Here is a 132,623-nt window from a genome sequence, read left to right as displayed (position 1 = left end):
CTTTATATAACAGACTTGAAAAAGCAACTTTTTAAAAATTATTTTACAGTTACAGCTGTCACAAAAAAAAGATTTAGTTCCTATTCATCAGTTACATGTACAAACATAAAAACCCAAAGAGAACAGTTTAACAGACATAAAGTAGTATTTTTGCACCAACAAGAAGCCATTTTTAAAGGAAGGGAAACGATAAGAAAAGGCTGAGGTATGCCAAAATGACACAAGAATCGAACTGAAAATCAGAGGCAACAGGTCTTTCTGGAGGGATGAATCCTCCCCAGAGCCCCGGAACTTAATGCTGTTAAAGCGGTGTGGGATCATCTTGAAAGAGAACGAAGGAAAGGGCAGCCAACATCCAAAGAAGAGCTTTGAAATGCCTTTTAAGAAGCCTGGAGAATCATTCTTGAATACTACTTAAAGAAATTACAAGAAAGCTCATCTGAGAGGGTTCAGGCTGTGTCGAACAATAAAGGTTCTCATATTAAATGTTGACTTTCAAGTCATTAGAATTTTAGAAACTTGTTTTCTACCTTTTCCACTGCATTTCCATTTATGTTTGCACATCTTTCAATAAATGACTGCACGATTTCCTGTTATACCCTGGCAATATACAGTGTAAAGACATGAGGGCTTGCTTAGTATTTTCTTATCCATTGTTAAAAAAAAAAAGACAGTTTTCACAAGCACCTTTGAATAAAAAGAATCCATATAGTGAGTTCATTTCTTCTTAACACAAATCAGGATAAAGGCATCAGTGTTGTTGGTACACGTTTGGCAATCATCTGTTTCTGCTTAATTCTTGTGAATTTGACTTCTTTTAAAGAAGGGCGTCAATATATTTCAGACAGAGCATAGATGAAAACACAGGTTTTTTTTTGTGATTTAAACTTTTTTTATTTTTCAGAAATTAACAATGAACAAACAATAATCCACATTATATTATTATACAATATAAATTCAGTCCTTGAGTGACTTCAAGTGAATTATACAACATTACACACAAAATTAAATAGTAAAAGGAACGAATGTATACAAAACAAAAATTAACAAATAAAAAAAATATATATATAAATATAATCATAAACATCAGTATTAGTATATTAGTAAAAAAATAAAAAATAAATAACAAATAATAATAATAAAATAAATAAATACAAACAAAAGTGATGCCTAACGAAATCTGGACATGAAGTTTCAAGAGTTCAGCTGTATAAGCCTATTCAGGTGCCTAAGTATTTGAGTTGGAGAGGGTCCCCATTTTCGATCATAATCATCTAGTTTGTTCAATAATTTAAATGATAACCTTTCTAAAGAAGCTAGTTGGCCGAGAGAAGTATGCCAGTGATTAAGCGATGGAGCTGAAGAAGATTTCCATTCCAATATTAATAATTTCCTACCCAGCATAATCGCTGTTTGGGCCCACTGCGAAAGAAATGAAGGCAGAGCACTCATAACTGAAGGGTCACCAAGAGTGTAGAGTCTATTACAAAAAGGAATATCTTTGCCAAAGATCTCCCCCACTGTCCTATGAACTGCTGCCCAGAAGACCTGAACATCTGGGGACTCCCACAGCATGTGTAACAATGTGCCGCTATCCTGCTGGCATCTCCAACATTTACCATTATTTGCTAACCCTGTGTAGCCTAACAGGAGTCCAGTATATTCTATCTAATATTTTAAATTGGACTAGTCGAGTCCTCAACTCTCTCGATACCCTCTTCCCATTCCTAAGTATCCCCTCCCATTCAGCCTCTGAGAAGGTATAATTTAAATCTTTCTCCCATGCTTGCTTAAGGGGTGATAGAAAACACAGTTATTTTTTAATTAAACAGTATTTGAGCATGCAGTGTTCTACATACAGTTTAAAAACAATTTCTATGTGGATGTTATTATTTTTAAGACAGTAGCTTTAAGAAATAAGTTGCTCACATACAACTGGATTCATCAGTGTCACAGTAAACCAAATAATGAAAAAAAAAGCTTCTTTGCTTAAACAGGTCTCAGAGCAGCTGGAGGTAAGCTTCTTTAGTGTCACTGCAACGATGCCTTCAGGACGCAGGAAGATGAAGGAGGAAGTCTCTGACAGATATTTGGCTTTTATCTAACACCATCTCTATTGATGGTCAGTTGACACCGTTATTTGCACTTGGTCCCTTTGTTAAAAAAAAAAAAGAATGGAATTTCTTTATGAAACGAACCCTGAACCAGTGTATCAGTTCGTAAATACAGCAGCCGTAGAATTGTGAAGCAAATATCACTCTTCTTCAATGTTGAGTGCTGATGAAATTTCTCCAAAGTTGAATACTGAAGATTGAAAATGTAAGACACAAAGCAGAGAAGTCTTTGTCCACAGACCTTTGGTCATCATGTGACCAGGATGTGTTGTGCCAAGTGAGACGCACCAGAGATCCCACAACAGTAATCATTTTTTTTTTGGTTTATAATGAACGGTTGAGAAAGGAACAGTCGGGGTGACACACCAGTCTGCAGCCGAGTGCTGAAGACAGAGCTTTGTGGATACCTTTTCTACAGAGTATATCATGAAGTCAGCAGGAGTTCAGCATGATGTGTGTGTGATGAACAGACAGCAAAGTTCCATTAGTGCCTTCGTGCAATCAAAGCGTTGCCCTTCAACGTCACAAGATAACACGATATCTTCACTGTGCGGGACAGCTTGTACATCACAGTCATATGTTTTCAATACTCCGACAGGTCGGTCAACTAACAGGCGCTACCTTTTCTCCTCTTACCTCTCCTCAACATAATGAACATACACAATTGTACCGTCATTATCCCCCCTTAAGTCTCTTTTAAAAATAAAAAGAAGTGAAAAGAAGTTACTTAAATTTTTCATGGTGTCTGTTAAGTCTTGTTCCTCCACAGTATCCCTAATTTTCATATGAAAGCAGAGACAAATCAAAATGAATCAAAAAAAAAAAAGCACCCATAAAACTGCATTCTTACTAATGGGCAGCGGGGGGCGCAATAAGGTCAACTGTAAACTGCAGTCAACAGTCTTTCTGATAGATTCATGGACTTATTTGTCCATTTTCTACTTGCAGATTTTAAGTCTTTTACTTCCAACCAGCATGGGGATGTAATGGTGGCTAAGTCTATCTTTTACATGGAATCCGTGTAAGACGCCCTTCATTCTTATGCAGAACTGTAAAATGCTAAAAACAAACTGCACACCTCCCCATTCTTTCTGAGACCGTGTAGGAACCCTGAGTCTTAGATTTTCTTAGCCGCAGTTGTGTTTCACAGGGCTGTCCCAATGAGCGTGACCCTGTGACGCTTCTGATAAGAAATAAACCGGAATTTTAAAATGCATGTAAACATGTCAGTCTGACTGAAATCATACAAAGTTGAGCCCATCAAATCTGAACAAAAACACCCAGAGAAAGCAGTTGGGGGCTGAATAACTCCTGCATAACGCCTGCGTGTTAGTGTGGGTTATTAGCCTACAGCCGAGTTTCAAATAAAGCTGATCTCAATCCCATAATTTTCTGTTTATTTTGTTAGATGGTTAAATGTGTCCGAAATTGTGACTGAAAATCAACACATTAAGACTTTGTGTCATCTAACAGTCACTCCCAGCATTTTCTGACTGCCGCTCTGCTTTCGCGAGGTCCTGCTTTTATAACCGCAGCATCATCTTGACAAAACCACCATTCAAGTAACTTAAACACGATGTCTGTGCGGTGAATTCAGCTGTGCTTACATGTATGATGATATACCAAATGAAATTGTAAGAATAGACAGAGATGAGTAAATGTTGGCAGATATTAGAAGCAATAGAGGATAAAAATCAGAGTCTTATCATAAAGACGGCAATGTTAACAGAGGAACATACTTCCACATATTCCCAGAGAAACATTATAAGTCAGGCCTTCAGGTAGCAAGAAGAAAAAGAGCATGAGAAGGAATTATTGTGAAGAATGCATAGAACACATGTTAGACTAAACGTGTCTCAATGCTGTATAAGACCCTTATATTCACCTGGGAGACTCCATAATCCAGAAATCTCAAGTGTTTTTAGCTTCTTCTCGAGCTCTGCTACTCGGTTTCCAAGAATCCTGACGAGAGAAAAAAAAAAGAGACAAGTCAGAATAAGAACCACATTTACAGGTTCTGCCCTAAAATATCTGCACAAATCAGACTCAACAATCCATAAAGAGTATGAAGTAGAGACTACAGAACTTGAGCTGTGGCCAGAGACTTGAGGTCGGAGATGGACTGAGGAGTCACCGGCAAACTGCAGCCATTACCTCAGAGAGTAACAGTTTCTTCACTGCAAGCACAGCGTTTGTCACATTTCCACGAGACATCCACAACAACTATCTCAAGTTTTTTTTTCAGAAATTTGCTGTAGAGCATTTTGAATCTTTAAAAAAAAAAACGTTTGTGGATAAAGTCTTACCTTGTTTAGCAGAAAGCACCCCAGTTAGAGCACTGCTGCTGGGTTTGCCGCTGATTTTAGAGTTCTTCCTACTCTCCAGAGCACTCTGAAATCAATGTAGTCGGATAAGGCTTTTTACTTTAAAAACACGCTTGATATTTTATGTAATTCAGAGGTCAATGACCGTTTTAAAACATCAATGCCTATGGAAACAAAACAGTATATAAAAAAATAAAATGTAGCTACCTTGTACTTCACCAGATTTGTTCTGAGCAGGTTGACCTCTTTTTGAAGTTGACCAAGTCGCTCGTGTAAATACCTGTGAGATATTTTATGTTTATCTAAAAGCCTCAATCAGGAAATCATTAAGCTTAAAATTACTTCTAAAAACACATTTGAACACTAAGGACAACTTCGTGTTGTGATCCATGAAAACTCAAATATAATGTTGAATATATGGTGCAAATGCAAATATTTTCCTTCTGAACTAATAAAGCAGTGGCAGTAGTGCAACAAAAAAGTTCTTTATCTCTGTTTATCTCTAAGTGTGTTGACATTTCTCCTGTTGATATCAACGACTTGGCGCTCTCTGATCATTTCTGTGTGTTCTCTGCCTTAAAGTTAACTCCAAACAGTCAGTTAACCCGTGTGTCTGTTAGAAAAAGGTACATAAATGAGAATACCAGTGCTAAGTTTCTGGAAGTTATAGCTATGTCATCAACTGCGAGTGCAGAAAGCGAACACCATGGAGGAACACTATGATGGTAAAGGCCTTGAAAACAGAATGCAGGAAAGCAGAGCGTAAATGGAGAAAAACTAAACTTCAAATTCACCATGACCTCTACAAACAAAGTCTTTGTCATTTTAACCACGGGTTACTCAAGGCTAGACAGCAACACTTATCTGAAATGATTAATAAGAACATCAACAACACTCGTGCTCTGTTTGCTATGGTTGATAAGCTTACACCCCCCAAAAACAGATAGTTTCAGAACTCTGTTCCACAGAAAAATGCAATGAATTTGCTTGCTTTTTAAATGAAAGCAATCAAATCTATAAGGCTAAATATCAACACAAATCAGCAAAATAATAAAATGACGCAATCCTTAAAACCACCTAGGAATCAATCATCTATGATGTCAGAATTCAATACAGTTGACCAAAAACCAGAAGAAACAGTCCAGCATCTTAAACCATCGACATCCCGTCTTGACACAATGCCATCTGACTTCTTTAAAACTATGACTGCAGTCCTACAGAGTCATTGTGCGACTGCTTAGAGCAAGTCAAAAAGTGGATGAACCAAAATTTCCTTCAGTTAAATCAAGAAAAATTTGAGGTCATTGTGTTTGGCAACAAAGAGAAGAGGTTTGCTGTCAGTAAACACCTTGAGTCACTATCTCTATAAACTAAAGACCAAGTCCGGAACCTTGGCGTGCTGATAGACTCAGACCTGACCTTCAACTATCATATCAAATCAGTCACCAAAACAGCCTTTTATCAACTTAAGAACATATCCAGAGTTAAGGGTTTCATGTCACGGTCTTCTGACTGGACTCCCCCAAAAGAGTCTCAAACAGCTGCAGCTCATTCAGAAGGCTGCAGCCCGAGTTTTAAACACAACAAAGAGATCAGATCACATCACCCCAGTTCTCAAGTCTTTACATAGGCTCCCGGTCAGATACAGAATAGATTTTAAAGTTCTGCTTCTCCTCTACAAATCACGGAATGGTTTAGGTCCAGAATACATGAATGACATGCTAGTAGAGTATAAACCCAGTAGAGCTCTGAGATCTACTGACTCAGGTCAGATAGTGGAGGCCAGATTTCAAACTAGACACGGTGAAGCAGCTTTTAACTGTTATGCTGCACACAACTGGAACAAACTACCAGCAGAACTGAAATCAGCCACAACTGTAAGCACTTTTAAATCCAGGTTACAAACATTTCTCTTTCGGTGTGCTTATGGTTGAGTTCCTTTAAATAATTTTAAAGCATAATGCTATAAATCCTCTTAATTGTTTTATATTTTTCTTTTTTCCCCTCTTCTGTGATTGCTTTTAACTCTGTGTTTTGATGTCTATTCTAATTTTTTTCTCTTTAAATTGCTTGTTTTTATGCTGCTTTATGCTGTTCTTTTAAATGCTTTGTCTTTATGTAAAGCACATTGAGTTGCCTGTGGTATGAAATGAGCTATATAAATAAAGATGCCTTGCCTTGCCTTGCCTTGCCTTGCCTTGCCTTGCCTTGCCTTGCCTTGCCTTGCCTTGCCTTGCCTTGCCTTGCCTTGCCTTGCCTTGCCTTGCCTAGATAGTCAAAAGTATGAACACGTAAGAGATGATACACAACCTATAAACCGGAAAATGCGCGGTGTTATTGGATGAAGTCGCAGTTGAGGTAATGATTTGGCGTGCGTTGTTTTTGCCACAGAATGAGGTGCTGGAGCACAGCGTGAAGTCCCTCTCAGACGAGCTTCAGGACGTCTGACAGAACCACGATGTGGTTCATTTCCACGTTGAGCCGATGAGCCTTCTGCTGAAACACGTCCCGCTCTGCTCTGACGTCCTGAAGCTCGTCTGAGAGGGACTTCACGCTGTGCTCCAGCACCTCATTCTGTGGCAAAAACAACGCACGCCAAATCATTACCTCAACTGCTACTTCATCCAATAACACCGCGCATTTTCCGGTTTATAGGTTGTGTATCATCTCCTACGTGTTCATACTTTTGACTATCTAAAGGCACCTTTTAAAGTGACCCTTACAGTCTCGCTTCATTCTCATGTAGTCAGAGCAAATTGTTTGTGATAAATGTGAAAGTTCCACCTTATAGAGAACCTCCTCCAGCTGTATCACATCCTTAAGAGAATTAGTCCGAATGTTTCCATGCACAGTTAAGGCAGACTGCCAGTTATGGCTCAACTAGAACATTTAACTGGACGATTGTACTTGTCCCAGTATGTACTGAATCAATTTATTGGATGAAGTATGTCTGACTCCACTCCAATAGGGAGGGGTGAGCCCCTTTTAGCACGATAATATTGTATTATCGATACAGTACATGCTATCCCTTGTTGTTATTCTCTTATTACCAGCTTCTTTTTCTTCTACGTCTATCAGTCTCTTCTGTTAACTCCAAGTTTAAGAAAGGAAGTGTGGAGTATGCACACCTGGGCCTGATTGGGTCCAACTGAACGTATGCATGCAAGAGTAACCTAATAACTTTATAACTACCATCTGCATTATTTGGGTCTGCCTGTTAGTCCAACTTTGCAAAATGTGATTTAGTGGGATTTTGATTTAGAGTTTAAGATCTGAAAGAAGCCGGCACTCCTCACCTGTTCTCTCGCTCGTTCCAGCTGTTTGACCAGATCTTCTCTCTCGTGTGCAGGGAAATGTCGAGCGCCAACCTCCTCGTCCCCCAGCCTCTGTTTGGTGATGGTCATTCGTAGGAGCTGCCAGGACAAACAGTCGGAAAAGATTTTAAGCATGTGCTTTGTCTTTCTCCCATTACCTCGCTGTTCCACGCTCACAGTAAAACACTAGGAGGCAGGGATGAACAAACAATACAACAAGACAGAGGTGTGAGCAATCAAAAATGAGCAGGAAAAAGACAAAGAGAGAAAGTAAATATAGAACAGAACACAAGAGGACAACAACTACAAAACTAAAACAGGAACTAAATAACAGAACCAAGATAGGAAATAACAGAACCATGATAACAGATAACACAGCTATTGAACAGAACTGGAAACTGAAAAACAAAATAAAATACCACTTAACACATAACTAGAGCACAAATTGCATCTCAATATTTACATCTCTCGCAGATGACCACTAAATGTTTGTGCTCCTGGCACACAGGCCTGGTGCACTGGGAACACCAGCTGACTAACATAGAATATATCAACAACTAGCTAATAATAATTACTTGTAACTTTCTGACAAGTAATGTACTCACTCTCAAGGTAACCTAAACCTAATCATCATATTATGTAATGTAATGTTATCTTTTACTACTGTCATCAAATAATCTCTAAAGTAATATTAGAACAATTGAAAAACAATACTTACTGTACTTAGATGTGTGATGGGAGCTGTGCTGAGCTGTGAAATGGTAAATGCATGTGGGTCCTGTCTGACCCATGTGTGTAAAATTGATGTAGAATTACAAAAGCTGTGCTTCTTCATAAAGTAAGAGAGGAAAATAAAAATAAAGATTTGTGCTGAGCAAAAACAAGATATTTACTGCATACTTTGAAAAGAAAATGATTAATGATTAATTTATTTCAGAGATATATCATAGAAACCCTCAGCTATACATGGAGTAACATAGAAAATGAATGCGGTTCATTTTTGACCCATGTTGTGCATTATAGGGGTAGTGATACAAAAAGGGTTTTTATTCAAAAAGTAAGAAAGGAAAAAATAAAATAAGTACGCATGATGATAAAAAATAAGTTAATTGAGGAATACCTTGTATGTTGAATGATTAAGTTACTTTATTGCAAAGATATGGAAAATGAAAACTCAGCCAGGTCACTTTTGACCCATGTTGCGCATCAAAGGGCTTAGTCGATGTTCGTTATGGCTAGAAAGAAATAACTATCTAACACAACACAACAGAAATCATCAATGATGGCACCTTTGCAGATGTGTTATTTACCCATGCTACAAGCGGGTGTTTCCTTCTCGCCACTCAACTCAGAGGATGCATGAGTATATATGAGTCTTTATTGTTATTATCTGAACCGGTTCCAGCACACTGCACAAACAGCCATTTGATAAAAGTACAAGGCTCATAAAGTGAATGCCCTAAAAACTAAAAGTAAAGAAATGTCAGTCTTTACCAGAACATCATGTTGTATTTTTAATCACAGTTTGATTCCGAGTACCCATGATAAGAGATAAAACAGATAAATCAAGATAAATGTGCGTGCATTTGATTTTTCAGCATACAACATCAGTGTGGTGTGTGTTCATGATTTCTTTTCCCAATCTCCCTCAAAACAGTCATCAGCTGATAAACAATTTGTAACCTAAAACATCAGCAAGGTTAGAGGTGAATGAATGAAAACAATTTGTCTGCCTAGATGCGCTTGCATCTGATATCTCCGCCTTTGTCAGTGACACACTAATATTCCGTCAATCGCATTCGTAAAACCATTCCCTCTGCCATGTTATCAATTGTCATGGCTGATAGACAAAACCCCTGCTCCACCCTCAGCTGAGGTAACGCCTTCCAAAAAATCCTATAAAGCTGTTATCAAACACTCTTACCGTGACTCTTCAGAGGATCTGTGCTGAGCAGGTTGTCAGGACTGAAGACTTGAGTTTGAATTCTTGTTGTTTTGATGGCGATCATGCGACCACACGGGTAAGTATACTAAAGTCTTCATGGTTTTGCAGGGGCATGCCATTAACTTTACACACTGCGTTATACCGTTTACCTTTATGGTAAGATAAAAACCTGCTAGTAGTTTCGAAGTCTCATCCCTGAGTGTGTAATCTGTAGAAGTTTGTAAAAAGTAACAGATCCCAGCCACTAAAATGATGGAGGTAGTCACTGTGCTACTGTAAACTGTCATGTTAAAAAAAGTTACCTTTTTTTTTCTTTGTTTTACTAAAATGCACAAAAGTAGTATTTGATTGCATTTTAGGCTTTTATACCAAACTTATAATTAACATAGAAAATACCATCTAATTACCTGATGGGCTTTCTTAAATCAGCTCCAACCCCATCAGTGACATAACCCTCTTACTGTAGGACTCCTGCCTGTAAACAAACAGCTTCTTTTACTTATTTAAATAGTCTAAATTCTGCCAAAAATATATGTTGATTTAATCTAAAGCCCATGCAACACATTTGATATGCATTGTCCTGTTATTCCAATATGTTTCAGGTCAGTGAGTGTACTGGAAACCGCTCTGTTGGTCTTGCTGGCAGGCTTTCAACAATGTGTCTCGGCGCACACTGATACTCTGCTTCCACCAGAGGTCTCGCAGCCCAATGGCGCTCTGTATGGAGTCTGCAAAGTGAAACCGAGCTCTACACTCCCTGATGGCCTGCCCAAAATCTATGGTCGGGTGCTTTTTAAGCAGCATCCCTCTCAGGGAAAACTGCAAGTCCTTCTCAGTTTCAGTGGCTTCCCCACAGAGGGCTCTCCAGAATACAGAGCTGTGCACATCTATCAGTATGGAGACCTGAGCCGCGGATGTGACTCAACTGGCGGCCACTACAATCCATACGGTGTGGATCACCCTAACCACCCAGGAGACTTTGGTAACTTTTTGCCTCAGCAAGGAAAAATCAGTGCGCTGATAGAATCTGATGCGACACTGTTTGGAGTCACGTCTGTGTTTGGAAGATCAGTGGTGATTCATGAAAGCGAAGATGACTTAGGGCTTGGTGGAAACCCAGGGAGCTTGTTAGATGGGAATGCAGGCCGAAGGCTCGCCTGCTGCGTTATTGGGGTTGCCTCCTCCAAACTCTGGAACATGCAGTATAAGTTGTACAAGTGAGACGTTCCTTTGTTTAGCACACAGATTTTGCCTTTGTTTTTATTCATTATTTTATCCACTGGATTCTTATATAAAACCAAAAAAGAAAATAAATCAACCAAGTCACAGTTGATTAGCAATGTAGTTGAAGTAATATTCAATATATGATTGTTTGTCAGCCAATGCAACTGAAATCCTAAAAGAATTGTTTATGGTTGGTTGTGGATGTTGATGAATAAAGGATGAATCTGAATCACCCTGGTGATCTTGATCGTTTGTTTTCTACTCCTGAATCACAAAGAGGTGAACACTTGTTATAGATTTCCTGACAACTGTGTATGGCATCTCATTATCACCTGGATGAATGTAATTACTTTCCTTCTAACCGACCACTTTCCTTTTCTGATCAAAAGCCTTAAAATGCCACTCCCATCGCCATGTACGCTCTCTCAGAAAAAGTTTGCACGCAACCAGGCTAACCTCGTGCAAGCTTTGCAAAGTCAAGTCTCTACAAGTTTTTCTTCTTTGTTTATGAATAAAACCCTGAAATATATTCTGCAGTACACAGTGTTAAGCTTTACATCAAGGGCAGCATACAACAAAATATCAATTGACCTACATTACGGTGCAAAAAGGCTTGAACCGACCCTGGTTTCTTTATATTTTGCATCCAAGGAGCCAGACTTACATGTAATCTTTTAAATTAGTCTCCAGTCTTTTTTAAAACCTTTCAAAGAAATGAACATTGGCTTCTTTTTCACCCCATATCAGTCCAGACCATGTACCATTTTCAGAATATTCAGTGTTTTTTTTGGGTGTGTTAAGCCACTAAAATGTGAGCAATGAGTCATTAAAGCTCTAAGCTCAAGATATGAACCATTGTTGTGTCTTTATATAACAGACTTGAAAAAGCAACTTTTTAAAAATTATTTTACAGTTACAGCTGTCACAAAAAAAAGATTTAGTTCCTATTCATCAGTTACATGTACAAACATAAAAACCCAAAGAGAACAGTTTAACAAACATAAAGTAGTATTTTTGCACCAACAAGAAGCCATTTTTAAAGGAAGGGAAACGATAAGAAAAGGCTGAGGTATGCCAAAATGACACAAGAATCGAACTGAAAATCAGAGGCAACAGGTCTTTCTGGAGGGATGAATCCTCCCCAGAGCCCCGGAACTTAATGCTGTTAAAGCGGTGTGGGATCATCTTGAAAGAGAACGAAGCAAAGGGCAGCCAACATCCAAAGAAGAGCTTTGAAATGCCTTTTAAGAAGCCTGGAGAATCATTCTTGAATACTACTTAAAGAAATTACAAGAAAGCTCATCTGAGAGGGTTCAGGCTGTGTCGAACAATAAAGGTTCTCATATTAAATGTTGACTTTCAAGTCATTAGAATTTTAGAAACTTGTTTTCTACCTTTTCCACTGCATTTCCATTTATGTTTGCACATCTTTCAATAAATGACTGCACGATTTCCTGTTTTACCCTGGCAATATACAGTGTAAAGACATGAGGGCTTGCTTAGTATTTTCTTATCTATTGTTAAAAAAAAAAGACAGTTTTCACAAGCACCTTTGAATAAAAAGAATCCATATAGTGAGTTCATTTCTTCTTAACACAAATCAGGATAAAGGCATCAGTGTTGTTGGTACACGTTTGGCAATCATCTTTTTCTGCTTAATTCTTGTGAATTTGACTTCTTTTAAAGAAGGGCGTCAATATATTTCAGACAGAGCATAGATGAAAACACAGGGTTTTTTTGTGATTTAAACTTTTTTTATTTTTCAGAAATTAACAATGAACAAACAATAATCCACATTATATTATTATACAATATAAATTCAGTCCTTGACAAGTGACTTCAAGTGAATTATACAACATTACACACAAAATTAAATAGTAAAAGGAACGAATGTATACAAAACAAAAATTAACAAATAAAAAATATATATATATATATATAAATATATATATTAGTATATTAGTATAAAAATAAAAAATAAATAACAAATAATAATAATAAAATAAATAAATACAAACAAAAGTGATGCCTAACGAAATCTGGACATGAAGTTTCAAGAGTTCAGCTGTATAAGCCTATTCAGGTGCCTAAGTATTTGAGTTGGAGAGGGTCCCCATTTTCGATCATAATCATCTAGTTTGTTCAATAATTTAAATGATAACTTTTCTAAAGAAGCTAGTTGGCCGAGAGAAGTATGCCAGTGATTAAGCGATGGAGCTGAAGAAGATTTCCATTCCAATATTAATAATTTCCTACCCAGCATAATCGCTGTTTGGGCCCACTGCGAAAGAAATGAAGGCAGAGCACTCATAACTGAAGGGTCACCAAGAGTGTAGAGTCTATTACAAAAAGGAATATCTTTGCCAAAGATCTCCCCCACTGTCCTATGAACTGCTGCCCAGAAGACCTGAACATCTGGGGACTCCCACAGCATGTGTAACAATGTGCCGCTATCCTGCTGGCATCTCCAACATTTACCATTATTTGCTAACCCTGTGTAGCCTAACAGGAGTCCAGTATATTCTATGTAATATTTTAAATTGGACTAGTCGAGTCCTCAACTCTCTCGATACCCTCTTCCCATTCCTAAGTATCCCCTCCCATTCAGCCTCTGAGAAGGTATAATTTAAATCTTTCTCCCATGCTTGCTTAAGGGGTGATAGAAAACACAGTTATTTTTTAATTAAACAGTATTTGAGCATGCAGTGTTCTACATACAGTTTAAAAACAATTTCTATGTGGATGTTATTATTTTTAAGACAGTAGCTTTAAGAAATAAGTTGCTCACATACAACTGGATTCATCAGTGTCACAGTAAACCAAATAATGAAAAAAAAAGCTTCTTTGCTTAAACAGGTCTCAGAGCAGCTGGAGGTAAGCTTCTTTAGTGTCACTGCAACGATGCCTTCAGGACGCAGGAAGATGAAGGAGGAAGTCTCTGACAGATATTTGGCTTTTATCTAACACCATCTCTATTGATGGTCAGTTGACACCGTTATTTGCACTTGGTCCCTTTGTTAAAAAAAAAAAAGAATGGAATTTCTTTATGAAACGAACCCTGAACCAGTGTATCAGTTCGTAAATACAGCAGCCGTAGAATTGTGAAGCAAATATCACTCTTCTTCAATGTTGAGTGCTGATGAAATTTCTCCAAAGTTGAATACTGAAGATTGAAAATGTAAGACACAAAGCAGAGAAGTCTTTGTCCACAGACCTTTGGTCGTCATGTGACCAGGATGTGTTGTGCCAAGTGAGACGCACCAGAGATCCCACAACAGTAATCATTTTTTTTTTGGTTTATAATGAACGGTTGAGAAAGGAACAGTCGGGGTGACACACCAGTCTGCAGCCGAGTGCTGAAGACAGAGCTTTGTGGATACCTTTTCTACAGAGTATATCATGAAGTCAGCAGGAGTTCAGCATGACGTGTGTGTGATGAACAGACAGCAAAGTTCCATTAGTGCCTTCGTGCAATCAAAGCGTTGCCCTTCAACGTCACAAGATAACACGATATCTTCACTGTGCGGGACAGCTTGTACATCACAGTCATATGTTTTCAATACTCCGACAGGTCGGTCAACTAACAGGCGCTACCTTTTCTCCTCTTACCTCTCCTCAACATAATGAACATACACAATTGTACCGTCATTATCCCCCCTTAAGTCTCTTTTAAAAATAAAAAGAAGTGAAAAGAAGTTACTTAAATTTTTCATGGTGTCTGTTAAGTCTTGTTCCTCCACAGTATCCCTAATTTTCATATGAAAGCAGAGACAAATCAAAATGAATCAAAAAAAAAAAAAGCACCCATAAAACTGCATTCTTACTAATGGGCAGCGGGGGGCGCAATAAGGTCAACTGTAAACTGCAGTCAACAGTCTTTCTGATAGATTCATGGACTTATTTGTCCATTTTCTACTTGCAGATTTTAAGTCTTTTACTTCCAACCAGCATGGGGATGTAATGGTGGCTAAGTCTATCTTTTACATGGAATCCGTGTAAGACGCCCTTCATTCTTATGCAGAACTGTAAAATGCTAAAAACAAACTGCACACCTCCCCATTCTTTCTGAGACCGTGTAGGAACCCTGAGTCTTAGATTTTCTTAGCCGCAGTTGTGTTTCACAGGGCTGTCCCAATGAGCGTGACCCTGTGACGCTTCTGATAAGAAATAAACCGGAATTTTAAAATGCATGTAAACATGTCAGTCTGACTGAAATCATACAAAGTTGAGCCCATCAAATCTGAACAAAAACACCCAGAGAAAGCAGTTGGGGGCTGAATAACTCCTGCATAACGCCTGCGTGTTAGTGTGGGTTATTAGCCTACAGCCGAGTTTCAAATAAAGCTGATCTCAATCCCATAATTTTCTGTTTATTTTGTTAGATGGTTAAATGTGTCCGAAATTGTGACTGAAAATCAACACATTAAGACTTTGTGTCATCTAACAGTCACTCCCAGCATTTTCTGACTGCCGCTCTGCTTTCGCGAGGTCCTGCTTTTATAACCGCAGCATCATCTTGACAAAACCACCATTCAAGTAACTTAAACACGATGTCTGTGCGGTGAATTCAGCTGTGCTTACATGTATGATGATATACCAAATGAAATTGTAAGAATAGACAGAGATGAGTAAATGTTGGCAGATATTAGAAGCAATAGAGGATAAAAATCAGAGTCTTATCATAAAGACGGCAATGTTAACAGAGGAACATACTTCCACATATTCCCAGAGAAACATTATAAGTCAGGCCTTCAGGTAGCAAGAAGAAAAAGAGCATGAGAAGGAATTATTGTGAAGAATGCATAGAACACATGTTAGACTAAACGTGTCTCAATGCTGTATAAGACCCTTATATTCACCTGGGAGACTCCATAATCCAGAAATCTCAAGTGTTTTTAGCTTCTTCTCGAGCTCTGCTACTCGGTTTCCAAGAATCCTGACGAGAGAAAAAAAAAAGAGACAAGTCAGAATAAGAACCACATTTACAGGTTCTGCCCTAAAATATCTGCACAAATCAGACTCAACAATCCATAAAGAGTATGAAGTAGAGACTACAGAACTTGAGCTGTGGCCAGAGACTTGAGGTCGGAGATGGACTGAGGAGTCACCGGCAAACTGCAGCCATTACCTCAGAGAGTAACAGTTTCTTCACTGCAAGCACAGCGTTTGTCACATTTCCACGAGACATCCACAACAACTATCTCAAGTTTTTTTTTCAGAAATTTGCTGTAGAGCATTTTGAATCTTTAAAAAAAAAAACGTTTGTGGATAAAGTCTGACCTTGTTTAGCAGAAAGCACCCCAGTTAGAGCACTGCTGCTGGGTTTGCCGCTGATTTTAGAGTTCTTCCTACTCTCCAGAGCACTCTGAAATCAATGTAGTCGGATAAGGCTTTTTACTTTAAAAACACGCTTGATATTTTATGTAATTCAGAGGTCAATGACCGTTTTAAAACATCAATGCCTATGGAAACAAAACAGTATATAAAAAAATAAAATGTAGCTACCTTGTACTTCACCAGATTTGTTCTGAGCAGGTTGACCTCTTTTTGAAGTTGACCAAGTCGCTCGTGTAAATACCTGTGAGATATTTTATGTTTATCTAAAAGCCTCAATCAGGAAATCATTAAGCTTAAAATTACTTCTAAAAACACATTTGAACACTAAGGACAACTTCGTGTTGTGATCCATGAAAACTCAAATATAATGTTGAATATATGGTGCAAATGCAAATATTTTCCTTCTGAACTAATAAAGCAGTGGCAGTAGTGCAACAAAAAAGTTCTTTATCTCTGTTTATCTCTAAGTGTGTTGACATTTCTCCTGTTGATATCAACGACTTGGCGCTCTCTGATCATTTCTGTGTGTTCTCTGCCTTAAAGTTAACTCCAAACAGTCAGTTAACCCGTGTGTCTGTTAGAAAAAGGTACATAAATGAGAATACCAGTGCTAAGTTTCTGGAAGTTATAGCTATGTCATCAACTGCGAGTGCAGAAAGCGAACACCATGGAGGAACACTATGATGGTAAAGGCCTTGAAAACAGAATGCAGGAAAGCAGAGCGTAAATGGAGAAAAACTAAACTTCAAATTCACCATGACCTCTACAAACAAAGTCTTTGTCATTTTAACCACGGGTTACTCAAGGCTAGACAGCAACACTTATCTGAAATGATTAATAAGAACATCAACAACACTCGTGCTCTGTTTGCTATGGTTGATAAGCTTACACCCCCCAAAAACAGATAGTTTCAGAACTCTGTTCCACAGAAAAATGCAATGAATTTGCTTGCTTTTTAAATGAAAGCAATCAAATCTATAAGGCTAAATATCAACACAAATCAGAAAAATAATAAAATGACGCAATCCTTAAAACCACCTAGGAATCAATGAACTATGATGTCAGAATTCAATACAGTTGACCAAAAACCAGAAGAAACAGTCCAGCATCTTAAAACATCGACATCCCGTCTTGACACAATGCCATCTGACTTCTTTAAAACTATGACTGCAGTCCTACAGAGTCATTGTGCGACTGCTTAGAGCAAGTCAAAAAGTGGATGAACCAAAATTTCCTTCAGTTAAATCAAGAAAAATTTGAGGTCATTGTGTTTGGCAACAAAGAGAAGAGGTTTGCTGTCAGTAAACACCTTGAGTCACTATCTCTATAAACTAAAGACCAAGTCCGGAACCTTGGCGTGCTGATAGACTCAGACCTGACCTTCAACTATCATATCAAATCAGTCACCAAAACAGCCTTTTATCAACTTAAGAACATATCCAGAGTTAAGGGTTTCATGTCACGGTCTTCTGACTGGACTCCCCCAAAAGAGTCTCAAACAGCTGCAGCTCATTCAGAAGGCTGCAGCCCGAGTTTTAAACACAACAAAGAGATCAGATCACATCACCCCAGTTCTCAAGTCTTTACATAGGCTCCCGGTCAGATACAGAATAGATTTTAAAGTTCTGCTTCTCCTCTACAAATCACGGAATGGTTTAGGTCCAGAATACATGAATGACATGCTAGTAGAGTATAAACCCAGTAGAGCTCTGAGATCTACTGACTCAGGTCAGATAGTGGAGGCCAGAGTTCAAACTAGACACGGTGAAGCAGCTTTTAACTGTTATGCTGCACACAACTGGAACAAACTACCAGCAGAACTGAAATCAGCCACAACTGTAAGCACTTTTAAATCCAGGTTACAAACATTTCTCTTTCGGTGTGCTTATGGTTGAGTTCCTTTAAATAATTTTAAAGCATAATGCTATAAATCCTCTTAATTGTTTTATATTTTTCTTTTTTCCCCTCTTCTGTGATTGCTTTTAACTCTGTGTTTTGATGTCTATTCTAATTTTTTTCTCTTTAAATTGCTTGTTTTTATGCTGCTTTATGCTGTTCTTTTAAATGCTTTGTCTTTATGTAAAGCACATTGAGTTGCCTGTGGTATGAAATGAGCTATATAAATAAAGATGCCTTGCCTTGCCCTGCCTTGCCTTGCCTTGCCTTGCCTTGCCTTGCCTTGCCTTGCCTTGCCTTGCCTTGCCTTGCCTTGCCTTGCCTTGCCTTGCCTTGCCTTGCCTTGCCTTGCCTTGCCTAGATAGTCAAAAGTATGAACACGTAAGAGATGATACACAACCTATAAACCGGAAAATGCGCGGTGTTATTGGATGAAGTCGCAGTTGAGGTAATGATTTGGCGTGGGTTGTTTTTGCCACAGAATGAGGTGCTGGAGCACAGCGTGAAGTCCCTCTCAGACGAGCTTCAGGACGTCTGAGTGAACCACGATGTGGTTCATTTCCACGTTGAGCCGATGAGCCTTCTGCTGAAACACGTCCCGCTCTGCTCTGACGTCCTGAAGCTCGTCTGAGAGGGACTTCACGCTGTGCTCCAGCACCTCATTCTGTGGCAAAAACAACGCACGCCAAATCATTACCTCAACTGCTACTTCATCCAATAACACCGCGCATTTTCCGGTTTATAGGTTGTGTATCATCTCCTACGTGTTCATACTTTTGACTATCTAAAGGCACCTTTTAAAGTGACCCTTACAGTCTCGCTTCATTCTCATGTAGTCAGAGCAAATTGTTTGTGATAAATGTGAAAGTTCCACCTTATAGAGAACCTCCTCCAGCTGTATCACATCCTTAAGAGAATTAGTCCGAATGTTTCCATGCACAGTTAAGGCAGACTGCCAGTTATGGCTCAACTAGAACATTTAACTGGACGATTGTACTTGTCCCAGTATGTACTGAATCAATTTATTGGATGAAGTATGTCTGACTCCACTCCAATAGGGAGGGGTGAGCCCCTTTTAGCACGATAATATTGTATTATCGATACAGTACATGCTATCCCTTGTTGTTATTCTCTTATTACCAGCTTCTTTTTCTTCTACGTCTATCAGTCTCTTCTGTTAACTCCAAGTTTAAGAAAGGAAGTGTGGAGTATGCACACCTGGGCCTGATTGGGTCCAACTGAACGTATGCATGCAAGAGTAACCTAATAACTTTATAACTACCATCTGCATTATTTGGGTCTGCCTGTTAGTCCAACTTTGCAAAACGTGATTTAGTGGGATTTCGATTTAGAGTTTAAGATCTGAAAGAAGCCGGCACTCCTCACCTGTTCTCTCGCTCGTTCCAGCTGTTTGACCAGATCTTCTCTCTCGTGTGCAGGGAAATGTCGAGCGCCAACCTCCTCGTCCCCCAGCCTCTGTTTGGTGATGGTCATTCGTAGGAGCTGCCAGGACAAACAGTCGGAAAAGATTTTAAGCATGTGCTTTGTCTTTCTCCCATTACCTCGCTGTTCCACGCTCACAGTAAAACACTAGGAGGCAGGGATGAACAAACAATACAACAAGACAGAGGTGTGAGCAATCAAAAATGAGCAGGAAAAAGACAAAGAGAGAAAGTAAATATAGAACAGAACACAAGAGGACAACAACTACAAAACTAAAACAGGAACTAAATAACAGAACCAAGATAGGAAATAACAGAACCATGATAACAGATAACACAGCTATTGAACAGAACTGGAAACTGAAAAACAAAATAAAATACCACTTAACACATAACTAGAGCACAAATTGCATCTCAATATTTACATCTCTCGCAGATGACCACTAAATGTTTGTGCTCCTGGCACACAGGCCTGGTGCACTGGGAACACCAGCTGACTAAAATAGAATATATCAACAACTAGCTAATAATAATTACTTGTAACTTTCTGACAAGTAATGTACTCACTCTCAAGGTAACCTAAACCTAATCATCATATTATGTAATGTAATGTTATCTTTTACTACTGTCATCAAATAATCTCTAAAGTAATATTAGAACAATTGAAAAACAATACTTACTGTACTTAGATGTGTGATGGGAGCTGTGCTGAGCTGTGAAATGGTAAATGCATGTGGGTCCTGTCTGACCCATGTGTGTAAAATTGATGTAGAATTACAAAAGCTGTGCTTCTTCATAAAGTAAGAGAGGAAAATAAAAATAAAGATTTGTGCTGAGCAAAAACAAGATATTTACTGCATACTTTGAAAAGAAAATGATTAATGATTAATTTATTTCAGAGATATATCATAGAAACCCTCAGCTATACATGGAGTAACATAGAAAATGAATGCGGTTCATTTTTGACCCATGTTGTGCATTATAGGGGTAGTGATACAAAAAGGGTTTTTATTCAAAAAGTAAGAAAGGAAAAAATAAAATAAGTACGCATGATGATAAAAAATAAGTTAATTGAGGAATACCTTGTATGTTGAATGATTAAGTTACTTTATTGCAAAGATATGGAAAATGAAAACTCAGCCAGGTCACTTTTGACCCATGTTGCGCATCAAAGGGCTTAGTCGATGTTCGTTATGGCTAGAAAGAAATAACTATCTAACACAACACAACAGAAATCATCAATGATGGCACCTTTGCAGATGTGTTATTTACCCATGCTACAAGCAGGTGTTTCCTTCTCGCCACTCAACTCAGAGGATGCATGAGTATATATGAGTCTTTATTGTTATTATCTGAAGCGGTTCCAGCACACTGCACAAACAGCCATTTGATAAAAGTACAAGGCTCATAAAGTGAATGCCCTAAAAACTAAAAGTAAAGAAATGTCAGTCTTTACCAGAACATCATGTTGTATTTTTAATCACAGTTTGATTCCGAGTACCCATGATAAGAGATAAAACAGATAAATCAAGATAAATGTGCGTGCATTTGATTTTTCAGCATACAACATCAGTGTGGTGTGTGTTCATGATTTCTTTTCCCAATCTCCCTCAAAACAGTCATCAGCTGATAAACAATTTGTAACCTAAAACATCAGCAAGGTTAGAGGTGAATGAATGAAAACAATTTGTCTGCCTAGATGCGCTTGCATCTGATATCTCCGCCTTTGTCAGTGACACACTAATATTCCGTCAATCGCATTCGTAAAACCATTCCCTCTGCCATGTTATCAATTGTCATGGCTGATAGACAAAACCCCTGCTCCACCCTCAGCTGAGGTAACGCCTTCCAAAAAATCCTATAAAGCTGTTATCAAACACTCTTACCGTGACTCTTCAGAGGATCTGTGCTGAGCAGGTTGTCAGGACTGAAGACTTGAGTTTGAATTCTTGTTGTTTTGATGGCGATCATGCGACCACACGGGTAAGTATACTAAAGTCTTCATGGTTTTGCAGGGGCATGCCATTAACTTTACACACTGCGTTATACCGTTTACCTTTATGGTAAGATAAAAACCTGCTAGTAGTTTCGAAGTCTCATCCCTGAGTGTGTAATCTGTAGAAGTTTGTAAAAAGTAACAGATCCCAGCCACTAAAATGATGGAGGTAGTCACTGTGCTACTGTAAACTGTCATGTTAAAAAAAGTTACCTTTTTTTTTCTTTGTTTTACTAAAATGCACAAAAGTAGTATTTGATTGCATTTTAGGCTTTTATACCAAACTTATAATTAACATAGAAAATACCATCTAATTACCTGATGGGCTTTCTTAAATCAGCTCCAACCCCATCAGTGACATAACCCTCTTACTGTAGGACTCCTGCCTGTAAACAAACAGCTTCTTTTACTTATTTAAATAGTCTAAATTCTGCCAAAAATATATGTTGATTTAATCTAAAGCCCATGCAAGACATTTGATATGCATTGTCCTGTTATTCCAATATGTTTCAGGTCAGTGAGTGTACTGGAAACCGCTCTGTTGGTCTTGCTGGCAGGCTTTCAACAATGTGTCTCGGCGCACACTGATACTCTGCTTCCACCAGAGGTCTCGCAGCCCAATGGCGCTCTGTATGGAGTCTGCAAAGTGAAACCGAGCTCTACACTCCCTGATGGCCTGCCCAAAATCTATGGTCGGGTGCTTTTTAAGCAGCATCCCTCTCAGGGAAAACTGCAAGTCCTTCTCAGTTTCAGTGGCTTCCCCACAGAGGGCTCTCCAGAATACAGAGCTGTGCACATCTATCAGTATGGAGACCTGAGCCGCGGATGTGACTCAACTGGCGGCCACTACAATCCATACGGTGTGGATCACCCTAACCACCCAGGAGACTTTGGTAACTTTTTGCCTCAGCAAGGAAAAATCAGTGCGCTGATAGAATCTGATGCGACACTGTTTGGAGTCACGTCTGTGTTTGGAAGATCAGTGGTGATTCATGAAAGCGAAGATGACTTAGGGCTTGGTGGAAACCCAGGGAGCTTGTTAGATGGGAATGCAGGCCGAAGGCTCGCCTGCTGCGTTATTGGGGTTGCCTCCTCCAAACTCTGGAACATGCAGTATAAGTTGTACAAGTGAGACGTTCCTTTGTTTAGCACACAGATTTTGCCTTTGTTTTTATTCATTATTTTATCCACTGGATTCTTATATAAAACCAAAAAAGAAAATAAATCAACCAAGTCACAGTTGATTAGCAATGTAGTTGAAGTAATATTCAATATATGATTGTTTGTCAGCCAATGCAACTGAAATCCTAAAAGAATTGTTTATGGTTGGTTGTGGATGTTGATGAATAAAGGATGAATCTGAATCACCCTGGTGATCTTGATCGTTTGTTTTCTACTCCTGAATCACAAAGAGGTGAACACTTGTTATAGATTTCCTGACAACTGTGTATGGCATCTCATTATCACCTGAATGAATGTAATTACTTTCCTTCTAACCGACCACTTTCCTTTTCTGATCAAAAGCCTTAAAATGCCACTCCCATCGCCATGTACGCTCTCTCAGAAAAAGTTTGCACGCAACCAGGCTAACCTCGTGCAAGCTTTGCAAAGTCAAGTCTCTACAAGTTTTTCTTCTTTGTTTATGAATAAAACCCTGAAATATATTCTGCAGTACACAGTGTTAAGCTTTACATCAAGGGCAGCATACAACAAAATATCAATTGACCTACATTACGGTGCAAAAAGGCTTGAACCGACCCTGGTTTCTTTATATTTTGCATCCAAGGAGCCAGACTTACATGTAATCTTTTAAATTAGTCTCCAGTCTTTTTTAAAACCTTTCAAAGAAATGAACATTGGCTTCTTTTTCACCCCATATCAGTCCAGACCATGTACCATTTTCAGAATATTCAGTGTTTTTTTTGGGTGTGTTAAGCCACTAAAATGTGAGCAATGAGTCATTAAAGCTCTAAGCTCAAGATATGAACCATTGTTGTGTCTTTATATAACAGACTTGAAAAAGCAACTTTTTAAAAATTATTTTACAGTTACAGCTGTCACAAAAAAAAGATTTAGTTCCTATTCATCAGTTACATGTACAAACATAAAAACCCAAAGAGAACAGTTTAACAGACATAAAGTAGTATTTTTGCACCAACAAGAAGCCATTTTTAAAGGAAGGGAAACGATAAGAAAAGGCTGAGGTATGCCAAAATGACACAAGAATCGAACTGAAAATCAGAGGCAACAGGTCTTTCTGGAGGGATGAATCCTCCCCAGAGCCCCGGAACTTAATGCTGTTAAAGCGGTGTGGGATCATCTTGAAAGAGAACGAAGCAAAGGGCAGCCAACATCCAAAGAAGAGCTTTGAAATGCCTTTTAAGAAGCCTGGAGAATCATTCTTGAATACTACTTAAAGAAATTACAAGAAAGCTCATCTGAGAGGGTTCAGGCTGTGTCGAACAATAAAGGTTCTCATATTAAATGTTGACTTTCAAGTCATTAGAATTTTAGAAACTTGTTTTCTACCTTTTCCACTGCATTTCCATTTATGTTTGCACATCTTTCAATAAATGACTGCACGATTTCCTGTTTTACCCTGGCAATATACAGTGTAAAGACATGAGGGCTTGCTTAGTATTTTCTTATCTATTGTTAAAAAAAAAAGACAGTTTTCACAAGCACCTTTGAATAAAAAGAATCCATATAGTGAGTTCATTTCTTCTTAACACAAATCAGGATAAAGGCATCAGTGTTGTTGGTACACGTTTGGCAATCATCTTTTTCTGCTTAATTCTTGTGAATTTGACTTCTTTTAAAGAAGGGCGTCAATATATTTCAGACAGAGCATAGATGAAAACACAGGGTTTTTTTGTGATTTAAACTTTTTTTATTTTTCAGAAATTAACAATGAACAAACAATAATCCACATTATATTATTATACAATATAAATTCAGTCCTTGACAAGTGACTTCAAGTGAATTATACAACATTACACACAAAATTAAATAGTAAAAGGAACGAATGTATACAAAACAAAAATTAACAAATAAAAAATATATATATATATATATATAAATATATATATTAGTATATTAGTATAAAAATAAAAAATAAATAACAAATAATAATAATAAAATAAATAAATACAAACAAAAGTGATGCCTAACGAAATCTGGACATGAAGTTTCAAGAGTTCAGCTGTATAAGCCTATTCAGGTGCCTAAGTATTTGAGTTGGAGAGGGTCCCCATTTTCGATCATAATCATCTAGTTTGTTCAATAATTTAAATGATAACTTTTCTAAAGAAGCTAGTTGGCCGAGAGAAGTATGCCAGTGATTAAGCGATGGAGCTGAAGAAGATTTCCATTCCAATATTAATAATTTCCTACCCAGCATAATCGCTGTTTGGGCCCACTGCGAAAGAAATGAAGGCAGAGCACTCATAACTGAAGGGTCACCAAGAGTGTAGAGTCTATTACAAAAAGGAATATCTTTGCCAAAGATCTCCCCCACTGTCCTATGAACTGCTGCCCAGAAGACCTGAACATCTGGGGACTCCCACAGCATGTGTAACAATGTGCCGCTATCCTGCTGGCATCTCCAACATTTACCATTATTTGCTAACCCTGTGTAGCCTAACAGGAGTCCAGTATATTCTATGTAATATTTTAAATTGGACTAGTCGAGTCCTCAACTCTCTCGATACCCTCTTCCCATTCCTAAGTATCCCCTCCCATTCAGCCTCTGAGAAGGTATAATTTAAATCTTTCTCCCATGCTTGCTTAAGGGGTGATAGAAAACACAGTTATTTTTTAAATAAACAGTATTTGAGCATGCAGTGTTCTACATACAGTTTAAAAACAATTTCTATGTGGATGTTATTATTTTTAAGACAGTAGCTTTAAGAAATAAGTTGCTCACATACAACTGGATTCATCAGTGTCACAGTAAACCAAATAATGAAAAAAAAAGCTTCTTTGCTTAAACAGGTCTCAGAGCAGCTGGAGGTAAGCTTCTTTAGTGTCACTGCAACGATGCCTTCAGGACGCAGGAAGATGAAGGAGGAAGTCTCTGACAGATATTTGGCTTTTATCTAACACCATCTCTATTGATGGTCAGTTGACACCGTTATTTGCACTTGGTCCCTTTGTTAAAAAAAAAAAAGAATGGAATTTCTTTATGAAACGAACCCTGAACCAGTGTATCAGTTCGTAAATACAGCAGCCGTAGAATTGTGAAGCAAATATCACTCTTCTTCAATGTTGAGTGCTGATGAAATTTCTCCAAAGTTGAATACTGAAGATTGAAAATGTAAGACACAAAGCAGAGAAGTCTTTGTCCACAGACCTTTGGTCGTCATGTGACCAGGATGTGTTGTGCCAAGTGAGACGCACCAGAGATCTCACAACAGTAATCATTTTTTTTTTTGGTTTATAATGAACGGTTGAGAAAGGAACAGTCGGGGTGACACACCAGTCTGCAGCCGAGTGCTGAAGACAGAGCTTTGTGGATACCTTTTTCTACAGAGTATATCATGAAGTCAGCAGGAGTTCAGCATGATGTGTGTGTGATGAACAGACAGCAAAGTTCCATTAGTGCCTTCGTGCAATCAAAGCGTTGCCCTTCAACGTCACAAGATAACACGATATCTTCACTGTGCGGGACAGCTTGTGCATCACAGTCATATGTTTTCAATACTCCGACAGGTCGGTCAACTAACAGGCGCTACCTTTTCTCCTCTTACCTCTCCTCAACATAATGAACATACACAATTGTACCGTCATTATCCCCCCTTAAGTCTCTTTTAAAAACAAAAAGAAGTGAAAAGAAGTTACTTAAATTTTTCATGGTGTCTGTTAAGTCTTGTTCCTCCACAGTATCCCTAATTTTCATATGAAAGCAGAGACAAATCAAAATGAATCAAAAAAAAAAAGCACCCTTAAACTGCATTCTTACTAATGGGCAACAGAGGGCGCAATAAGGTCAACTGTAAACTGCAGTCAACAGTCTTTCTGATAGATTCATGGACTTATTTGTCCATTTTCTACTTGCAGATTTTAAGTCTTTTACTTCCAACCAGCATGGGGATGTAATGGTGGCTAAGTCTATCTTTTACATGGAATCCGTGTAAGACACCCTTCATTCTTATGCAGAACTGTAAAATGCTAAAAACAAACTGCACACCTCCCCATTCTTTCTGAGACCGTGTAGGAACCCTGAGTCTTAGATTTTCTTAGCCGCAGTTGTGTTTCACAGGGCTGTCCCAATGAGCATGACCCTGTGACGCTTCTGATAAGAAATAAACCGGAATTTTAAAATGCATGTAAACATGTCAGTCTGACTGAAATCATACAAAGTTGAGCCCATCAAAACTGGACAAAAACACCCAGAGAAAGCAGTTGGGGGCTGAATAACTCCTGCATAACGCCTGCGTGTTAGTGTGGGTTATTACAGCCGAGTTTCAAATAAAGCTGATCTCAATCCCATAATTTTCTGTTTATTTTGTTAGATGGTTAAATGTGTCCGAAATTGTGACTGAAAATCAGCACATTAAGACTTTGTGTCATCTAACAGTCACTCCCAGCATTTTCAGACTGCCGCTCTGCTTTCGCGAGGTCCTGCTTTTATAACCGCAGCATCATCTTGACAAAACCACCATTCAAGTAACTTAAAGACGATGTCTGTGCGGTGAATTCAGCTGTGCTTACATGTATGATGATATACCAAATGAAATTGTAAGAATAGACAGAGATGAGTAAATGCTGGCAGATATTAGAAGCAATAGAGGATAAAAATCAGAGTCTTATTATAAAGACGGCAATGTTAACAGAGGAACATACTTCCACATATTCCCAGAGAAACATTATAAGTCAGGCCTTCAGGTAGCAAGAAGAAAAAGAGCATGAGAAGGAATTATTGTGAAGAATGCATAGAACACATGTTAGACTAAACGTGTCTCAATGCTGTATAAGACCCTTATATTCACCTGGGAGACTCCATAATCCAGAAATCTCAAGTGTTTTTAGCTTCTTCTCGAGCTCTGCTACTCGGTTTCCAAGAATCCTGACGAGAAAAAAAAAAAAGAGACAAGTCAGAATAAGAACCACATTTACAGGTTCTGCCCTAAAATATCTGCACAAATCAGACTCAACAATCCATAAAGAGTATGAAGTAGAGACTACAGAACTTGTTGATCTGACGCTGGTGCTGGATCACCATGTTCTTCTCGTGGATCGTTTCCAGCAGAGCTGTGGCCGGAGACTTGAGGTCGGAGATGGACTGAGGAGTCACCGGCAAACTGCAGCCATTTACCTCAGAGAGTAACAGTTCCTTCACTGCAAGCACAGCGTTTGTCACATTTCCACGAGACATCCACAACAACTATCTCAAGTTTTTTTTTCAGAAATTTGCTGTAGATCATTTTGAATCTTTAAAAAAAAAAAGTTTGTGGATAAAGTCTGACCTTGTTTAGCAGAAAGCACCCCAGTTAGAGCACTGCTGCTGGGTTTGCCGCTGATTTTAGAGTTCTTCCTACTCTCCAGAGCACTCTGAAATCAATGTAGTCGGATAAGTCTTTTTACTTTTAAAACACGTTTGATATTTTATGTAATTCAGAGGTCAATGACCGTTTTAAAACATCAATGCCTATGGAAAAAAAACAATATATAAAAAAATAAAATGTAGCTACATTGTACTTCACCAGATTTGTTCTGAGCAGGTTGACCTCTTTTTGAAGTTGACCAAGTCGCTCGTGTAAATACCTGTGAGATATTTTATGTTTATCTAAAAGCCTCAATCAGGAAATTATTAAGCTTAAAATTACTTCTAAAAACACATTTGAACATTAAGGACAACTTCGTGTTGTGATCCATGAAAACTCAAATATAATGTTGAATATATGGTGCAAATGCAAATATTTTCCTTCTGAACTAATAAAGCAGTGGCAGTAGTGCAACAAAAAAGTTCTTTATCTCTGTTTATCTCTAAGTGTGTTGACATTTCTTCTGTTGATATCAAGGACTTGGCGCTCTCTGATCATTTCTGTTTTCTCTGCCTTACAGTTATCTCCAAACAGTCAGTTAACCCGTGTGTCTGTTAGAAAAAGGTACATAAATGAGAATACCAGTGCTAAGTTTCTGGAAGTTATAGCTATGTCATCAACTGCGAGTGCAGAAAGCGAACACCATGAAGGAACACTATGATGGTAAAGGCCTTGAAAACAGAATGCAGGAAAGCAGAGCGTAAATGGAGAAAAACTAAACTTCAAATTCACCATGACCTCTACAAACAAAGTCTTTGTCATTTTAACCACGGGTTACTCAAGGCTAGACAGCAGCACTTATCTGAAATGATTAATAAGAACATCAACAACACTCGTGCTCTGTTTGCTATGGTTGATAAGCTGACACCCCCCAAAAACAGATAGTTTCAGAACTCTGTTCCACAGAAAAATGCAATGAATTCGCTTGCTTTTTAAATGAAAGCAATCAAATCTATAAGGCTAAATATCAACACAAATCAGCAAAATAATAAAATGACGCAATCCTTAAAACCACCTAGGAATCAATCAACTATGATGTCAGAATTCAATACAGTTGACCAAAAACCAGAAGAAACAGTCCAGCATCTTAAACCATCGACATCCCGTCTTGACACAATGCCATCTGACTTCTTTAAAACTATGACTGCAGTCCTACAGAGTCATTGTGCGACTGCTTAGAGCAAGTCAAAAAGTGGATGAACCAAAATTTCCTTCAGTTAAATCAAGAAAAATTTGAGGTCATTGTGTTTGGCAACAAAGAGAAGAGGTTTGCTGTCAGTAAACACCTTGAGTCACTATCTCTAGAAACTAAAGACCAAGTCCGGAACCTCGGCGTGCTGATAGACTCAGACCTGACCTTCAACTATCATATCAAATCAGTCACCAAAACAGCCTTTTATCAACTTAAGAACATATCCAGAGTTAAGGGTTTCATGTCACGGTCTTCTGACTGGACTCCCCCAAAAGAGTCTCAAACAGCTGCAGCTCATTCAGAAGGCTGCAGCCCGAGTTTTAAACACAACAAAGAGATCAGATCACATCACCCCAGTTCTCAAGTCTTTACATTGGCTCCCGGTCAGATACAGAATAGATTTTAAAGTTCTGCTTCTCGTCTACAAAGCACGGAATGGTTTAGGTCCAGAATACATGAATGACATGCTAGTAGAGTATAAACCCAGTAGAGCTCTGAGATCTACTGACTCAGGTCAGATAGTGGAGGCCAGAGTTCAAACTGGACACGGTGAAGCAGCTTTTAGCTGTTATGCTGCACACAACTGGAACAAACTACCAGCAGAACTGAAATCAGCCACAACTGTAAGCACTTTTAAATCCAGGTTACAAACATTTCTCTTTCGGTCTGCTTATGGTTGAGTTCCTTTAAATAATTTTAAAGCATAATGCTATAAATCCTCTTAATTGTTTTATATTTTTCTTTTTTCCCTCTTCTGTGATTGCTTTTAACTCTGTGTTTTGATGTCTATTCTAATTTTTTCTCTTTAAATTGCTTGTTTTTATGCTGCTTTATGCTGTTCTTTTAAATGCCTTGTCTTTATGTAAAGCATATTGAGTTGCCTGTGGTATGAAATGAGCTATATAAATAAAGATGCCTTGCCTTGCCTTGCCTTGCCTTGCCTAGATAGTCAAAAGTATGAACACGTAAGAGATGATACACAACCTATAAACCGGAAAATGCGCGGTGTTATTGGATGAAGTCGCAGTTGAGGTAATGATTTGGCGTGGGTTGTTTTTGCCACAGAATGAGGTGCTGGAGCACAGCGTGAAGTCCCTCTCAGACGAGCTTCAGGACGTCTGAGAGAACCACGATGTGGTTCATTTCCACGTTGAGCCGATGAGCCTTCTGCTGAAACACGTCCCGCTCTACTACGTGTTCATACTTTTGACTATCTAAAGGCACCTTTTAAAGTGACCCTTACAGTCTCGCTTCATTCTCATGTAGTCAGAGCAAATTGTTTGTGATAAATGTGAAAGTTCCACCTTATAGAGAACCTCCTCCAGCTGTATCACATCCTTAAGAGAATTAGTCCGTATGTTTCCATGCACAGTTAAGGCAGACTGCCAGTTATGGCTCAACTAGAACATTTAACTGGACGATTGTACTTGTCCCAGTATGTACTGAATCAATTTATTGGATGAAGTATGTCTGACTCCACTCCAATAGGGAGGGGTAAGCCCCTTTTAGCACGATAATATTGTATTATCGATACAGTACATGCTATCCCTTGTTGTTATTCTCTTATTACCAGCTTCTTTTTCTTCTACGTCTATCAGTCTCTTCTGTTAACTCCAAGTTTAAGAAAGGAAGTGTGGAGTATGCACATAGCACCTGGGCCTGATTGGGTCCAACTGAACGTATGCATGCAAGAGTAACCTGATAACTTTATAACTACCATCTGCATTATTTGGGTCTGCCTGTTAGTCCAACTTTGCAAAACGTGATTTAGTGGGATTTCGATTTAGAGTTTAAGATCTGAAAGAAGCCGGCACTCCTCACCTGTTCTCTCGCTCGTTCCAGCTGTTTGACCAGATCTTCTCTCTCGTGTGCAGGGAAATGTCGAGCGCCAACCTCCTCATCCCCCAGCCTCTGTTTGGTGATGGTCATTCGTAGGAGCTGCCAGGAAAAACAGTCGGAAAAGATTTTAAGCATGTGCTTTGTCTTTCTCCCATTACCTCGCTGTTCCACGCACACAGTAAAACACTAGGAGGCAGGGATGAACAAACAATACAACAAGACAGAGGTGTGAGCAATCAAAAATGAGCAGGAAAAAGACAAAGAGAGAAAGTAAATATAGAACAGAACACAAGAGGACAACAACTACAAAACTAAAACAGGAACTAAATAACAGAACCATGATAACAGATAACACAGCTATTGAACAGAACTGGAAACTGGAAAACAAAATAAAATACCACTTAACACATAACTAGAGCACAAATTGCATCTCAATATTTACATCTCTCGCAGATGACCACTAAATGTTTGTGCTCCTGGCACACAGGCCTGGTGCACTGGGAACACCAGCTGACTAAAATAGAATATATCAACAACTAGCTAATAATAATTACTTGTAACTTTCTGACAAGTAATGTACTCACTCTCAAGGTAACCTAAACCTAATCATCATATTATGTAATGTAATGTTATCTTTTACTACTGTCATCAAATAATCTCTAAAGTAATATTAGAACAATTGAAAAACAATACTTACTGTACTTAGATGTGTGATGGGAGCTGTGCTGAGCTGTGAAATGGTAAATGCATGTGGGTCCTGTCTGACCCATGTGTGTAAAATTGATGTAGAATTACAAAAGCTGTGCTTCTTCATAAAGTAAGAGAGGAAAATAAAAATAAAGATTTGTGCTGAGCAAAAACAAGATATTTACTGCATACTTGGAATAGAAAATGATTAATGATTAATTTATTTCAGAGATATATCATAGAAACCCTCAGCTATACATGGAGTAACATAGAAAATGAATGCGGTTCATTTTTGACCCATGTTGTGCATTATAGGGGTAGTGATACAAAAAGGGTTTTTATTAAAAAAGTAAGAAAGGAAAAAATAAAATAAGGACGCATGATGATAAAAAATAAGTTAATTGAGGAATACCTTGTATGTTGAATGATTAAGTTACTTTATTGCAAAGATATGGAAAATGAAAACTCAGCCAGGTCACTTTTGACCCATGTTGCGCATCAAAGGGCTTAGTCGATGTTCGTTATGGCCAGAAAGAAATAACTATCTAACACAACACAACAGAAATCATCAATGATGGCACCTTTGCAGATGTGTTATTTACCCATGCTACAAGCAGGTGTTTCCTTCTCGCCTCTCAACTCAGAGGATGCATGAGTATATATGAGTCTTTATTGTTATTATCTGAAGCGGTTCCAGCACACTGCACAAACAGCCATTTGATAAAAGTACAAGGCTCATAAAGTGAATGCCCTAAAAACTAAAAGTAAAAAAATGTCAGTCTTTACCAGAACATCATGTTGTATTTTTAATCACAGTTTGATTCCGAGTACCCATGATAAGAGATAAAACAGATAAATCAAGAGAAATGTGCGTGCATTTGATTTTTCAGCATACAACACCAGTGTGGCATTTGTTCATGATTTCTTTTCCTAATCTCCCTCAAAACAGTCATGAGCTGATAAACAATTTGTAACCTAAAACATCAGCAAGGTTAGAGGTGAATGAATGAAAACAATTCGTCTGCCTAGATGCGCTTGCATCTGATATCTCCACCTTTGTCAGTGACACACTAATATTCCGTCAATCGCATTCGTAAAACCATTCCCTCTGCCATGTTATCAATTGTCATGGCTGATAGACAAAAACCCTGCTCCACCCTCAGCTGAGGTAACGCCTTCCAAAAAATCCTATAAAGCTGTTATCAAACACTCTTACCGTGACTCTTCAGAGGATCTGTGCTGAGCAGGTTGTCAAGACTGAAGACTTGAGTTTGAATTCTTGTTGTTTTGATGGCGATCATGCGACCACACGGGTAAGTATACTAAAGTCTTCATGGTTTTGCAGGGGCACGCCATTAACTTTACACACTGCGTTATACCGTTTACCTTTATGGTAAGATAAAAACCTGCTAGTAGTTTTGAAGTCTCATCCCTGAGTGTGTAATCTGTAGAAGTTTGTAAAAAGTAACAGATCCCAGCCACTAAAATGATGGAGGTAGTCACTGTGCTACTGTAAACTGTCATGTTAAAAAAATGTTACCTTTTTTTTTCTTTGTTTTACTAAAATGCACAAAAGTAGTAGTTGATTGCATTTTAGGCTTTTATACCAAACTTATAATTAACATAGAAAATACCATCTAATTACCTGATGGGCTTTCTTAAATCAGCTCCAACCCCATCAGTGACATAACCCTCTTACTGTAGGACTCCTGCCTGTAAACAAACAGCTTCTTTTACTTATTTAAATAGTCTAAATTCTGCCAAAAATATATGTTGATTTAATCTAAAGCCCATGCAACACATGTGATATGCATTGTCCTGTTATTCCAATATGTTTCAGGTCAGTGAGTGTACTGGAAACCGCTCTGTTGGTCTTGCTGGCAGGCTTTCAACAATGTGTCTCGGCGCACACTGATACTCTGCTTCCACCAGAGGTCTCGCAGCCCAATGGCGCTCTGTATGGAGTCTGCAAAGTGAAACCGAGCTCTACACTCCCTGATGGCCTGCCCAAAATCTATGGTCGGGTGCTTTTTAAGCAGCATCCCTCTCAGGGAAAACTGCAAGTCCTTCTCAGTTTCAGTGGCTTCCCCACAGAGGGCTCTCCAGAATACAGAGCTGTGCACATCTATCAGTATGGAGACCTGAGCCGCGGATGTGACTCAACTGGCGGCCACTACAATCCATACGGTGTGGATCACCCTAACCACCCAGGAGACTTTGGTAACTTTTTGCCTCAGCAAGGAAAAATCAGTGCGCTGATAGAATCTGATGCGACACTGTTTGGAGTCACGTCTGTGTTTGGAAGATCAGTGGTGATTCATGAACGCGAAGATGACTTAGGGCTTGGTGGAAACCCAGGGAGCTTGTTAGATGGGAATGCAGGCCGAAGGCTCGCCTGCTGCGTTATTGGGGTTGCCTCCTCCAAACTCTGGAACATGCAGTATAAGTTGTACAAGTGAGACGTTCCTTTGTTTAGCACACAGATTTTGCCTTTGTTTTTATTCATTATTTTATCCACTGGATTCTTATATAAAACCAAAAAAGAAAACAAATCAACCAAGTCACAGTTGATTAGCAATGTAGTTGAAGTAATATTCAATATATGATTGTTTGTCAGCCAATGCAACTGAAATCCTAAAAGAATTGTTTATGGTTGGTTGTGGATGTTGATGAATAAAGGATGAATCTGAATCACCCTGGTGATCTTGATCGTTTGTTTTCTACTCCTGAATCACAAAGAGGTGAACACTTGTTATAGATTTCCTGACAACTGTGTATGGCATCTCATTATCACCTGGATGAATGTAATTACTTTCCTTCTAACCGACCACTTTCCTTTTCTGATCAAAAGCCTTAAAATGCCACTCCCATCGCCATGTACGCTCTCTCAGAAAAGGTTTGCACGCAACCAGGCTAACCTCGTGCAAGCTTTGCAAAGTCAAGTCTCTACAAGTTTTTCTTCTTTGTTTATGAATAAAACCCTGAAATATATTCTGCAGTACACAGTGTTAAGCTTTACATCAAGGGCAGCATACAACAAAATATCAATTGACCTACATTACGGTGCAAAAAGGCTTGAACCGACCCTGGTTTCTTTATATTTTGCATCCAAGGAGCCACACTTACATGTAATCTTTTAAATTAGTCTCCAGTCTTTTTTAAAACCTTTCAAAGAAATGAACATTGGCTTCTTTTTCACCCCATATCAGTCCAGACCATGTACCATTTTCAGAATATTCAGTGTTTTTTTTGGGTGTGTTAAGCCACTAAAATGTGAGCAATGAGTCATTAAAGCTCTAAGCTCAAGATATGAACCATTGTTGTGTCTTTATATAACAGACTTGAAAAAGCAACTTTTTAAAAATTATTTTACAGTTACAGCTGTCACAAAAAAAAGATTTAGTTCCTATTCATCAGTTACATGTACAAACATAAAAACCCAAAGAGAACAGTTTAACAGACATAAAGTAGTATTTTTGCACCAACAAGAAGCCATTTTTAAAGGAAGGGAAACGATAAGAAAAGGCTGAGGTATGCCAAAATGACACAAGAATCGAACTGAAAATCAGAGGCAACAGGTCTTTCTGGAGGGATGAATCCTCCCCAGAGCCCCGGAACTTAATGCTGTTAAAGCGGTGTGGGATCATCTTGAAAGAGAACGAAGCAAAGGGCAGCCAACATCCAAAGAAGAGCTTTAAAATGCCTTTTAAGAAGCCTGGAGAATCATTCTTGAATACTACTTAAAGAAATTACAAGAAAGCTCATCTGAGAGGGTTCAGGCTGTGTCGAACAATAAAGGTTCTCATATTAAATGTTGACTTTCAAGTCATTAGAATTTTAGAAACTTGTTTTCTACCTTTTCCACTGCATTTCCATTTATGTTTGCACATCTTTCAATAAATGACTGCACGATTTCCTGTTTTACCCTGGCAATATACAGTGTAAAGACATGAGGGCTTGCTTAGTATTTTCTTATCTATTGTTAAAAAAAAAAAGACAGTTTTCACAAGCACCTTTGAATAAAAAGAATCCATATAGTGAGTTCATTTCTTCTTAACACAAATCAGGATAAAGGCATCAGTGTTGTTGGTACACGTTTGGCAATCATCTTTTTCTGCTTAATTCTTGTGAATTTGACTTCTTTTAAAGAAGGGCGTCAATATATTTCAGACAGAGCATAGATGAAAACACAGGGTTTTTTTGTGATTTAAACTTTTTTTATTTTTCAGAAATTAACAATGAACAAACAATAATCCACATTATATTATTATACAATATAAATTCAGTCCTTGACAAGTGACTTCAAGTGAATTATACAACATTACACACAAAATTAAATAGTAAAAGGAACGAATGTATACAAAACAAAAATTAACAAATAAAAAAAATATATATATAAATATAATCATACACATCAGTATTAGTATATTAGTAAAAAAATAAAAAATAAATAACAAATATTAATAATAAAATAAATAAATACAAACAAAAGTGATGCCTAACGAAATCTGGACATGAAGTTTCAAGAGTTCAGCTGTATAAGCCTATTCAGGTGCCTAAGTATTTGAGTTGGAGAGGGTCCCCATTTTCGATCATAATCATCTAGTTTGTTCAATAATTTAAATGATAACCTTTCTAAAGAAGCTAGTTGGCCGAGAGAAGTATGCCAGTGATTAAGCGATGGAGCTGAAGAAGATTTCCATTCCAATATTAATAATTTCCTACCCAGCATAATTGCTGTTTGGGCCCACTGCGAAAGAAATGAAGGCAGAGCACTCATAACTGAAGGGTCACCAAGAGTGTAGAGTCTATTACAAAAAGGAATATCTTTGCCAAAGATCTCCCCCACTGTCCTATGAACTGCTGCCCAGAAGACCTGAACATCTGGGGACTCCCACAGCATGTGTAACAATGTGCCGCTATCCTGCTGGCATCTCCAACATTTACCATTATTTGCTAACCCTGTGTAGCCTAACAGGAGTCCAGTATATTCTATGTAATATTTTAAATTGGACTAGTCGAGTCCTCAACTCTCTCGATACCCTCTTCCCATTCCTAAGTATCCCCTCCCATTCAGCCTCTGAGAAGGTATAATTTAAATCTTTCTCCCATGCTTGCTTAAGGGGTGATAGAAAACACAGTTATTTTTTAATTAAACAGTATTTGAGCATGCAGTGTTCTACATACAGTTTAAAAACAATTTCTATGTGGATGTTATTATTTTTAAGACAGTAGCTTTAAGAAATAAGTTGCTCACATACAACTGGATTCATCAGTGTCACAGTAAACCAAATAATGAAAAAAAAAGCTTCTTTGCTTAAACAGGTCTCAGAGCAGCTGGAGGTAAGCTTCTTTAGTGTCACTGCAACGATGCCTTCAGGACGCAGGAAGATGAAGGAGGAAGTCTCTGACAGATATTTGGCTTTTATCTAACACCATCTCTATTGATGGTCAGTTGACACCGTTATTTGCACTTGGTCCCTTTGTTAAAAAAAAAAAAGAATGGAATTTCTTTATGAAACGAACCCTGAACCAGTGTATCAGTTCGTAAATACAGCAGCCGTAGAATTGTGAAGCAAATATCACTCTTCTTCAATGTTGAGTGCTGATGAAATTTCTCCAAAGTTGAATACTGAAGATTGAAAATGTAAGACACAAAGCAGAGAAGTCTTTGTCCACAGACCTTTGGTCGTCATGTGACCAGGATGTGTTGTGCCAAGTGAGACGCACCAGAGATCCCACAACAGTAATCATTTTTTTTTTTGGTTTATAATGAACGGTTGAGAAAGGAACAGTCGGGGTGACACACCAGTCTGCAGCCGAGTGCTGAAGACAGAGCTTTGTGGATACCTTTTCTACAGAGTATATCATGAAGTCAGCAGGAGTTCAGCATGACGTGTGTGTGATGAACAGACAGCAAAGTTCCATTAGTGCCTTCGTGCAATCAAAGCGTTGCCCTTCAACGTCACAAGATAACACGATATCTTCACTGTGCGGGACAGCTTGTACATCACAGTCATATGTTTTCAATACTCCGACAGGTCGGTCAACTAACAGGCGCTACCTTTTCTCCTCTTACCTCTCCTCAACATAATGAACATACACAATTGTACCGTCATTATCCCCCCTTAAGTCTCTTTTAAAAACAAAAAGAAGTGAAAAGAAGTTACTTAAATTTTTCATGGTGTCTGTTAAGTCTTGTTCCTCCACAGTATCCCTAATTTTCATATGAAAGCAGAGACAAATCAAAATGAATCAAAAAAAAAAAGCACCCTTAAAACTGCATTCTTACTAATGGGCAACAGAGGGCGAAATAAGGTCAACTGTAAACTGCAGTCAACAGTCTTTCTGATAGATTCATGGACTTATTTGTCCATTTTCTACTTGCAGATTTTAAGTCTTTTACTTCCAACCAGCATGGGGATGTAATGGTGGCTAAGTCTATCTTTTACATGGAATCCGTGTAAGACGCCCTTCATTCTTATGCAGAACTGTAAAATGCTAAAAACAAACTGCACACCTCCCCATTCTTTCTGAGACCGTGTAGGAACCCTGAGTCTTAGATTTTCTTAGCCGCAGTTGTGTTTCACAGGGCTGTCCCAATGAGCGTGACCCTGTGACGCTTCTGATAAGAAATAAACCGGAATTTTAAAATGCATGTAAACATGTCAGTCTGACTGAAATCATACAAAGTTGAGCCCATCAAAACTGGACAAAAACACCCAGAGAAAGCAGTTGGGGGCTGAATAACTCCTGCATAACGCCTGCGTGTTAGTGTGGGTTATTACAGCTGAGTTTCAAATAAAGCTGATCTCAATCCCATAATTTTCTGTTTATTTTGTTAGATGGATTAATGTGTCCGAAATTGTGACTGAAAATCAGCACATTGAGACTTTGTGTCATCTAACAGTCACTCCCAGCATTTTCAGACTGCCGCTCTGCTTTCGCGAGGTCCTGCTTTTATAACCGCAGCATCATCTTGACAAAACCACCATTCAAGTAACTTAAACACGATGTCTGTGCGGTGAATTCAGCTGTGCTTACATGTATGATGATATACCAAATGAAATTGTAAGAATAGACAGAGATGAGTAAATGTTGGCAGATATTAGAAGCAATAGAGGATAAAAATCAGAGTCTTATCATAAAGACGGCAATGTTAACAGAGGAACATACTTCCACATATTCCCAGAGAAACATTATAAGTCAGGCCTTCAGGTAGCAAGAAGAAAAAGAGCATGAGAAGGAATTATTGTGAAGAATGCATAGAACACATGTTAGACTAAACGTGTCTCAATGCTGTATAAGACCCTTATATTCACCTGGGAGACTCCATAATCCAGAAATCTCAAGTGTTTTTAGCTTCTTCTCGAGCTCTGCTACTCGGTTTCCAAGAATCCTGACGAGAGAAAAAAAAAAGAGACAAGTCAGAATAAGAACCACATTTACAGGTTCTGCCCTAAAATATCTGCACAAATCAGACTCAACAATCCATAAAGAGTATGAAGTAGAGACTACAGAACTTGTTGATCTGACGCTGGTGCTGGATCACCATGTTCTTCTCGTGGATCGTTTCCAGCAGAGCTGTGGCCAGAGACTTGAGGTCGGAGATGGACTGAGGAGTCACCGGCAAACTGCAGCCGTTTACCTCAGAGAGTAACAGTTCCTTCACTGCAAGCACAGCGTTTGTCACATTTCCACGAGACATCCACAACAACTATCTCAAGTTTTTTTTTCAGAAATTTGCTGTAGATCATTTTGAATCTTTAAAAAAAAAAAGTTTGTGGATAAAGTCTGACCTTGTTTAGCAGAAAGCACCCGAGTTAGAGCACTGCTGCTGGGTTTGCCGCTGATTTTAGAGTTCTTCCTACTCTCCAGAGCACTCTGAAATCAATGTAGTCGGATAAGTCTTTTTACTTTTAAAACACGTTTGATATTTTATGTAATTCAGAGGTCAATGACCGTTTTAAAACATCAATGCCTATGGAAAAAAAACAATATATAAAAAAATAAAATGTAGCTACATTGTACTTCACCAGATTTGTTCTGAGCAGGTTGACCTCTTTTTGAAGTTGACCAAGTCGCTCGTGTAAATACCTGTGAGATATTTTATGTTTATCTAAAAGCCTCAATCAGGAAATCATTAAGCTTAAAATTACTTCTAAAAACACATTTGAACATTAAGGACAACTTCGTGTTGTGATCCATGAAAACTCAAATATAATGTTGAATATATGGTGCAAATGCAAATATTTTCCTTCTGAACTAATAAAGCAGTGGCAGTAGTGCAACAAAAAAGTTCTTTATCTCTGTTTATCTCTAAGTGTGTTGACATTTCTTCTGTTGATATCAAGGACTTGGCGCTCTCTGATCATTTCTGTGTGTTCTCTGCCTTACAGTTATCTCCAAACAGTCAGTTAACCCGTGTGTCTGTTAGAAAAAGGTACATAAATGAGAATACCAGTGCTAAGTTTCTGGAAGTTATAGCTATGTCATCAACTGCGAGTGCAGAAAGCGAACACCATGAAGGAACACTATGATGGTAAAGGCCTTGAAAACAGAATGCAGGAAAGCAGAGCGTAAATGGAGAAAAACTAAACTTCAAATTCACCATGACCTCTACAAACAAAGTCTTTGTCATTTTAACCACGGGTTACTCAAGGCTAGACAGCAACACTTATCTGAAATGATTAATAAGAACATCAACAACACTCGTGCTCTGTTTGCTATGGTTGATAAGCTGACACCCCCCAAAAACAGATAGTTTCAGAACTCTGTTCCACAGAAAAATGCAATGAATTCGCTTGCTTTTTAAATGAAAGCAATCAAATCTATAAGGCTAAATATCAACACAAATCAGAAAAATAATAAAATGACGCAATCCTTAAAACCACCTAGGAATCAATCAACTATGATGTCAGAATTCAATACAGTTGACCAAAAACCATAGAAGAAACAGTCCAGCATCTTAAACCATCGACATCCCGTCTTGACACAATGCCATCTGACTTCTTTAAAACTATGACTGCAGTCCTACAGAGTCATTGTGCGACTGCTTAGAGCAAGTCAAAAAGTGGATGAACCAAAATTTCCTTCAGTTAAATCAAGAAAAATTTGAGGTCATTGTGTTTGGCAACAAAGAGAAGAGGTTTGCTGTCAGTAAACACCTTGAGTCACTATCTCTAGAAACTAAAGACCAAGTCCGGAACCTTGGCGTGCTGATAGACTCAGACCTGACCTTCAACTATCATATCAAATCAGTCACCAAAACAGCCTTTTATCAACTTAAGAACATATCCAGAGTTAAGGGTTTCATGTCACGGTCTTCTGACTGGACTCCCCCAAAAGAGTCTCAAACAGCTGCAGCTCATTCAGAAGGCTGCAGCCCGAGTTTTAACCAGAACAAAGAGATCAGATAACATCACCCCAGTTCTCAAGTCTTTACATTGGCTCCCGGTCAGATACAGAATAGATTTTAAAGTTCTGCTTCTCCTCTACAAATCACGGAATGGTTTAGGTCCAGAATACATGAATGACATGCTAGTAGAGTATAAACCCAGTAGAGCTCTGAGATCTACTGACTCAGGTCAGATAGTGGAGGCCAGAGTTCAAACTGGACACGGTGAAGCAGCTTTTAGCTGTTATGCTGCACACAACTGGAACAAACTACCAGCAGAACTGAAATCAGCCACAACTGTAAGCACTTTTAAATCCAGGTTACAAACATTTCTCTTTCGGTGTGCTTATGGTTGAGTTCCTTTAAATAATTTTAAAGCATAATGCTATAAATCCTCTTAATTGTTTTATATTTTTCTTTTTTCCCTCTTCTGTGATTGCTTTTAACTCTGTGTTTTGATGTCTATTCTAATTTTTTCTCTTTAAATTGCTTGTTTTTATGCTGCTTTATGCTGTTCTTTTAAATGCCTTGTCTTTATGTAAAGCATATTGAGTTGCCTGTGGTATGAAATGAGCTATATAAATAAAGATGCCTTGCCTTGCCTTGCCTTGCCTTGCCTAGATAGTCAAAAGTATGAACACGTAAGAGATGATACACAACCTATAAACCGGAAAATGCGCGGTGTTATTGGATGAAGTCGCAGTTGAGGTAATGATTTGGCGTGGGTTGTTTTTGCCACAGAATGAGGTGCTGGAGCACAGCGTGAAGTCCCTCTCAGACGAGCTTCAGGACGTCTGAGAGAACCACGATGTGGTTCATTTCCACGTTGAGCCGATGAGCCTTCTGCTGAAACACGTCCCGCTCTACTACGTGTTCATACTTTTGACTATCTAAAGGCACCTTTTAAAGTGACCCTTACAGTCTCGCTTCATTCTCATGTAGTCAGAGCAAATTGTTTGTGATAAATGTGAAAGTTCCACCTTATAGAGAACCTCCTCCAGCTGTATCACATCCTTAAGAGAATTAGTCCGTATGTTTCCATGCACAGTTAAGGCAGACTGCCAGTTATGGCTCAACTAGAACATTTAACTGGACGATTGTACTTGTCCCAGTATGTACTGAATCAATTTATTGGATGAAGTATGTCTGACTCCACTCCAATAGGGAGGGGTAAGCCCCTTTTAGCACGATAATATTGTATTATCGATACAGTACATGCTATCCCTTGTTGTTATTCTCTTATTACCAGCTTCTTTTTCTTCTACGTCTATCAGTCTCTTCTGTTAACTCCAAGTTTAAGAAAGGAAGTGTGGAGTATGCACATAGCACCTGGGCCTGATTGGGTCCAACTGAACGTATGCATGCAAGAGTAACCTGATAACTTTATAACTACCATCTGCATTATTTGGGTCTGCCTGTTAGTCCAACTTTGCAAAATGTGATTTAGTGGGATTTCGATTTAGAGTTTAAGATCTGAAAGAAGCCGGCACTCCTCACCTGTTCTCTCGCTCGTTCCAGCTGTTTGACCAGATCTTCTCTCTCGTGTGCAGGGAAATGTCGAGCGCCAACCTCCTCGTCCCCCAGCCTCTGTTTGGTGATGGTCATTCGTAGGAGCTGCCAGGAAAAACAGTCGGAAAAGATTTTAAGCATGTGCTTTGTCTTTCTCCCATTACCTCGCTGTTCCACGCACACAGTAAAACACTAGGAGGCAGGGATGAACAAACAATACAACAAGACAGAGGTGTGAGCAATCAAAAATGAGCAGGAAAAAGACAAAGAGAGAAAGTAAATATAGAACAGAACACAAGAGGACAACAACTACAAAACTAAAACAGGAACTAAATAACAGAACCATGATAACAGATAACACAGCTATTGAACAGAACTGGAAACTGGAAAACAAAATAAAATACCACTTAACACATAACTAGAGCACAAATTGCATCTCAATATTTACATCTCTCGCAGATGACCACTAAATGTTTGTGCTCCTGGCACACAGGCCTGGTGCACTGGGAACACCAGCTGACTAAAATAGAATATATCAACAACTAGCTAATAATAATTACTTGTAACTTTCTGACAAGTAATGTACTCACTCTCAAGGTAACCTAAACCTAATCATCATATTATGTAATGTAATGTTATCTTTTACTACTGTCATCAAATAATCTCTAAAGTAATATTAGAACAATTGAAAAACAATACTTACTGTACTTAGATGTGTGATGGGAGCTGTGCTGAGCTGTGAAATGGTAAATGCATGTGGGTCCTGTCTGACCCATGTGTGTAAACTTGATGTAGAATTACAAAAGCTGTGCTTTTTCATAAAGTAAGAGAGGAAAATAAAAATAAAGATTTGTGCTGAGCAAAAACAAGATATTTACTGCATACTTGGAATAGAAAATGATTAATGATTAATTTATTTCAGAGATATATCATAGAAACCCTCAGCTATACATGGAGTAACATAGAAAATGAATGCGGTTCATTTTTGACCCATGTTGTGCATTATAGGGGTAGTGATACAAAAAGGGTTTTTATTCAAAAAGTAAGAAAGGAAAAAATAAAATAAGGACGCATGATGATAAAAAATAAGTTAATTGAGGAATATCTTGTATGTTGAATGATTAAGTTACTTTATTGCAAAGATATGGAAAATGAAAACTCAGCCAGGTCACTTTTGACCCATGTTGCGCATCAAAGGGCTTAGTCGATGTTCGTTATGGCCAGAAAGAAATAACTATCTAACACAACACAACAGAAATCATCAATGATGGCACCTTTGCAGATGTGTTATTTACCCATGCTACAAGCAGGTGTTTCCTTCTCGCCACTCAACTCAGAGGATGCATGAGTATATATGAGTCTTTATTGTTATTATCTGAAGCGGTTCCAGCACACTGCACAAACAGCCATTTGATAAAAGTACAAGGCTCATAAAGTGAATGCCCTAAAAACTAAAAGTAAAAAAATGTCAGTCTTTACCAGAACATCATGTTGTATTTTTAATCACAGTTTGATTCCGAGTACCCATGATGAGAGATAAAACAGATAAATCAAGATAAACGTGCGTGCATTTGATTTTTCATTATACAACATCAGTGTGGCATGTGTTCATGATTTCTTTTCCCAATCTCCCTCAAAACAGTCATCAGCTGATAAACAATTTGTAACCTAAAACATCAGCAAGGTTAGAGGTGAATGAATGAAAACAATTCGTCTGCCTAGATGCGCTTGCATCTGATATCTCCGCCTTTGTCAGTGACACACTAATATTCCGTCAGTCGCATTCGTAAAACCATTCCCTCTGCCATGTTATCAATTTTCATGGGTGATAGACAAAAACCCTGCTCCACCCTCAGCTGAGGTAACGCCTTCCAAAAAATCCTATAAAGCTGTTATCAAACACTCTTACCGTGACTCTTCAGAGGATCTGTGCTGAGCAGGTTGTCAAGACTGAAGACTTGAGTTTGAATTCTTGTTGTTTTGATGGCGATCATGCGACCACACGGGTAAGTATACTAAAGTCTTCATGGTTTTGCAGGGGCACGCCATTAACTTTACACACTGCGTTATACCGTTTACCTTTATGGTAAGATAAAAACCTGCTAGTAGTTTTGAAGTCTCATCCCTGAGTGTGTAATCTGTAGAAGTTTGTAAAAAGTAACAGATCCCAGCCACTAAAATGATGGAGGTAGTCACTGTGCTACTGTAAACTGTCATGTTAAAAAAATGTTACCTTTTTTTTTCTTTGTTTTACTAAAATGCACAAAAGTAGTAGTTGATTGCATTTTAGGCTTTTATACCAAACTTATAATTAACATAGAAAATACCATCTAATTACCTGATGGGCTTTCTTAAATCAGCTCCAACCCCATCAGTGACATAACCCTCTTACTGTAGGACTCCTGCCTGTAAACAAACAGCTTCTTTTACTTATTTAAATAGTCTAAATTCTGCCAAAAATATATGTTGATTTAATCTAAAGCCCATGCAACACATTTGATATGCATTGTCCTGTTATTCCAATATGTTTCAGGTCAGTGAGTGTACTGGAAACCGCTCTGTTGGTCTTGCTGGCAGGCTTTCAACAATGTGTCTCGGCGCACACTGATACTCTGCTTCCACCAGAGGTCTCGCAGCCCAATGGCGCTCTGTATGGAGTCTGCAAAGTGAAACCGAGCTCTACACTCCCTGATGGCCTGCCCAAAATCTATGGTCGGGTGCTTTTTAAGCAGCATCCCTCTCAGGGAAAACTGCAAGTCCTTCTCAGTTTCAGTGGCTTCCCCACAGAGGGCTCTCCAGAATACAGAGCTGTGCACATCTATCAGTATGGAGACCTGAGCCGCGGATGTGACTCAACTGGCGGCCACTACAATCCATACGGTGTGGATCACCCTAACCACCCAGGAGACTTTGGTAACTTTTTGCCTCAGCAAGGAAAAATCAGTGCGCTGATAGAATCTGATGCGACACTGTTTGGAGTCACGTCTGTGTTTGGAAGATCAGTGGTGATTCATGAACGCGAAGATGACTTAGGGCTTGGTGGAAACCCAGGGAGCTTGTTAGATGGGAATGCAGGCCGAAGGCTCGCCTGCTGCGTTATTGGGGTTGCCTCCTCCAAACTCTGGAACATGCAGTATAAGTTGTACAAGTGAGACGTTCCTTTGTTTAGCACACAGATTTTGCCTTTGTTTTTATTCATTATTTTATCCACTGGATTCTTATATAAAACCAAAAAAGAAAATAAATCAACCAAGTCACAGTTGATTAGCAATGTACTTGAAGTAATATTCAATATATGATTGTTTGTCAGCCAATGCAACTGAAATCCTAAAAGAATTGTTTATGGTTGGTTGTGGATGTTGATGAATAAAGGATGAATCTGAATCACCCTGGTGATCTTGATCGTTTGTTTTCTACTCCTGAATCACAAAGAGGTGAACACTTGTTATAGATTTCCTGACAACTGTGTATGGCATCTCATTATCACCTGGATGAATGTAATTACTTTCCTTCTAACCGACCACTTTCCTTTTCTGATCAAAAGCCTTAAAATGCCACTCCCATCGCCATGTACGCTCTCTCAGAAAAAGTTTGCACGCAACCAGGCTAACCTCGTGCAAGCTTTGCAAAGTCAAGTCTCTACAAGTTTTTCTTCTTTGTTTATGAATAAAACCCTGAAATATATTCTGCAGTACACAGTGTTAAGCTTTACATCAAGGGCAGCATACAACAAAATATCAATTGACCTACATTACGGTGCAAAAAGGCTTGAACCGACCCTGGTTTCTTTATATTTTGCATCCAAGGAGCCAGACTTACATGTAATCTTTTAAATTAGTCTCCAGTCTTTTTTAAAACCTTTCAAAGAAATGAACATTGGCTTCTTTTTCACCCCATATCAGTCCAGACCATGTACCATTTTCAGAATATTCAGTGTTTTTTTTGGGTGTGTTAAGCCACTAAAATGTGAGCAATGAGTCATTAAAGCTCTAAGCTCAAGATATGAACCATTGTTGTGTCTTTATATAACAGACTTGAAAAAGCAACTTTTTAAAAATTATTTTACAGTTACAGCTGTCACAAAAAAAAGATTTAGTTCCTATTCATCAGTTACATGTACAAACATAAAAACCCAAAGAGAACAGTTTAACAGACATAAAGTAGTATTTTTGCACCAACAAGAAGCCATTTTTAAAGGAAGGGAAACGATAAGAAAAGGCTGAGGTATGCCAAAATGACACAAGAATCGAACTGAAAATCAGAGGCAACAGGTCTTTCTGGAGGGATGAATCCTCCCCAGAGCCCCGGAACTTAATGCTGTTAAAGCGGTGTGGGATCATCTTGAAAGAGAACGAAGCAAAGGGCAGCCAACATCCAAAGAAGAGCTTTGAAATGCCTTTTAAGAAGCCTGGAGAATCATTCTTGAATACTACTTAAAGAAATTACAAGAAAGCTCATCTGAGAGGGTTCAGGCTGTGTCGAACAATAAAGGTTCTCATATTAAATGTTGACTTTCAAGTCATTAGAATTTTAGAAACTTGTTTTCTACCTTTTCCACTGCATTTCCATTTATGTTTGCACATCTTTCAATAAATGACTGCACGATTTCCTGTTTTACCCTGGCAATATACAGTGTAAAGACATGAGGGCTTGCTTAGTATTTTCTTATCTATTGTTAAAAAAAAAAGACAGTTTTCACAAGCACCTTTGAATAAAAAGAATCCATATAGTGAGTTCATTTCTTCTTAACACAAATCAGGATAAAGGCATCAGTGTTGTTGGTACACGTTTGGCAATCATCTGTTTCTGCTTAATTCTTGTGAATTTGACTTCTTTTAAAGAAGGGCGTCAATATATTTCAGACAGAGCATAGATGAAAACACAGGTTTTTTTTGTGATTTAAACTTTTTTTATTTTTCAGAAATTAACAATGAACAAACAATAATCCACATTATATTATTATACAATATAAATTCAGTCCTTGACAAGTGACTTCAAGTGAATTATACAACATTACACACAAAATTAAATAGTAAAAGGAACGAATGTATACAAAACAAAAATTAACAAATAAAAAATATATATATATATATATAAATATATATATTAGTATATTAGTATAAAAATAAAAAATAAATAACAAATAATAATAATAAAATAAATAAATACAAACAAAAGTGATGCCTAACGAAATCTGGACATGAAGTTTCAAGAGTTCAGCTGTATAAGCCTATTCAGGTGCCTAAGTATTTGAGTTGGAGAGGGTCCCCATTTTCGATCATAATCATCTAGTTTGTTCAATAATTTAAATGATAACCTTTCTAAAGAAGCTAGTTGGCCGAGAGAAGTATGCCAGTGATTAAGCGATGGAGCTGAAGAAGATTTCCATTCCAATATTAATAATTTCCTACCCAGCATAATCGCTGTTTGGGCCCACTGCGAAAGAAATGAAGGCAGAGCACTCATAACTGAAGGGTCACCAAGAGTGTAGAGTCTATTACAAAAAGGAATATCTTTGCCAAAGATCTCCCCCACTGTCCTATGAACTGCTGCCCAGAAGACCTGAACATCTGGGGACTCCCACAGCATGTGTAACAATGTGCCGCTATCCTGCTGGCATCTCCAACATTTACCATTATTTGCTAACCCTGTGTAGCCTAACAGGAGTCCAGTATATTCTATCTAATATTTTAAATTGGACTAGTCGAGTCCTCAACTCTCTCGATACCCTCTTCCCATTCCTAAGTATCCCCTCCCATTCAGCCTCTGAGAAGGTATAATTTAAATCTTTCTCCCATGCTTGCTTAAGGGGTGATAGAAAACACAGTTATTTTTTAATTAAACAGTATTTGAGCATGCAGTGTTCTACATACAGTTTAAAAACAATTTCTATGTGGATGTTATTATTTTTAAGACAGTAGCTTTAAGAAATAAGTTGCTCACATACAACTGGATTCATCAGTGTCACAGTAAACCAAATAATGAAAAAAAAAGCTTCTTTGCTTAAACAGGTCTCAGAGCAGCTGGAGGTAAGCTTCTTTAGTGTCACTGCAACGATGCCTTCAGGACGCAGGAAGATGAAGGAGGAAGTCTCTGACAGATATTTGGCTTTTATCTAACACCATCTCTATTGATGGTCAGTTGACACCGTTATTTGCACTTGGTCCCTTTGTTAAAAAAAAAAAAGAATGGAATTTCTTTATGAAACGAACCCTGAACCAGTGTATCAGTTCGTAAATACAGCAGCCGTAGAATTGTGAAGCAAATATCACTCTTCTTCAATGTTGAGTGCTGATGAAATTTCTCCAAAGTTGAATACTGAAGATTGAAAATGTAAGACACAAAGCAGAGAAGTCTTTGTCCACAGACCTTTGGTCGTCATGTGACCAGGATGTGTTGTGCCAAGTGAGACGCACCAGAGATCCCACAACAGTAATCATTTTTTTTTTTGGTTTATAATGAACGGTTGAGAAAGGAACAGTCGGGGTGACACACCAGTCTGCACCCGAGTGCTGAAGACAGAGCTTTGTGGATACCTTTTCTACAGAGTATATCATGAAGTCAGCAGGAGTTCAGCATGACGTGTGTGTGATGAACAGACAGCAAAGTTCCATTAGTGCCTTCGTGCAATCAAAGCGTTGCCCTTCAACGTCACAAGATAACACGATATCTTCACTGTGCGGGACAGCTTGTACATCACAGTCATATGTTTTCAATACTCCGACAGGTCGGTCAACTAACAGGCGCTACCTTTTCTCCTCTTACCTCTCCTCAACATAATGAACATACACAATTGTACCGTCATTATCCCCCCTTAAGTCTCTTTTAAAAACAAAAAGAAGTGAAAAGAAGTTACTTAAATTTTTCATGGTGTCTGTTAAGTCTTGTTCCTCCACAGTATCCCTAATTTTCATATGAAAGCAGAGACAAATCAAAATGAATCAAAAAAAAAAGCACCCTTAAAACTGCATTCTTACTAATGGGCAGCAGAGGGCGTAATAAGGTCAACTGTAAACTGCAGTCAACAGTCTTTCTGATAGATTCATGGACTTATTTGTCCATTTTCTACTTGCAGATTTTAAGTCTTTTACTTCCAACCAGCATGGGGATGTAATGGTGGCTAAGTCTATCTTTTACATGGAATCCGTGTAAGACACCCTTCATTCTTATGCAGAACTGTAAAATGCTAAAAACAAACTGCACACCTCCCCATTCTTTCTGAGACCGTGTAGGAACCCTGAGTCTTAGATTTTCTTAGCCGCAGTTGTGTTTCACAGGGCTGTCCCAATGAGCGTGACCCTGTGACGCTTCTGATAAGAAATAAACCGGAATTTTAAAATGCATGTAAACATGTCAGTCTGACTGAAATCATACAAAGTTGAGCCCATCAAAACTGGACAAAAACACCCAGAGAAAGCAGTTGGGGGCTGAATAACTCCTGCATAACGCCTGCGTGTTAGTGTGGGTTATTACAGCCGAGTTTCAAATAAAGCTGATCTCAATCCCATAATTTTCTGTTTATTTTGTTAGATGGTTTAATGTGTCCGAAATTGTGACTGAAAATCAGCACATTAAGACTTTGTGTCATCTAACAGTCACTCCCAGCATTTTCAGACTGCCGCTCTGCTTTCGTGAGGTCCTGCTTTTATAACCGCAGCATCATCTTGACAAAACCACCATTCAAGTAACTTAAAGACGATGTCTGTGCGGTGAATTCAGCTGTGCTTACATGTATGATGATATACCAAATGAAATTGTAAGAATAGACAGAGATGAGTAAATGTTGGCAGATATTAGAAGCAATAGAGGATAAAAATCAGAGTCTTATTATAAAGACGGCAATGTTAACAGAGGAACATACTTCCACATATTCCCAGAGAAACATTATAAGTCAGGCCTTCAGGTAGCAAGAAGAAAAAGAGCATGAGAAGGAATTATTGTGAAGAATGCATAGAACACATGTTAGACTAAACGTGTCTCAATTCTGTATAAGACCCTTATATTCACCTGGGAGACTCCATAATCCAGAAATCTCAAGTGTTTTTAGCTTCTTCTCGAGCTCTGCTACTCGGTTTCCAAGAATCCTGACGAGAGAAAAAAAAAAGAGACAAGTCAGAATAAGAACCACATTTACAGGTTCTGCCCTAAAATATCTGCACAAATCAGACTCAACAATCCATAAAGAGTATGAAGTAGAGACTACAGAACTTGTTGATCTGACGCTAGTGCTGGATCACCATGTTCTTCTCGTGGATCGTTTCCAGCAGAGCTGTGGCCAGAGACTTGAGGTCGGAGATGGACTGAGGAGTCACCGGCAAACTGCAGCCATTACCTCAGAGAGTAACAGTTCCTTCACTGCAAGCACAGCGTTTGTCACATTTCCACGAGACATCCACATCCACGAGTTTTTTTTCAGAAATTTGCTGTAGAACATTTTGAATCTTTAAAAAAAAAAACGTTTGTGGATAAAGTCTGACCTTGTTTAGCAGAAAGCACCCCAGTTAGAGCACTGCTGCTGGGTTTGCCGCTGATTTTAGAGTTCTTCCTACTCTCCAGAGCACTCTGAAATCAATGTAGTCGGATAAGGCTTTTTACTTTAAAAACACGCTTGATATTTTATGTAATTCAGAGGTCAATGACCGTTTTAAAACATCAATGCCTATGGAAACAAAACAATATATAAAAAAATAAAATGTAGCTACCTTGTACTTCACCAGATTTGTTCTGAGCAGGTTGACCTCTTTTTGAAGTTGACCAAGTCGCTCGTGTAAATACCTGTGAGATATTTTATGTTTATCTAAAAGCCTCAATCAGGAAATCATTAAGCTTAAAATTACTTCTAAAAACACATTTGAACACTAAGGACAACTTCGTGCTGTGATCCATGACAACTCAAATATAATGTTGAATATATGGTGCAAATGCAAATATTTTCCTTCTGAACTAATAAAGCAGTGGCAGTAGTGCCACAAAAAAGTTCTTTATCTCTGTTTATCTCTAAGTGTGTTGACATTTCTTCTGTTGATATCAAGGACTTGGCGCTCTCTGATCATTTCTGTATGTTCTCTGCCTTACAGTTATCTCCAAACAGTCAGTTAACCCGTGTGTCTGTTAGAAAAAGGTACATAAATGAGAATACCAGTGCTAAGTTTCTGGAAGTTATAGCTATGTCATCAACTGCGAGTGCAGAAAGCGAACACCATGAAGGAACACTATGATGGTAAAGGCCTTGAAAACAGAATGCAGGAAAGCAGAGCGTAAATGGAGAAAAACTAAACTTCAAATTCACCATGACCTCTACAAACAAAGTCTTTGTCATTTTAACCACGGGTTACTCAAGGCTAGACAGCAACACTTATCTGAAATGATTAATAAGAACATCAACAACACTCGTGCTCTGTTTGCTATGGTTGATAAACTTACACCCCCCAAAAACAGATAGTTTCAGAACTCTGTTCCACAGAAAAATGCAATGAATTTGCTTGCTTTTTAAATGAAAGCAATCAAATCTATAAGGCTAAATATCAACACAAATCAGCAAAATAATAAAATGACGCAATCCTTAAAACCACCTAGGAATCAATCAACTATGATGTCAGAATTCAATACAGTTGACAAAAAAACCATAGAAGAAACAGTCCAGCATCTTAAACCATCGACATCCCGTCTTGACACAATGCCATCTGACTTCTTTAAAACTATGACTGCAGTCCTATAGAGTCATTGTGCGACTGCTTAGAGCAAGTCAAAAAGTGGATGATGCAAAATTTCCTTCAGTTAAATCAAGAAAAAACTGAGGTCATTGTGTTTGGCAACAAAGAAAAGAGGTTTGCTGTCAGTAAACACCTTGAGTCACTATCTCTAGAAACTAAAGACCAAGTCCGGAACCTTGGCGTGCTGATAGACTCAGACCTGACCTTCAACTATCATATCAAATCAGTCACCAAAACAGCCTTTTATCAACTTAAGAACATATCCAGAGTTAAGGGTTTCATGTCACGGTCTTCTGACTGGACTCCCCCAAAAGAGTCTCAAACAGCTGCAGCTCATTCAGAAGGCTGCAGCCCGAGTTTTAAACACAACAAAGAGATCAGATCACATCACCCCAGTTCTCAAGTCTTTACATTGGCTCCCGGTCAGATACAGAATAGATTTTAAAGTTCTGCTTCTCGTCTACAAATCACGGAATGGTTTAGGTCCAGAATACATGAATGACATGCTAGCTGAGTATAAACCCAGTAGAGCTCTGAGATCTACTGACTCAGGTCAGATAGTGGAGGCCAGAGTTCAAACTGGACACGGTGAAGCAGCTTTTAGCTGTTATGCTGCACACAACTGGAACAAACTACCAGCAGAACTGAAATCAGCCACAACTGTAAGCACTTTTAAATCCAGGTTAAAAACATTTCTCTTTCAGTGTGCTTATGGTTGAGTTCCTTTAAATAATTTTAAAGCATAATGCTATAAATCCTCTTAATTGTTTTATATTTTTCTTTTTTCCCCTCTTCTGTGATTGCTTTTAACTCTGTGTTTTGATGTCTATTCTATTAAATGCCTTGTCTTTATGTAAAGCATATTGAGTTGCCTGTGGTATGAAATGAGCTATATAAATAAAGATGCCTTGCCTTGCCTTGCCTTGCCTTGCCTTGCCTTGCCTTGCCTTGCCTTGCCTTGCCTTGCCTTGCCTTGCCTTGCCTTGCCTTGCCTTGCCTTGCCTTGCCTTGCCTAGATAGTCAAAAGTATGAACACGTAAGAGATGATACACAACCTATAAACCGGAAAATGCGCGGTGTTATTGGATGAAGTCGCAGTTGAGGTAATGATTTGGCGTGCGTTGTTTTTGCCACAGAATGAGGTGCTGGAGCACAGCGTGAAGTCCCTCTCAGACGAGCTTCAGGACGTCTGACAGAACCACGATGTGGTTCATTTCCACGTTGAGCCGATGAGCCTTCTGCTGAAACACGTCCCGCTCTACTACGTGTTCATACTTTTGACTATCTAAAGGCACCTTTTAAAGTGACCCTTACAGTCTCGCTTCATTCTCATGTAGTCAGAGCAAATTGTTTGTGATAAATGTGAAAGTTCCACCTTATAGAGAACCTCCTCCAGCTGTATCACATCCTTAAGAGAATTAGTCCGTATGTTTCCATGCACAGTTAAGGCAGACTGCCAGTTATGGCTCAACTAGAACATTTAACTGGACGATTGTACTTGTCCCAGTATGTACTGAATCAATTTATTGGATGAAGTATGTCTGACTCCACTCCAATAGGGAGGGGTAAGCCCCTTTTAGCACGATAATATTGTATTATCGATACAGTACATGCTATCCCTTGTTGTTATTCTCTTATTACCAGCTTCTTTTTCTTCTACGTCTATCAGTCTCTTCTGTTAACTCCAAGTTTAAGAAAGGAAGTGTGGAGTATGCACATAGCACCTGGGCCTGATTGGGTCCAACTGAACGTATGCATGCAAGAGTAACCTAATAACTTTATAACTACCATCTGCATTATTTGGGTCTGCCTGTTAGTCCAACTTTGCAAAATGTGATTTAGTGGGATTTCGATTTAGAGTTTAAGATCTGAAAGAAGCCGGCACTCCTCACCTGTTCTCTCGCTCGTTCCAGCTGTTTGACCAGATCTTCTCTCTCGTGTGCAGGGAAATGTCGAGCGCCAACCTCCTCGTCCCCCAGCCTCTGTTTGGTGATGGTCATTCGTAGGAGCTGCCAGGACAAACAGTCGGAAAAGATTTTAAGCATGTGCTTTGTCTTTCTCCCATTACCTCGCTGTTCCACGCACACAGTAAAACACTAGGAGGCAGGGATGAACAAAGAATACAACAAGACAGAGGTGTGAGCAATCAAAAATGAGCAGGAAAAAGACAAAGAGAGAAAGTAAATATAGAACAGAACACAAGAGGACAACAACTACAAAACTAAAACAGGAACTAAATAACAGAACCAAGATAGGAAATAACAGAACCATGATAACAGATAACACAGCAATTGAACAGAACTGGAAACTGGAAAACAAAATATATCAACAACTAGCTAATAATAATTACTTGTAACTTTCTGACAAGTGATGTACTCACTCTCAAGGTAACCTAAACCTAATCATCATATTATGTAATGTAATGTTATCTTTTACTACTGTCATCAAATAATCTCTAAAGTAATATTAGATCAATTGAAAAACAATACTTACTGTACTTAGATGTGTGATGGGAGCTGTGCTGAGCTGTGAAATGGTAAATGCATGTGGGTCCTGTCTGACCCATGTGTGTAAACTAGATGTAGAATTACAAAAGCTGTGCTTCTTCATAAAGTAAGAGAGGAAAATAAAAATAAAGATTTGTGCTGAGCAAAAACAAGATATTTACTGCATACTTGGAATAGAAAATGATTAATGATTAATTTATTTCAGAGATACATCATAGAAACCCTCAGCTATACATGGAGTAACATAGAAAATGAATGTGGTTCATTTTTGACCCATGTTGTGCATTATAGGGGTAGTGATACAAAAAGGGTTTTTATTCAAAAAGTAAGAAAGGAAAAAATAAAATAAGGACGCATGATGATAAAAAATAAGTTAATTGAGGAATACCTTGTATGTTGAATGATTAAGTTACTTTATTGCAAAGATATGGAAAATGAAAACTCAGCCAGGTCACTTTTGACCCATGTTGCGCATCAAAGGGCTTAGTCGATGTTTGTTATGGCCAGAAGGAAATAACTATCTAACACAACACAACAGAAATCATCAATGATGGCCCCTTTGCAGATGTGTTATTTACCCATGCTACAAGCAGGTGTTTCCTTCTCGCCTCTCAACTCAGAGGATGCATGAGTATATATGAGTCTTTATTGTTATTATCTGAAGCGGTTCCAGCACACTGCACAAACAGCCATTTGATAAAAGTACAAGGCTCATAAAGTGAATGCCCTAAAAACTAAAAGTGAAAAAATGTCAGTCTTTACCAGAACATCATGTTGTATTTTTAATCACAGTTTGATTCCGAGTATCCATGATAAGAGATAAAACAGATAAATCAAGAGAAATGTGCGTGCATTTGATTTTTCAGCATACAACACCAGTGTGGCATTTGTTCATGATTTCTTTTCCTAATCTCCCTCAAAACAGTCATCAGCTGATAAACAATTTGTAACCTAAAACATCAGCAAGGTTAGAGGTGAATGAATGAAAACAATTCGTCTGCCTAGATGCGCTTGCATCTGATATCTCCACCTTTGTCAGTGACACACTAATATTCCGTCAATCGCATTCGTAAAACCATTCCCTCTGCCATGTTATCAATTGTCATGGCTGATAGACAAAACCCCTGCTCCACCCTCAGCTGAGGTAACGCCTTCCAAAAAAATCCTATAAAGCTGTTATCAAACACTCTTACCGTGACTCTTCAGAGGATCTGTGCTGAGCAGGTTGTCAAGACTGAAGACTTGAGTTTGAATTCTTGTTGTTTTGATGGCGATCATGCGACCACACGGGTAAGTATACTAAAGTCTTCATGGTTTTGCAGGGGCACGCCATTAACTTTACACACTGCGTTATACCGTTTACCTTTATGGTAAGATAAAAACCTGCTAGTAGTTTTGAAGTCTCATCCCTGAGTGTGTAATCTGTAGAAGTTTGTAAAAAGTAACAGATCCCAGCCACTAAAATGATGGAGGTAGTCACTGTGCTACTGTAAACTGTCATGTTAAAAAAATGTTACCTTTTTTTTTCTTTGTTTTACTAAAATGCACAATAGTAGTAGTTGATTGCATTTTAGGCTTTTATACCAAACTTATAATTAACATAGAAAATACCATCTAATTACCTGATGGGCTTTCTTAAATCAGCTCCAACCCCATCAGTGACATAACCCTCTTACTGTAGGACTCCTGCCTGTAAACAAACAGCTTCTTTTACTTATTTAAATAGTCTAAATTCTGCCAAAAATATATGTTGATTTAATCTAAAGCCCATGCAAGACATTTGATATGCATTGTCCTGTTATTCCAATATGTTTCAGGTCAGTGAGTGTACTGGAAACCGCTCTGTTGGTCTTGCTGGCAGGCTTTCAACAATGTGTCTGGGCGCACACTGATACTCTGCTTCCACCAGAGGTCTCGCAGCCCAATGGCGCTCTGTATGGAGTCTGCAAAGTGAAACCGAGCTCTACACTCCCTGATGGCCTGCCCAAAATCTATGGTCGGGTGCTTTTTAAGCAGCATCCCTCTCAGGGAAAACTGCAAGTCCTTCTCAGTTTCAGTGGCTTCCCCACAGAGGGCTCTCCAGAATACAGAGCTGTGCACATCTATCAGTATGGAGACCTGAGCCGCGGATGTGACTCAACTGGCGGCCACTACAATCCATACGGTGTGGATCACCCTAACCACCCAGGAGACTTTGGTAACTTTTTGCCTCAGCAAGGAAAAATCAGTGCGCTGATAGAATCTGATGCGACACTGTTTGGAGTCACGTCTGTGTTTGGAAGATCAGTGGTGATTCATGAACGCGAAGATGACTTAGGGCTTGGTGGAAACCCAGGGAGCTTGTTAGATGGGAATGCAGGCCGAAGGCTCGCCTGCTGCGTTATTGGGGTTGCCTCCTCCAAACTCTGGAACATGCAGTATAAGTTGTACAAGTGAGACGTTCCTTTGTTTAGCACACAGATTTTGCCTTTGTTTTTATTCATTATTTTATCCACTGGATTCTTATATAAAACCAAAAAAGAAAACAAATCAACCAAGTCACAGTTGATTAGCAATGTAGTTGAAGTAATATTCAATATATGATTGTTTGTCAGCCAATGCAACTGAAATCCTAAAAGAATTGTTTATGGTTGGTTGTGGATGTTGATGAATAAAGGATGAATCTGAATCACCCTGGTGATCTTGATCGTTTGTTTTCTACTCCTGAATCACAAAGAGGTGAACACTTGTTATAGATTTCCTGACAACTGTGTATGGCATCTCATTATCACCTGGATGAATGTAATTACTTTCCTTCTAACCGACCACTTTCCTTTTCTGATCAAAAGCCTTAAAATGCCACTCCCATCGCCATGTACGCTCTCTCAGAAAAAGTTTGCACGCAACCAGGTTAACCTCGTGCAAGCTTTGCAAAGTCAAGTCTCTACAAGTTTTTCTTCTTTGTTTATGAATAAAACCCTGAAATATATTCTGCAGTACACAGTGTTAAGCTTTACATCAAGGGCAGCATACAACAAAATATCAATTGACCTACATTACGGTGCAAAAAGGCTTGAACCGACCCTGGTTTCTTTATATTTTGCATCCAAGGAGCCAGACTTACATGTAATCTTTTAAATTAGTCTCCAGTCTTTTTTAAAACCTTTCAAAGAAATGAACATTGGCTTCTTTTTCACCCCATATCAGTCCAGACCATGTACCATTTTCAGAATATTCAGTGTTTTTTTTGGGTGTGTTAAGCCACTAAAATGTGAGCAATGAGTCATTAAAGCTCTAAGCTCAAGATATGAACCATTGTTGTGTCTTTATATAACAGACTTGAAAAAGCAACTTTTTAAAAATTATTTTACAGTTACAGCTGTCACAAAAAAAAGATTTAGTTCCTATTCATCAGTTACATGTACAAACATAAAAACCCAAAGAGAACAGTTTAACAGACATAAAGTAGTATTTTTGCACCAACAAGAAGCCATTTTTAAAGGAAGGGAAACGATAAGAAAAGGCTGAGGTATGCCAAAATGACACAAGAATCGAACTGAAAATCAGAGGCAACAGGTCTTTCTGGAGGGATGAATCCTCCCCAGAGCCCCGGAACTTAATGCTGTTAAAGCGGTGTGGGATCATCTTGAAAGAGAACGAAGCAAAGGGCAGCCAACATCCAAAGAAGAGCTTTGAAATGCCTTTTAAGAAGCCTGGAGAATCATTCTTGAATACTACTTAAAGAAATTACAAGAAAGCTCATCTGAGAGGGTTCAGGCTATGTCGAACAATAAAGGTTCTCATATTAAATGTTGACTTTCAAGTCATTAGAATTTTAGAAACTTGTTTTCTACCTTTTCCACTGCATTTCCATTTATGTTTGCACATCTTTCAATAAATGACTGCACGATTTCCTGTTATACCCTGGCAATCTACAGTGTAAAGACATGAGGGCTTGCTTAGTATTTTCTTATCTATTGTTAAAAAAAAAAAGACAGTTTTCACAAGCACCTTTGAATAAAAAGAATCCATATAGTGAGTTCATTTCTTCTTAACACAAATCAGGATAAAGGCATCAGTGTTGTTGGTACACGTTTGGCAATCATCTTTTTCTGCTTAATTCTTGTGAATTTGACTTCTTTTAAAGAAGGGCGCCAATATATTTCAGACAGAGCATAGATGAAAACACAGGTTTTTTTTGTGATTTAAACTTTTTTTATTTTTCAGAAATTAACAATGAACAAACAATAATCCACATTATATTATTATACAATATAAATTCAGTCCTTGACAAGTGACTTCAAGTGAATTATACAACATTACACACAAAATTAAATAGTAAAAGGAACGAATGTATACAAAACAAAAATTAACAAATAAAAAAAATATATATATAAATATAATCATACACATCAGTATTAGTATATTAGTAAAAAAATAAAAAATAAATAACAAATAATAATAATAAAATAAATAAATACAAACAAAAGTGATGCCTAACGAAATCTGGACATGAAGTTTCAAGAGTTCAGCTGTATAAGCCTATTCAGGTGCCTAAGTATTTGAGTTGGAGAGGGTCCCCATTTTCGATCATAATCATCTAGTTTGTTCAATAATTTAAATGATAACCTTTCTAAAGAAGCTAGTTGGCCGAGAGAAGTATGCCAGTGATTAAGCGATGGAGCTGAAGAAGATTTCCATTCCAATATTAATAATTTCCTACCCAGCATAATTGCTGTTTGGGCCCACTGCGAAAGAAATGAAGGCAGAGCACTCATAACTGAAGGGTCACCAAGAGTGTAGAGTCTATTACAAAAAGGAATATCTTTGCCAAAGATCTCCCCCACTGTCCTATGAACTGCTGCCCAGAAGACCTGAACATCTGGGGACTCCCACAGCATGTGTAACAATGTGCCGCTATCCTGCTGGCATCTCCAACATTTACCATTATTTGCTAACCCTGTGTAGCCTAACAGGAGTCCAGTATATTCTATCTAATATTTTAAATTGGACTAGTCGAGTCCTCAACTCTCTCGATACCCTCTTCCCATTCCTAAGTATCCCCTCCCATTCAGCCTCTGAGAAGGTATAATTTAAATCTTTCTCCCATGCTTGCTTAAGGGGTGATAGAAAACACAGTTATTTTTTGATTAAACAGTATTTGAGCATGCAGTGTTCTACATACAGTTTAAAAACAATTTCTATGTGGATGTTATTATTTTTAAGACAGTAGCTTTAAGAAATAAGTTGCTCACATACAACTGGATTCATCAGTGTCACAGTAAACCAAATAATGAAAAAAAAAGCTTCTTTGCTTAAACAGGTCTCAGAGCAGCTGGAGGTAAGCTTCTTTAGTGTCACTGCAACGATGCCTTCAGGACGCAGGAAGATGAAGGAGGAAGTCTCTGACAGATATTTGGCTTTTATCTAACACCATCTCTATTGATGGTCAGTTGACACCGTTATTTGCACTTGGTCCCTTTGTTAAAAAAAAAAAAAGAATGGAATTTCTTTATGAAACGAACCCTGAACCAGTGTATCAGTTCGTAAATACAGCAGCCGTAGAATTGTGAAGCAAATATAACTCTTCTTCAATGTTGAGTGCTGATGAAATTTCTCCAAAGTTGAATACTGAAGATTGAAAATGTAAGACACAAAGCAGAGAAGTCTTTGTCCACAGACCTTTGGTCGTCATGTGACCAGGATGTGTTGTGCCAAGTGAGACGCACCAGAGATCTCACAACAGTAATCATTTTTTTTTTTGGTTTATAATGAACGGTTGAGAAAGGAACAGTCGGGGTGGCACACCAGTCTGCAGCCGAGTGCTGAAGACAGAGCTTTGTGGATACCTTTTCTACAGAGTATATCATGAAGTCAGCAGGAGTTCAGCATGATGTGTGTGTGATGAACAGACAGCAAAGTTCCATTAGTGCCTTCGTGCAATCAAAGCGTTGCCCTTCAACGTCACAAGATAACACGATATCTTCACTGTGCGGGACAGCTTGTACATCACAGTCATATGTTTTCAATACTCCGACAGGTCGGTCAACTAACAGGCGCTACCTTTTCTCCTCTTACCTCTCCTCAACATAATGAACATACACAATTGTACCGTCATTATCCCCCCTTAAGTCTCTTTTAAAAACAAAAAGAAGTGAAAAGAAGTTACTTAAATTTTTCATGGTGTCTGTTAAGTCTTGTTCCTCCACAGTATCCCTAATTTTCATATGAAAGCAGAGACAAATCAAAATGAATCAAAAAAAAAAGCACCCTTAAAACTGCATTCTTACTAATGGGCAGCAGAGGGCGTAATAAGGTCAACTGTAAACTGCAGTCAACAGTCTTTCTGATAGATTCATGGACTTATTTGTCCATTTTCTACTTGCAGATTTTAAGTCTTTTACTTCCAACCAGCATGGGGATGTAATGGTGGCTAAGTCTATCTTTTACATGGAATCCGTGTAAGACACCCTTCATTCTTATGCAGAACTGTAAAATGCTAAAAACAAACTGCACACCTCCCCATTCTTTCTGAGACCGTGTAGGAACCCTGAGTCTTAGATTTTCTTAGCCGCAGTTGTGTTTCACAGGGCTGTCCCAATGAGCGTGACCCTGTGACGCTTCTGATAAGAAATAAACCGGAATTTTAAAATGCATGTAAACATGTCAGTCTGACTGAAATCATACAAAGTTGAGCCCATCAAAACTGGACAAAAACACCCAGAGAAAGCAGTTGGGGGCTGAATAACTCCTGCATAACGCCTGCGTGTTAGTGTGGGTTATTACAGCCGAGTTTCAAATAAAGCTGATCTCAATCCCATAATTTTCTGTTTATTTTGTTAGATGGTTTAATGTGTCCGAAATTGTGACTGAAAATCAGCACATTAAGACTTTGTGTCATCTAACAGTCACTCCCAGCATTTTCAGACTGCCGCTCTGCTTTCGCGAGGTCCTGCTTTTATAACCGCAGCATCATCTTGACAAAACCACCATTCAAGTAACTTAAACACGATGTCTGTGCGGTGAATTCAGCTGTGCTTACATGTATGATGATATACCAAATGAAATTGTAAGAATAGACAGAGATGAGTAAATGTTGGCAGATATTAGAAGCAATAGAGGATAAAAATCAGAGTCTTATCATAAAGACGGCAATGTTAACAGAGGAACATACTTCCACATATTCCCAGAGAAACATTATAAGTCAGGCCTTCAGGTAGCAAGAAGAAAAAGAGCATGAGAAGGAATTATTGTGAAGAATGCATAGAACACATGTTAGACTAAACGTGTCTCAATGCTGTATAAGACCCTTATATTCACCTGGGAGACTCCATAATCCAGAAATCTCAAGTGTTTTTAGCTTCTTCTCGAGCTCTGCTACTCGGTTTCCAAGAATCCTGACGAGAGAAAAAAAAAAGAGACAAGTCAGAATAAGAACCACATTTACAGTTTCTGCCCTAAAATATCTGCACAAATCAGACTCAACAATCCATAAAGAGTATGAAGTAGAGACTACAGAACTTGTTGATCTGACGCTGGTGCTGGATCACCATGTTCTTCTCGTGGATCGTTTCCAGCAGAGCTGTGGCCAGAGACTTGAGGTCGGAGATGGACTGAGGAGTCACCGGCAAACTGCAGCCGTTTACCTCAGAGAGTAACAGTTCCTTCACTGCAAGCACAGCGTTTGTCACATTTCCACGAGACATCCACAACAACTATCTCAAGTTTTTTTTTCAGAAATTTGCTGTAGATCATTTTGAATCTTTAAAAAAAAAAAGTTTGTGGATAAAGTCTGACCTTGTTTAGCAGAAAGCACCCCAGTTAGAGCACTGCTGCTGGGTTTGCCGCTGATTTTAGAGTTCTTCCTACTCTCCAGAGCACTCTGAAATCAATGTAGTCGGATAAGGCTTTTTACTTTAAAAACACGTTTGATATTTTATGTAATTCAGAGGTCAATGACCGTTTTAAAACATCAATGCCTATGGAAAAAAAACAATATATAAAAAAATAAAATGTAGCTACATTGTACTTCACCAGATTTGTTCTGAGCAGGTTGACCTCTTTTTGAAGTTGACCAAGTCGCTCGTGTAAATACCTGTGAGATATTTTATGTTTATCTAAAAGCCTCAATCAGGAAATCATTAAGCTTAAAATTACTTCTAAAAACACATTTGAACACTAAGGACAACTTCATGCTGTGATCCATGAAAACTCAAATATAATGTTGAATATATGGTGCAAATGCAAATATTTTCCTTCTGAACTAATAAAGCAGTGGCAGTAGTGCCACAAAAAAGTTCTTTATCTCTGTTTATCTCTAAGTGTGTTGACATTTCTTCTGTTGATATCAAGGACTTGGCGCTCTCTGATCATTTCTGTTTTCTCTGCCTTACAGTTATCTCCAAACAGTCAGTTAACCCGTGTGTCTGTTAGAAAAAGGTACATAAATGAGAATACCAGTGCTAAGTTTCTGGAAGTTATAGCTATGTCATCAACTGCGAGTGCAGAAAGCGAACACCATGAAGGAACACTATGATGGTAAAGGCCTTGAAAACAGAATGCAGGAAAGCAGAGCGTAAATGGAGAAAAACTAAACTTCAAATTCACCATGACCTCTACAAACAAAGTCTTTGTCATTTTAACCACGGGTTACTCAAGGCTAGACAGCAGCACTTATCTGAAATGATTAATAAGAACATCAACAACACTCGTGCTCTGTTTGCTATGGTTGATAAGCTGACACCCCCCAAAAACAGATAGTTTCAGAACTCTGTTCCACAGAAAAATGCAATGAATTTGCTTGCTTTTTAAATGAAAGCAATCAAATCTATAAGGCTAAATATCAACACAAATCAGAAAAATAATAAAATGACGCAATCCTTAAAACCACCTAGGAATCAATCAACTATGATGTCAGAATTCAATACAGTTGACCAAAAACCATAGAAGAAACAGTCCAGCATCTTAAACCATCGACATCCCGTCTTGACACAATGCCATCTGACTTCTTTAAAACTATGACTGCAGTCCTACAGAGTCATTGTGCGACTGCTTAGAGCAAGTCAAAAAGTGGATGAACCAAAATTTCCTTCAGTTAAATCAAGAAAAATTTGAGGTCATTGTGTTTGGCAACAAAGAGAAGAGGTTTGCTGTCAGTAAACACCTTGAGTCACTATCTCTAGAAACTAAAGACCAAGTCCGGAACCTCGGCGTGCTGATAGACTCAGACCTGACCTTCAACTATCATATCAAATCAGTCACCAAAACAGCCTTTTATCAACTTAAGAACATATCCAGAGTTAAGGGTTTCATGTCACGGTCTTCTGACTGGACTCCCCCAAAAGAGTCTCAAACAGCTGCAGCTCATTCAGAAGGCTGCAGCCCGAGTTTTAACTAGAACAAAGAGATCAGATAACATCACCCCAGTTCTCAAGTCTTTACATTGGCTCCCGGTCAGATACAGAATAGATTTTAAAGTTCTGCTTCTCGTCTACAAATCACGGAATGGTTTAGGTCCAGAATACATGAATGACATGCTAGTAGAGTATAAACCCAGTAGAGCTCTGAGATCTACTGACTCAGGTCAGATAGTGGAGGCCAGAGTTCAAACTGGACACAGTGAAGCAGCTTTTAACTGTTATGCTGCACACAACTGGAACAAACTACCAGCAGAACTGAAATCAGCCACAACTGTAAGCACTTTTAAATCCAGGTTACAAACATTTCTCTTTCGGTCTGCTTATGGTTGAGTTCCTTTAAATAATTTTAAAGCATAATGCTATAAATCCTCTTAATTGTTTTATATTTTTCTTTTTTCCCTCTTCTGTGATTGCTTTTAACTCTGTGTTTTGATGTCTATTCTAATTTTTTCTCTTTAAATTGCAGGTTTTTATGCTGCTTTATGCTGTTCTTTTAAATGCCTTGTCTTTATGTAAAGCATATTGAGTTGCCTGTGGTATGAAATGAGCTATATAAATAAAGATGCCTTGCCTTGCCTTGCCTTGCCTTGCCTTGCCTTGCCTTGCCTTGCCTTGCCTTGCCTTGCCTTGCCTTGCCTTGCCTTGCCTTGCCTTGCCTAGATAGTCAAAAGTATGAACACGTAAGAGATGATACACAACCTATAAACCGGAAAATGCGCGGTGTTATTGGATGAAGTCGCAGTTGAGGTAATGATTTGGCGTGGGTTGTTTTTGCCACAGAATGAGGTGCTGGAGCACAGCGTGAAGTCCCTCTCAGACGAGCTTCAGGACGTCTGAGAGGACCACGATGTGCTTTATTTCCACGTTGAGCCGATGAGCCTTCTGCTGAAACACGTCCCGCTCTACTACGTGTTCATACTTTTGACTATCTAAAGGCACCTTTTAAAGTGACCCTTACAGTCTCGCTTCATTCTCATGTAGTCAGAGCAAATTGTTTGTGATAAATGTGAAAGTTCCACCTTATAGAGAACCTCCTCCAGCTGTATCACATCCTTAAGAGAATTAGTCCGTATGTTTCCATGCACAGTTAAGGCAGACTGCCAGTTATGGCTCAACTAGAACATTTAACTGGACGATTGTACTTGTCCCAGTATGTACTGAATCAATTTATTGGATGAAGTATGTCTGACTCCACTCCAATAGGGAGGGGTAAGCCCCTTTTAGCACGATAATATTGTATTATCGATACAGTACATGCTATCCCTTGTTGTTATTCTCTTATTACCAGCTTCTTTTTCTTCTACGTCTATCAGTCTCTTCTGTTAACTCCAAGTTTAAGAAAGGAAGTGTGGAGTATGCACATAGCACCTGGGCCTGATTGGGTCCAACTGAACGTATGCATGCAAGAGTAACCTGATAACTTTATAACTACCATCTGCATTATTTGGGTCTGCCTGTTAGTCCAACTTTGCAAAATGTGATTTAGTGGGATTTCGATTTAGAGTTTAAGATCTGAAAGAAGCCGGCACTCCTCACCTGTTCTCTCGCTCGTTCCAGCTGTTTGACCAGATCTTCTCTCTCGTGTGCAGGGAAATGTCGAGCGCCAACCTCCTCGTCCCCCAGCCTCTGTTTGGTGATGGTCATTCGTAGGAGCTGCCAGGAAAAACAGTCGGAAAAGATTTTAAGCATGTGCTTTGTCTTTCTCCCATTACCTCGCTGTTCCACGCACACAGTAAAACACTAGGAGGCAGGGATGAACAAACAATACAACAAGACAGAGGTGTGAGCAATCAAAAATGAGCAGGAAAAAGACAAAGAGAGAAAGTAAATATAGAACAGAACACAAGAGGACAACAACTACAAAACTAAAACAGGAACTAAATAACAGAACCAAGATAGGAAATAACAGAACCATGATAACAGATAACACAGCTATTGAACAGAACTGGAAACTGGAAAACAAAATAAAATACCACTTAACACATAACTAGAGCACAAATTGCATCTCAATATTTACATCTCTCGCAGATGACCACTAAATGTTTGTGCTCCTGGCACACAGGCCTGGTGCACTGGGAACACCAGCTGACTAAAATAGAATATATCAACAACTAGCTAATAATAATTACTTGTAACTTTCTGACAAGTGATGTACTCACTCTCAAGGTAACCTAAACCTAATCATCATATTATGTAATGTAATGTTATCTTTTACTAATGTCATCAAATAATCTCTAAAGTAATATTAGAACAATTGAAAAACAATACTTACTGTACTTAGATGTGTGATGGGAGCTGTGCTGAGCTGTGAAATGGTAAATGCATGTGGGTCCTGTCTGACCCATGTGTGTAAACTAGATGTAGAATTACAAAAGCTGTGCTTCTTCATAAAGTAAGAGAGGAAAATAAAAATAAAGATTTGTGCTGAGCAAAAACAAGATATTTACTGCATACTTGGAATAGAAAATGATTAATGATTAATTTATTTCAGAGATACATCATAGAAACCCTCAGCTATACATGGAGTAACATAGAAAATGAATGTGGTTCATTTTTGACCCATGTTGTGCATTATAGGGGTAGTGATACAAAAAGGGTTTTTATTCAAAAAGTAAGAAAGGAAAAAATAAAATAAGGACGCATGATGATAAAAAATAAGTTAATTGAGGAATACCTTGTATGTTGAATGATTAAGTTACTTTATTGCAAAGATATGGAAAATGAAAACTCAGCCAGGTCACTTTTGACCCATGTTGCGCATCAAAGGGCTTAGTCGATGTTCGTTATGGCCAGAAGGAAATAACTATCTAACACAACACAACAGAAATCATCAATGATGGCACCTTTGCAGATGTGTTATTTACCCATGCTACAAGCAGGTGTTTCCTTCTCGCCTCTCAACTCAGAGGATGCATGAGTATATATGAGTCTTTATTGTTATTATCTGAAGCGGTTCCAGCACACTGCACAAACAGCCATTTGATAAAAGTACAAGGCTCATAAAGTGAATGCCCTAAAAACTAAAAGTAAAAAAATGTCAGTCTTTACCAGAACATCATGTTGTATTTTTAATCACAGTTTGATTCCGAGTACCCATGATGAGAGATAAAACAGATAAATCAAGATAAACGTGCGTGCATTTGATTTTTCAGCATACAACATCAGTGTGGCATGTGTTCATGATTTCTTTTCCCAATCTCCCTCAAAACAGTCATCAGCTGATAAACAATTTGTAACCTAAAACATCAGCAAGGTTAGAGGTGAATGAATGAAAACAATTCGTCTGCCTAGATGCGCTTGCATCTGATATCTCCGCCTTTGTCAGTGACACACTAATATTCCGTCAGTCGCATTCGTAAAACCATTCCCTCTGCCATGTTATCAATTTTCATGGGTGATAGACAAAAACCCTGCTCCACCCTCAGCTGAGGTAACGCCTTCCAAAAAATCCTATAAAGCTGTTATCAAACACTCTTACCGTGACTCTTCAGAGGATCTGTGCTGAGCAGGTTGTCAAGACTGAAGACTTGAGTTTGAATTCTTGTTGTTTTGATGGCGATCATGCGACCACACGGGTAAGTATACTAAAGTCTTCATGGTTTTGCAGGGGCACGCCATTAACTTTACACACTGCGTTATACCGTTTACCTTTATGGTAAGATAAAAACCTGCTAGTAGTTTTGAAGTCTCATCCCTGAGTGTGTAATCTGTAGAAGTTTGTAAAAAGTAACAGATCCCAGCCACTAAAATGATGGAGGTAGTCACTGTGCTACTGTAAACTGTCATGTTAAAAAAATGTTACCTTTTTTTTTCTTTGTTTTACTAAAATGCACAAAAGTAGTAGTTGATTGCATTTTAGGCTTTTATACCAAACTTATAATTAACATAGAAAATACCATCTAATTACCTGATGGGCTTTCTTAAATCAGCTCCAACCCCATCAGTGACATAACCCTCTTACTGTAGGACTCCTGCCTGTAAACAAACAGCTTCTTTTACTTATTTAAATAGTCTAAATTCTGCCAAAAATATATGTTGATTTAATCTAAAGCCCATGCAAGACATTTGATATGCATTGTCCTGTTATTCCAATATGTTTCAGGTCAGTGAGTGTACTGGAAACCGCTCTGTTGGTCTTGCTGGCAGGCTTTCAACAATGTGTCTCGGCGCACACTGATACTCTGCTTCCACCAGAGGTCTCGCAGCCCAATGGCGCTCTGTATGGAGTCTGCAAAGTGAAACCGAGCTCTACACTCCCTGATGGCCTGCCCAAAATCTATGGTCGGGTGCTTTTTAAGCAGCATCCCTCTCAGGGAAAACTGCAAGTCCTTCTCAGTTTCAGTGGCTTCCCCACAGAGGGCTCTCCAGAATACAGAGCTGTGCACATCTATCAGTATGGAGACCTGAGCCGCGGATGTGACTCAACTGGCGGCCACTACAATCCATACGGTGTGGATCACCCTAACCACCCAGGAGACTTTGGTAACTTTTTGCCTCAGCAAGGAAAAATCAGTGCGCTGATAGAATCTGATGCGACACTGTTTGGAGTCACGTCTGTGTTTGGAAGATCAGTGGTGATTCATGAACGCGAAGATGACTTAGGGCTTGGTGGAAACCCAGGGAGCTTGTTAGATGGGAATGCAGGCCGAAGGCTCGCCTGCTGCGTTATTGGGGTTGCCTCCTCCAAACTCTGGAACATGCAGTATAAGTTGTACAAGTGAGACGTTCCTTTGTTTAGCACACAGATTTTGCCTTTGTTTTTATTCATTATTTTATCCACTGGATTCTTATATAAAACCAAAAAAGAAAATAAATCAACCAAGTCACAGTTGATTAGCAATGTACTTGAAGTAATATTCAATATATGATTGTTTGTCAGCCAATGCAACTGAAATCCTAAAAGAATTGTTTATGGTTGGTTGTGGATGTTGATGAATAAAGGATGAATCTGAATCACCCTGGTGATCTTGATCGTTTGTTTTCTACTCCTGAATCAGAAAGAGGTGAACACTTGTTATAGATTTCCTGACAACTGTGTATGGCATCTCAATATCACCTGGATGAATGTAATTACTTTCCTTCTAACCGACCACTTTCCTTTTCTGATCAAAAGCCTTAAAATGCCACTCCCATCGCCATGTACGCTCTCTCAGAAAAAGTTTGCACGCAACCAGGTTAACCTCGTGCAAGCTTTGCAAAGTCAAGTCTCTACAAGTTTTTCTTCTTTGTTTATGAATAAAACCCTGAAATATATTCTGCAGTACACAGTGTTAAGCTTTACATCAGCCAACAAAAGGGCAGCCAACATCCAAAGAAGAGCTTTGAAATGCCTTTTAAGAAGCCTGGAGAATCATTCTTGAAGACTACTTAATGAAATTACAAGAAAGCTCATCTGAGAGGGTTCAGGCTGTGTCGAACAACAAAGGTTCTCATATTAAATGTTGACTTTCAAGTCATTAGAATTTTAGAAACTTGTTTTCTACCTTTTCCACTGCATTTCCATTTATGTTTGCACATCTTTCAATAAATGACTGAACGATTTCCTGTTTTACCCTGGCAATATACAGTGTAAAGACATGAGGGCTTGCTTAGTATTTTCTTATCTATTGTTTTAAAAAAAAAGTTTTCACAAGCACCTTTGAAAAAAAAAATCCATGTAGTGAGTTCATTTCTTCTTAACACAAATCAGGATAAAGGCATCAGTGTTGTTGGTACACGTTTGGCAATCATCTGTTTCTGCTTAATTCTTGTGAATTTGACTTCTTTTAAAGAAGGGCGTCAATATATTTCAGACAGAGCATAGATGAAAACACAGGGTTTTTTTGTGATTTAAACTTTTTTTATTTTTCAGAAATTAACAATGAACAAACAATAATCCACATTATATTATTATACAATATAAATTCAGTCCTTGACAAGTGACTTCAAGTGAATTATACAACATTACACACAAAATTAAATAGTAAAAGGAACGAATGTATACAAAACAAAAATTAACAAATAAAAAAAATATATATATAAATATAATCATACACATCAGTATTAGTATATTAGTGAAAAAAAATTAAAAAAATGACAAATAATAATAATAAAATAAATAAATACAAACAAAAGTGATGCCTAACGAAATCTGGACATGAAGTTTCAAGAGTTCAGCTGTATAAGCCTATTCAGGTGCCTAAGTATTTGAGTTGGAGAGGGTCCCCATTTTCGATCATAATCATCTAGTTTGTTCAATAATTTAAATGATAACCTTTCTAAAGAAGCTAGTTGGCCGAGAGAAGTATGCCAGTGATTAAGCGATGGAGCTGAAGAAGATTTCCATTCCAATATTAATAATTTCCTACCCAGCATAATCGCTGTTTGGGCCCACTGCGAAAGAAATGAAGGCAGAGCACTCATAACTGAAGGGTCACCAAGAGTGTAGAGTCTATTACAAAAAGGAATATCTTTGCCAAAGATCTCCCCCACTGTCCTATGAACTGCTGCCCAGAAGACCTGAACATCTGGGGACTCCCACAGCATGTGTAACAATGTGCCGCTATCCTGCTGGCATCTCCAACATTTACCATTATTTGCTAACCCTGTGTAGCCTAACAGGAGTCCAGTATATTCTATGTAATATTTTAAATTGGACTAGTCGAGTCCTCAACTCTCTCGATACCCTCTTCCCATTCCTAAGTATCCCCTCCCATTCAGCCTCTGAGAAGGTATAATTTAAATCTTTCTCCCATGCTTGCTTAAGGGGTGATAGAAAACACAGTTATTTTTTTAAATAAACAGTATTTGAGCATGCAGTGTTCTACATACAGTTTAAAAACAATTTCTATGTGGATGTTATTATTTTTAAGACAGTAGCTTTAAGAAATAAGTTGCTCACATACAACTGGATTCATCAGTGTCACAGAAAACTAAATAATGAAAAAAAACAGCTTCTTTGCTTAAACAGGTCTCAGAACAGCTGGAGGTAAGCTTCTTTAGTGTCACTGCAACGATGCCTTCAGGAGGCAGGAAGATGAAGGAGGAAGTCTCTGACAGATATTTGGCTTTTATCTAACACCATCTCTATTGATGGTCAGTTGACACCGTTATTTGCACTTGGTCCCTTTGTTAAAAAAAAAAAAGAATGGAATTTCTTTATGAAACGAACCCTGAACCAGTGTATCAGTTCGTAAATACAGCAGCCGTAGAATTGTGAAGCAAATATCACTCTTCTTCAATGTTGAGTGCTGATGAAATTTCTCCAAAGTTGAATACTGAAGATTGAAAATGTAAGACACAAAGCAGAGAAGTCTTTGTCCACAGACCTTTGGTCGTCATGTGACCAGGATGTGTTGTGCCAAGTGAGACGCACCAGAGATCCCACAACAGTAATAATTTTTTTTTTTGGTTTATAATGAACGGTTGAGAAAGGAACAGTCGGGGTGGCACACCAGTCTGCAGCCGAGTGCTGAAGACAGAGCTTTGTGGATACCTTTTCTACAGAGTATATCATGAAGTCAGCAGGAGTTCAGCATGATGTGTGTGTGATGAACAGACAGCAAAGTTCCATTAGTGCCTTCGTGCAATCAAAGCGTTGCCCTTCAACGTCACAAGATAACACGATATCTTCACTGTGCGGGACAGCTTTTACATCACAGTCATATGTTTTCAATACTCCGACAGGTCGGTCAACTAACAGGCGCTACCTTTTCTCCTCTTACCTCTCCTCAACATAATGAACATACACAATTGTACCGTCATTATCCCCCCTTAAGTCTCTTTTAAAAACAAAAAGAAGTGAAAAGAAGTTACTTAAATTTTTCATGGTGTCTGTTAAGTCTTGTTCCTCCACAGTATCCCTAATTTTCATATGAAAGCAGAGACAAATCAAAATGAATCAAAAAAAAAAAAAGCACCCATAAAACTGCATTCTTACTAATGGGCAGCGGGGGGCGCAATAAGGTCAACTGTAAACTGCAGTCAACAGTCTTTCTGATAGATTCATGGACTTATTTGTCCATTTTCTACTTGCAGATTCTAAGTCTTTTACTTCCAACCAGCATGGGGATGTAATGGTGGCTAAGTCTATCTTTTACATGGAATCCGTGTAAGACGCCCTTCATTCTTATGCAGAACTGTAAAATGCTAAAAACAAACTGCACACCTCCCCATTCTTTCTGAGACCGTGTAGGAACCCTGAGTCTTAGATTTTCTTAGCCGCAGTTGTGTTTCACAGGGCTGTCCCAATGAGCGTGACCCTGTGACGCTTCTGATAAGAAATAAACCGGAATTTTAAAATGCATGTAAACATGTCAGTCTGACTGAAATCATACAAAGTTGAGCCCATCAAATCTGAACAAAAACACCCAGAGAAAGCAGTTGGGGGCTGAATAACTCCTGCATAACGCCTGCGTGTTAGTGTGGGTTATTAGCCTACAGCCGAGTTTCAAATAAAGCTGATCTCAATCCCATAATTTTCTGTTTATTTTGTTAGATGGTTAAATGTGTCCGAAATTGTGACTGAAAATCAGCACATTAAGACTTTGTGTCATCTAACAGTCACTCCCAGCATTTTCAGACTGCCGCTCTGCTTTCGCGAGGTCCTGCTTTTATAACCGCAGCATCATCTTGACAAAACCACCATTCAAGTAACTTAAACACGATGTCTGTGCGGTGAATTCAGCTGTGCTTACATGTATGATGATATACCAAATGAAATTGTAAGAATAGACAGAGATGAGTAAATGTTGGCAGATATTAGAAGCAATAGAGGATAAAAATCAGAGTCTTATCATAAAGACGGCAATGTTAACAGAGGAACATACTTCCACATATTCCCAGAGAAACATTATAAGTCAGGCCTTCAGGTAGCAAGAAGAAAAAGAGCATGAGAAGGAATTATTGTGAAGAATGCATAGAACACATGTTAGACTAAACGTGTCTCAATGCTGTATAAGACCCTTATATTCACCTGGGAGACTCCATAATCCAGAAATCTCAAGTGTTTTTAGCTTCTTCTCGAGCTCTGCTACTCGGTTTCCAAGAATCCTGACGAGAGAAAAAAAAAAGAGACAAGTCAGAATAAGAACCACATTTACAGTTTCTGCCCTAAAATATCTGCACAAATCAGACTCAACAATCCATAAAGAGTATGAAGTAGAGACTACAGAACTTGAGCTGTGGCCAGAGACTTGAGGTCGGAGATGGACTGAGGAGTCACCGGCAAACTGCAGCCGTTTACCTCAGAGAGTAACAGTTCCTTCACTGCAAGCACAGCGTTTGTCACATTTCCACGAGACATCCACATCCACGAGTTTTTTTTCAGAAATTTGCTGTAGAGCATTTTGAATCTTTAAAAAAAAAAACGTTTGTGGATAAAGTCTGACCTTGTTTAGCAGAAAGCACCCCAGTTAGAGCACTGCTGCTGGGTTTGCCGCTGATTTTAGAGTTCTTCCTACTCTCCAGAGCACTCTGAAATCAATGTAGTCGGATAAGGCTTTTTACTTTAAAAACACGCTTGATATTTTATGTAATTCAGAGGTCAATGACCGTTTTAAAACATCAATGCCTATGGAAACAAAACAATATATAAAAAAATAAAATGTAGCTACCTTGTACTTCACCAGATTTGTTCTGAGCAGGTTGACCTCTTTTTGAAGTTGACCAAGTCGCTCGTGTAAATACCTGTGAGATATTTTATGTTTATCTAAAAGCCTCAATCAGGAAATCATTAAGCTTAAAATTACTTCTAAAAACACATTTGAACACTAAGGACAACTTCGTGTTGTGATCCATGAAAACTCAAATATAATGTTGAATATATGGTGCAAATGCAAATATTTTCCTTCTGAACTAATAAAGCAGTGGCAGTAGTGCAACAAAAAAGTTCTTTATCTCTGTTTATCTCTAAGTGTGTTGACATTTCTTCTGTTGATATCAAGGACTTGGCACTCTCTGATCATTTCTGTGTGTTCTCTGCCTTAAAGTTAACTCCAAACAGTCAGTTAACCCGTGTGTCTGTTAGAAAAAGGTACATAAATGAGAATACCAGTGCTAAGTTTCTGGAAGTTATAGCTATGTCATCAACTGCGAGTGCAGAAAGCGAACACCATGAAGGAACACTATGATGGTAAAGGCCTTGAAAACAGAATGCAGGAAAGCAGAGCGTAAATGGAGAAAAACTAAACTTCAAATTCACCATGACCTCTACAAACAAAGTCTTTGTCATTTTAACCACGGGTTACTCAAGGCTAGACAGCAACACTTATCTGAAATGATTAATAAGAACATCAACAACACTCGTGCTCTGTTTGCTATGGTTGATAAGCTTACACCCCCCAAAAACAGATAGTTTCAGAACTCTGTTCCACAGAAAAATGCAATGAATTTGCTTGCTTTTTAAATGAAAGCAATCAAATCTATAAGGCTAAATATCAACACAAATCAGCAAAATAATAAAATGACGCAATCCTTAAAACCACCTAGGAATCAATCAACTATGATGTCAGAATTCAATACAGTTGACCAAAAACCAGAAGAAACAGTCCAGCATCTTAAACCATCGACATCCCGTCTTGACACAATGCCATCTGACTTCTTTAAAACTATGACTGCAGTCCTATAGAGTCATTGTGCGACCTCTTAGAGCAAGTCAAAAAGTGGATGAACCAAAATTTCCTTCAGTTAAATCAAGAAAAAACTGAGGTCATTGTGTTTGGCAACAAAGAGAAGAGGTTTGCTGTCAGTAAACACCTTGAGTCACTATCTCTATAAACTAAAGACCAAGTCCGGAACCTCGGCGTGCTGATAGACTCAGACCTGACCTTCAACTATCATATCAAATCAGTCACCAAAACAGCCTTTTATCAACTTAAGAACATATCCAGAGTTAAGGGTTTCATGTCACGGTCTTCTGACTGGACTCCCCCAAAAGAGTCTCAAACAGCTGCAGCTCATTCAGAAGGCTGCAGCCCGAGTTTTAAACACAACAAAGAGATCAGATAACATCACCCCAGTTCTCAAGTCTTTACATAGGCTCCCGGTCAGATACAGAATAGATTTTAAAGTTCTGCTTCTCGTCTACAAATCACGGAATGGTTTAGGTCCAGAATACATGAATGACATGCTAGTAGAGTATAAACCCAGTAGAGCTCTGAGATCTACTGACTCAGGTCAGATAGTGGAGGCCAGAGTTCAAACTAGACACGTGAAGCAGCTTTTAACTGTTATGCTGCACAAAACTGGAAAAAACTACCAGCAGAACTGAAATCAGCCACAACTGTAAGCACTTTTAAATCCAGGTTACAAACATTTCTCTTTCGGTCTGCTTATGGTTGAGTTCCTTTAAATAATTTTAAAGCATAATGCTATAAATCCTCTTAATTGTTTTATATTTTTCTTTTTTCCCCTCTTCTGTGATTGCTTTTAACTCTGTGTTTTGATGTCTATTCTAATTTTTTTCTCTTTAAATTGCTTGTTTTTATGCTGCTTTATGCTGTTCTTTTAAATGCTTTGTCTTTATATAAAGCACATTGAGTTGCCTGTGGTATGAAATGAGCTATATAAATAAAGATGCCTTGCCTTGCCTTGCCTTGCCTTGCCTAGATAGTCAAAAGTATGAACACGTAAGAGATGATACACAACCTATAAACCGGAAAATGCGCGGTGTTATTGGATGAAGTCGCAGTTGAGGTAATGATTTGGCGTGGGTTGTTTTTGCCACAGAATGAGGTGCTGGAGCACAGCGTGAAGTCCCTCTCAGACGAGCTTCAGGACGTCTGAGAGAACCACGATGTGGTTCATTTCCACGTTGAGCCGATGAGCCTTCTGCTGAAACACGTCCCGCTCTACTACGTGTTCATACTTTTGACTATCTAAAGGCACCTTTTAAAGTGACCCTTACAGTCTCGCTTCATTCTCATGTAGTCAGAGCAAATTGTTTGTGATAAATGTGAAAGTTCCACCTTATAGAGAACCTCCTCCAGCTGTATCACATCCTTAAGAGAATTAGTCCGAATGTTTCCATGCACAGTTAAGGCAGACTGCCAGTTATGGCTCAACTAGAACATTTAACTGGACGATTGTACTTGTCCCAGTATGTACTGAATCAATTTATTGGATGAAGTATGTCTGACTCCACTCCAATAGGGAGGGGTAAGCCCCTTTTAGCACGATAATATTGTATTATCGATACAGTACATGCTATCCCTTGTTGTTATTCTCTTATTACCAGCTTCTTTTTCTTCTACGTCTATCAGTCTCTTCTGTTAACTCCAAGTTTAAGAAAGGAAGTGTGGAGTATGCACATAGCACCTGGGCCTGATTGGGTCCAACTGAACGTATGCATGCAAGAGTAACCTAATAACTTTATAACTACCATCTGCATTATTTGGGTCTGCCTGTTAGTCCAACTTTGCAAAATGTGATTTAGTGGGATTTCGATTTAGAGTTTAAGATCTGAAAGAAGCCGGCACTCCTCACCTGTTCTCTCGCTCGTTCCAGCTGTTTGACCAGATCTTCTCTCTCGTGTGCAGGGAAATGTCGAGCGCCAACCTCCTCGTCCCCCAGCCTCTGTTTGGTGATGGTCATTCGTAGGAGCTGCCAGGACAAACAGTCGGAAAAGATTTTAAGCATGTGCTTTGTCTTTCTCCCATTACCTCGCTGTTCCACGCTCACAGTAAAACACTATGAGGCAGGGATGAACAAACAATACAACAAGACAGAGGTGTGAGCAATCAAAAATGAGCAGGAAAAAGACAAAGAGAGAAAGTAAATATAGAACAGAACACAAGAGGACAACAACTACAAAAATAAAAAAGGAACTAAATAACAGAACCAAGATAGGAAATAACAGAACCATGATAACAGATAACACAGCAATTGAACAGAACTGGAAACTGGAAAACAAAATATAATACCACTTAACACATAACTAGAGCACAAATTGCATCTCAATATTTACATCTCTCGCAGATGACCACTAAATGTTTGTGCTCCTGGCACACAGGCCTGGTGCACTGGGAACACCAGCTGACTAAAATAGAATATATCAACAACTAGCTAATAATAATTACTTGTAACTTTCTGACAAGTAATGTACTCACTCTCAAGGTAACCTAAATCTAATCATATTATGTAATGTAATGTTATCTTTTACTACTGTCATCAAATAATCTCTAAAGTAATATTAGAACAATTGAAAAACAATACTTACTGTACTTAGATGTGTGATGGGAGCTGTGCTGAGCTGTGAAATGGTAAATGCATGTGGGTCCTGTCTGACCCATGTGTGTAAACTTGATGTAGAATTACAAAAGCTGTGCTTCTTCATAAAGTAAGAGAGGAAAATAAAAATAAAGATTTGTGCTGAGCAAAAACAAGATATTTACTGCATACTTGGAATAGAAAATGATTAATGATTAATTTATTTCAGAGATACATCATAGAAACCCTCAGCTATACATGGAGTAACATAGAAAATGAATGCGGTTCATTTTTGACCCATGTTGTGCATTATAGGGGTAGTGATACAAAAAGGGTTTTTATTCAAAAAGTAAGAAAGGAAAAAATAAAATAAGGACGCATGATGATAAAAAATAAGTTAATTGAGGAATACCTTGTATGTTGAATGATTAAGTTACTTTATTGCAAAGATATGGAAAATGAAAACTCAGCCAGGTCACTTTTGACCCATGTTGCGCATCAAAGGGCTCAGTCGATGTTCGTTATGGCCAGAAAGAAATAACTATCTAACACAACACAACAGAAATCATCAATGATGGCACCTTCGCAGATGTGTTATTCACCCATGCTACAAGCAGGTGTTTCCTTCTCGCCTCTCAACTCAGAGGATGCATGAGTATATATGAGTCTTTATTGTTATTATCTGAACCGGTTCCAGCACACTGCACAAACAGCCATTTGATAAAAGTACAAGGCTCATAAAGTGAATGCCCTAAAAACTAAAAGTGAAAAAATGTCAGTCTTTACCAGAACATCATGTTGTATTTTTAATCACAGTTTGATTCCGAGTACCCATGATAAGAGATAAAACAGATAAATCAAGAGAAATGTGCGTGCATTTGATTTTTCAGCATACAACATCAGTGTGGCATTTGTTCATGATTTCTTTTCCTAATCTCCCTCAAAACAGTCATCAGCTGATAAACAATTTGTAACCTAAAACATCAGCAAGGTTAGAGGTGAATGAATGAAAACAATTCGTCTGCCTAGATGCGCTTGCATCTGATATCTCCACCTTTGTCAGTGACACACTAATATTCCGTCAATCGCATTCGTAAAACCATTCCCTCTGCCATGTTATCAATTGTCATGGCTGATAGACAAAACCCCTGCTCCACCCTCAGCTGAGGTAACGCCTTCCAAAAAAATCCTATAAAGCTGTTATCAAACACTCTTACCGTGACTCTTCAGAGGATCTGTGCTGAGCAGGTTGTCAAGACTGAAGACTTGAGTTTGAATTCTTGTTGTTTTGATGGCGATCATGCGACCACACGGGTAAGTATACTAAAGTCTTCATGGTTTTGCAGGGGCACGCCATTAACTTTACACACTGCGTTATACCGTTTACCTTTATGGTAAGATAAAAACCTGCTAGTAGTTTTGAAGTCTCATCCCTGAGTGTGTAATCTGTAGAAGTTTGTAAAAAGTAACAGATCCCAGCCACTAAAATGATGGAGGTAGTCACTGTGCTACTGTAAACTGTCATGTTAAAAAAATGTTACCTTTTTTTTTCTTTGTTTTACTAAAATGCACAATAGTAGTATTTGATTGCATTTTAGGCTTTTATACCAAACTTATAATTAACATAGAAAATACCATCTAATTACCTGATGGGCTTTCTTAAATCAGCTCCAACCCCATCAGTGACATAACCCTCTTACTGTAGGACTCCTGCCTGTAAACAAACAGCTTCTTTTACTTATTTAAATAGTCTAAATTCTGCCAAAAATATATGTTGATTTAATCTAAAGCCCATGCAACACATTTGATATGCATTGTCCTGTTATTCCAATATGTTTCAGGTCAGTGAGTGTACTGGAAACCGCTCTGTTGGTCTTGCTGGCAGGCTTTCAACAATGTGTCTCGGCGCACACTGATACTCTGCTTCCACCAGAGGTCTCGCAGCCCAATGGCGCTCTGTATGGAGTCTGCAAAGTGAAACCGAGCTCTACACTCCCTGATGGCCTGCCCAAAATCTATGGTCGGGTGCTTTTTAAGCAGCATCCCTCTCAGGGAAAACTGCAAGTCCTTCTCAGTTTCAGTGGCTTCCCCACAGAGGGCTCTCCAGAATACAGAGCTGTGCACATCTATCAGTATGGAGACCTGAGCCGCGGATGTGACTCAACTGGCGGCCACTACAATCCATACGGTGTGGATCACCCTAACCACCCAGGAGACTTTGGTAACTTTTTGCCTCAGCAAGGAAAAATCAGTGCGCTGATAGAATCTGATGCGACACTGTTTGGAGTCACGTCTGTGTTTGGAAGATCAGTGGTGATTCATGAACGCGAAGATGACTTAGGGCTTGGTGGAAACCCAGGGAGCTTGTTAGATGGGAATGCAGGCCGAAGGCTCGCCTGCTGCGTTATTGGGGTTGCCTCCTCCAAACTCTGGAACATGCAGTATAAGTTGTACAAGTGAGACGTTCCTTTGTTTAGCACACAGATTTTGCCTTTGTTTTTATTCATTATTTTATCCACTGGATTCTTATATAAAACCAAAAAAGAAAACAAATCAACCAAGTCACAGTTGATTAGCAATGTAGTTGAAGTAATATTCAATATATGATTGTTTGTCAGCCAATGCAACTGAAATCCTAAAAGAATTGTTTATGGTTGGTTGTGGATGTTGATGAATAAAGGATGAATCTGAATCACCCTGGTGATCTTGATCGTTTGTTTTCTACTCCTGAATCACAAAGAGGTGAACACTTGTTATAGATTTCCTGACAACTGTGTATGGCATCTCATTATCACCTGGATGAATGTAATTACTTTCCTTCTAACCGACCACTTTCCTTTTCTGATCAAAAGCCTTAAAATGCCACTCCCATCGCCATGTACGCTCTCTCAGAAAAAGTTTGCACGCAACCAGGTTAACCTCGTGCAAGCTTTGCAAAGTCAAGTCTCTACAAGTTTTTCTTCTTTGTTTATGAATAAAACCCTGAAATATATTCTGCAGTACACAGTGTTAAGCTTTACATCAAGGGCAGCATACAACAAAATATCAATTGACCTACATTACGGTGCAAAAAGGCTTGAACCGACCCTGGTTTCTTTATATTTTGCATCCAAGGAGCCAGACTTACATGTAATCTTTTAAATTAGTCTCCAGTCTTTTTTAAAACCTTTCAAAGAAATGAACATTGGCTTCTTTTTCACCCCATATCAGTCCAGACCATGTACCATTTTCAGAATATTCAGTGTTTTTTTTGGGTGTGTTAAGCCACTAAAATGTGAGCAATGAGTCATTAAAGCTCTAAGCTCAAGATATGAACCATTGTTGTGTCTTTATATAACAGACTTGAAAAAGCAACTTTTTAAAAATTATTTTACAGTTACAGCTGTCACAAAAAAAAGATTTAGTTCCTATTCATCAGTTACATGTACAAACATAAAAACCCAAAGAGAACAGTTTAACAGACATAAAGTAGTATTTTTGCACCAACAAGAAGCCATTTTTAAAGGAAGGGAAACGATAAGAAAAGGCTGAGGTATGCCAAAATGACACAAGAATCGAACTGAAAATCAGAGGCAACAGGTCTTTCTGGAGGGATGAATCCTCCCCAGAGCCCCGGAACTTAATGCTGTTAAAGCGGTGTGGGATCATCTTGAAAGAGAACGAAGCAAAGGGCAGCCAACATCCAAAGAAGAGCTTTGAAATGCCTTTTAAGAAGCCTGGAGAATCATTCTTGAATACTACTTAAAGAAATTACAAGAAAGCTCATCTGAGAGGGTTCAGGCTATGTCGAACAATAAAGGTTCTCATATTAAATGTTGACTTTCAAGTCATTAGAATTTTAGAAACTTGTTTTCTACCTTTTCCACTGCATTTCCATTTATGTTTGCACATCTTTCAATAAATGACTGCACGATTTCCTGTTATACCCTGGCAATCTACAGTGTAAAGACATGAGGGCTTGCTTAGTATTTTCTTATCTATTGTTAAAAAAAAAAAGACAGTTTTCACAAGCACCTTTGAATAAAAAGAATCCATATAGTGAGTTCATTTCTTCTTAACACAAATCAGGATAAAGGCATCAGTGTTGTTGGTACACGTTTGGCAATCATCTTTTTCTGCTTAATTCTTGTGAATTTGACTTCTTTTAAAGAAGGGCGCCAATATATTTCAGACAGAGCATAGATGAAAACACAGGTTTTTTTTGTGATTTAAACTTTTTTTATTTTTCAGAAATTAACAATGAACAAACAATAATCCACATTATATTATTATACAATATAAATTCAGTCCTTGACAAGTGACTTCAAGTGAATTATACAACATTACACACAAAATTAAATAGTAAAAGGAACGAATGTATACAAAACAAAAATTAACAAATAAAAAAAATATATATATAAATATAATCATACACATCAGTATTAGTATATTAGTAAAAAAATAAAAAATAAATAACAAATAATAATAATAAAATAAATAAATACAAACAAAAGTGATGCCTAACGAAATCTGGACATGAAGTTTCAAGAGTTCAGCTGTATAAGCCTATTCAGGTGCCTAAGTATTTGAGTTGGAGAGGGTCCCCATTTTCGATCATAATCATCTAGTTTGTTCAATAATTTAAATGATAACCTTTCTAAAGAAGCTAGTTGGCCGAGAGAAGTATGCCAGTGATTAAGCGATGGAGCTGAAGAAGATTTCCATTCCAATATTAATAATTTCCTACCCAGCATAATTGCTGTTTGGGCCCACTGCGAAAGAAATGAAGGCAGAGCACTCATAACTGAAGGGTCACCAAGAGTGTAGAGTCTATTACAAAAAGGAATATCTTTGCCAAAGATCTCCCCCACTGTCCTATGAACTGCTGCCCAGAAGACCTGAACATCTGGGGACTCCCACAGCATGTGTAACAATGTGCCGCTATCCTGCTGGCATCTCCAACATTTACCATTATTTGCTAACCCTGTGTAGCCTAACAGGAGTCCAGTATATTCTATCTAATATTTTAAATTGGACTAGTCGAGTCCTCAACTCTCTCGATACCCTCTTCCCATTCCTAAGTATCCCCTCCCATTCAGCCTCTGAGAAGGTATAATTTAAATCTTTCTCCCATGCTTGCTTAAGGGGTGATAGAAAACACAGTTATTTTTTGATTAAACAGTATTTGAGCATGCAGTGTTCTACATACAGTTTAAAAACAATTTCTATGTGGATGTTATTATTTTTAAGACAGTAGCTTTAAGAAATAAGTTGCTCACATACAACTGGATTCATCAGTGTCACAGTAAACCAAATAATGAAAAAAAAAGCTTCTTTGCTTAAACAGGTCTCAGAGCAGCTGGAGGTAAGCTTCTTTAGTGTCACTGCAACGATGCCTTCAGGACGCAGGAAGATGAAGGAGGAAGTCTCTGACAGATATTTGGCTTTTATCTAACATCATATCTATTGATGGTCAGTTGACACCGTTATTTGCACTTGGTCCCTTTGTTAAAAAAAAAAAAGAATGGAATTTCTTTATGAAACGAACCCTGAACCAGTGTATCAGTTCGTAAATACAGCAGCCGTAGAATTGTGAAGCAAATATAACTCTTCTTCAATGTTGAGTGCTGATGAAATTTCTCCAAAGTTGAATACTGAAGATTGAAAATGTAAGACACAAAGCAGAGAATTCTTTGTCCACAGACCTTTGGTCGTCATGTGACCAGGATGTGTTGTGCCAAGTGAGACGCACCAGAGATCTCACAACAGTAATCATTTTTTTTTTTGGTTTATAATGAACGGTTGAGAAAGGAACAGTCGGGGTGACACACCAGTCTGCAGCCGAGTGCTGAAGACAGAGCTTTGTGGATACCTTTTCTACAGAGTATATCATGAAGTCAGCAGGAGTTCAGCATGACGTGTGTGTGATGAACAGACAGCAAAGTTCCATTAGTGCCTTCGTGCAATCAAAGCGTTGCCCTTCAACGTCACAAGATAACACGATATCTTCACTGTGCGGGACAGCTTGTACATCACAGTCATATGTTTTCAATACTCCGACAGGTCGGTCAACTAACAGGCGCTACCTTTTCTCCTCTTACCTCTCCTCAACATAATGAACATACACAATTGTACCGTCATTATCCCCCCTTAAGTCTCTTTTAAAAATAAAAATAAGTGAAAAGAAGTTACTTAAATTTTTCATGGTGTCTGTTAAGTCTTGTTCCTCCACAGTATCCCTAATTTTCATATGAAAGCAGAGACAAATCAAAATGAATCAAAAAAAAAAAGCACCCATAAAACTGCATTCTTACTAATGGGCAGCAGAGGGCGCAATAAGGTCAACTGTAAACTGCAGTCAACAGTCTTTCTGATAGATTCATGGACTTATTTGTCCATTTTCTACTTGCAGATTTTAAGTCTTTTACTTCCAACCAGCATGGGGATGTAATGGTGGCTAAGTCTATCTTTTACATGGAATCCGTGTAAGACGCCCTTCATTCTTATGCAGAACTGTAAAATGCTAAAAACAAACTGCACACCTCCCCATTCTTTCTGAGACCGTGTAGGAACCCTGAGTCTTAGATTTTCTTAGCCGCAGTTGTGTTTCACAGGGCTGTCCCAATGAGCGTGACCCTGTGACGCTTCTGATAAGAAATAAACCGGAATTTTAAAATGCATGTAAACATGTCAGTCTGACTGAAATCATACAAAGTTGAGCCCATTAAAACTGGACAAAAACACCCAGAGAAAGCAGTTGGGGGCTGAATAACTCCTGCATAACTTCTGCGTGTTAGTGTGGGTTATTACAGCCGAGTTTCAAATAAAGCTGATCTCAATCCCATAATTTTCTGTTTATTTTGTTAGATGGTTTAATGTGTCCGAAATTGTGACTGAAAATCAGCACATTAAGACTTTGTGTCATCTAACAGTCACTCCCAGCATTTTCAGACTGCCGCTCTGCTTTCGCGAGGTCCTGCTTTTATAACCGCAGCATCATCTTGACAAAACCACCATTCAAGTAACTTAAAGACGATGTCTGTGCAGTGAATTCAGCTGTGCTTACATGTATGATGATATACCAAATGAAATTGTAAGAATAGACAGAGATGAGTAAATGCTGGCAGATATTAGAAGCAATAGAGGATAAAAATCAGAGTCTTATTATAAAGACGGCAATGTTAACAGAGGAACATACTTCCACATATTCCCAGAGAAACATTATAAGTCAGGCCTTCAGGTAGCAAGAAGAAAAAGAGCTGGAGAAGGAATTATTGTGAAGAATGCATAGAACACATGTTAGACTAAACGTGTCTCAATGCTGTATAAGACCCTTATATTCACCTGGGAGACTCCATAATCCAGAAATCTCAAGTGTTTTTAGCTTCTTCTCGAGCTCTGCTACTCGGTTTCCAAGAATCCTGACGAGACAAAAAAAAAAGAGACAAGTCAGAATAAGAACCACATTTACAGGTTCTGCCCTAAAATATCTGCACAAATCAGACTCAACAATCCATAAAGAGTATGAAGTAGAGACTACAGAACTTGTTGATCTGACGCTGGTGCTGGATCACCATGTTCTTCTCGTGGATCGTTTCCAGCAGAGCTGTGGCCAGAGACTTGAGGTCGGAGATGGACTGAGGAGTCACCGGCAAACTGCAGCCATTTACCTCAGAGAGTAACAGTTCCTTCACTGCAAGCACAGCGTTTGTCACATTTCCACGAGACATCCACAACAACTATCTCAAGTTTTTTTTTCAGAAATTTGCTGTAGATCATTTTGAATCTTTAAAAAAAAAAAGTTTGTGGATAAAGTCTGACCTTGTTTAGCAGAAAGCACCCCAGTTAGAGCACTGCTGCTGGGTTTGCCGCTGATTTTAGAGTTCTTCCTACTCTCCAGAGCACTCTGAAATCAATGTAGTCGGATAAGGCTTTTTACTTTAAAAACACGCTTGATATTTTATGTAATTCAGAGGTCAATGACCGTTTTAAAACATCAATGCCTATGGAAAAAAAATATATATATAAAAAAATAAAATGTAGCTACATTGTACTTCACCAGATTTGTTCTGAGCAGGTTGACCTCTTTTTGAAGTTGACCAAGTCGCTCGTGTAAATACCTGTGAGATATTTTATGTTTATCTAAAAGCCTCAATCAGGAAATCATTAAGCTTAAAATTACTTCTAAAAACACATTTGAACATTAAGGACAACTTCGTGTTGTGATCCATGAAAACTCAAATATAATGTTGAATATATGGTGCAAATGCAAATATTTTCCTTCTGAACTAATAAAGCAGTGGCAGTAGTGCAACAAAAAAGTTCTTTATCTCTGTTTATCTCTAAGTGTGTTGACATTTCTTCTGTTGATATCAAGGACTTGGCGCTCTCTGATCATTTCTGTTTTCTCTGCCTTACAGTTATCTCCAAACAGTCAGTTAACCCGTGTGTCTGTTAGAAAAAGGTACATAAATGAGAATACCAGTGCTAAGTTTCTGGAAGTTATAGCTATGTCATCAACTGCGAGTGCAGAAAGCGAACACCATGGAGGAACACTATGATGGTAAAGTCCTTGAAAACAGAATGCAGGAAAGCAGAGCGTAAATGGAGAAAAACTAAACTTCAAATTCACCATGACCTCTACAAACAAAGTCTTTGTCATTTTAACCACGGGTTACTCAAGGCTAGACAGCAGCACTTATCTGAAATGATTAATAAGAACATCAACAACACTCGTGCTCTGTTTGCTATGGTTGATAAGCTGACACCCCCCAAAAACAGATAGTTTCAGAACTCTGTTCCACAGAAAAATGCAATGAATTCGCTTGCTTTTTAAATGAAAGCAATCAAATCTATAAGGCTAAATATCAACACAAATCAGAAAAATAATAAAATGACGCAATCCTTAAAACCACCTAGGAATCAATCAACTATGATGTCAGAATTCAATACAGTTGACCAAAAACCAGAAGAAACAGTCCAGCATCTTAAACCATCGACATCCTGTCTTGACACAATGCCATCTGACTTCTTTAAAACTATTGTAAGCTCTGTCCAAACAGATTTGCATCAAATAATAAACTGCTCACTTCAATCAGGCACGTTTCCTAAACCCTTAAAAGTAGCTGCCATCAAGCCACTCCTAAAAAAGACAACATTGGATGCTTCCATTTTAACCAACTACAGACCCATCTCAAATCAGGCTTCCGACCTCACCACAGTACAGAAACAGCTCTTATTAGAGTGTTAAATGACTTAAGATTGAACACTGACTCAGACAAGGTGTCAATTCTGGTCCTGTTGGCTCTCAGTGCTGCATTTGACACTGTGGATCACAGTATACTGATGAACAGGTTGGAAACCTGGGCAGGACTCAGCAGGACAGTCCGAGAATGGTTCAGGTCCTACTTGGAGGAGCAGAGTTATTTTGTGACCATTGGAAGTAATCAATCTGATCGAGTGGCTATGACATGTGGAGTTCCTCAGGGGTCAGTTCTTAGACCCCTTCTGTTCACTCTATACATGCTGCCTCTGGGTCAAATTCTGAAGAACTCTAAAGTCAACTACCACAGCTATGCAGATGACACACAGATATATCTCACACTGTCTCCAGATGACTGCAGTCCTATAGAGTCATTGTGCGACTGCTTAGAGCAAGTCAAAAAGTGGATGAACCAAAATTTCCTTCAGTTAAATCAAGAAAAAACTGAGGTCATTGTGTTTGGCAACAAAGAAAAGAGGTTTGCTGTCAGTAAACACCTTGAGTCACTATCTCTAGAAACTAAAGACCAAGTCCGGAACCTTGGGGTGCTGATAGACTCAGACCTGACCTTCAACTATCATATCAAATCAGTCACCAAAACAGCCTTTTATCAACTTAAGAACATATCCAGAGTTAAGGGTTTCATGTCACGTTCTTCTGACTGGACTCCCCCAAAAGAGTCTCAAACAGCTGCAGCTCATTCAGAAGGCTGCAGCCCGAGTTTTAAACACAACAAAGAGATCAGATCACATCACCCCAGTTCTCAAGTCTTTACATTGGCTCCCGGTCAGATACAGAATAGATTTTAAAGTTCTGCTTCTCGTCTACAAATCACGGAATGGTTTAGGTCCAGAATACATGAATGACATGCTAGTAGAGTATAAACCCAGTAGAGCTCTGAGATCTACTGACTCGGGTCAGATAGTGGAGACCAGAGTTCAAACTGGACACGGTGAAGCAGCTTTTATCTGTTATGCTGCACACAACTGGAACAAACTACCAGCAGAACTGAAATCAGCCACAACTGTAAGCACTTTTAAATCCAGGTTACAAACATTTCTCTTTCGGTGTGCTTATGGTTTATGGTTATGGTACATTTATTTTTTAATTAAACAGTATTTGAGCATGCAGTGTTCTACATACAGTTTAATAACAATTTCTACGTGGATGTTATTTTTTTAAGACAGTAGCTTTAAGAAATAAGTTGCTCACATACAACTGGATTCATCAGTGTCACAGTAAACCAAATAATGAAAAAAAAAGCTTCTTTGCTTAAACAGGTCTCAGAGCAGCTGGAGGTAAGCTTCTTTAGTGTCACTGCAACGATGCCTTCAGGACGCAGGAAGATGAAGGAGGAAGTCTCTGACAGATATTTGGCTTTTATCTAACACCATCTCTATTGATGGTCAGTTGACACCGTTATTTGCACTTGGTCCCTTTGTTAAAAAAAAAAAAGAATGGAATTTCTTTATGAAACGAACCCTGAACCAGTGTATCAGTTCGTAAATACAGCAGCCGTAGAATTGTGAAGCAAATATCACTCTTCTTCAATGTTGAGTGCGGATGAAATTTCTCCAAAGTTGATGACTGAAGATTGAAAATGTAAGACACAAAGCAGAGAAGTCTTTGTCCACAGACCTTTGGTCGTCATGTGACCAGGATGTGTTGTGCCAAGTGAGACGCACCAGAGATCTCACAACAGTAATAATTTTTTTTTTGGTTTATAATGAACGGTTGAGAAAGGAACAGTCGGGGTGACACACCAGTCTGCAGCCGAGTGCTGAAGACAGAGCTTTGTGGATACCTTTTCTACAGAGTATATCATGAAGTCAGCAGGAGTTCAGCATGACGTGTGTGTGATGAACAGACAGCAAAGTTCCATTAGTGCCTTCGTGCAATCAAAGCGTTGCCCTTCAACGTCACAAGATAACACGATATCTTCACTGTGCGCGACAGCTTGTACATCACAGTCATATGTTTTCAATACTCCGACAGGTCGGTCAACTAACAGGCGCTACCTTTTCTCCTCTTACCTCTCCTCAACATAATGAACATACACAATTGTACCATCATTATCCCCCCTTAAGTCTCTTTTAAAAACAAAAAGAAGTGAAAAGAAGTTACTTAAATTTTTCATGGTGTCTGTTAAGTCTTGTTCCTCCACAGTATCCCTAATTTTCATATGAAAGCAGAGACAAATCAAAATGAATCAAACAAAAAAAAGCACCCATAAAACTGCATTCTTACTATTGGGCAGCAGGGGGGGCAATAAGGTCAACTGTAAACTGCAGTCAACAGTCTTTCTGATAGATTCATGGACTTATTTGTCCATTTTCTACTTGCAGATTTTAAGTCTTTTACTTCCAACCAGCATGGGGATGTAATGGTGGCTAAGTCTATCTTTTACATGGAATCCGTGTAAGACGCCCTTCATTCTTATGCAGAACTGTAAAATGCTAAAAACAAACTGCACACCTCCCCATTCTTTCTGAGACCGTGTAGGAACCCTGAGTCTTAGATCAGGGCTCTCAAGTCTCACGCAATGAGCGTGAGACACACGCATTTCAACAAGTTCACACGCTCACACGCCACACATCTGGAGGTGGAAGAGAACCGTCAGGATCATCAGCAGGTCATATCTTCATTTATTTGAATATTTTATTAGTTACTAGTTTTCCTACTCTTTGTAAAAGACCAATACCTGCTGATTAAAGTGTTCGTTGGAGTAGGTCTAAATATTCAGCACACACCCTTTGACATGAGCAACTTAATGAAAAATGAAAAATATGTAGGAGTGTAATTAGGCTTCCGTGGTTAATTTTTTTCAAAGGTGACTGGTATGAGCAGATTCCCAAGGCTATCTACAATTGCCAAACTGGTATTAGTTCTGCCACACTGAAATGCTGATGCAGAGAGAGTTTTTTCCATGGTGGGGCTCAATAAAACCAAGACCAGGAACACGTTGGCTCTGAATGGAACTCTGTCATCCATCATGACTGTGAAAATGGCTGACATTGAGCCACAGTGCTTCCTTTAAATAATTTTAAAGCATAATGCTATAAATCCTCTTAATTGTTTTATATTTTTCTTTTTTCCCCTCTTCTGTGATTGCTTTTAACTCTGTGTTTTGATGTCTATTCTAATTTTTTTCTCTTTAAATTGCTTGTTTTTATGCTGCTTTATGCTGTTCTTTTAAGTGCTTTGTCTTTATGTAAAGCACATTGAGTTGCCTGTGGTATGAAATGAGCTATATAAATAAAGATGCCTTGCCTTGCCTTGCCTTGCCTTGCCTTGCCTTGCCTTGCCTAGATAGTCAAAAGTATGAACACGTAAGAGATGATACACAACCTATAAACCGGAAAATGCGCGGTGTTATTGGATGAAGTCGCAGTTGAGGTAATGATTTGGCGTGCGTTGTTTTTGCCACAGAATGAGGTGCTGGAGCACAGCGTGAAGTCCCTCTCAGACGAGCATCAGGACGTCTGAGAGAACCACGATGTGGTTCATTTCCACGTTGAGCCGATGAGCCTTCTGCTGAAACACGTCCCGCTCTACTACGTGTTCATACTTTTGACTATCTAAAGGCACCTTTTAAAGTGACCCTTACAGTCTCGCTTCATTCTCATGTAGTCAGAGCAAATTGTTTGTGATAAATGTGAAAGTTCCACCTTATAGAGAACCTCCTCCAGCTGTATCACATCCTTAAGAGAATTAGTCCGAATGTTTCCATGCACAGTTAAGGCAGACTGCCAGTTATGGCTCAACTAGAACATTTAACTGGACGACTGTACTTGTCCCAGTATGTACTGAATCAATTTATTGGATGAAGTATGTCTGACTCCACTCCAATAGGGAGGGGTAAGCCCCTTTTAGTACGATAATATTGTATTATCGATACAGTACATGCTATCCCTTGTTGTTATTCTCTTATTACCAGCTTCTTTTTCTTCTACGTCTATCAGTCTCTTCTGTTAACTCCAAGTTTAAGAAAGGAAGTGTGGAGTATGCACATAGCACCTGGGCCTGATTGGGTCCAACTGAACGTATGCATGCAAGAGTAACCTGATAACTTTATAACTACCATCTGCATTATTTGGGTCTGCCTGTTAGTCCAACTTTGCAAAATGTGATTTAGTGGGATTTCGATTTAGAGTTTAAGATCTGAAAGAAGCCGGCACTCCTCACCTGTTCTCTCGCTCGTTCCAGCTGTTTGACCAGATCTTCTCTCTCGTGTGCAGGGAAATGTCGAGCGCCAACCTCCTCGTCCCCCAGCCTCTGTTTGGTGATGGTCATTCGTAGGAGCTGCCAGGAAAAACAGTCGGAAAAGATTTTAAGCATGTGCTTTGTCTTTCTCCCATTACCTCGCTGTTCCACGCACACAGTAAAACACTAGGAGGCAGGGATGAACAAACAATACAACAAGACAGAGGTGTGAGCAATCAAAAATGAGCAGGAAAAAGACAAAGAGAGAAAGTAAATATAGAACAGAACACAAGAGGACAACAACTACAAAACTAAAACAGGAACTAAATAACAGAACCAAGATAGGAAATAACAGAACCATGATAACAGATAACACAGCTATTGAACAGAACTGGAAACTGGAAAACAAAATAAAATACCACTTAACACATAACTAGAGCACAAATTGCATCTCAATATTTACATCTCTCGCAGATGACCACTAAATGTTTGTGCTCCTGGCACACAGGCCTGGTGCACTGGGAACACCAGCTGACTAAAATAGAATATATCAACAACTAGCTAATAATAATTAATTGTAACTTTCTGACAAGTAATGTACTCACTCTCAAGGTAACCTAAACCTAATCATCATATTATGTAATGTAATGTTATCTTTTACTAATGTCATCAAATAATCTCTAAAGTAATATTAGAACAATTGAAAAACAATACTTACTGTACTTAGATGTGTGATGGGAGCTGTGCTGAGCTGTGAAATGGTAAATGCATGTGGGTCCTGTCTGACCCATGTGTGTAAACTTGATGTAGAATTACAAAAGCTGTGCTTCTTCATAAAGTAAGAGAGGAAATTAAAAATAAAGATTTGTGCTGAGCAAAAACAAGATATTTACTGCATACTAGGAATAGAAAATGATTGATGATTAATTTATTTCAGAGATACATCATAGAAACCCTCAGCTATACATGGAGTAACATAGAAAATGAATGTGGTTCATTTTTGACCCATGTTGTGCATTATAGGGGTAGTGATACAAAAAGGGTTTTTATTCAAAAAGTAAGAAAGGAAAAAATAAAATAAGGACGCATGATGATAAAAAATAAGTTAATTGAGGAATACCTTGTATGTTGAATGATTAAGTTACTTTATTGCAAAGATATGGAAAATGAAAACTCAGCCAGGTCACTTTTGACCCATGTTGCGCATCAAAGGGCTTAGTCGATGTTCGTTATGGCCAGAAGGAAATAACTATCTAACACAACACAACAGAAATCATCAATGATGGCACCTTCGCAGATGTGTTATTTACCCATGCTACAAGCAGGTGTTTCCTTCTCGCCTCTCAACTCAGAGGATGCATGAGTATATATGAGTCTTTATTGTTATTATCTGAAGCGGTTCCAGCACACTGCACAAACAGCCATTTGATAAAAGTACAAGGCTCATAAAGTGAATGCCCTAAAAACTAAAAGTAAAAAAATGTCAGTCTTTACCAGAACATCATGTTGTATTTTTAATCACAGTTTGATTCCGAGTACCCATGATGAGAGATAAAACAGATAAATCAACGTGCATTTGATTTTTCAGCATACAACATCAGTGTGGCATGTGTTCATGATTTCTTTTCCCAATCTCCCTCAAAACAGTCATCAGCTGATAAACAATTTGTAACCTAAAACATCAGCAAGGTTAGAGGTGAATGAATGAAAACAATTCGTCTGCCTAGATGCGCTTGCATCTGATATCTCCGCCTTTGTCAGTGACACACTAATATTCCGTCAATCGCATTCGTTAAACCATTCCCTCTGCCATGTTATCAATTGTCATGGCTGATAGACAAAACCCCTGCTCCACCCTCAGCTGAGGTAACGCCTTCCAAAAAATCCTATAAAGCTGTTATCAAACACTCTTACCGTGACTCTTCAGAGGATCTGTGCTGAGCAGGTTGTCAAGACTGAAGACTTGAGTTTGAATTCTTGTTGTTTTGATGGCGATCATGCGACCACACGGGTAAGTATACTAAAGTCTTCATGGTTTTGCAGGGGCACGCCATTAACTTTACACACTGCGTTATACCGTTTACCTTTATGGTAAGATAAAAACCTGCTAGTAGTTTTGAAGTCTCATCCCTGAGTGTGTAATCTGTAGAAGTTTGTAAAAAGTAACAGATCCCAGCCACTAAAATGATGGAGGTAGTCACTGTGCTACTGTAAACTGTCATGTTAAAAAATGTTACCTTTTTTTTTCTTTGTTTTACTAAAATGCACAAAAGTAGTAGTTGATTGCATTTTAGGCTTTTAAACCAAACTTATAATTAACATAGAAAATACCATCTAATTACCTGATGGGCTTTCTTAAATCAGCTCCAACCCCATCAGTGCCATAACCCTCTTACTGTAGGACTCCTGTCTGTAAACAAACAGCTTCTTTTACTTATTTAAATAGTCTAAATTCTGCCAAAAATATATGTTGATTTAATCTAAAGCCCATGCAACACATTTGATATGCATTGTCCTGTTATTCCAATATGTTTCAGGTCAGTGAGTGTACTGGAAACCGCTCTGTTGGTCTTGCTGGCAGGCTTTCAACAATGTGTCTCGGCGCACACTGATACTCTGCTTCCACCAGAGGTCTCGCAGCCCAATGGCGCTCTGTATGGAGTCTGCAAAGTGAAACCGAGCTCTACACTCCCTGATGGCCTGCCCAAAATCTATGGTCGGGTGCTTTTTAAGCAGCATCCCTCTCAGGGAAAACTGCAAGTCCTTCTCAGTTTCAGTGGCTTCCCCACAGAGGGCTCTCCAGAATACAGAGCTGTGCACATCTATCAGTATGGAGACCTGAGCCGCGGATGTGACTCAACTGGCGGCCACTACAATCCATACGGTGTGGATCACCCTAACCACCCAGGAGACTTTGGTAACTTTTTGCCTCAGCAAGGAAAAATCAGTGCGCTGATAGAATCTGATGCGACACTGTTTGGAGTCACGTCTGTGTTTGGAAGATCAGTGGTGATTCATGAACGCGAAGATGACTTAGGGCTTGGTGGAAACCCAGGGAGCTTGTTAGATGGGAATGCAGGCCGAAGGCTCGCCTGCTGCGTTATTGGGGTTGCCTCCTCCAAACTCTGGAACATGCAGTATAAGTTGTACAAGTGAGACGTTCCTTTGTTTAGCACACAGATTTTGCCTTTGTTTTTATTCATTATTTTATCCACTGGATTCTTATATAAAACCAAAAAAGAAAACAAATCAACCAAGTCACAGTTGATTAGCAATGTAGTTGAAGTAATATTCAATATATGATTGTTTGTCAGCCAATGCAACTGAAATCCTAAAAGAATTTGTTTATGGTTGGTTGTGGATGTTGATGAATAAAGGATGAATCTGAATCACCCTGGTGATCTTGATCGTTTGTTTTCTACTCCTGAATCACAAAGAGGTGAACACTTGTTATAGATTTCCTGACAACTGTGTATGGCATCTCATTATCACCTGGATGAATGTAATTACTTTCCTTCTAACCGACCACTTTCCTTTTCTGATCAAAAGCCTTAAAATGCCACTCCCATCGCCATGTACGCTCTCTCAGAAAAGGTTTGCACGCAACCAGGCTAACCTCGTGCAAGCTTTGCAAAGTCAAGTCTCTACAAGTTTTTCTTCTTTGTTTATGAATAAAACCCTGAAATATATTCTGCAGTACACAGTGTTAAGCTTTACATCAAGGGCAGCATACAACAAAATATCAATTGACCTACATTACGGTGCAAAAAGGCTTGAACCGACCCTGGTTTCTTTATATTTTGCATCCAAGGAGCCAGACTTACATGTAATCTTTTAAATTAGTCTCCAGTCTTTTTTAAAACCTTTCAAAGAAATGAACATTGGCTTCTTTTTCACCCCATATCAGTCCAGACCATGTACCATTTTCAGAATATTCAGTGTTTTTTTTGGGTGTGTTAAGCCACTAAAATGTGAGCAATGAGTCATTAAAGCTCTAAGCTCAAGATATGAACCATTGTTGTGTCTTTATATAACAGACTTGAAAAAGCAACTTTTTAAAAATTATTTTACAGTTACAGCTGTCACAAAAAAAAGATTTAGTTCCTATTCATCAGTTACATGTACAAACATAAAAACCCAAAGAGAACAGTTTAACAGACATAAAGTAGTATTTTTGCACCAACAAGAAGCCATTTTTAAAGGAAGGGAAACGATAAGAAAAGGCTGAGGTATGCCAAAATGACACAAGAATCGAACTGAAAATCAGAGGCAACAGGTCTTTCTGGAGGGATGAATCCTCCCCAGAGCCCCGGAACTTAATGCTGTTAAAGCGGTGTGGGATCATCTTGAAAGAGAACGAAGCAAAGGGCAGCCAACATCCAAAGAAGAGCTTTGAAATGCCTTTTAAGAAGCCTGGAGAATCATTCTTGAATACTACTGTTGCGGAAATTTTAGTAAGGCACAGAGTCAGTTATTTTCTGAGGAGATAAGATGCTTTTAATAATATCTTGCAAGAGAGAACAACACAGAACAGAATTCAGAGTTGCTCTGACTCTTAGACGAAAACAAGTCAGTTAATATACAGGTTAATACGTAGTCACTCCTTTGATATGTTCAAGACTTTGTTATCTATCTTTCCTCCCTTTCTACAGCCAAGGCGCCTCTGTATCATGCCATCTTCCCTGTCAAACCCCTTAAAGTTGTTAAATCATAAGAGCACAATACCCTCATTGAAAGAGGGAGAAAAGAGAAAAACAAGTGTCTTAAATGAGTTATTACCGGGTGATACAGAGTAACACTCATACAATGTATATAGGAATTAATTTTTCCCTTACACTCCACCCTTTTGATTATAATAATACCATTATATTAATCAACCCAAAAGAAGCAAGAAAAATAATAACTTTATCAGTAAACATCAGTCTGCATTCACACACAACGTGAGTTTAAAACGCAGGCATCATAGTGATAAAGGGTCCAATGATAAACAATCAAAACATCAACAATTAAACAGAAACATCATCATCCATGTCCAAATCAGAGTCACTAAAAGGACAACCTGAAAGCAAAGGAGTTTGCTGAGTCAGTCGAATCATTTGGTAAGACACAGACTTATCAATGGCGCGCACAATGAGGCCTCGCACACAGGGAATAATACAACATCCACAAAAAGCCAATAGACACAATCCAATAATTAACCCTGTGAGGAGGGAGAGAATAAGAGTCTTCCATTTGCCAAACATTGAATCAAGCCAACCAGTAAGGGAGGTGTCAACGCCAGAGTTTTCAGCCAGTTCTTCTCTAAGGGAGCGGAGGCCATCCAGAGCTCTGGTTACAGAGCCATCCGGAGCCGTATTATTAGGAATAAAAGTGCAACATGAATCACCCATCAAAGCACACACCCCTCCGCGTTCAGCTAACAACATATCTAAAGCCATTCTGTTTTGCCAAGCCATAAGAGAAGTGGGGCCTAGCTGTTCAGCTAGTCCTTCAATAGCATCATGAGTGTAATTAATAAAACGCTGTTGGTTATAAAAAAGATAATTGATCCAGTCCACATTTTGTTAATGGTAGGCCATAAGAAAATGGACTCAAAACCAGCAGCTATCTGATTTCTGGCTTTGTATTCATCAGGGACACCTCTGGGAACTCCAATTGCATCAACATAGACACGATCATCAAAACTACCAGGAATAGAGCGTTTACGTACTGAGCGGGTGGGTTGAGGAGCAAAAGGATCAACAGCAATACGGACATTATATACCAATGACCTACCAGTCCAATTGGCAGGCAGACTAGAATGTAGCTTACTGTGACGGCCACACAGCCAAAACATGTCAGGGACAGGGCGAGTGGAATGCAAAGTATCATTAAAAATCCAATGAGACATGGAGGGAGAATCAAATAGGCAATAAGTAAAAATACAATGAAAAGCTACTGAATTCTGAGTACTACTCCTTCCCCATGTGACAGGGACAGTAACATTACACATGTCAGGTTACAAACAACAAACAGTTTCTGCCATTGTTCACACTTGTGATGATCACGTCGCTTCATCGCAGGTCTCGGTGAGGATGTCTCAATCTTCGGTGTCAGAGGTTACTAGCACTTAACACACCGGTGGAGTACAGCTTTTACTGCTGACTCTTTTCTTTGTCCTTCAGGGCGAGTTGGTTAGGCTGATGTATGTCAGGGTGGAAGTCATCTACTGGTTCTGGCACTTTCTTACAGTGACTGGCGTGAATCCAGGTTGCTCTTTCTGCGACTTTAACAGCTGTGTGAGTGACCAGTAGCACCTGGAACGGGCCTTGCCAGCGTTTGGACTTCCAGTGTTTTCTGCGAAATTCCTTCACCACTATCCAATCACCTGGTTGGAGTGGGTGCAGGGGTGTGTCCGCTGAGGCTGGAAGTGCTGCTTTCACTGTCTGTGAAACTTGAGAGAGGACAGTAGAAAGGTTTCGACAGTAAGACAACATTGCATCATCACAAACAGTTGTGGAGGGGAGGGGTCTGGTTACAGGTCCCACTCCCAGGTTAGGAGGTCTGCCAAATAAAACTTCAAATGGGCTGAGGTTCACTCAAGCTCTAATTCTCATCCTCATATAGGTGAGCACAATAGGTAATGCTTTTGTCCATGGCAGACCCGTTTCTTCGCAACATTTGGCTAGATTGGACTTTAAAGTACCATTTTCTCTTTCCACAGCACCTCCGCTCTGTGGATGATAAGCACAATGTGTACGCAAGCTTATTCCCAGGAACTTACCAACCTCGGTCAATGCTGTGTTTACAAAGTGTCTGCCATTATCACTACTGATCTTCTCTGGAATGCCCCACCTTGGAATGATTTCTGTCAGCAGTGCTTTAGTTACTGCATGACTGTTTGCATGTTTTGCAGGAAAAACTTCAACCCATTTACTAAACATGTCCACTACTACGAGTGCATATTTCTTTCCTTCAGCTGGTGTGAGTTCAACAAAGTCCATCATTAAATGTTCAAAAGGTCTTTCTGGTGGAGGATGTACAGCTTGTGAAGTGTTTATTGCTTTCTCTGCATTGTGTGTAGCACAAACCATACACGACTGACAGTATTTTTGTGCATATGAGCTGAACCCTTTTGTGAACCAATGAGCAGTGAGAGCATTCAGCATCCCCCCTTTTGACACATGGTCCAACCCGTATGTCAATTTAGCAAAGTGAGGAAAAAAATGTTTAGGAAGACAGGGTTTACCATCAGGTCCCAGCCAAACACCATCTGTATGAGTTGCACCCGCTGAGGACCAAATGCGTTTTTCATCTGCAGAAACAAAACTTTGCAAAGCATGGAAATCTGTGGGCGTGTCTTCCGCTTGCAAAAAGAGGGAAGTGAAAACAGGAAAAGCATTAGCTGCCTGCTTAGCTGCAGCATCAGCTCTAGCATTGCCACGAGCAACAGGATCATCTGAGTTAGTGTGAGCCGCACACTTACAGACCGAAATTGCTGTAGGCAAAAGGATCGCATCAAGAAGATCAGAAACCTGTGAGGAGTTCAAGATGGGTTTGCCATCTGATTTAAGGAAATGTCTGTGTTTCCACAGCGCACCAAAGTCATGAACAACACCAAAAGCATATCTGGAATCTGTGTAAATGGTGACAGACTTACCACCTGCCAGCTTACATGCTTCAGTAAGTGCAATGAGTTCAGCAGTTTGGGCAGAGAAGTGTTTAGGAAGGGAGCCAGACAGCAAAGTGTCATGTGAAGAACATACTGCAAACCCAACACAGTTAGTACCTGTGGCTGGATCACGCAAAGCTGATCCATCTACAAAAAGAATCATGTCAGAGTTGGGAAGAGGAATGTCAGAAAGATCAGGTCTGGGTGTACAAACCTGTTCCAGAACAACTACACAGTCATGCGGCTCCCCATCATCAGGAGTGGGAAGCAACGTAGCCGGATTCAGAACAGTACAACGTTTAATAGTGACATTTGGCATATCAAGGAGCACAGAGGTGTATCTGAGCCAGCGAGCAGCTGAAAGATGTGAGGTTTTCTGCTCAAGAAGAATAATGGCAACAGAATGAGGAACCAAAACAGTCAAATTACTGTAGCCTACAATATCTCGGGAGGCCAGGACAGCTTTCTCTGCAGCTGCAACAGCACGAAGACAACCAGGCAGACCTGCAGCCACAGGGTCCAACTTTGCGGAGAAATAAGCCACTGGCCTTTGTCTTCCCCCGTGTTCCTGCATAAGAACAGATGTCATACAACCACGCTTCTCATCAACTGCCTGTGTGAAAGGTTTATGAGGATCTAGGATACCAAGTGTAGGAGCTGTTTGAAGAGCCAGCTTAAGCTGAGTGAAGGCTGATTCAGCCTCAGAAGTCCATGGAACACGATCAGCTGACTGGAGGCCTTTCCCATGGATAAGAGCACCTAAAGGAGCTTCCAGAGAAGAGTAGTTAGGAATGAAGTTCCTGCAGTAAGATGTTATGCCTAAAAAGGACATGAGCTGTTTTTTAGTAACTGGTTTAGGAATGTTCTGAACTGCAGCAACGCGTTTAGGAGAAAGTGAGCGCCCCTCTTTGGAAATCACATGGCCCAAAAAGGTGACTTTGTCCTGAACAAACTGCAATTTAGAAAGGCTGGCTTTGTGGCCACAAGAATGAAGATGCTTCAGCAGAGCCACTGTGTCTTTTTCACACTGTTGCTTAGATGGGCTGCATAAAAGGATGTCATCCACGTACTGCAAAAGAGCAGAGCCTTGGGTTAGTTGGAGTGGTTCCAGACTAGCTTTGAGGGCAGCATTGTAAATAGTGGGACTTTCACAATATCCCTGGCATAACCGGGTAAAAGTCCAAGATTTCCCCTCAAATTCAAAAGCAAACCAAAACTGGCTATCAGGATGCACAGGGACAGAGAAAAATGCGTTAGACAAGTCAACAACTGAGAAAAACTGTGCATCTGATGGAATTTGAGACAAAATAGTGTGTGGGTTGGGCACAGTGGGAGCACGTGGCTGAACTGCAGCATTCACTGCTTGGAGGTCCTGTACAAAACGCCATTCATCTGGCTGGCCAGCATCTCTAATCTTTCTAACAGGAAATAATGGAGTGCGCACAGGTGAATTTTCACAGGGAACAATGATGCCTGTTTTCTGAAAAGATTGAAAAACAGGCTTAATCCCTTTGATTGCTTCAGGCTTCAAAGGGTATTGTTTTTTACACGGGCGAAAGTCCGATTTAGGGGTGACAATTACCGGTTCACAGCCTTTTATCAACCCCACATCATTTTTGCTTTTAGCCCAAAGATCAGTGGGCACTTCAGCCAACATGGGTAATGAAGACAGATCTGTTTCAGATAAAAAACATGCTTCAAAATGTGATTCTGTAGTGGGAACTAATTCCACAGTTCTTTGACAATGCATTGTGCTCAAAAAGGTTTTCTTGTATGCTGACAATCGTTCAGAAAACATCAAATTTGGATCAGCAGGTGAAACTGTCCAATCAGTTTCTTTTTTACAAGTTGCAACAAACTCTCCCACACCCTGCCAGTGCCAATGTGTAGGTTTGGCCAAGGAGATGTGAGGGCGAGTACCACAAACATTAAAAAACTCTAATTGCACTGGAGTGAGGCACACAGCCAGTGCAGCAGTTTGTGAATTCCAAAATAAAGTAGACGTACATATTTTTTCAAAAGGAATGCGAAACCACTTCTTCTCATATAGTCAGGCCCCAAAGAAATGTGTGATGTGCAGTGCAGATCAGCAGGTTGCATGAAATCAGAAAGGGGTGAAACTAAAGCTTTTGCTTCCTCCACGAGCTGTTGTGAGGAAGGAGAGCTGGGAAGTTTCCACTCATAAGCATATGTAAGTGCTGATGAGTCAAACTGCACCGCTGTGAAAACTTTCTCAGGCTGCGACATCACCTTAACACCCTCTGGTGTGGAAGTTAAAATAATGCCCAGTTTACACATGAGATCATGGCCCATCAGGTTAATGGGACACAGCTCTGATGACAAAAATGAGTGCTTGAAGGAGAGCCCATCGGGAGTGACACACGCAATGGGTGTTGTCATTTTCTCCTTCACAACCTGACCTGATGGAGACATGGAATAGACGTAGTTTCCACTTAGCTTTGGAGGACGATCAAATTCCCCTGACTTCACTACTGATGATGTAGCCCCAGAGTCAACCATAAATGTTACTTGATTCCCCAAAATACTAAGCTGAAAAGTTGGAAAAGCCTTATAGGCTTCAGATGTCAAATGAGCATAAGTTCCTATCACCTGAGGTGAACATCTTTGCTCTAGGACAGAAATAGCATGCAAAACTTTACTACGTGAGTCACAGTCAGCAAGCGTCTCTTCATTGCACAGAGCAGGAAAAGCATGTGTGTGTGTTGTGTTATCACCCATTTGTTGAGGCTCCGCTGGCGTGTGACGTCCGGAACCCGCCTCCCACCCTCAGTCAGCCTTTTGCTTAGTTTCGTCTCTTCTCAGCTGTGGACAGTCCTGCTTCCAGTGTCCAGTCTGGCCACAGTAAAAACAAACATTCGAGTCATAGTTCAGGTATGGTACACGTCGACCTCCCCTTCCACGTCCACGTCCACGTCCCCGACCTCGTCCTCTGTTTCCGGGGTGACCTGTCACATCACCAACTGCGTAATACATGCTCATGGCTGCCAAATGCAGCTCCTTTTCAGTCTTACAGGTCTCAGCTTGGTTCTGAGCATGGCAGGCATATCACATTGAGATCTCCGAAGTCCAGATTGTGGGGAGAGGAGTTTTTTTACTTGCAATAGGTTGATTGTTGAATTCACTTCAACTTCTTCCTTTTCTTCTTCCTTTTCTTCATCTTCAGACTGGTGTGACAGATGTTGAGGCTGAGGAGAGTTTTCTCCTGGAGTGACGTTTGGAGAATTCTCTTCCCATAAACCAGATGCTTGTGGTGTGTCTGGCTGTAGTTGTTGTAGTTGCTGTTGTGGCTGTAGTTGTTGTTGTTGTTGTAGTTGTTGTTGTGGCTGTGGTTGTTGTTGTTGTAGGCGTCGTGGAGGGCAGGAGTCCAGGTCCGGATCCGGCACAGCGAGAGCGCTCAGTGTAGGGTAAAGAGGTGCGGATGAAAAGGGAGAGGAAAAAGTGTTATCAGTAGAATATGGTGGTGGCTTAAAAGGAGATTCAGTCTTAGTCAGAGATAAATTATCTTTTCGTCCACATACTGCATTATCATCATCATTCTGTCCTGGCATTTGTTTAGCATTTTTCTTTCTTTCTCTCACTTCACTTTCCTTTTTCCAACACTCTATACCTTTCTTGCATTCTTCTAATTTTTTCCACTGTTTAACCTTCACTGTTTTTTTTTCTTCATATCTTTCTCACATTTGCAAATCTTCTCTTCTAATTTTCTTATTTCAGACATTTTAAAAGAACCTTCAGGGGGAAAACCCCAATTTTTTATCCAATAAGTAGTCCATTTTACATTCTCCGGACCATATTTTTTTATCATTTCATCATACTTGGGTCCCCCGGGAGGGTCAGAAGCCCGAGACATACTGTTTCCCATTCTCGGACTTGGAATGGGGGAATATATTCCTTTACTCAAAGGACGTCTCCAATGAGGACCTTAATCTGTACTCACACTTCTTCGGAGTACCTACTTCAGTCACACTTCCTCGGACTGATTCAGTCACACTTCTTCGGACTGACTTAAGATTCACTTACCCGTGAAATCTCTGTCTCGCTAATGACACAACCGGGAAAACCCTCTTTTCCAAATAATAACAGAAAGCAATCTTACCGCCCCAGATTACTGTGTTTCAAAAGATGACCCCAGCGCTGGTATCCAGGAAACAGACCCGTCAGCCCTCTCTCTCCGAAAGGCCTTGGAGGTATGAGGCTGGAGCTTCAGTCCAGGCTGATCAGGCACTGCGGTCCGGTCCAGGTAAACCAGTCGAGGGATCCTGTTCGTGACGCCAAGATTGTTGCGGAAATTTTAGTAAGGCACAGAGTCAGTTATTTTCTGAGGAGATAAGATGCTTTTAATAATATCTTGCAAGAGAGAACAACACAGAACAGAATTCAGAGTTGCTCTGACTCTTAGACGAAAACAAGTCAGTTAATATACAGGTTAATACGTAGTCACTCCTTTGATATGTTCAAGACTTTGTTATCTATCTTTCCTCCCTTTCTACAGCCAAGGCGCCTCTGTATCATGCCATCTTCCCTGTCAAACCCCTTAAAGTTGTTAAATCATAAGAGCACAATACCCTCATTGAAAGAGGGAGAAAAGAGAAAAACAAGTGTCTTAAATGAGTTATTACCGGGTGATACAGAGTAACACTCATACAGTGTATATAGGAATTAATTTTTCCCTTACACTACTTAAAGAAATTACAAGAAAGCTCATCTGAGAGGGTTCAGGCTGTGTCGAACAATAAAGGTTCTCATATTAAATGTTGACTTTCAAGTCATTAGAATTTTAGAAATTTGTTTTCTACCTTTTCCACTGCATTTCCATTTATGTTTGCACATCTTTCAATAAATGACTGGACGATTTCCTGTTTTACCCTGGCAATCTACAGTGTAAAGACATGAGGGCTTGCTTAGTATTTTCTTATCTATTGTTAAAAAAAAAAAGACAGTTTTCACAAGCACCTTTGAATAAAAAGAATCCATATAGTGAGTTCATTTCTTCTTAACACAAATCAGGATAAAGGCATCAGTGTTGTTGGTACACGTTTGGCAATCATCTTTTTCTGCTTAATTCTTGTGAATTTGACTTCTTTTAAAGAAGGGCGTCAATATATTTCAGACAGAGCATAGATGAAAACACAGGGTTTTTTTGTGATTTAAACTTTTTTTATTTTTCAGAAATTAACAATGAACAAACAATAATCCACATTATATTATTATACAATATAAATTCAGTCCTTGACAAGTGACTTCAAGTGAATTATACAACATTACACACAAAATTAAGTAGTAAAAGGAACGAATGTATACAAAACAAAAATTAACAAATAAAAAAAAAATATATATAAATATAATCATACACATCAGTATTAGTATATTAGTAAAAAAATAAAAAATAAATAACAAATAATAATAATAAAATAAATAAATACAAACAAAAGTGATGCCTAACGAAATCTGGACATGAAGTTTCAAGAGTTCAGCTGTATAAGCCTATTCAGGTGCCTAAGTATTTGAGTTGGAGAGGGTCCCCATTTTCGATCATAATCATCTAGTTTGTTCAATAATTTAAATGATAACCTTTCTAAAGAAGCTAGTTGGCCGAGAGAAGTATGCCAGTGATTAAGCGATGGAGCTGAAGAAGATTTCCATTCCAATATTAATAATTTCCTACCCAGCATAATTGCTGTTTGGGCCCACTGCGAAAGAAATGAAGGCAGAGCACTCATAACTGAAGGGTCACCAAGAGTGTAGAGTCTATTACAAAAAGGAATATCTTTGCCAAAGATCTCCCCCACTGTCCTATGAACTGCTGCCCAGAAGACCTGAACATCTGGGGACTCCCACAGCATGTGTAACAATGTGCCGCTATCCTGCTGGCATCTCCAACATTTACCATTATTTGCTAACCCTGTGTAGCCTAACAGGAGTCCAGTATATTCTATCTAATATTTTAAATTGGACTAGTCGAGTCCTCAACTCTCTCGATACCCTCTTCCCATTCCTAAGTATCCCCTCCCATTCAGCCTCTGAGAAGGTATAATTTAAATCTTTCTCCCATGCTTGCTTAAGGGGTGATAGAAAACACAGTTATTTTTTAATTAAACAGTATTTGAGCATGCAGTGTTCTACATACAGTTTAAAAACAATTTCTATGTGGATGTTATTATTTTTAAGACAGTAGCTTTAAGAAATAAGTTGCTCACATACAACTGGATTCATCAGTGTCACAGTAAACCAAATAATGAAAAAAAAAGCTTCTTTGCTTAAACAGGTCTCAGAGCAGCTGGAGGTAAGCTTCTTTAGTGTCACTGCAACGATGCCTTCAGGAGGCAGGAAGATGAAGGAGGAAGTCTCTGACAGATATTTGGCTTTTATCTAACACCATCTCTATTGATGGTCAGTTGACACCGTTATTTGCACTTGGTCCCTTTGTTAAAAAAAAAAAAGAATGGAATTTCTTTATGAAACGAACCCTGAACCAGTGTATCAGTTCGTAAATACAGCAGCCGTAGAATTGTGAAGCAAATATCACTCTTCTTCAATGTTGAGTGCTGATGAAATTATTCCAAAGTTGATGACTGAAGATTGAAAATGTAAGACACAAAGCAGAGAAGTCTTTGTCCACAGACCTTTGGTCGTCATGTGACCAGGATGTGTTGTGCCAAGTGAGACGCACCAGAGATCTCACAACAGTAATAATTTTTTTTTTGGTTTATAATGAACGGTTGAGAAAGGAACAGTCGGGGTGACACACCAGTCTGCAGCCGAGTGCTGAAGACAGAGCTTTGTGGATACCTTTTCTACAGAGTATATCATGAAGTCAGCAGGAGTTCAGCATGACGTGTGTGTGATGAACAGACAGCAAAGTTCCATTAGTGCCTTCGTGCAATCAAAGCGTTAACCTTCAACATCACAAGATAACACGATATCTTCACTGTGCGGGACAGCTTGTACATCACAGTCATATGTTTTCAATACTCCGACAGGTCGGTCAACTAACAGGCGCTACCTTTTCTCCTCTTACCTCTCCTCAACATAATCAACATACACAATTGTACCATCATTATCCCCCCTTAAGTCTCTTTTAAAAACAAAAAGAAGTGAAAAGAAGTTACTTAAATTTTTCATGGTGTCTGTTAAGTCTTGTTCCTCCACAGTATCCCTAATTTTCATATGAAAGCAGAGACAAATCAAAATGAATCAAAAAAAAAAAGCACCCTTAAAACTGCATTCTTACTAATGGGCAACAGAGGGCGAAATAAGGTCAACTGTAAACTGCAGTCAACAGTCTTTCTGATAGATTCATGGACTTATTTGTCCATTTTCTACTTGCAGATTTTAAGTCTTTTACTTCCAACCAGCATGGGGATGTAATGGTGGCTAAGTCTATCTTTTACATGGAATCCGTGTAAGACACCCTTCATTCTTATGCAGAACTGTAAAATGCTAAAAACAAACTGCACACCTCCCCATTCTTTCTGAGACCGTGTAGGAACCCTGAGTCTTAGATTTTCTTAGCCGCAGTTGTGTTTCACAGGGCTGTCCCAATGAGCGTGACCCTGTGACGCTTCTGATAAGAAATAAACCGGAATTTTAAAATGCATGTAAACATGTCAGTCTGACTGAAATCATACAAAGTTGAGCCCATCAAAACTGGACAAAAACACCCAGAGAAAGCAGTTGGGGGCTGAATAACTCCTGCATAACGCCTGCGTGTTAGTGTGGGTTATTACAGCCGAGTTTCAAATAAAGCTGATCTCAATCCCATAATTTTCTGTTTATTTTGTTAGATGGTTAAATGTGTCCGAAATTGTGACTGAAAATCAGCACATTAAGACTTTGTGTCATCTAACAGTCACTCCCAGCATTTTCAGACTGCCGCTCTGCTTTCGCGAGGTCCTGCTTTTATAACCGCAGCATCATCTTGACAAAACCACCATTCAAGTAACTTAAAGACGATGTCTGTGCGGTGAATTCAGCTGTGCTTACATGTATGATGATATACCAAATGAAATTGTAAGAATAGACAGAGATGAGTAAATGCTGGCAGATATTAGAAGCAATAGAGGATAAAAATCAGAGTCTTATTATAAAGACGGCAATGTTAACAGAGGAACATACTTCCACATATTCCCAGAGAAACATTATAAGTCAGGCCTTCAGGAAGCAAGAAGAAAAAGAGCATGAGAAGGAATTATTGTGAAGAATGCATAGAACACATGTTAGACTAAACGTGTCTCAATGCTGTATAAGACCCTTATATTCACCTGGGAGACTCCATAATCCAGAAATCTCAAGTGTTTTTAGCTTCTTCTCGAGCTCTGCTACTCGGTTTCCAAGAATCCTGACGAGAGAAAAAAAAAAGAGACAAGTCAGAATAAGAACCACATTTACAGGTTCTGCCCTAAAATATCTGCACAAATCAGACTCAACAATCCATAAAGAGTATGAAGTAGAGACTACAGAACTTGTTGATCTGACGCTGGTGCTGGATCACCATGTTCTTCTCGTGGATCGTTTCCAGCAGAGCTGTGGCCAGAGACTTGAGGTCGGAGATGGACTGAGGAGTCACCGGCAAACTGCAGCCGTTTACCTCAGAGAGTAACAGTTCCTTCACTGCAAGCACAGCGTTTGTCACATTTCCACGAGACATCCACATCCACGAGTTTTTTTTCAGAAATTTGCTGTAGAGCATTTTGAATCTTTAAAAAAAAAACGTTTGTGGATAAAGTCTGACCTTGTTTAGCAGAAAGCACCCCAGTTAGAGCACTGCTGCTGGGTTTGCCGCTGATTTTAGAGTTCTTCCTACTCTCCAGAGCACTCTGAAATCAATGTAGTCGGATAAGGCTTTTTACTTTAAAAACACGCTTGATATTTTATGTAATTCAGAGGTCAATGACCGTTTTAAAACATCAATGCCTATGGAAACAAAACAATATATAAAAAAATAAAATGTAGCTACCTTGTACTTCACCAGATTTGTTCTGAGCAGGTTGACCTCTTTTTGAAGTTGACCAAGTCGCTCGTGTAAATACCTGTGAGATATTTTATGTTTATCTAAAAGCCTCAATCAGGAAATCATTAAGCTTAAAATTACTTCTAAAAACACATTTGAACACTAAGGACAACTTCGTGCTGTGATCCATGACAACTCAAATATAATGTTGAATATATGGTGCAAATGCAAATATTTTCCTTCTGAACTAATAAAGCAGTGGCAGTAGTGCAACAAAAAAGTTCTTTATCTCTGTTTATCTCTAAGTGTGTTGACATTTCTTCTGTTGATATCAAGGACTTGGCGCTCTCTGATCATTTCTGTGTGTTCTCTGCCTTAAAGTTAACTCCAAACAGTCAGTTAACCCGTGTGTCTGTTAGAAAAAGGTACATAAATGAGAATACCAGTGCTAAGTTTCTGGAAGTTATAGCTATGTCATCAACTGCGAGTGCAGAAAGCGAACACCATGAAGGAACACTATGATGGTAAAGGCCTTGAAAACAGAATGCAGGAAAGCAGAGCGTAAATGGAGAAAAACTAAACTTCAAATTCACCATGACCTCTACAAACAAAGTCTTTGTCATTTTAACCACGGGTTACTCAAGGCTAGACAGCAACACTTATCTGAAATGATTAATAAGAACATCAACAACACTCGTGCTCTGTTTGCTATGGTTGATAAGCTTACACCCCCCAAAAACAGATAGTTTCAGAACTCTGTTCCACAGAAAAATGCAATGAATTCGCTTGCTTTTTAAATGAAAGCAATCAAATCTATAAGGCTAAATATCAACACAAATCAGCAAAATAATAAAATGACGCAATCCTTAAAACCACCTAGGAATCAATCAACTATGATGTCAGAATTCAATACAGTTGACCAAAAACCATAGAAGAAACAGTCCAGCATCTTAAACCATCGACATCCCGTCTTGACACAATGCCATCTGACTTCTTTAAAACTATGACTGCAGTCCTATAGAGTCATTGTGCGACTGCTTAGAGCAAGTCAAAAAGTGGATGAACCAACATTTCCTTCAGTTAAATCAAGAAAAAACTGAGGTCATTGTGTTTGGCAACAAAGAGAAGAGGTTTGCTGTCAGTAAACACCTTGAGTCACTATCTCTAGAAACTAAAGACCAAGTCCGGAACCTCGGCGTGCTGATAGACTCAGACCTGACCTTCAACTATCATATCAAATCAGTCACCAAAACAGCCTTTTATCAACTTAAGAACATATCCAGAGTTAAGGGTTTCATGTCACGGTCTTCTGACTGGACTCCCCCAAAAGAGTCTCAAACAGCTGCAGCTCATTCAGAAGGCTGCAGCCCGAGTTTTAAACACAACAAAGAGATCAGATCACATCACCCCAGTTCTCAAGTCTTTACATTGGCTCCCGGTCAGATACAGAATAGATTTTAAAGTTCTGCTTCTCGTCTACAAATCACGGAATGGTTTAGGTCCAGAATACATGAATGACATGCTAGCTGAGTATAAACCCAGTAGAGCTCTGAGATCTACTGACTCAGGTCAGATAGTGGAGGCCAGAGTTCAAACTGGACACGGTGAAGCAGCTTTTAGCTGTTATGCTGCACACAACTGGAACAAACTACCAGCAGAACTGAAATCAGCCACAACTGTAAGCACTTTTAAATCCAGGTTAAAAACATTTCTCTTTCAGTGTGCTTATGGTTGAGTTCCTTTAAATAATTTTAAAGCATAATGCTATAAATCCTCTTAATTGTTTTATATTTTTCTTTTTTCCCCTCTTCTGTGATTGCTTTTAACTCTGTGTTTTGATGTCTATTCTATTAAATGCCTTGTCTTTATGTAAAGCATATTGAGTTGCCTGTGGTATGAAATGAGCTATATAAATAAAGATGCCTTGCCTTGCCTTGCCTTGCCTTGCCTTGCCTTGCCTTGCCTTGCCTTGCCTTGCCTTGCCTTGCCTTGCCTTGCCTTGCCTTGCCTTGCCTTGCCTAGATAGTCAAAAGTATGAACACGTAAGAGATGATACACAACCTATAAACCGGAAAATGCGCGGTGTTATTGGATGAAGTCGCAGTTGAGGTAATGATTTGGCGTGCGTTGTTTTTGCCACAGAATGAGGTGCTGGAGCACAGCGTGAAGTCCCTCTCAGACGAGCTTCAGGACGTCTGACAGAACCACGATGTGGTTCATTTCCACGTTGAGCCGATGAGCCTTCTGCTGAAACACGTCCCGCTCTACTACGTGTTCATACTTTTGACTATCTAAAGGCACCTTTTAAAGTGACCCTTACAGTCTCGCTTCATTCTCATGTAGTCAGAGCAAATTGTTTGTGATAAATGTGAAAGTTCCACCTTATAGAGAACCTCCTCCAGCTGTATCACATCCTTAAGAGAATTAGTCCGTATGTTTCCATGCACAGTTAAGGCAGACTGCCAGTTATGGCTCAACTAGAACATTTAACTGGACGATTGTACTTGTCCCAGTATGTACTGAATCAATTTATTGGATGAAGTATGTCTGACTCCACTCCAATAGGGAGGGGTAAGCCCCTTTTAGCACGATAATATTGTATTATCGATACAGTACATGCTATCCCTTGTTGTTATTCTCTTATTACCAGCTTCTTTTTCTTCTACGTCTATCAGTCTCTTCTGTTAACTCCAAGTTTAAGAAAGGAAGTGTGGAGTATGCACATAGCACCTGGGCCTGATTGGGTCCAACTGAACGTATGCATGCAAGAGTAACCTAATAACTTTATAACTACCATCTGCATTATTTGGGTCTGCCTGTTAGTCCAACTTTGCAAAATGTGATTTAGTGGGATTTCGATTTAGAGTTTAAGATCTGAAAGAAGCCGGCACTCCTCACCTGTTCTCTCGCTCGTTCCAGCTGTTTGACCAGATCTTCTCTCTCGTGTGCAGGGAAATGTCGAGCGCCAACCTCCTCGTCCCCCAGCCTCTGTTTGGTGATGGTCATTCGTAGGAGCTGCCAGGACAAACAGTCGGAAAAGATTTTAAGCATGTGCTTTGTCTTTCTCCCATTACCTCGCTGTTCCACGCACACAGTAAAACACTAGGAGGCAGGGATGAACAAACAATACAACAAGACAGAGGTGTGAGCAATCAAAAATGAGCAGGAAAAAGACAAAGAGAGAAAGTAAATATAGAACAGAACACAAGAGGACAACAACTACAAAACTAAAACAGGAACTAAATAACAGAACCAAGATAGGAAATAACAGAACCATGATAACAGATAACACAGCAATTGAACAGAACTGGAAACTGAAAAACAAAATAAAATACCACTTAACACATAACTAGAGCACAAATTGCATCTCAATATTTACATCTCTCGCAGATGACCACTAAATGTTTGTGCTCCTGGCACACAGGCCTGGTGCACTGGGAACACCAGCTGACTAAAATAGAATATATCAACAACTAGCTAATAATAATTACTTGTAACTTTCTGACAAGTGATGTACTCACTCTCAAGGTAACCTAAACCTAATCATCATATTATGTAATGTAATGTTATCTTTTACTACTGTCATCAAATAATCTCTAAAGTAATATTAGATCAATTGAAAAACAATACTTACTGTACTTAGATGTGTGATGGGAGCTGTGCTGAGCTGTGAAATGGTAAATGCATGTGGGTCCTGTCTGACCCATGTGTGTAAACTAGATGTAGAATTACAAAAGCTGTGCTTCTTCATAAAGTAAGAGAGGAAAATAAAAATAAAGATTTGTGCTGAGCAAAAACAAGATATTTACTGCATACTTGGAATAGAAAATGATTAATGATTAATTTATTTCAGAGATACATCATAGAAACCCTCAGCTATACATGGAGTAACATAGAAAATGAATGTGGTTCATTTTTGACCCATGTTGTGCATTATAGGGGTAGTGATACAAAAAGGGTTTTTATTCAAAAAGTAAGAAAGGAAAAAATAAAATAAGGACGCATGATGATAAAAAATAAGTTAATTGAGGAATACCTTGTATGTTGAATGATTAAGTTACTTTATTGCAAAGATATGGAAAATGAAAACTCAGCCAGGTCACTTTTGACCCATGTTGCGCATCAAAGGGCTTAGTCGATGTTCGTTATGGCCAGAAGGAAATAACTATCTAACACAACACAACAGAAATCATCAATGATGGCACCTTCGCAGATGTGTTATTTACCCATGCTACAAGCAGGTGTTTCCTTCTCGCCTCTCAACTCAGAGGATGCATGAGTATATATGAGTCTTTATTGTTATTATCTGAAGCGGTTCCAGCACACTGCACAAACAGCCATTTGATAAAAGTACAAGGCTCATAAAGTGAATGCCCTAAAAACTAAAAGTAAAAAAATGTCAGTCTTTACCAGAACATCATGTTGTATTTTTAATCACAGTTTGATTCCGAGTACCCATGATGAGAGATAAAACAGATAAATCAAGATAAACGTGCGTGCATTTGATTTTTCAGCATACAACATCAGTGTGGCATGTGTTCATGATTTCTTTTCCCAATCTCCCTCAAAACAGTCATCAGCTGATAAACAATTTGTAACCTAAAACATCAGCAAGGTTAGAGGTGAATGAATGAAAACAATTCGTCTGCCTAGATGCGCTTGCATCTGATATCTCCGCCTTTGTCAGTGACACACTAATATTCCGTCAGTCGCATTCGTAAAACCATTCCCTCTGCCATGTTATCAATTTTCATGGGTGATAGACAAAAACCCTGCTCCACCCTCAGCTGAGGTAACGCCTTCCAAAAAATCCTATAAAGCTGTTATCAAACACTCTTACCGTGACTCTTCAGAGGATCTGTGCTGAGCAGGTTGTCAAGACTGAAGACTTGAGTTTGAATTCTTGTTGTTTTGATGGCGATCATGCGACCACACGGGTAAGTATACTAAAGTCTTCATGGTTTTGCAGGGGCACGCCATTAACTTTACACACTGCGTTATACCGTTTACCTTTATGGTAAGATAAAAACCTGCTAGTAGTTTTGAAGTCTCATCCCTGAGTGTGTAATCTGTAGAAGTTTGTAAAAAGTAACAGATCCCAGCCACTAAAATGATGGAGGTAGTCACTGTGCTACTGTAAACTGTCATGTTAAAAAAATGTTACCTTTTTTTTTCTTTGTTTTACTAAAATGCACAAAAGTAGTAGTTGATTGCATTTTAGGCTTTTATACCAAACTTATAATTAACATAGAAAATACCATCTAATTACCTGATGGGCTTTCTTAAATCAGCTCCAACCCCATCAGTGACATAACCCTCTTACTGTAGGACTCCTGCCTGTAAACAAACAGCTTCTTTTACTTATTTAAATAGTCTAAATTCTGCCAAAAATATATGTTGATTTAATCTAAAGCCCATGCAAGACATTTGATATGCATTGTCCTGTTATTCCAATATGTTTCAGGTCAGTGAGTGTACTGGAAACCGCTCTGTTGGTCTTGCTGGCAGGCTTTCAACAATGTGTCTCGGCGCACACTGATACTCTGCTTCCACCAGAGGTCTCGCAGCCCAATGGCGCTCTGTATGGAGTCTGCAAAGTGAAACCGAGCTCTACACTCCCTGATGGCCTGCCCAAAATCTATGGTCGGGTGCTTTTTAAGCAGCATCCCTCTCAGGGAAAACTGCAAGTCCTTCTCAGTTTCAGTGGCTTCCCCACAGAGGGCTCTCCAGAATACAGAGCTGTGCACATCTATCAGTATGGAGACCTGAGCCGCGGATGTGACTCAACTGGCGGCCACTACAATCCATACGGTGTGGATCACCCTAACCACCCAGGAGACTTTGGTAACTTTTTGCCTCAGCAAGGAAAAATCAGTGCGCTGATAGAATCTGATGCGACACTGTTTGGAGTCACGTCTGTGTTTGGAAGATCAGTGGTGATTCATGAACGCGAAGATGACTTAGGGCTTGGTGGAAACCCAGGGAGCTTGTTAGATGGGAATGCAGGCCGAAGGCTCGCCTGCTGCGTTATTGGGGTTGCCTCCTCCAAACTCTGGAACATGCAGTATAAGTTGTACAAGTGAGACGTTCCTTTGTTTAGCACACAGATTTTGCCTTTGTTTTTATTCATTATTTTATCCACTGGATTCTTATATAAAACCAAAAAAGAAAATAAATCAACCAAGTCACAGTTGATTAGCAATGTACTTGAAGTAATATTCAATATATGATTGTTTGTCAGCCAATGCAACTGAAATCCTAAAAGAATTGTTTATGGTTGGTTGTGGATGTTGATGAATAAAGGATGAATCTGAATCACCCTGGTGATCTTGATCGTTTGTTTTCTACTCCTGAATCACAAAGAGGTGAACACTTGTTATAGATTTCCTGACAACTGTGTATGGCATCTCATTATCACCTGAATGAATGTAATTACTTTCCTTCTAACCGACCACTTTCCTTTTCTGATCAAAAGCCTTAAAATGCCACTCCCATCGCCATGTACGCTCTCTCAGAAAAAGTTTGCACGCAACCAGGCTAACCTCGTGCAAGCTTTGCAAAGTCAAGTCTCTACAAGTTTTTCTTCTTTGTTTATGAATAAAACCCTGAAATATATTCTGCAGTACACAGTGTTAAGCTTTACATCAAGGGCAGCATACAACAAAATATCAATTGACCTACATTACGGTGCAAAAAGGCTTGAACCGACCCTGGTTTCTTTATATTTTGCATCCAAGGAGCCAGACTTACATGTAATCTTTTAAATTAGTCTCCAGTCTTTTTTAAAACCTTTCAAAGAAATGAACATTGGCTTCTTTTTCACCCCATATCAGTCCAGACCATGTACCATTTTCAGAATATTCAGTGTTTTTTTTGGGTGTGTTAAGCCACTAAAATGTGAGCAATGAGTCATTAAAGCTCTAAGCTCAAGATATGAACCATTGTTGTGTCTTTATATAACAAACTTGAAAAAGCAACTTTTTAAAAATTATTTTACAGTTACAGCTGTCACAAAAAAAGATTTAGTTCCTATTCATCAGTTACATGTACAAACATAAAAACCCAAAGAGAACAGTTTAACAGACATAAAGTAGTATTTTTGCACCAACAAGAAGCCATTTTTAAAGGAAGGGAAACGATAAGAAAAGGCTGAGGTATGCCAAAATGACACAAGAATCGAACTGAAAATCAGAGGCAACAGGTCTTTCTGGAGGGATGAATCCTCCCCAGAGCCCCGGAACTTAATGCTGTTAAAGCGGTGTGGGATCATCTTGAAAGAGAACGAAGCAAAGGGCAGCCAACATCCAAAGAAGAGCTTTGAAATGCCTTTTAAGAAGCCTGGAGAATCATTCTTGAATACTACTTAAAGAAATTACAAGAAAGCTCATCTGAGAGGGTTCAGGCTGTGTCGAACAATAAAGGTTCTCATACTAAATGTTGACTTTCAAGTCATTAGAATTTTAGAAACTTGTTTTCTACCTTTTCCACTGCATTTCCAGTTGTGTTTGCACATCTTTCAATAAATGACTGAACGATTTCCTGTTTTACCCTGGCAATCTACAGTGTAAAGACATGAGGAATTGCTTAGTATTTTCTTATCTATTGTTAAAAAAAAAAAAGTTTTCACAAGCACCTTTGAAAAAAAAGAATCCATATAGTGAGTTCATTTCTTCTTGACACAAATCAGGATAAAGGCATCAGTGTTGTTGGTACACGTTTGGCAATCATCTGTTTCTGCTTAATTCTTGTGAATTTGACTTCTTTTAAAGAAGGGCGTCAATATATTTCAGACAGAGCATAGATGAAAACACATTTATTTTTTGATTAAACAGTATTTGAGCATGCAGTGTTCTACATACAGTTTAATAACAATTTCTACGTGGATGTTATTTTTTTTAAGACAGTAGCTTTAAGAAATAAGTTGCTCACATACAACTGGATTCATCAGTGTCACAGTAAACCAAATAATGAAAAAAAAAGCTTCTTTGCTTAAACAGCATTCAGAGCAGCTGGAGGTAAGCTTCTTTAGTGTCACTGCAACGATGCCTTCAGGACGCAGGAAGATGAAGGAGGAAGTCTCTGACAGATATTTGGCTTTTATCTAACACCATCTCTATTGATGGTCAGTTGACACCGTTATTTGCACTTGGTCCCTTTGTTAAAAAAAAAAAAGAATGGAATTTCTTTATGAAACGAACCCTGAACCAGTGTATCAGTTCGTAAATACAGCAGCCGTAGAATTGTGAAGCAAATATCACTCTTCTTCAATGTTGAGTGCTGATGAAATTTCTCCAAAGTTGAATACTGAAGATTGAAAATGTAAGACACAAAGCAGAGAAGTCTTTGTCCACAGACCTTTGGTCGTCATGTGACCAGGATGTGTTGTGCGAAGTGAGACGCACCAGAGATCTCACAACAGTAATCATTTTTTTTTGGTTTATAATGAACGGTTGAGAAAGGAACAGTCGGGGTGACACACCAGTCTGCAGCCGAGTGCTGAAGACTGGTGATCATGAAGTCAGGCGCTACCTTTTCTCCTCTTACCTCTCCTCAACATAATGAACATACACAATTGTACCGTCATTATTCCCCCTTAAGTCTCTTTTAAAAACAAAAAGAAGTGAAAAGAAGTTACTTAAATTTTTCATGGTGTCTGTTAAGTCTTGTTCCTCCACAGTATCCCTAATTTCCATATGAAAGCAGAGACAAATCAAAATGAATCAAAAAAAAAAAGCACCCATAAAACTGCATTCAATGGGCAACAGAGGGCGCAATAAGGTCAACTGTAAACTGCAGTCAACAGTCTTTCTGATAGATTCATGGACTTATTTGTCCATTTTCTACTTGCAGATTTTAAGTCTTTTACTTCCAACCAGCATGGGGATGTAATGGTGGCTAAGTCTATCTTTTACATGGAATTCGTGTAAGACGCCCTTCATTCTTATGCAGAACTGTAAAATGCTAAAAACAAACTGCATACCTCCCCATTCTTTCTGAGACCGTGTAGGAACCCTGAGTCTTAGATTTTCTTAGCCGCAGTTGTGTTTCACAGGGCTGTCCCAATGAGCGTGACCCTGTGATGCTTCTGATAAGAAATAAACCGGATTTTAAAATGCATGTAAACATGTCAGTCTGACTGAAATCATACAAAGTTGAGCCCATCAAAACTGGACAAAAACACCCAGAGAAAGCAGTTGGGGGCTGAATAACTCCTGCATAACGCCTGCGTGTTAGTGTGGGTTATTACAGCTGAGTTTCAAATAAAGCTGATCTCAATCCCATAATTTTCTGTTTATTTTGTTAGATGGTTAAATGTGTCCGAAATTGTGACTGAAAATCAGCACATTAAGACTTTGTGTCATCTAACAGTCACTCCCAGCATTTTCAGACTGCCGCTCTGCTTTCGCGAGGTCCTGCTTTTATAACCGCAGCATCATCTTGACAAAACCACCATTCAAGTAACTTAAAGACGATGTCTGTGCGGTGAATTCAGCTGTGCTTACATGTATGATGATCTCCCACAGAGAGAGTTAAAGCAACCGAATGTCTTGGAGGTTTTTTCTGACACAGTTCACAGAGTTGAAGTGTTGCATCTACTTTAGTCGATAATTTGATTCTCCTCCTGTGCTTGTATACAAAGACCCAGTTAAATGGCCAAGTCGAGCTGTAGCTGCAGCTTGGCTCTACTGAGCATGTAACCACGCTGACTGTGAGACAGGCAGGTAGCTTCTGGAGGACTTTGTGTCACCTGACTATTACATACATCCGCCTGCTGGTTTGATTAGACGCCCTGCTGCTGCTCATCAGAGACGATGTTGATATTTCCCTCTGTTATAATACACTGTGTCTCAACAGTTTCCAGCCCTTCGGTGCAATCTTCTGATTCAACCTCTCCTTCTTCCACTGGCTCAGATGAAGGTTGGCAGGGATGTGAAGATGGATGGGGTCTACTGTGATACGTCGGCTCGAGGATGGAGACACTCGGACACTCTTGTTCTGTTGTTAAAGCGGTACAGTCCACTGTGACCTGTGCTCGTCCACTTTCATGGCAGTCTTCCCTGTTTGGCAGTTCTCTCTGAGGGCTGGCGGGCTCCTCCTCTTCTGACCTCTGTGAAGCACACAGAAGCTGGGATGCTCCCGTTCTGGATGGTGATGATGCATCTTCTTGAAAATCTGACACAGGTGTTGGTTCACTGGCCTGGTTTAGAACCTCTGGAGTGCTCTTCTGCACGGGAAGTATATTTTCAGAACCCATGACACCTTTAAGATAAGATAGGAGAATAATATTCAAGAGATGTAGTTTCATCATAAAAGCATAATTCCACTGAATATTTACCTTCTTGTGTCGGCGAATCAGGAGATTCAGCTTGCTGGGTGTTCAGGATGATGGCGTCTTTTCCTCCTATTCCAACAAAACATAACCAAAAGTAAGCTCTTACAGTTTTTGACTGTACATACCAAATGAAATTGTAAGAATAGACAGAGATGAGTAAATGTTGGCAGATATTAGAAGCAATAGAGGATAAAAATCAGAGTCTTATTATAAAGACGGCAATGTTAACAGAGGAACATACTTCCACATATTCCCAGAGAAACATTATAAGTCAGGCCTTCAGGTAGCAAGAAGAAAAAGAGCAGGAGAAGGAATTATTGTGAAGAATGCATAGAACACATGTTAGACTAAACGTGTCTCAATGCTGTATAAGACCCTTATATTCACCTGGGAGACTCCATAATCCAGAAATCTCAAGTGTTTTTAGCTTCTTCTCGAGCTCTGCTACTCGGTTTCCAAGAATCCTGACGAGAGAAAAAAAAAAGAGACAAGTCAGAATAAGAACCACATTTACAGGTTCTGCCCTAAAATATCTGCACAAATCAGACTCAACAATCCATAAAGAGTATGAAGTAGAGGCTACAGAACTTGTTGATCTGACGCTGGTGCTGGATCACCATGTTCTTCTCGTGGATCGTTTCCAGCAGAGCTGTGGCCAGAGACTTGAGGTCGGAGATGGACTGAGGAGTCACCGGCAAACTGCAGCCGTTTACCTCAGAGAGTAACAGTTCCTTCACTGCAAGCACAGCGTTTGTCACATTTCCACGAGACATCCACAACAACTATCTCAAGTTTTTTTTTCAGAAATTTGCTGTAGAGCATTTTGAATCTTTAAAAAAAAAACGTTTGTGGATAAAGTCTGACCTTGTTTAGCAGAAAGCACCCCAGTTAGAGCACTGCTGCTGGGTTTGCCGCTGATTTTAGAGTTCTTCCTACTCTCCAGAGCACTCTGAAATCAATGTAGTCGGATAAGGCTTTTTACTTTAAAAACACGCTTGATATTTTATGTAATTCAGAGGTCAATGACCATTTTAAAACATCAACACCAATGGAAAAAATATATATATATAAAAAAATAAAATGTAGCTACCTTGTACTTCACCAGATTTGTTCTGAGCAGGTTGACCTCTTCTTGAAGTTGACTAAGCCGCTCGTGTAAATACCTGTGAGATATTTTATGTTTATCTAAAAGCCTCAATCAGTATTTGAACATTAAGGACAACTTTGAGTTGTGATCCATGAAAACTCAAATATAATGCTGAATATATGGTGCAAATGCAAATATTTTCCTTCTGAACTAATAAAGCAGTGGCAGAAGAAAAAGTTATTTAAACTGTAGAAACACTCAACTACCAACTGAAATATATATATATATATATATATATATATATATATATATTTTTTTTTTTTTTTTTTAAAAGTAACAAACCTGTTCTCCATACAGAGTGCATCTATATCTAGAATTCGAATCTCATCGTTCCCCACGATGTGGTTCATTTCCACGTTGAGCCGATGAGCCTTCTGCTGAAACACGTCCCGCTCTGCTCTGACGTCCTGAAGCTCGTCTGAGAGGGACTTCACGCTGTGCTCCAGCACCTCATTCTGTGGCAAAAACAACGCACGCCAAATCATTACCTCAACTGCGACTTCATCCAATAACACCGCGCATTTTCCGGTTTATAGGTTGTGTATCATCTCCTACGTGTTCATACTTTTGACTATCTAAAGGCACCTTTTAAAGTGACCCTTACAGTCTCGCTTCATTCTCATGTAGTCAGAGCAAATTGTTTGTGATAAATGTGAAAGTTACACCTTATAGAGAACCTCCTCCAGCTGTATCACATCCTTAAGAGAATTAGTCCGTATGTTTCCATGCACAGTTAAGGCAGACTGCCAGTTATGGCTCAACTAGAGCATTTAACTGGACGATTGTACTTGTCCCAGTATGTACTGAATCAATTTATTGGATGAAGTATGTCTGACTCCACTCCAATAGGGGCTGGTAAGCCCCTTTTAGCACGATAATATTGTATTATCGATACAGTACATGCTATCCCTTGTGGTTATTCTCTTATTACCAGCTTCTTTTTCTTCTACGTCTATCAGTCTCTTCTGTTAACTCCAAGTTTAAGAAAGGAAGTGTGGAGAATGCACATAGCACCTGGGCCTGATTGGGTCCAAATGAACGTATGCATGCAAGAGTAACCTAATAACTTTATAACTACCATCTGCATTATTTGGGTCTGCCTGTTAGTCCAACTTTGAAAAATGTGATTTAGTGGGATTTCGATTTAGAGTCTGAAAGATCTGAAAGAAGCCGGCACTCCTCACCTGTTCTCTCGCTCGTTCCAGCTGTTTGACCAGATCTTCTCTCTCGTGTGCAGGGAAGTGTCGAGCGCCAACCTCCTCGTCCCCCAGCCTCTGTTTGGTGATGGTCATTCGTAGGAGCTGCCAGGACAAACAGTCGGAAAAGATTTTAAGCATGTGCTTTGTCTTTCTCCCATTACCTCGCTGTTCCACGCTCACAGTAATTTCGCTATCGGCGGCGGCTTGATGGCGGTGACCACTTCGACGTCATACCTTGTTATCACCCTGAGCTTCTACCAGTCGCTGTTTCAGCTCTTTCACCTCCTCAACAAGTTGACTGCTCCTTTCTCTGGAGTCCCTCAGCAGCTGGGCTAAATTCACCTGAGTAAGAAATGAACAGAAAACACAGAAAATGTCACGTTTTTCATCGAGCGTGCAAAGCTTCCCGCTTCACGTCTGAAATCATAATCTGAGCAGCAACGATGAAGAGAATCTAAGCTCTGATAAAGAGAGGCTGTGTGAGGCACTCCACCCAGACACAGCATGACTCATCAGAGTTCAACACTGTCTCCAACACAACACCGTCTCATCCAGTCAGTATATTGTGGTATAAGCCTTAAAGACCAACTATGTCAGCAAAACAGACAAGCTGTGTGTGTACATTATTTTCCGGAGTGTTTTTTTTTTCTGTTGGCATCCATCTCCAGAAACACTGTCCACACCACAATGTAGGCAGACAAAAAAAAAAACTTACTTGATTCCTCTTCTCGGGCGGCAGAGAGGGATCTCCATCCTGTTAGTTAGAAAGAAAACATACATCATCCCTCCTTCAAAAGCATAATAGCAGATCATTAACAGGTTTTATTCTCTATTCTGCTCCCGATCGATCTATGTCTTAAACGTAGACGTTCAGCTTACAATGAGTTCTCTGTACTTCTTCTTGAGCGCCTGGTGTTGTTCGCGGAGCTGGTTGGCCATCAGTTTGAACTGATCCCTCTCCTGCTGGCAGGTGTCCAGTTCTTTGGACAGAATCAGAAGAGCTTCTTTCTTACTCTCCAACTTCCGCTTGCAGATTAGGAACTGCGCATGAGAGCAAATTTGAAATAAAGTTACTGCTATCACTATGTGTCTCGAACGTGATTAAAGATGGTAATAAAGAAGTGAGGCATAAGTGAGAGGAACAACGACCTCTACAGCCACAGAGGACCTTTATCTGGTGTTGATATTTGCCACATGTTAGGGCTGCAACTAAACATATTCTTATTAGTTGTTATTAGCTTATATAGTTCTTATTAATTCACTTGGCATTTATGTCTGTTTAAAAAAAAAACTAAACATACATTCCCTGAATCCAGCTATTCAACATATTCCTCCCATTTGAAAAGATGAAATTATAGTTGATCAGTAACGCAACACATTTCATGGACTGAGCATATATTTTGTGGTGAGCTCTACATGGAACGTTTCAACTTACAAATGAACTCGGGCTGTCCGAAAACAATGTTGTGGAGTGAAACAAGGTATTTCTGAGTGGAATTGAATTGTGAACCAACATGGAATGTACAGTATCCAAGTAAATCACAAGTAGCTCAAACCTATCAAGTAAAATACGTCATGTAAAAGTCGTGATTGTGACGCATTTTTCCTTAAAACACTCAAAGTCGGTAAACTGGAGTCTGGTGCGTGTTGTTAACTTTTTTTTTTTTTTTTTTTTTTTCAGTGACATTATGAGGGACAGAGCCTTGCAGATACAAGGAAACAATACGTATCTACTTCCTTGTGCAAGTGCAGGTTGAATGAAAACCTCAGAATCTGAGATTCTAATTTCCTGAACCCCATTCAGTCGGGACTCATTTCATCTGTCTGTTGGTCCGGACAAAAGACGCCGGCCACAACTTACAGAGTGTTTAACAGTATTTCATTTCGGCATTACACACGTCACAGTGCGCGTGCATTAGTGGAGATTTTCATGCTATTTTGCCCAGTCCGATCCGCTCTCACCTCACTGAACATCCCCTGCCAGTCACTCTCGCTCCTCCGGGGCGGATCCATCTCTCTTCGCGCAGCCGATTAAAGGTCAACGAAAACGCTCGGTGAGTTTCCCTTTCCCTTCAAAGCGCTGGTTCGGCTCAAATCAGAGACATTTTGCATCACCAAAACGGATTAGCTGATAGAGGGACGCAATCGGCATCACTTCCGCCCGTGCGGACGTAAGAAAAACGTCACCGCGCATTCGTAGACGCTCTCAAAACAAAAATCTAAACAGTCCACGCTGTCTGACAGCTGTCGTGTTATGATGGAAACCCACACTTGGTGAGGAAGGCAAAGTTCAATTAAGGACTATACGAGCTTTAAATGATTGTACGATTAGATACATATAATCGAGTTTTTAGTGCAAACGATGATAAAGATGGTTAAAACTACACTTACAACAGATTTACAGAACATACAGAAGGTTTATTTTTCTTTTATCTAAACAGATTCAATCTAATAGTGGCTTGCACAAAAACTCATGAAACTGTAATTTCAAGGTTTATCGACTTTTGTGAATCTAATACTCCAAACGGATTGAGAAGGATATTTTCATAATATCTGTAATAGATAAATAATTGAACAGCTCCTGAGAACAGCTGAAAATGTATATAACAATTTCAGTTGGCAGCAATTTGACTCGTCTCCTTGGGTTTGAACATGTTCGCTGCAGACTTTTTTTCTATAGTGAATTCACTATAGAAAAAAAGTCTGCCGCGTTTTTTGTGGCCGATGTTTACTGTATGGTCTTTTAAAGGCACACACGACTGATCACCTTTATTCTGTGATGTAACATGTCTATCTTGATGGGAATGGTCTTTTCCATAGAGCACAAGGGGTCACCGAATGCTCAGATATGGATGAAAATTATGTGAATTATATGCTAGGGCCTTCACAGTCACCATATCTTAACCCAGTCTAACTTTACCACTCTGTACATGTAGCACACATCACCCTTCAACACCACCATTAGAAGCACTAAAGAAGGGAATGTCTTTCCAAAGGATTGTGTTTAAGTCCACATTGTTGACATCGGTTGGTTTCCTTTCATTTGCTACTCGTTGGATAGTCGAATATTCTAATGAATTGACAGTAATAATGTTTGCGAGTGAGACGATTTCCAGGAATTTGTCAGAGGCACAAACAGATTATCAGAAAATAATCGCTGCTTGTTTCTTTTTGATGCTTATAATTGATTATACATAATGGATTGGCAGTGAGAAATAGAATCTGCCTCATTATTAATATCAACACTTAATGACAGTAATAACAAATCATGTCAATATTTCAATTTGCCGGGCATTCTTATCCAGTGAGAAACGTGAGGGAGCAGTGTGGGTTTTCCTCTTTGACTTTAACTATCTGAAGCTCAACATGACTGGGGAGACTTGATCAAGCCAGCAACCCTCCTGCTGAAGGGCAATCCCAATGATAAGTGTACCGCACAAGCTGTCTGACATTTTCCTACAGTGTCTGATTAGATTACAGAATTGAAAACAATATATGAAAATTAATTTGGTTAAATTGTCTTTAATGCATTTCCACAAACCCATTCTTACATTGGACTAAAGGTTGTAGATATATAAAAGGTCACTTTTCATAATTGCTTCAGGGATAGGTCAAATGAAAAACATTTATACTCATAATCGTTAGGTAGGACATCAAAACAGCTGAAAAGGCAAAAATGAATATCTTTTTCCCCCATTAAATCAGAGAAGATCACAAAAAAACAAGATGTTCATGCTACTTAGTATTTTATTACTTTCATCTGATTGACAGTCTACAAATGACATGGGGTAACTTGTGTGTGTGTGCGTGCGTGCGTGCGTGTGTGTGTGTGTGTGTGTGTGTGTAAATAAAGCTGTACAAGATTTTCAAAGAAAAGGGTTCACATTTGTAATGCAGTTCAAAACATCCACGATTCTAAATTTTGCATAGGAATCAGAAATAGATTGCTGAGGTTATATATATAAACACACATAAATATACTCATATTTGTATCATTTAACTATTATTCAGGCACTCAGTAGCATAGTCATATTTTTGCTTGCTTTGAATGTTGCTCACTTAAGCTCCTAAGATCTACCTACTACACACTGTCGCAAGAAAACTGTTCTTCTGCACTTTGTTATCGTACGTCAAACTGTAGCTATTAGTTAGTTAAGATAGCTTCAACATGATACAGTTTATCGTCTGTCTTGCCGATTGAGCTAAGGGCATTTTTGCATAATTTGTCATCAGGCTGTTGTCAGTTGTCAGGCTTGAGCTTCCTTCTTTTTTTTATTTTTCACACAATTTCTTCTGTCATCTTATTGGGGGAAACACTATGAATGCCTACCAAGCACACTTTTAGACATTTATTATTGCTTCATCACTGAATGACCACTGGTTTTTAATGCTGTCTGCATTTGTATCTATTTGGTGGGATGCAAACAGTTTTTACTTATGGAGTTGGTCTGACAGTAGGGCTTGTAAATTTCTTTGTTATTTTAACAGTTTGTGTGTTTACTAAAGTATGTGTTTTGTTCAGGCTAGTCTGTGTCCAGGGATGCATTGAACAATAGTAACAAAAAAATTAGTGTGAAGCTTGCAGCTGAACTTTAAATAACCATACCATGGGTTTTAAAAGTTATATAACCCATATTGGACAGGTTTCTTACCGCCTTTATGAGGTTGCCAGGCTATAGCCATAGTCAGAACAGGCACTCTGGCTCAGCCATTGTTTGCTTGTCAGGATTATGATAAAAGTAACCACCTTTTGCCAATACTTCTGATTTGCTGTAACATTATCTGTATATGATTCATTTTCAAAGATTGGCATATTACATATTTTCAGGCATCAGCTAAAATAAAATGTATGTATCCTGTTGCTTAAGTAAGATTATAAAGCATGTAAGACCTCTTTGTAGCATACACATATTGTTGATCTGGGTGACCGAAACATATTGGGATCGTTTACAAGCTTAGATCTACGAATATATGCTCAAAAACCATCGATTTCCCCTTAAGGCTGGAGGAAAAGATGAAACTCCTCGGGTCAGAGGTCACCACAGCGAATGATCTGGGCGACTGCACATAAACATCCTTGAACTTGTGAAATGTTTTTGTTTCCCCATCCCAGAGGTAGATCTGTGTGAAAGAGTAATCACTACCAAGAGCAAGATAATGTCTGTCTGTGAAGGTGAAAGGTTGGAGGATCATCGCTCCTCGAGAGGGAAGAGCCTGGACCTCCGTGAACTGCTTGTTGGCCCATTTGAGGACTTTGGAGTCACCGATATAACAAGCCAGGGCCAAGTACAACTCACCCTGCACCCGAAAAGCTTTGACTGACACTACGTCATCAACATATGGGAGCTCACCATGAAGAATAAACTTCAGGGTGCTCTTGTTCCAGAGGTAGATGACGGGGGACTGAGAGCGACTGGCCAGAATTAGGTAAGACTTCCCATCCACTTCAACAAACTCAGCATCTGTATCACGAAACCATTCATGGAGATATTGGTAGGAATAGAAACCAGTTTCATTGCGGTCTGGTTGGTCAGTCCACTTGTAGAGAGTAGACAGGCCTGCCTTGGAGCTGTCTACAATCAAAAAGTACCAGTCACCATCCATTTGAAAGACCTCCATATCATTTGGCTTTGAGATGTTGAAGACCTCAATTGTTTGAAATTTGGAGAACTTGTTCTGTTGTTCATCAAACTTGTAAATGTGGGAGCCACCAAAGAGCTGGGTGACCATTATCAAGACGTGGTTTTCAATCAGAACCGACTTGCATCCAACAACAGATTTACCTGAAAGAAAAAGAATGTCAGCGGTCATACACCTCAGAATATGAAATGCTGCTGGAGGATTTTAGATAAAAGGCCGAAACCAACAATGAGTTAATCTGTCAGGGCTTTGGACTTCCCCGGCCTGTCTGTGGCACTTAGCTCATTTGTTCCTTCTGAAAACATAAATTGTTAAAGATTTGTTCGCATTAATGAATTTTCTGAAGAGACCACATCACTCTTTTTAGGTTTTTCCCTTTCTGTCAGTGTGTTATGTTGGTTATTTTTTGTTGCACGTTAAAGGGCTGCAAAGTTACAACAGCCAAAGTCCACATCAAAGGGAGATATACTACAGGTCACTGCTCCTGACCCATCTGGTTTCAGTTAAGGTCTTTCTTTCTTCACTTATCTCCATCACTATATCACATATTTGTATTATGCTTCCATCCTCACTATCGTGGCACACCTTAAACAAAGAATTAACCACTTTTCTGCACTCCACCAGTGGGCTGATCATCAGCAGTCTGGAACTTTCCGAATGGTGGCCTTATAAGGCCTCACATACACCAAGCCAACATCTGGACATTGATGAATATCTCTCTCTCTCTTGCCTTTTTGGCACAAATTACAGTTTCATCTTGTTTAATCCCATCTTCCTCTGCAACCAACAGGCCAAGCATTGCCAAAGCCACTCTGGTCACAAGGTTCTCACCTGCCATTCCCTCAAACTACACACTTACCTCTGTGAATGAGTGAACAACCGTGGTGTGATAACAATCTTTTTTATTTATTTTTTCTATTAACTCAGTCTTCCAGTTTCCCTTGTTGAATACTGTAAATAAATTATTGTTCTCTCGTGCCCTGGACAGTCAAAGGCGTGGATGATGCGTCATACCTGGCAGTTGGACGTGCTCTTTGCAGTGTCTGAGGGCTATTTGTTTGATGCAAGGTTACCCAGCAGGGGCTTGCTTGTAGCTAATGGTCCTTGAAAGCAATTTGCTGCATAAGAGCTATGAAAGAAACTAGAGCTAAAATGGAGTGTTTCAGCAAGAGGGTGTCACAGCAATGTACAGTGTGAAAAATGTATTGTGGTTTTTGAGCATTAAAGTATGTCTGTATATTCTTGTAGAGTCCCAAAGTAAAATTAACTTGTTAAAAGCATAGTGTGTACACTTTAAAAAAAAGCTTGGCAATTAGCTAATGGCCCTCACAGAATATCACAACTGCAGCTCTTGTACACCGAAGCCCATAACTTCCAGGGGCTAAAACTGCACATAATCAGTTTGTCATGTGTTTAGCAAAGCTCTGCTGGCTACCAGGTGAACTGATATTGTTCAGTTTCAGTTTATTGATTTACATGCCCAAAGTTTGCGCTTTTATTGGGGTCTTATTCCATTTAAGCAGGTGTGTATTCACAGTTTTGTTAACAATGAATGGTGTAATCCTTAACATGTCACTGGGAAGGAGCGTCTCCGCACCCTGGATGTTGAGCTGCTGGCTGTAAGTTCCTGTCCGTGGTCGCTGTTTTTGGATGTCATCCTCTAGGTTCTTGCCAAGCTACAAAGGCCAAACCCTAATCCATATATGGCGATCTATGAAGATTTTGACCAAATCTCTGTCTGCTACACTTAAACTTTCCAAAAATTCGTCAACTAATTTTCTTTTTTTCCATAACAATAATTTATACTGTTGTAAAATAATTATCTATTCTTACTTAACGAAATTAAAGTCCCACAAGAAGTGTGGGCTGCTTTCTTATATCTGGTTCACTCATCTAGCACTGTTTGACTCATCCTCTCGAACCCACCCTGTTTCTCTTGTGGTCACACATTCTCCCTTCATTCAGCTTGTATTGGAATAAATCGCTGTGCTGATGACTGTGCTTTTAGTTGCTTTTGGATTATAATAGAAGTTCACGGCGCAGATCAATTCATTGTTGTCTCCTTGCTTTTTCATGGATATTTTTTACATTAAAGAAAAAAAACACATCATCAAACTCATTTGAAAAAAAAAAAAGGAAAGAAAGAAAGAAAGAAAAATTAAGAGTGAATGTTATCAAACCTGTTATATTGTCAAATTTTCTGAAATTCATTTCAATGTGATCCCATTCCATGATCATGCAGCTGTTGGAGTTCGGGGCAGCCATCGCCACATAGATGTCATCTTTGAAGGAGAAGATATCCGCTGACATGGACTGAATGGGAATAGACTGATGACGCACAAAGTCTGTGAGATGCACACGAAAAAGAGAAAATGCTGGATTGCTGATCAAGTGAACAAGAACCTCATTCCATTTCAAATCTGCAAAAGCCTCAATTTTTGGAGAGCCAATGCTATCATATTCAGCTGTTAGTGTCAATGATATTTTATAAGCCTTGCTGTATGCTTCTCATTTTCATAGTGAGAGAGTGCTTTGGATGCTTTGTGATACAATTATTTAACAAACATAACATTTAGATCTTATTGGCCATAGTGGCTTAGTCTGATCTCAGCTTTCTGGCTACTCATCCCACAGGCTTCCCACTATCCACGTAATCAGGGAGGTATATTTAAGTCTGGCTTTATTATTTACCTACTTTCTGTTTGTATCTTAAGATGTATTTTTATGACAACACAAGTGTTAAATGTCTGCCAGGAATGCATATATCTCCTCCAGGGTGAAGCTAATGTTATGTTCAGATCTAGTACTTCCAAAAGGAAATACAAGGAACCAAGCATAGTCATGCTGTTTTCATCATTGTAGGAGTTAGATAATGGGCCCACTGTCTACTGGTATCTCGGCCACCTTTGGTCACCTAATAATTTCTAATACATAACAATAATTGTCTCGTGATTTTTGTCTTTAAAAATATGTAACTCATACAGCAAAGTAGCCACAATTTCTCAGATGTAGTACACGTTTTGTAGAAAAGATGGATTTAAATCCTTTCACCCTTTGGTTCTAACAAAATGCTGCCAGATAACAGGTGGGAAAATATCATTTTCACCCCTTGAATTTTGTACCAAGAAGCCTGTGAATCTTCAGAGGGCTGAGTTCACATGGAAGTTGTAAAATTTGGTGTAGATGTCCACAAAGGCCAGAGGATGAATCCTAATGACTTGGTGACTTCTTGACTTTTACTTTGACGGCATATTTAGGTCTGGAAATAAGCTAATTAAATATGCTTAAAGGATTGTATGTAATATGGCTTCGGCATTCATATATCCCCTTATTGTAAGCTGTAATAATTAGAATTAGAATTTCAGATTGTCCAATTGCTTGTTAGTTTAGTTACCAAATGCCTGTAGAATTTTTCATCAGTTTCATCTGGATTTTGTGCCTTATAATGTTTCCCTGCTCAACTAACGTGATGAAAATACTAACCCTGATGCTAAGCACATGCATGCTAATGATACTTTAGTGAGCATGTAAACTTAAAGTGTTGCATTTCCTAGCTAGTGTCCCAGGGCTGTGGACTCATAATCTTGCTCTTTTTTTTATTACTGTGTTCATGCGTAATTGTGTGTGTCTATTCATATATATCTGTTTTCAGAAGCAAACCGTTGATGATCTTTTTCTTTTTAACCTGACCATTTTAGCCGTATCTGAGCCTGTACAGACATGCCTTCGACTGTGCACTTGTTATATTACCTGTAGAAATGCATTCGCCTGGTGGAATTGGAAGGTCATTGAGCCGCTTGCCCTTCATGTCACTGGGGCCTGCGCAGAGGACATCTGATACTGTGGCATTTGTGTTTTTCAGCCATGTCATCAGCCACTTGTTTTCACAACTGCACTGGAAAGAGTTGCCTCGCAGATCTCTGTGGCATGAGACAGGGGGTTCATTGGTGATGAAGGATTACCACAAGTAAGAAGCTACATGCTACACATGCTCAAGACACCACAGAAAGTAAAGGTCCTTTTATATCTAGCACCATTTTCAACAGACAGACAGACAGACAGACAGACAGATAGATAGATAGATAGATAGATAGATAGATAGATAGATAGATAGATAGATAGATAGACAGACAGATAGATAGATAGATAGATAGATAGATAGATAGATAGATAGATAGATAGATAGATAGATAGATAGATAGATAGATAGATAGATAGATAGCCTGTCAGCTTCACTTTGGAACGCATTTTGGAAAAAGTAGATTCTCTCTCTCTCTCTCTCTGTCTCTCTCTGTCTCTCTCTCTCTCTCTCTCTCTCTCTCTCTCTCTCTCTCTCTCTCTCTCTCTCTCTCTCTCAATCATCAACACACACAATCGCAGACACAGTGCTGACTTCACAACTGCTTACTCACAGTTCCAGCAATGAATCCAAGTCAAAGAGAAGATCTCTTGGCAGAAACCTCATCTTGTTATTTGCAAGGGAGCTAAACCAGAGACACAAGGAGACAAAAGCACATTTCTATCTGTAATCAGCCTTTTTTCCCCCTCCAAGCTGTTACATTGGTTGTTTTTTTTTCTTCCTTTTAGTGTGAAATATTAGTGCTACATGGTGAAAATATTAGGAGTAATACTCTCTTCTGATTGCTAGAGAGAAGGACAGCAGACTTACAGATGAGTCAAAGCCCGCAGACCCCGAAAGGCATTTTTGGTGATTGTTTCAATCTTGTTTCCTTCAATGAACCTTTGGTTTAACATTGAGAAGAGGCAAAGAAAGTACAATACATTAATAGAGTGGTAGATTGAGGCTGGAGGTGCAGCTACCTGTAAATATAGTTATCCTCGACTACAGAACATTGATTAAAAAATATTCACCAATACTCACAAATATTCAAGATGAGACAGACCAGAGAAAGCATCATCTTTGATTGTGGTCAGCGAATTGGCATTGAGAAGCCTGTAAAAGAAAAGCAAACTGAGTGAAGCTAATATCTCCTCATTTTCTGTGCTCTTCTTTCACTTTCTTTTATTCTTTCTTGTTCTTTTGTCCCCCCCCCCCCCCCCAAAACTAGAAAAAAAATCTCCATTATTGAATCCATTCGCCTTTTGATTTATGTGTGCTGCACTGTCTGTTCAACTCAGCCAAGAAATATCAATAATCTCCTGCTAATCAACAACAGTTTCACGGGTCTAAAGGGTACTTACAGCAGTTGAAGAGAAGGCATAAGTGAAAACATCCCCTCTGTGATTTCCGCAATGGATCCATTTACAATGCTCCTATTGGGAGAAGCACATTAAGGGCGTCTTAACACGCTGTACCAAACATATCAAGAGCCAACACAATAGGAAGTAAATTCTCGCTTTATCTGTATTATTGAATATCTTGTGATCAACCGGGACCTTAATGTTTTGGTAGAAGAAATCGAATGGGTTACTTACAGTGAGTTGATCTCATTCGGCACGGTCCGGGGGATGTGGGAAGTACCGACGCAGATGATGGTCTCCTTGGAGCAGGAGCATCCTGAAGGACATTTAAAAATCTTTTTGGATTCCGCTTCTCCACAAATACACAGCAGCGCAAGAGCAGCCGCTAACCACTGCACGGCAGATGTCATGTTGTTTCTTAGACATTAATAGTTGCAAATGAGAGCGCGTTAGGAGCGAGCGGTCGGCTTTTCTCTGCTGAGCGACATCAAAATGCAGCACTACAGTGGAAACCCCTGACACAGGCTGATACGGCTGCAGCTGCGTCCCGGAAGGCTGGGGGGAAAAAAACAACAACAAAAAACAAGAACAGTCAAATAAAGTCGATTCGTTTGCAATCACAATAACTATTTGTCGCAGAGAAAGCCTGGTAACATTAGATACGCAGAATTTTCTATTACTATATGATTTAAAGTGCAAAAACCGTCGTTTTAAAAGGGATATTCAGTGTGTGCAAAAATGCACTAAAAAATACACTTAAAAAAAAAAAACTTTAAGAACACATATGTACGCTGAAGTGACTGTTTCAGCACCATGGAGAACGTTTAATCTTGCGGAGTTGATCACGAGGAAAACTACTGATAACTCCCCAGTTCCTAATACAGTAGTGCTTATCAGTTAATGCGTACTTTCTCTTTCTTCTTGACTCATGTTTCACTCTTGATTATTGGTGCCCATTTGGTACCCTTTGTACAGGTAAAAGATGACTGCTTCATTTATGTATAATATGTGCTGATGTGACTGATTAAACAACAGAAAGCTTCCTAAACTGTATGAAACCTTTAAGACATACCAAGTGTATTTCAGTCTAACCCAAAAGATTTATAGTGATGCTATGACAGCCGGTCGTAAAGCTTCAGCTTGAGTGCTGGTTCATGGATTTTACTTAGGATCTTCGTCCTGCAGTTACAGCCTCTTTTCAGTTTTTTTTTGTGTGTGTGTGTGTGTGTGTGTGTGTGTGTGTGTGTGTGTGTGTGTGTGTGTGTGTGTGTGTGTGTGTGTGTGTGTGTGTGTGTGTGCGTGTGTGCGTGTGTTAACAGTGTGACACATGCATCCTTTTGTCAAAGTTCTCTCCTTGGAACTTCAGATACTATCCCTTTAACCTTTATTTCTTTATACATTTTTCTACTTTACTTTATTCTATACATTTCGAGGTTGAGGGGCTTTGCCATCTTTTTTAGGTTATTTTTCAT

The 132,623-nt window shown here is 39.0% G+C and overlaps 14 protein-coding genes and 3 long non-coding RNA genes across 18 annotated transcripts; 9 read left to right on the top strand and 8 right to left on the bottom strand.

Annotated features, from left to right (window-relative positions):
• The first annotated feature begins 9,718 nt into the window (after positions 1-9,718).
• On the top strand, positions 9,719-10,938 carry LOC142379276 (extracellular superoxide dismutase [Cu-Zn]-like). Its single transcript, XM_075464409.1, has 2 exons — positions 9,719-9,773; positions 10,300-10,938. The coding sequence occupies exons 1-2, from the start codon at positions 9,751-9,753 to the stop codon at positions 10,916-10,918; spliced, it is 642 nt and encodes a 213-aa protein (XP_075320524.1). The 5' UTR covers positions 9,719-9,750; the 3' UTR covers positions 10,919-10,938.
• A 10,586-nt stretch (positions 10,939-21,524) lies between these two features.
• Positions 21,525-22,743, top strand: LOC142379275 (extracellular superoxide dismutase [Cu-Zn]-like). The gene is made up of 2 exons (XM_075464408.1): positions 21,525-21,579; positions 22,106-22,743. The coding sequence occupies exons 1-2, from the start codon at positions 21,557-21,559 to the stop codon at positions 22,722-22,724; spliced, it is 642 nt and encodes a 213-aa protein (XP_075320523.1). The 5' UTR covers positions 21,525-21,556; the 3' UTR covers positions 22,725-22,743.
• A 4,681-nt stretch (positions 22,744-27,424) lies between these two features.
• Positions 27,425-27,850, bottom strand: LOC142379274 (uncharacterized). The gene is made up of 3 exons (XR_012769669.1): positions 27,784-27,850; positions 27,583-27,659; positions 27,425-27,472 (listed from the first exon to the last, which is right to left on the bottom strand). It is a non-coding gene; the product is annotated as an uncharacterized LOC142379274 (long non-coding RNA).
• A 5,138-nt stretch (positions 27,851-32,988) lies between these two features.
• Positions 32,989-34,427, top strand: LOC142379273 (extracellular superoxide dismutase [Cu-Zn]-like). Its single transcript, XM_075464407.1, has 2 exons — positions 32,989-33,168; positions 33,696-34,427. The coding sequence occupies exons 1-2, from the start codon at positions 33,146-33,148 to the stop codon at positions 34,312-34,314; spliced, it is 642 nt and encodes a 213-aa protein (XP_075320522.1). The 5' UTR covers positions 32,989-33,145; the 3' UTR covers positions 34,315-34,427.
• Positions 34,428-39,029: 4,602 nt separating this feature from the next.
• Positions 39,030-39,675, bottom strand: LOC142379272 (uncharacterized). Its single transcript, XR_012769668.1, has 4 exons — positions 39,655-39,675; positions 39,379-39,526; positions 39,178-39,254; positions 39,030-39,067 (listed from the first exon to the last, which is right to left on the bottom strand). It is a non-coding gene; the product is annotated as an uncharacterized LOC142379272 (long non-coding RNA).
• A 4,964-nt stretch (positions 39,676-44,639) lies between these two features.
• On the top strand, positions 44,640-45,929 carry LOC142379271 (extracellular superoxide dismutase [Cu-Zn]-like). The gene is made up of 2 exons (XM_075464406.1): positions 44,640-44,767; positions 45,295-45,929. The coding sequence occupies exons 1-2, from the start codon at positions 44,745-44,747 to the stop codon at positions 45,911-45,913; spliced, it is 642 nt and encodes a 213-aa protein (XP_075320521.1). The 5' UTR covers positions 44,640-44,744; the 3' UTR covers positions 45,914-45,929.
• A 10,217-nt stretch (positions 45,930-56,146) lies between these two features.
• On the top strand, positions 56,147-57,530 carry LOC142379269 (extracellular superoxide dismutase [Cu-Zn]-like). Its single transcript, XM_075464405.1, has 2 exons — positions 56,147-56,271; positions 56,799-57,530. The coding sequence occupies exons 1-2, from the start codon at positions 56,249-56,251 to the stop codon at positions 57,415-57,417; spliced, it is 642 nt and encodes a 213-aa protein (XP_075320520.1). The 5' UTR covers positions 56,147-56,248; the 3' UTR covers positions 57,418-57,530.
• A 4,587-nt stretch (positions 57,531-62,117) lies between these two features.
• Positions 62,118-66,023, bottom strand: LOC142378133 (coiled-coil domain-containing protein 149-B-like). The gene is made up of 5 exons (XM_075462361.1): positions 65,916-66,023; positions 62,758-62,842; positions 62,482-62,629; positions 62,281-62,357; positions 62,118-62,170 (listed from the first exon to the last, which is right to left on the bottom strand). Exons 1-5 carry the CDS (start codon positions 66,021-66,023, stop codon positions 62,118-62,120), a joined length of 471 nt encoding a protein of 156 aa, XP_075318476.1.
• A 1,803-nt stretch (positions 66,024-67,826) lies between these two features.
• Positions 67,827-69,116, top strand: LOC142379268 (extracellular superoxide dismutase [Cu-Zn]-like). Its single transcript, XM_075464404.1, has 2 exons — positions 67,827-67,954; positions 68,482-69,116. Exons 1-2 carry the CDS (start codon positions 67,932-67,934, stop codon positions 69,098-69,100), a joined length of 642 nt encoding a protein of 213 aa, XP_075320519.1. The 5' UTR covers positions 67,827-67,931; the 3' UTR covers positions 69,101-69,116.
• A 4,423-nt stretch (positions 69,117-73,539) lies between these two features.
• LOC142379267 (uncharacterized) lies at positions 73,540-74,012 on the bottom strand. Its single transcript, XR_012769667.1, has 3 exons — positions 73,973-74,012; positions 73,748-73,832; positions 73,540-73,625 (listed from the first exon to the last, which is right to left on the bottom strand). It is a non-coding gene; the product is annotated as an uncharacterized LOC142379267 (long non-coding RNA).
• Positions 74,013-78,752: 4,740 nt separating this feature from the next.
• Positions 78,753-80,137, top strand: LOC142379266 (extracellular superoxide dismutase [Cu-Zn]-like). The gene is made up of 2 exons (XM_075464403.1): positions 78,753-78,878; positions 79,406-80,137. Exons 1-2 carry the CDS (start codon positions 78,856-78,858, stop codon positions 80,022-80,024), a joined length of 642 nt encoding a protein of 213 aa, XP_075320518.1. The 5' UTR covers positions 78,753-78,855; the 3' UTR covers positions 80,025-80,137.
• A 4,587-nt stretch (positions 80,138-84,724) lies between these two features.
• On the bottom strand, positions 84,725-96,557 carry LOC142378131 (coiled-coil domain-containing protein 149-B-like). Its single transcript, XM_075462360.1, has 8 exons — positions 95,630-96,557; positions 90,991-91,107; positions 90,106-90,110; positions 85,591-85,663; positions 85,365-85,449; positions 85,089-85,236; positions 84,888-84,964; positions 84,725-84,777 (listed from the first exon to the last, which is right to left on the bottom strand). Exons 1-8 carry the CDS (start codon positions 95,678-95,680, stop codon positions 84,725-84,727), a joined length of 609 nt encoding a protein of 202 aa, XP_075318475.1. The 5' UTR covers positions 95,681-96,557.
• LOC142378456 (extracellular superoxide dismutase [Cu-Zn]-like) lies at positions 92,888-94,257 on the top strand. Its single transcript, XM_075462979.1, has 2 exons — positions 92,888-93,019; positions 93,546-94,257. Exons 1-2 carry the CDS (start codon positions 92,997-92,999, stop codon positions 94,162-94,164), a joined length of 642 nt encoding a protein of 213 aa, XP_075319094.1. The 5' UTR covers positions 92,888-92,996; the 3' UTR covers positions 94,165-94,257.
• Positions 96,558-106,778: 10,221 nt separating the features above from the next.
• Positions 106,779-110,636, bottom strand: LOC142378130 (coiled-coil domain-containing protein 149-B-like). Its single transcript, XM_075462359.1, has 7 exons — positions 110,529-110,636; positions 109,644-109,648; positions 107,637-107,709; positions 107,412-107,496; positions 107,143-107,290; positions 106,942-107,018; positions 106,779-106,831 (listed from the first exon to the last, which is right to left on the bottom strand). The coding sequence occupies exons 1-7, from the start codon at positions 110,634-110,636 to the stop codon at positions 106,779-106,781; spliced, it is 549 nt and encodes a 182-aa protein (XP_075318474.1).
• Positions 110,637-112,439: 1,803 nt separating this feature from the next.
• LOC142378455 (extracellular superoxide dismutase [Cu-Zn]-like) lies at positions 112,440-113,729 on the top strand. The gene is made up of 2 exons (XM_075462978.1): positions 112,440-112,567; positions 113,095-113,729. The coding sequence occupies exons 1-2, from the start codon at positions 112,545-112,547 to the stop codon at positions 113,711-113,713; spliced, it is 642 nt and encodes a 213-aa protein (XP_075319093.1). The 5' UTR covers positions 112,440-112,544; the 3' UTR covers positions 113,714-113,729.
• Positions 113,730-115,792: 2,063 nt separating this feature from the next.
• Positions 115,793-122,489, bottom strand: LOC142378454 (coiled-coil domain-containing protein 149-like). Of its 2 annotated transcripts, XM_075462975.1 has the most exons (13): positions 122,272-122,489; positions 121,189-121,350; positions 121,025-121,063; positions 120,544-120,651; positions 120,295-120,411; positions 119,393-119,565; positions 119,054-119,126; positions 118,828-118,912; positions 118,552-118,699; positions 118,351-118,427; positions 118,205-118,240; positions 117,967-118,032; positions 115,793-117,890 (listed from the first exon to the last, which is right to left on the bottom strand). In XM_075462975.1, the coding sequence occupies exons 1-13, from the start codon at positions 122,320-122,322 to the stop codon at positions 117,412-117,414; spliced, it is 1,614 nt and encodes a 537-aa protein (XP_075319090.1). In that variant the 5' UTR covers positions 122,323-122,489; the 3' UTR covers positions 115,793-117,411. The 2 variants fall into 2 exon arrangements, with proteins under 2 accessions (XP_075319090.1, XP_075319091.1); XM_075462976.1 differs by lacking the exon at positions 118,205-118,240 and having other exon boundaries at positions 122,272-122,488.
• Positions 122,490-123,833: 1,344 nt separating this feature from the next.
• LOC142378453 (leucine-rich repeat LGI family member 2-like) lies at positions 123,834-131,661 on the bottom strand. Its single transcript, XM_075462974.1, has 8 exons — positions 131,386-131,661; positions 131,152-131,223; positions 130,832-130,903; positions 130,619-130,690; positions 130,362-130,433; positions 129,700-129,869; positions 128,130-128,294; positions 123,834-126,092 (listed from the first exon to the last, which is right to left on the bottom strand). The coding sequence occupies exons 1-8, from the start codon at positions 131,559-131,561 to the stop codon at positions 125,257-125,259; spliced, it is 1,635 nt and encodes a 544-aa protein (XP_075319089.1). The 5' UTR covers positions 131,562-131,661; the 3' UTR covers positions 123,834-125,256.
• Between the last annotated feature and the right edge of the window lie 962 nt (positions 131,662-132,623).

The sequence above is a fragment of the Odontesthes bonariensis genome, chromosome 4 (genome assembly GCF_027942865.1).
Source record: "Odontesthes bonariensis isolate fOdoBon6 chromosome 4, fOdoBon6.hap1, whole genome shotgun sequence".
In the NCBI taxonomy this organism is placed as follows: Eukaryota; Metazoa; Chordata; class Actinopteri; order Atheriniformes; family Atherinopsidae; genus Odontesthes; species Odontesthes bonariensis.
The sequence above is the reverse complement of the archived record's forward strand: the minus strand, read 5'-3'. Positions and strand labels throughout refer to the sequence as shown.

What these genes read in the sequence shown, in the direction of transcription:
- LOC142379276 (XM_075464409.1), top strand. Translation starts at nt 9,751, where the DNA reads ATGGCGATCATGCGACCACACGG. An exon ending in GCGATCATGCGACCACACGG is followed by an intron (nt 9,774 to 10,299) that starts GTAAGTATACTA and finishes AATATGTTTCAG; the next exon opens with GTCAGTGAGTGTACTGGAAA.
- LOC142379275 (XM_075464408.1), top strand. Translation starts at nt 21,557, where the DNA reads ATGGCGATCATGCGACCACACGG. An exon ending in GCGATCATGCGACCACACGG is followed by an intron (nt 21,580 to 22,105) that starts GTAAGTATACTA and finishes AATATGTTTCAG; the next exon opens with GTCAGTGAGTGTACTGGAAA.
- LOC142379273 (XM_075464407.1), top strand. Translation starts at nt 33,146, where the DNA reads ATGGCGATCATGCGACCACACGG. An exon ending in GCGATCATGCGACCACACGG is followed by an intron (nt 33,169 to 33,695) that starts GTAAGTATACTA and finishes AATATGTTTCAG; the next exon opens with GTCAGTGAGTGTACTGGAAA.
- LOC142379271 (XM_075464406.1), top strand. Translation starts at nt 44,745, where the DNA reads ATGGCGATCATGCGACCACACGG. An exon ending in GCGATCATGCGACCACACGG is followed by an intron (nt 44,768 to 45,294) that starts GTAAGTATACTA and finishes AATATGTTTCAG; the next exon opens with GTCAGTGAGTGTACTGGAAA.
- LOC142379269 (XM_075464405.1), top strand. Translation starts at nt 56,249, where the DNA reads ATGGCGATCATGCGACCACACGG. An exon ending in GCGATCATGCGACCACACGG is followed by an intron (nt 56,272 to 56,798) that starts GTAAGTATACTA and finishes AATATGTTTCAG; the next exon opens with GTCAGTGAGTGTACTGGAAA.
- LOC142378133 (XM_075462361.1), bottom strand. Translation starts at nt 66,023, where the DNA reads ATGACCATCACCAAACAGAGGCTGGGGGACGAGGAGGTTGGCGCTCGA. An exon ending in CACCAGCGTCAGATCAACAA is followed by an intron (nt 62,358 to 62,481) that starts GTTCTGTAGTCT and finishes TTCTCTCGTCAG; the next exon opens with GATTCTTGGAAACCGAGTAG. An exon ending in TGGATTATGGAGTCTCCCAG is followed by an intron (nt 62,171 to 62,280) that starts GTGAATATAAGG and finishes TGCTACCTGAAG; the next exon opens with GCCTGACTTATAATGTTTCT.
- LOC142379268 (XM_075464404.1), top strand. Translation starts at nt 67,932, where the DNA reads ATGGCGATCATGCGACCACACGG. An exon ending in GCGATCATGCGACCACACGG is followed by an intron (nt 67,955 to 68,481) that starts GTAAGTATACTA and finishes AATATGTTTCAG; the next exon opens with GTCAGTGAGTGTACTGGAAA.
- LOC142379266 (XM_075464403.1), top strand. Translation starts at nt 78,856, where the DNA reads ATGGCGATCATGCGACCACACGG. An exon ending in GCGATCATGCGACCACACGG is followed by an intron (nt 78,879 to 79,405) that starts GTAAGTATACTA and finishes AATATGTTTCAG; the next exon opens with GTCAGTGAGTGTACTGGAAA.
- LOC142378456 (XM_075462979.1), top strand. Translation starts at nt 92,997, where the DNA reads ATGGCGATCATGCGACCACACGG. An exon ending in GCGATCATGCGACCACACGG is followed by an intron (nt 93,020 to 93,545) that starts GTAAGTATACTA and finishes AATATGTTTCAG; the next exon opens with GTCAGTGAGTGTACTGGAAA.
- LOC142378131 (XM_075462360.1), bottom strand. Translation starts at nt 95,680, where the DNA reads ATGATACAGAGGCGCCTTGGCTGTAGAAAGGGAGGAAAGATAGATAAC. An exon ending in CAAATCTGGTGAAGTACAAT is followed by an intron (nt 85,450 to 85,590) that starts GTAGCTACATTT and finishes CATTGATTTCAG; the next exon opens with AGTGCTCTGGAGAGTAGGAA. An exon ending in GGTGCTTTCTGCTAAACAAG is followed by an intron (nt 85,237 to 85,364) that starts GTCAGACTTTAT and finishes CTGTGCTTGCAG; the next exon opens with TGAAGGAACTGTTACTCTCT.
- LOC142378130 (XM_075462359.1), bottom strand. Translation starts at nt 110,636, where the DNA reads ATGACCATCACCAAACAGAGGCTGGGGGACGAGGAGGTTGGCGCTCGA. An exon ending in CAAATCTGGTGAAGTACAAG is followed by an intron (nt 107,497 to 107,636) that starts GTAGCTACATTT and finishes CATTGATTTCAG; the next exon opens with AGTGCTCTGGAGAGTAGGAA. An exon ending in GGTGCTTTCTGCTAAACAAG is followed by an intron (nt 107,291 to 107,411) that starts GTCAGACTTTAT and finishes CTGTGCTTGCAG; the next exon opens with TGAAGGAACTGTTACTCTCT.
- LOC142378455 (XM_075462978.1), top strand. Translation starts at nt 112,545, where the DNA reads ATGGCGATCATGCGACCACACGG. An exon ending in GCGATCATGCGACCACACGG is followed by an intron (nt 112,568 to 113,094) that starts GTAAGTATACTA and finishes AATATGTTTCAG; the next exon opens with GTCAGTGAGTGTACTGGAAA.
- LOC142378454 (XM_075462975.1), bottom strand. Translation starts at nt 122,322, where the DNA reads ATGGATCCGCCCCGGAGGAGCGAGAGTGACTGGCAGGGGATGTTCAGT. An exon ending in GGCAGGGGATGTTCAGTGAG is followed by an intron (nt 121,351 to 122,271) that starts GTGAGAGCGGAT and finishes TCTCATGCGCAG; the next exon opens with TTCCTAATCTGCAAGCGGAA. An exon ending in TGGATTATGGAGTCTCCCAG is followed by an intron (nt 118,241 to 118,350) that starts GTGAATATAAGG and finishes TGCTACCTGAAG; the next exon opens with GCCTGACTTATAATGTTTCT.
- LOC142378453 (XM_075462974.1), bottom strand. Translation starts at nt 131,561, where the DNA reads ATGACATCTGCCGTGCAGTGGTTAGCGGCTGCTCTTGCGCTGCTGTGT. An exon ending in ATGCCTTCTCTTCAACTGCT is followed by an intron (nt 130,904 to 131,151) that starts GTAAGTACCCTT and finishes TTTCTTTTACAG; the next exon opens with GCTTCTCAATGCCAATTCGC. An exon ending in AGGCGAATGCATTTCTACAG is followed by an intron (nt 128,295 to 129,699) that starts GTAATATAACAA and finishes TGCATCTCACAG; the next exon opens with ACTTTGTGCGTCATCAGTCT.